Raw genomic sequence first — 141,289 nt, 5'->3', positions numbered from 1 at the left:
TTCTATAGCATCATCAGTCAACGTTGCTATCAACAAACTTAATAGTGACAAATCTGTGATCTCCCAATCTTGAAAGGCAGCAGTCAATTCTTTGGTAACCCCACTTTCTGTACTAACCACAAATTTCGATGGACAAGGAGCTGAACCATCAAAATGATTGAACAGTTTGTACCCTTTTAACACAGACTTGAATTGAAATGACCATTTGGTGTAATTGTGCTCACCAAGACGAATAGTCAACATGCCCAACAATCCCTCAATTTTCACAGAGGGAGCCATACCAAATGTAGTTCAAGAATCAACCTTTTAACAATTCTTTGAATAATTCTCAGAAAAACACAACAATTTTTTTGAAATAGACTCCTGACTAACTCAAATTTCTTGAATCAATGGCATTGGCCTTTAGACTCTTTCTTAGCACAGAGTAATGGCATTGGCCTTCTCAACTACCCAGTGCTCAACAACTATCTAATAATGGCTTTGGCCTTTAGAACTTCATCTTCGCAAATCAAACAAAATGATGGAACACAAACTACTCAAAAAAAAAAAAAACCACCAGAATCGCCCAAAAAACATTTCAATAGAACGAAAAACACTATACTGAAACACCAAACACAGAACCTGAAATTCCTGCTTCACCCTGATTGCACATAGAAAGTCCCAAATCGCCAAGAAAAATACTCCAAATCACCAGACAGATCTGCAGACCATCACACTTCCATCACTGATTCCCACGAGCACAAACCCATGCACGATCGCTGGCTCTTGATACCATGATAACTTCACTCTTAGCAGATGAAGAACAGAGAAGATCGAAGAATTCAAGAAGCTTGAGAAAGAAAGGTTTTAGAGAGAGAAAGAAGATAAGCAGCGGAAGAAAGGAGAACCAACTGAATTGAATGAATTGTAAACGTTTGTACAATAGCTTTTATAACACTCTATTCCTAACTAATTTGCCTATGTGGCACTCCTCTACACCTCTCCTTATTACATCCTAACCAATCAATATTCAACACTTGTACTTTCGTTATTATTCAGAACCTCCTCTAGGTAGCACTAGAAGGAAGAAAGCAACTAAACGTATGTCCTTTGACTTTGCACACACACTTGAAAACATAACATGGGTCTTCACTGACACTGAGAATGATGGATGGAGGCCGTTTGTGGGAGATACTATGGTTCTGAATCTGGTGAAGAATGTTTGGGCCGACACATTTTTATATGTCAGTTTAAGAAATGTATGAAGCATCTGCTATTATTGGCATGATGTGAATGATCACTAGACATTCAGAATGCTTTTCAGCTGTTTTCTTCAATATCCTATATAATAACAGTTATCCTATTGATGTTAGCGTAATTTGTCTTATTTTTTTAATAAGATGCGTTATTGAAAACGAAAAAAGGAAAACTAATATGATTATAAGGAACAAAACAGAAGAAACGCGCAAGTGTAATCAATTTTCAATCCAAAGTACCATCAAACCACTTGGGACAATAATGTAATTAAACATAAGTAGAGATATATTATCCAACAAAAATATATATTTATCCAAGAGAATGAGAACTAGAGTGTATTATATTAGTGAATCTTTACTTTGTCCTTAGAAAAAGCTATATAACTCAATGTCAATGATGGACCTTTGGATTCACTTGTAATTTTTTTTTTTTTTAGGGCTTTCCATAGGTGATCGTTTGATTCCTGTAACATTATTTATTAGTTTTTTTTTTTTAAATAAAAGGGGACTAGGTTCGCCAAAGCAGTCCACCTTTTCGGGAGCCGGGAAGACTCACAGAAGCATTTCAATCTTCCCCTGTCTATTATCGTGCGATTCACCATTGATTCTGTCTAGCATTACCCCCTCTTCTCAGTCCCAAATTTTGTATGTATCACTCTTCATGAGTTCAAAATATGGAACTCAAAAACAAGAATCACTTTTATTGCTAAGATTTTCAGGTTCGCTGTAGGAGTGATTTCTATATTATTGGCTTCACACTCGGTTTTTCAGGCCATTGTGAAAGGTCTTATTCAGTAATAAGATTAATCATCACAACCTTTACTATTTAGTACCTTTAGGCATGTTTGTTTAGCTTCACTAAATTTCACTAGACTAGATTGGACTAAAAGTTAGTGTAGTCTAGTGTTTGTTTGCAAGAGTGACTAAGTTTATTGAGATTAGGTGGGATTCACTTTGACTAATACACTCGCTAAGTGGTCTTAGTGAGACCCCCTTTGAGAAGCAATGGAATGCTAAAACCTCTTCTCCTTAGCTTCGTCCCTACCCAGTCCCCCCTACTTTCTTTCTTTCTTTCTGCATTTCCTCTCTCTCTGCTCGAACTTCAGATGTAGCCTAGATTCTTCCACCGCCGACATCAGCCATGGTGGCTAGACAACAACTACCTCGTTGCTCATGGTGACCCAGATTCTTCCGCTAACAGCATTGTTGCTCAAAGATGGTGACCTGGGATTTTGAGCGAAATTTCGAGCAAAGGTTGGGTGCAAGATTGAAAACTTTAGCATCAGGTGCAGTGACTCTGAGTGATTTTTCTTGACCAACTATGATTTGCCCAAAAAACACAAGTACCAAATCTGAAGAAAATGAAAAAACAAATACAAATAGAGCGTTGGGAGAGGGGACAATATACATAGGTGAAACAAGAGAAAAAAAAGAGAGAGGAGGGAGACACTCGTACAAAGAAACAAAGGGGACAAAAAAGGGGAAAAAGGGGAAAGGGGAGGGAGAGGCAGAGGAAAAAATGAGGGCTATACAGATTGGAGAAGAAGATGATTCTAGAAGGAAAAAAACGAAAAAGATAAAGTTAGAATAAAATATTAATTGATATATACTAAATTAATAATAAAATATTAAAAGATATAGATTAAATAATATAATATTGTAGTCTTGCTCGTTTGTTCAAAAATGTTACAATCTTGCTTCTTAATCCAACATTGCATTAAACATTTCACTAAATAAGTTCAGTTTAGTCTATTCTAAACCAGTCCACCTTAGTCTCTGAAGCTAGTCCAGTTCGAGATAGTTCGATGCAACAAACGCACCTTTCATGCTAGCAATTTTTGCACTAGCCTTTGCATTTGAATTTTTTCACTTCTTCACATGACAATATGACATGTAGTGTTATTTTTTATACAACAAAAAGACATTTAATGTTTTTGAAATTATATTTTTCAATTTGTAAATATTAATTCTTTTTTTTTTTTTTTTGAAACTTGTAATTAATTCTTAGCGAAAAACATTAGAACCTTTTTTGTTTTTTTTTTTTTGTCAAAAAAAAAAATGACATGTGTCATTTGAAGAAGTGAAAAGATTCAAGTGCGGGTTACAAAGATTACTAGCACTCTGCTTTTTTAAATTTGATTTTCAAACAAGAATTTTTTTTTTTTTTCTGTTCATTTTAATTGGGAGAGTAAAAGGTTCAACGGTACACAACCAAACTCTATGTCAGACCTAAGAAAAACACCGAGTAAAGATTCATTTCAGCCCAAAAAAAACTCATGAACTGTAATGTCAGTTGTTGGTTTCATTTGCCCACAGTATATAAGGAAATATAATGGCCTAATCATGTAGTGAATTGATGAGTTTTGACTATCAATTGGCCCTCTCAAAATAAAAAATGTAACCAACTTTTCAGACAATTTTGGTGATGTAAATTAAAGGCTTAAATGTCAAAATGGTCCATGTGTTACAGTCATATTGTCAATTTAGTTCCCGTGCTTTCAATTTGGCAATTTTAGTCCTCATGTTTGTATCTTTTAGCCAATTAAAGACATTTCATTCAATCTCTCTCAAAAAATTCATAAGAAAAATTATATGAGATATAATTACCCTGTCTCTTTACATAAAAATGCAAATTTTTAATGAGAAATAACACATATAAGAGATAAAACTTCCAATGTAACAAAATGATTAAAGTTGTGACATAGAAAAGAGAGGGGTAATGTTAGGAAGGAGATTGGGAGGAGAATAATTTTTCTTTTAATTTTTAATTTTAGTTCATTTTTTAATATTTTAAATCAAATAAATAATTTTATAATAACTTTATAATTTTTTTTTTTTGTTTTTTTTTACAAAAGATGGAAATGTTCTTGATTGGCTAATGAAGATAAACATAAGTACCAAATTGGCCAAATTGAAAACACATGGACTAAATTGACCCAATGATTAAAACACATGGACTAAATTGACTCAATGACTAAGACACATGGACCATTTTAACATTTAAGCCTAAATTAAATGGTTTGCATTTGTTCAAAAAAAAAAAAAGTTTCCAGGTTTAGGGGCCGCACCCTAACGATGAATGGTTTAATTAGATTACTAGGGGTAAACTCTTGGGAAAATCACGTTAGAGCAATATGGTATATACATGGCAACATATTCATATTTGGATTTGGGACAATGAATGTAAATGTGTGACGAGAGAATCTGGCTCAGATTTTATCAGGCACTTTCCCTCCATTTGCCAATACCTTTCGTAATTGGTAACAAACTGAAAGCTTTCACCTAACCTTTTTTGCAGGCACTGTTTGCTGAAGGTGCATGAAGGTCGACCCTCTTTCAGCCCTATAAAACTGTAACACTTTCTCTTCCCCATCCCATCCCTTCTGCTACGCGCCTCCTATCGCTCTCTGTCTTTTAGTCCCTTTAAAACTCTCGCTCTTCCGCTCTCGTTCTCTCTTACTTTCTTCATCAAGATGTCTATGTCCGCAGAACCCTCATCTCTTGATGTATTTACTGAATCTGAAAATGACCTCTCTAAATTCCCAGAAGCCGAGTTCGTGGAAAGCCATGAGATACAAGCCCGTGTTGATCCAAAAGTAGTAATTAGACCTATGGAGGGCTATAGTAGTAGTATCCGAGAGCAAAAATTGCAACAAGTCAAACGCTTGCTTCGGAAAATGATTTCTGTAAGTCCCAGCCTCTTGACTAATTCGGACCCTCAATCCCTAATTAAAAGTACTTGGTATAATGGGAATTTGAATATATGTTAATTGTCTCACCATTTTCATTTTACACAGGCAAAAACAGCAGAGTTGAAGGCGAGGTGGTCTGATCATGAAAACATGCAAATTGTAGTATACCAACCACCTAAATACCCCATGAATATAACACCAAGCCTCCAAGTATAATTTCATTCGTTTAATTAACCCTAGAATATATATGTGTGCGTTTCACTCTCACCTAACTTTTTTTGCATATCCAACCACAGGTAGCACAAGTCCAAGACAAACCGACAAAATCACCGACCACGGTGATCGGAGAGGAGGTGGTGTCATTTGAACTGCCCACAGAATTCTCTGAGGATTTAAAGACGGTATATATATACATATAGCTTTACTATTATATCAACTAATTGTAGTGTGAAATGTCTAATAATAATATCATGTGTTTGTGAATGGCTACAGTTGATACCGGAGGGGCCTCCTCACCGATTTTCTTTCTCTGAAAGACTAGATGGCTGGAGGATTACTCAAAGACGACGAACCAAGGGAGGGAAGGACACGGTAATTTAATTCATTCCCGTTATATATAATACAGATATTGAGTGTTTTTTTTTTTTTTGTTGGAGAAATTCATTAAGTAATTTTGAAAACTGAGTTTTCTTTTCTTTTTCCCCTAAAAACCCTAGATTTATAAACTGTTGATTAAAATCTTTAAAATACATTGGACTAAAGTAATGTCATATATTTTTTTAAATTGAAATGTTTCATGCAGTTCTATAGACATGAGAAATCAAACTCTTGCCTGATGAGATCGATTGTCGAGGCGGTTAGATTTATGATGTATGAGAAATTCCCTAAACAAGGAGGGGCAAGCTCAGATGACGAGGTGAGTTAGATTGATCAATTTAATGTACGTAATTGATTTCATTCACTATATATATTGTATATATTTCGCATATAAAACTCTGAAATAAATAATATACGCAGTTGATTTTGCTCACTATACAATATTTCTTGGTTTATTTTAAGGAGATAAGGACAAGTTCAGCACCGAGACTGAGAAAAGCGTCGGATGTTGACTGTTACAACAATAAAATCTCAGAGGAAAATGTGCAGGGTTTTGATGGCGAACCCTATACAGAAGAAAGGGTGACAGAATTTTTTAAGTCAGCCTATGAAAACTTGACGAACCTGAAAGTTATTCATAAAATGGAGACCGAAAGAAAACCTGTGAAGGTTCCGCAGCAAAACCCATCTCCACCAAGCATTTTTTCCTGCAGTTCTTCTCGAGAAGGACATGCTAACAGTCCTTCCGGTCCTTCTATGTTCGGTGGTGTAGAAGTAAGAGCAACTGCAACTGCAACGGCTGAGAGATTATAGGACTTTACAGTCGATATGAGTTATCCGAGATGAGCGTGCCCTAACTTAGAGGACATTCGGAAAACCCCCATCCGGCCTCTGTCATAGCCCAATAATGTAACTTGTTATTTGAAAAATTGAGCGAAATAGTGTACCTTTTTTCTTTATTCACACCATACCACTAACTTTCCTAATAAGTAACAAAAGTTTATTCAAAAGAAGGCCAGAAATGAGTTCTATTTTATTTTTCAAGAGACTGCTATCTGTGCTCATTGTAAATGCCTTTCTAAGAGCAAACACCTCAATTAATTTGATAAGAAAAAAAGCCAGAAATGAGTTCCATTTTATTTTTCAAGAGACTGCTATATATGCTCATTGTAAATGCCTTTCTAAGAGCAAACACCTCAATTAATTTGATAAGAACAAAATTAATTTTGAAAACCCAAGTGAGTCATGACAATTGGTGGATATGAATTATCTTTTAGGACATCGAATGTAAACTTACAATTTAAAAAAAACGAGTCATATATTTCTAACATTTTTTTCTTTAACCTTTATCGAACCACAGACTTTCCTAATTGGTAAAAGTTATCCAAATGAAGCCCGCAATAAATTCTATTTTTTTCAAGAAACCTTTATGCTTACTACTCATTGTCCATGCCTTTTATGCATGTTTTATTTGTTTTATACCTCTATGTTCTATTTGTTTCATACCTCTGTTTTATTTGCATGTTTTATGACAATTGGATTGGGAAAATATGACGAATTTTTTGAACATTGAATGTAAAATAAAATAATTTAAAATAAAAACTAAGCCAGATATTATCTAACATTTTTTATATTTAATTTTACAGCTTCACCAACTTTCCTAATTGACAAAAGTTTATCCAAATGTAGGCCCGCAATAAACTCTTTTTTAATTTGCAAGGTCCGTCTTTGCTATAAATTTAGACCTATCCCTTCCCTTCCATACATCTGTGTTCAATTTCTCTCCTCTTCCTTGTACTTTTGTTGCTTATATTCTCTTCATGAAGTACTCTCTCCCTTTCCTTCTCTCTCTCTAGATCTCTTGTCTAAAATGTCTTTTCTATGTGAGAAAACTATATCATCAGCAGACAACTCTGTCGAGTTTAGATCAAGGGCTGGGAGATCAAGCGCACAAATGGAAGCTAGAGTTGTTGAGGGCTCTAGTTCTAATGACCAAAGTCATGAGTTGCAGGTCAATCTTCACAAAGCATTGTACAATCAAATTCTCCAAGTAAGTCACTGTGACTCTTTCTTCTAGCTAATTTAAAAACCCTGCTTGAGTTTGGTATGTACAAATTATATATATGTATAAGATGAGTTTTAGAGGATCTATTTTATACCTTCAAATGCTAATAATTAAACCAGAATTTGAACATGCATGCTAGGTGGCTTGTCCGCTCATCTGATCTTTTTATCAGTACATATAGCGACCATATAACTGACTTTGATATACATATATATAGAGAAATATAGAAATGTTCTCACGACTCTCACATAACTTTCTTTGCCTTTCATGTAACAGGAAGGAAAGAAAGCCAGCACTACTTTGGATGGGATAAATATTGTCGACTCATTCATGCTTCCGGAAGCTCTCCCTCTGGATGGTCTCGACATTGAGAACGCAAAGTACTTTTCTGTATAGAAAGTGATCTATATCATGACGTGCATATTTTTTCTACAGCTGATTGTACTAGTTAACTGCAAGAATTCTATGAGTAGTTCTCTTTTTCTGAAAATGAATATTACTTTGCAGTTATACATACAGAACAAATGAATTATCTTCTAGGAGTTGAAGTGGTTACCTTCGTACTTTATGAAGCATACCCATCTGATAGACGAAAGAAAAGGAAGGCGGAAGTAAATGCTGAGGAATTAATGGTTGATAATGAGGGCTTGTTCGAAGGACTCAGGCCACTAAACGGGAAAGATTTCAACCTACCAGAAATTTAATATACAATTATTTTTCAATTACAAGCGATATTCTGCACTAATTTACACTAAAGGGAGGGGCAATTTGAACCTGAAACGCAGTGAATCGAAGAGAAAGACACTAACCATCAAGAGAATCCACCACTTGCAGGCTTGCAGCAGACAATTTTCTTTGGTTTATTAGTTGTTGGATTTTAACACCTATGGATCATTATGTGTCTAGGTGAATGTAAAATACCAGACAGTTTTTTGTGCAGTATTATCTTCTTCTTTTTATATGAATATTGACATAGTTATAGAATTATTGCATATGCCAATGCTATATAGATTAGCCTTGATATTGCATGACGATAACGACAATTTGAATCTCTCTTATTCAAATTTTCTATTATTTATGAAATTGATGGCATGCATGCTAACTGATTCATTATTAGAATTGGAAGAAATGAAAAGAATAGAAGTTGGATTGAGGAGGAATTAGAATCTGAATTTTTATTAAAATTGTTTAGTACAGCGGAGTATTAAATTTCCTTATTAATCTAAATAAGAATTTTTTATGCTAGTTAATAGAATTTAATTTGCATAACAACATATACTCATAAAATCCAGTTTATCCAAGTTGATCATAACAATTTATCTTCGGGGACTACTATTGATGGACGAGCTCCAGCCGGGTTGCTCTCTGGCATCTTTACGAGCGCACCCTTGTAAAATTCGAACTTCATACGGGAGGCTCGACCGATTGTGCTATGCCTTGACTCGAGCTTCTCATTCGATTTTCTTATTGGTCCAGTAAGCTGGTCCAACAGTTCCAGCTCAAATTAAACGATCCTATGTGGATCATGGAATCTGTAGAGCGAAAAGGTAAGACGTAAAGAAAATTTTGTTTCCTTTTCCACATGCAACACACTTAGCCTCTGCACTTTGTTGGACCCCCTCTTCCTTCAACCTTGGCACCACCGAGAGCGTTAGGTAAGCTTAGGGGTTGTATCTGGTGGACTTCGTGCCACCAACACCACCTCATCATGAGCGTCGACCTCTCGGCGATCTATGCCTGCCTCGTGTGGGATATTCATCATCAACTCAAAACGGCTATATTCCTTGATGTAAGAGAATGCTTGCACAAATCCAAACCTAATACAAGACACCATGAGATTGTGACACATGGAGATCGAATAGCATGTAATTAAGCCATAAACTAGGAATGAATCTAAGAGTTAAACTTGGGCATCTGATCTCAAGATGCTATCCTGCAAATGAAAACATAAGGACAATAGGACAAAATTCTTGGAGCAAGTTCAGTAAGCTAATTAATCTCTAACACCCCCTTCTAAGTACTTACTGACTTAACTCCAAGCATTTCCCTGAGATATATAAATCAATCCTTTGACGGTGCATTGGTAAAGATATCTGCAAATTGTTCCTGTCTTGCAATAGACTAGTTTAACCACATTCTTTCGTAGAACTTGCCTTATAAAATGATATATATCTTCAATTGACGTGCTTTATCTTTTCATGATAGGATTTCACCAAAAACCCCACATAGATATGAAGGTCAATGACATAAATGCCACCAACTCTCAAAAATCTAGGATCAATTTAAAATTCTGAGCCAAATATTGTCTATTACCTTTTCCTTACTTTCATAAAACACTAGAGGACAAATGAATTTTTTAGAAATTAAATGTAAACATGTAATTTGACAAATTGAGCCAGATATTGTTTAACAATTTTTTCTATAATTTTATAGGCCCGTCAACTTTCTTAGTTTGCAAAACTTTATCCAAATGAGGACCCGCAATAACTTTTTTTTTTTTTTTTTTTATTTCAAACACATCTGTGCTCAATGTACCTTTATCAAGTTGATTGAGAAGTTTTCTCAATCAATTTGATAAGAACAAAATTAATTTTGTAAATGTAAGTTTTTGAAAACTTTCAAATCAAGTGCTTTAGCTAAGAAAAACACAGAAAAAGAACAATGATAGAAATGTCACCAACTCTTAAAATCCTAGAATCTATTTAAAAGTTTCAACCAAATATTGTCTAATACTTTTCCTTTAATTTGTTACTGGCCCACCAACTTGCATAATGGGCAAAAGCACAACAAGGACAATGTCACCAACTCACAAAACAATACGGTCGTGACAATTGTATACGGGACATATGAATGAATTTTTGAGGCACTGAATGTAAACATGTAAACTGAAAATTTGAGCTAGATATTGCTAACGGTTTTTTATCTATATATATAAAATGAGCACCCTAAAATGGTGAAACATTCAAAATACCATAAATTGCCTTTTAAAAATTTCATAAATTACAATTGAACCAAAAGAAGCTAAAGTATTTAACCATATTTTTATATAATTTTATCGGCCCTTCAACTTTCCTAATTGGCAAACCTTTGTCCAAATGAAGGCCTGCAGTAATTTTTTATTTCAAAACACCTTCGTGTTCAATGTACATGCTCTTATCAAATTGATTCAAAGAACGCCTAAATCAATTTGATAACAACCCAAATTTTTGGAAGCTTTAAAATAAAGTGATTAAGCTAAGAAAAAACCATAGACGAAAAGATTAATGAAAGAAATACCACCAACTCTCAAAATCCTAGGATCAATTTAAAATTTTGAACGAAATGTTGTCTAATATTTTTCGTTTCATTTGTTATCGGCCCACCAACTTTCATAATCGACAAAAGCACAACGAAGACAATGTCACCAACTCACAAAACGCTAGAGTCATGAAAACTGAAACCGGGAAAATAGATAAATTTTTCAGACATTAAATGTAAACCTGTAATTTGAAAAATTGAGCCAGATATTATATAATGTTTTTTTCTATAATTTTATCGGCCGTCAACTCTCCTAATTGGCAATCCTTTATCCAAATGAAGGCCCGCAATAAATTTTTTTTTTTTTTTTTTTTCCAAAACATCTCCGTGCCTAATGTGCCTGCCTTCTATGCAGATTCCTTCTTCGCTATAAATTTAGAACTAGCATTTGTTCCCTACATCTTTATACAGTCTCTCCATCGGTCCTTGTACTCTTGCTTCTATTCCTTTCACAAAGTAGTTCTATCTCTCCCTAAATCTCCTCTCCAAAATGTCTTTCTCATGTGATAGTATGCCATCAGGATACCTTTTGAAGATCTTTTGAATTTAACCTCAAATGATGTTCAAAACTTTTTTGTTTCACCATCCTCCACACCTCAAATGGTATTTCGAGAAGTCCTACCCTTTGAAAACCATGAAATACAGGCCCCTGTTGATTTCTGTAAGTCCCTGCCTCTTGGCTAATTTGGCCCCTCACCTCTAATTAAAAAGTACTCTTGGTTTAACTGGAATTTGACTATACGGTAATTGTTGGAACATTTTCAGTTTACACAGGCAAAAACAGCAGAGGTGAAGGCGAGGTGGTCAGAGAATACAGAGAAACCCCGAAAACATGCAGATTGTAGTATACCAACCGCCTCAAGATGCTGACCCCATGAATATGACACCAAACATCCATGTATAATTTCATTCGTTTAATTAACCCTATAATATGTGTGTGTGTGTATGTTTCATTCTTACCTAACTTGTTTTGCATATCAACAGGTAGCACAAGTCCAAGACAAGCCAGCAAGATCGCCGACCACGGTGATCGGTGAGGACATGGTGTCATTTGGACTGCCCAAAGAAATTTGGGAGGATTTAATGACGAGGTGAGTTAGATCCAGCAATTTAATTATATACACATCTATATGTATATATTTTTGACATGTAAAACTTTAAGATATATATAATATAAACAGTTGATTTTGTTCAGTATACAATATTTCTTTGTTTGTGTTTAGGATGAGACAAGATCAGCACCAAGGAAGAGAAAAGCTTCAGATGCAGAATGTGCCCCAATCTGAAGAAAAAAAACAGAAGCGATAGAAAAAGCGGGAACAAGAACTGAGAGTTGACATGACTTAATCGCCTATAAGGAGGGGTGCGAGATGATTAATCACAAGATGTGTCCCAACTTGGAGGACCTTAGAATAACCGTGATGTATCTCTGTCCGATTGCCTGGTGATCTCGATGCATGAGATTTAAATGAGAATGTTTTGATTCAAAACTATTAAGTTCTTTTTACTTTCAGTTTGTTTAATCATAAGACTATAATATTTTGGCTATTTAGTACTATGGTCTAGTAATATTTCTCTGTCACATATAATTAAGTGAAAGACATTAAGTTCAGATATATGAAATAGCGAGTTCAATACTAATATATTCTGCCACTTGTTAATCTAAATATATCGTTGTATAAAAAAATGTATGAATCTAAAAGGGCAAGACTCATTCATTTGGTCATTTTTATCATATTTTTTAACTACATATTTTGCACATAATCGATCATGGAATGCATCAATGACCCCCGTCAAGAAACAACATGAATCGTATGCAAAATTATAGGTGAGGAATTGATGATTACAGTTTAATTTGCAACGAATTATCAAATGTGGTTATTTTTTAACACGTTTGTAAAACCTCTCCATAACTCTATCAATTAATAACCTTAAAGTCATAAAAAAATTATAGTCTCAACTTGGGCTAGTTACGGAGCCAGAAATTTCTTCTAGTAGGGGCAACTAAAAACAACGAAGAAAATTTTATTATAATATGGTTATACGCAATATGATATTAAGAATGATTTCAAATGATGATGTATCACAATTCCAATGTTACAAAAATTTCAATATAGTAGTGGAAAGTGGCAAAGTGATGAGAAAAATATAAGTACATGATAGGCAGGAGAGGATTTTTTCGGTTTGAATGACAGAACAAGAGCACTATTGCTCATATAATATTTGATATAGAGTATAAGTAGAATGAATGTATGTTGGATATTAGATACATATATTTTCTTTAAAGATAACCCGTATATATTATATAATTGTAGTCTGCAACTAAACAAACGAATTACTTGAGTGGGGGCATCTGCCCCTAGTGAGCCTTCATTGGCTCCGTCCATGGTTATGTATAAGAGTAAACTCCACATTGTAATAAGTTATATATTTTCTAGGTCTCGTCTTAGTGAAACTTGTCTCCACATAGTAATGATTATCAATAAGTATGAAAATAATATGCAATGTCATAATTTAAAGTTTAAAATGAACTAATATATTTCTCTAAAGTTGTTTTTGCTTTAACTTTTTAGAGTTGATACCGCATCTTTGAGTTTGCGGGTACATAATACCTCACCAACATGGACATCTTTTTGTTGAAGCCAAATATCTCTAACTTCTCAAACATGGTTACGGCTTCTTGGTATGGGAAAAGGATTCTCTTCGGATCCCTTCCACCAAATCCACCCAATCACCTAAGCCAGGCTCTTGAAATTTGATTAAACGGCTAAAGTTATTATACCTTTTAAAGAGGCTCCCTGTTTGTAGTTGTTGAATCAAATTTCAAGGGTCCGGATTGACTAATTGGGTGTATTTAGTAGAAGGGATCCGAAGAAGATCCCTTTCCCTTGGTGTGCTACTTTTGGTACTATTGTTCAGGATTAACTCCTCCTTCTTGTCTGATTGCATTAAAGATTTCTTCTTATGTTAAAAGGAAAACTAATGAAATGAGCTTGAAAACTTTGAGTTTTAAGCAAAATGACAAAAAAGTGTTGTAAGTAAATAGTACCATAAGTGACTTTTTAAAGTAAAAATATCCTTAACATTAAAAGTGAACAGTATCAGAAGTATTTCCTTAAGACTCCCTATGTTAAAAGCATACACAACTTTTTGCATAAAACTCGAATATTTTCAAATTGCATTGGGTGTATTCACTGTATTGTATGTATTTAAGTAATTTGCTTAGAAAGAGAGGTATGAAAGAGAGCATTAAATACATACATGCACTAACTTTAAAAGATTAGGTGTCTTTCTTTTTCTATTGTTACATCTTGAAGCCAAAGCACAATGACAACAGTGTCGCCAACTCTCAAATTACTAGAGTCAGAGTCATAACAACTGGAGGGCAATTATGAATGAACATTTGGGACATTGAATGCAAACATATAATCTAAAATTTGAGCCAGATATTTTCTTACAAGTTTTCCCTTAATTTTACCCGCCCACAAACTCCCCTAATTGACAAAAATATCCAAATATATAGCCCCGGCGATAAATTCTATATTTTCTTTCTGAAGATCCATGCTCACTGTACATGCCTTTTATATCATGAAGATTCCATCTTTGTTATAAATCTAGGGCTGGGATTTCCCTTCCATACATATGTGTCAACTTCCCTCCTCTTATGTTATTGGCACTATAAAAATCTCATTGTGCACTTCAAACTTTCTATATTTAAAAAAATATATATACTTATGAAAATGCATGATGAGATTTTTGGAGTACCAATAACATTACTGTGGATGCAAATTTCCGCCGTCTCTTCCTTCGACGAAAATGCACCTGCAAAGTAATAACACCTAAAATTAAGGTCAGAAGCCTCACACGCCCACGATGAATGGGGGGCTTTAGCCGAAGAATCTCCGATGTCAAAGTTAGAATTCTAAAAAGAATATGTTTAGGAGTTTGTGGGTAGCAAAATGGTTTAGCATTTTAGAGGGATGATAGAGGTATTTATAGGAGAGTGGCCCTTCCCTTTTGGTGGAGAGTGGACAGCCATGTATGGTGTAATTGGGGTGAATAATTGTTAGATATTATGTGAAATAATATATTACAATTAACATGACAACTATTACTAAATTAAATAGGAAGTTTTGGAAGTTACCTTTTAAATAAAATCAATAACGGATTGATGAGGAGTGATGAGAGGAATATGAAATATTTCATATTGATCACCTTTAACTCTTCTTTGATTGAGCTGTTATTGTCTGTTGCATGTGCTTGGGAATCTCGGTGTGCCTCTAGGGTAATCTTGTTTTTTTTTACCCAAAAGTCCACCTGTCACCTTCATGATTTTTTGGATTATTTTTTACTCCACAATTACCATATAAAGAGCAGCAAAGCTTCCTTAGAATAAGAGAGAGCAGTGGAAAGGGGATTTGGATTTGCTTGGCAGGAAGAAGGCTTGTCCATATAGAGAGCAGCAGAGCTTCCTCTATAAGGAACTAGATCCCAATCCGTTCTCCTTGTATTGACCCTGCAAAAATTCACGAGTTAAAAAGTCAAGCAACGAGTTAGATTCACCCTTTATACATTCTATGTCAAAATCGAAAACAGATAAAATGTCTTGTCATCTAGCAAATATTTGCTTTGAAGCCAGGTTCTTGACATCTTTTAATAAAAAATCCTTTGCTGCCTCACAGTCCACCGTGATCTGGAATCGTTTGTTGAGAAGGTCACCTTCAAATTTTTTGACTGACAATTGATAGAATTTCTTTCTTTGCTGTGGACTAATTCTTTTGCGCTGGTTTTTTCAGACTCCAGAAGTAAAGCAAACCAACCGTTCTTTTCCATCTCTAGTTCTTTGTTTCAGAACTCATTTGTAGCCTTCATCAGAATCATCAGTTTTAACTATTTAAAAATCTTTTGGATTAGCTAGAGCTAAGCAAGCATGGCAATCCTTGGGAGTTTTTTTTTTTTTTTTTTAACAGTCGAACAACCTGAGTATGACTTTCAGTCTAAGGAGCAAGGGTTTTCTTCAAGCTTTGGTATAGGAGCTTGCTATCTTTTGCAAGATCCTTATAGAAGTCACCAACATAGTTAAGACTTCCCAAAAATCTTTGTAGTTGCTTTTTATCTAGAATTTCATCTGAAAATTTATCAGCAAAAGTAATGGCTCGATCAATGGGTAACTTAACCCCTTGTGCATATTATGACCTAAGAATCGAATTTTTGTTTGAAAGAGTTTCATCTTTTTGGCTGAAACAATTAAACCTTCATTCTTCACCACTTTCAAGAAGATATTAATATGTTTGAAGTTTTGTTCCAAAGAGTTAGAATAAACCAAAACATCATCAATGTAAACAATAGTGAAAGTAGTATAAGGATTGAAAATATCATTCACAATATTTTGGAATTCGAGAGGAGCATTTTTCAATCCAAAAGACATTATGTTGCATTTGTAATGTAATGGCACATCAAATGCAGTTTTATACCTATCCTTTTCAACAATTTGAATCTACCGATAACCATATTTCATATCGAATTTTGAAAATATTACTACTTAATTCAGCATGTCTAACAAATTCTTCTTATTAGGAATGAGATACCTTTTCCACCTAAGAGGTTTATTCAAATGCTTGCAATTTATTACTAATTAGGGAGCTCCTCATTCCAGTTAAGCCACATTCTCCACGTAAAAAGCTGAGCAACTCCACAGCAAGTAGCTCTTACAAATTAGCTTCTTTTCAAGAAGCTCAGTTATTTCATGTTGACATATTTCCATTAACCTATTATTCATTTGAATGGGTCGAACCTTTGTTGGAATCTTCTTTTTATCAAAATCAGGCTCACAAGGGAACTCAACAATGTGCCTTTTACCATCCCAAAAAGAACTAGGAATTTATGCACACACTTGATTTTCAAATTCTTTTTATATGGACTCAACTTGTTCTTTAACTATTTTAGTATGAAGTTGTTATTTAATCCTTTTAAAGTGTATTTCTTCTTTCAAAGAACAAAGGAAATTTTTTTTTTTCTTTTCTTTTTTTATGGAGTTAACATACTGTGTCTGGGCCTCTCTAGAGAATTCAAATTTTTCCTTAGCACCTTCAACTTTGGTTTCTATGCCATTTTTAGAAACTTTAAATGGGTACAAAACATGTTAATAAAGGGAGTTTCTAAAATCACATCATGGTTTAGACCTTGTACCGTAACAAAAGGTGTTTCAAAACGGAGTTGAATTCTCTTCCCTCATATTATCATCCTCTTCTTTCCCCTCCTCTTACACATTGTTTTTTTGTCTTGATAAAAAAAATTAATATAAGATGTTGACGTGACTAAACCGTAATCGTTCAAATAGAATGGAAAAGAAGATGAAAGAGATTAGGAGGGAAGGAAAAGGAAAAGAGAATCCTCCTCCCTTCAAAACTTACCTCATCCTGTAGCATCTACATCTGACACTTGTATTGAATACTCATTGGCTGGTCAGTTGTATTTCGAAGATCGTGAGAAGTTTTTGAGATGTACTTTGTGGTAAAACTCCTTCATTTATACGGTTAAGGTCTGCTTCAGAATCAATCAGTGTTTCAACTTCGCCCAACTTCTCCAAGTCTAAACTTCGGCAACCACCACATCGTACTTCTCTCTCGACCACACCACAGGCAAACCACACGCACACGGACACACCTGTTACAATCTCTTTCCGGTTCTCTCTCTGATTCTCTCTCTTTCTCTCTCGCAACTCTCAAGCCCCAAATCGAGGTATTTATTTCGAATTATTTTCGAAATCTAGGGTTTTGCTTTGAATTATTTGGATTTGTCAGTTTGAATCAATTAATCTTTTCGGAGGAGGAAGGAAGCAACCTTATATGTATGAACCTCTCTGTGAAAGGAGGGGAACACCCCCTGCTTTGTAATTGATCTATTTGCCGAACGTACCAAAATACCAAAAATTATTCGGAATCCCAAAGGTAGTTGAGACGTGCATCAGCATTAACAGAAACCAAACAGGAACCTAAGGCATTACAATTGCTCGTGACTGTTCTATGGTCTTATGAAGTGTAATTTATAGACATTATCTAGGTTTACAAGGAAAGAGTGAGAGAGCAATTGGATTATATTCCCAACATATGAAAGTTTTTTGCTGCATATTTTTACTTGTATGGTTATTCATCGTTGTTGTTTGTGGGTTTATAAGTGATTTCATGCACGATGTGATGATTGAGAGGGCAATAGTTATTTTACTATCAACATAGAAAAGTTATTTTTGCATGTTTACATGGATAGCTACCAGTCGTTAATGTTTGTGGGTTTATTAAGTGATTGCATGCACGAGTATGACGTGATGGATAGCTACCAGTCGTCAATGTACGTGAACTTATTAAGTGATTTGCATGCACGACGGTAAAATTCCTCAAGTAAGATTAGCATTGATGCTATTGTATGTCCATTCAGGCTTCAGACATGAAAACCCTCCTCTAGTTAGACGTTCAAAAGAATAAAAAGACTCCAGGCCACAGATTGATATATGGAGTCCACTGTGGAAACCCAACAAAGGATACTCAATACTCAATGTCTTTACCCAAAAAAAAAAAAAAAAAAACTTTATCGAAAAACTTCTGGTACTGTTTACTTTAACAAAAACTCACATTTTGACACTAAAAAATCAATCCTAATACTATTCACTTTACTTTTTATTTTGTCCTTATCGTTAAAATTCAAAGTTTTCAAGTCATTTTCATTAGTTTTCCGAATACTCAATGTCTTTACCAAAAAAATAAAGGATACTCAATGCCCGGTTAGACTTGTCCTTGTAATACGAAGAGTTCAAATCCCCTTCCTCGTAGTTAGATTTGTTTAAAACAAAGAGCTAGATCATTTTTAGTTAGTTTCTAACACGGAAGCATAAGTTTTCGAGAAACAGGTAAAAATATAATTGTAATAGCTGCGAAAAGATAATACAGTCCTTCAGTCCAGGCCTATAGGCAGTCGGTATAAGCAATTAGACACCTATGACAGCATTTCTGAAGAGAAACATACGAGATCAAAAGAAAAGAGACAACAGAAAACAGAAATTCGGACCTCATACGTCCACAATGAACATGTATAACACATATTTCTCACCGACCATTAGGCTCGGCAATCTTTGGTCTGCCTCCCATCTGCTCGAGAAACTTGGAGAGACGCGAATGCTTTGCGGCCCATTGCTCAGCCAACTTCTGCTCCTTCGCTTCTGCATCTCTCCTTAGCCCTGCTAATTGTTCCCTGTATTCTGCTTCGATCCTGTCAAGAGCAGCGTTTTGCTCTTCCCTTAGAGCCTTTACCTTCGCCTCAATCTCTTCCATCTTCTCCCTCCTCCGACTAGCCTTCTCTGAATCCAGTTGCAACTCCACCCTTCTTAACCTCCACGACGCTTCCTTCTTATGCGCTGCCCAAGCACGGTGCACTTCTTCCAACTCTCTGGAGCACTCCACCAACTCGGATATCACTAGGCTCTCCCCAGAAGCAGGAACTACCCCATGATGTGGCAAATTTCCCAAAGCAAAACTACTATCTGATCCTCTATCCTGCTGCAGCCAAGGGATTGGAGGAGAGGGTGCCACTGCCGAGGACAGACTCAGGGTAACAGAAGGAGATGGTGGCCTCACATTGGAGGACACATTGGAATTAGAAAGCCAAGGAGGAAGAATCGTTGGTGCTGGAGAAGACGTTTCAGTATGAAGATAGGCACCATTTGAAGTAGCCATGAGATAGGTTGGGGCAGCACGCTCCTTCACTAACTTCTCAGCAAAAGTTTCAAGAATTCTATCGTATTTACCCTCCACAATCGGGTCAGCTGTCTTGTTATTCTTCTGTTCTCTCTGCTGCTTCTCTTTGAACACTTCCCACCACTTGCCCAATCTCTTAGCCGTACGACCAGGGACTTCAGCAGCAATTTTCTTCCACTTATTTCCGTGTTTGGCTTGAAGACAAATGACAAGGCGCTGCTCCTCTTCCGTTAGGGATCCTTTCTTAATGCCAGGTTTGAGATAATTCTTCCATCTTTCTAAGCAAGATTTGGCATCCCTGTCTAGGGGTGTGTTCATGCGCTGTGATACAAGGTTCCACTCCCTTGGCCCATATTGCTTCACATATGCACTTAACAAAGCGTCCTCTTCAGCACTCCAACGTTGTCTCTCCTTCATTTCCAGGAGCAGGTATAACTGTCCATTGCCTCAAACCGAAACTCCTCATAATGTATCTGGAATCAACAAGTCACTATATTAGTCCATCTTCTACTGTCATGCAATGATACGTTAACCTCCAAAACGAAATTAACATCTGGATAGGACGAAACTAAAATAGCTAATGTTATGAAACATAAGAAGCAGATAAGCCAACCAGCTGATAGAAATAACGAGGCTAACGTCTGCATCAAACAATCAATTTTCCTTAAAGGAATGAAATTGCAGCAACAATGGAAACTCCGTAAATTCCAAGTGCCTTCACCAGCCATTCAACCGCTAATAGCCAAATACAGAGACGGCAAAATATTAAAAAGATGAGCATTCTCATTGGAGTTCAACGGTTGAAACATCAGCAAAATAACAAACTGAGAGTTACTGATGGATTTAACTAGCATTATATTAGAGTTTCGAATCGCCGAAGCTGGTGAAATATATTACAGTTGGTATTCAACGAACACAATTTTCCATTTCTTCGGCCACATCATTAAACTTAGAGAGCAGATCAGGTCTGACATGTGTATCAAAAAGTTGAGAACATAGCAGCTCTTTGTAAGAAATCCTTTACTTACAAACTTATTAACTTGTAGACAGGAAAAGGGACAATGACAAACTATAACATGATATATTTCACATATGTAAGAAGATGAATAAGTCAATTATTTTCATATTTACAATTTATAGTGCACTTATTAACCGGTGATTTAATATACAGGAAATGGACGATAAAAAAAAGGGTGATGCTAGATTAGAGAGACCATCATTTTAGACCATATTTAATAGATCAAATAATATGAGGTTTAATGGTTGGATTCCTCTTTAAATCATTAAAAATGAAATTCATATATCAACTATCACATCATGTGATTTACAAAATATGATCTAAAATTATGATCTCGATCCCTAACATTTTCCTAACAAACAATAAGCACAGTGACACACAATTGATTAAAAACAAGGTGAAAAACGAAAACTGGTCTCACTAACAAGCAATGCTCAAAAGTTGATCTTAGGGTTCCGAAATCAAATCAAGAAACCCAATTGCTCACAAAACAAGGTGACAAATGAAAACTGATATTCACGTTTGGGCAGCGAATAGACGTTTTTAGCTATCCAATGTTGATGTTAGGGTAGTTTATTTATTCTTTCCAAAATTCCAACAACTAAAAACACTAAAAAATAAGAGAGATTTTTCAGTATGATCGTCACAAAAGATGATACATCACGTGTCGTTATGTTAATTGTAGAATATGTGTGTTATAAAATTAATAATTTAAAAAATAAAATTTTTCATTACTAACATAAAAACACATAATGTATCATCTATGCTTCCGTTATAACTAAAATTTTTTCCAAAAGTGACACGACACTTTTGAGTGTCAATAATCAACCAATTAAGAAGTCAAACAACCCCAATGGCTTATGGTACGGGAATAACCCAATTGATTTTTCTTTTTCTTTTCTGTTTCGAAGTTCAGATTCATAAAATGGGTTAAATTCACATCTAAGCCCAGGAATATATCAGACTTCAAAGAAAAACGCTCCAAAATTAATAGACTTTATGATGGGAGAATGACACCGAATGAACTTCTAGAGCATCACAAGAGAATAGCGTTTTAGTATAAAACTCATAATTATCGAGTGTTTTTTTTTTTCCTAATTTACCATCATGAAAATTTAATCAATAAATATGATAAAATTTACCACACATATACTTTCCTACCCCCATCAAATTCATCAATATATCATAGTACAAGAATTAAAATAAAAAATGAGATAACACACTTAAAAATCAGTAAATTCCAATCACCAAACAAACCATGCAAAACAATTGCCACTGAATCACTCTATTACAGCAGAGTTTCGTCAAAAGAAAACCAGCAAAACAATTAAAAAGCACTTCTTTTAGTTTTAAATAAAATAGAGACTGTAATTGCAGATAAAACTAAGAACAACCCAATATCTTGTTTCGGTAAAAGATAATGATTTTCCTCATAACCCCACAAACCGAATTGCAGAGTCGAAGAAAATCGAAACTTTTAAGCTATAAAGTACAGAACTTTTTGCAAAATCATATGAAATCCGGAAATTAGGAGGATGAGAGAGAGAGAGAGAGAGAGTTACATTTCTGCTTAAGTGCACGACGGAACCACACTTCGTATACGACGCATCCCCGCCTAGACTGATAACAGTGTGAATTGGGATGATGATAAAATAGAGAAAGATGTGATCTTTCTGTGTTCTTGAAACAGACAGAGAAAAGGGTGAGAGAGAGTGCTCAAACTCCAAAAACAACCCTAGAGAGAGAAAAAAATCCCGGGCTAGAGAGAGAAGTGAAGAAAACGGACAGAAGAGACGAGACTTATATGTTGACACAGAGAGAGAGAGAGATGGGATGAGACGGAACGAAGAGGAAGGGAGCAATCTGACAGAGAGCGTAAAAGAAGGGCACGCGAATGGAGAGCCAAGGAGGCAAATACAGCCGATGACGTCGTTTTTATTTTTATTAGGAGGAATTTAATTGAACTAAAATCAAAGAAATAAATTAAATTAAACTAAAAAAACATCGAAAAGGAAAAGATTTATGCTGCTGTGTTTGTTTTGAGCTCCACCAACACCGTCGGCAGCCTCAAATGACAGTTCAAAAAAAGCTGCTGGGCTACTACTGCTGCTGTGTCGAGAGAGAGAAAGAAACAAGAGAGGGGAGAGAGAGAGAGAGAGAGAGAATGTGAGTGATTGGTGGATGAATAATAATGTAGTAGGCAGAGGGAGACGCGTACGCGCTCGATTTCAGCGCTTATATTGCGCCCCCCACCGCATGTAGTGTTTTGCGGGAGTAATATAAGAACATGATGATTAGGTTTAGGGTTAGCATTTCCTCTTCTCTTCCAACTAACTATACCATACCAGTACCTGCAATTACACATCATATCATTCATGTGTCATGCAAATCTTCCTGCGTTAATTTTTTTTATTTACTTATAATAACATAATTCACACTAAATTCTTTTAATTATAAAAATAAAATTTTAAATATGAGTGCAAATAATGCATTGTTATAGATAATTTTTTAAAAATAAGTACAATATTCATTGATGAAAAAATAGACGTATAAAGCACGATGAAGATAGCATGCATAATTGGGCCTCAATATTGATCGACTTAGCTTATTTTACTTTCTTGCGTTAACACTCAAGCGGCATTTGGGATGCTCTCCAGCAACATAATATCTTTACTTTATTTTGATTCATTTAATGTTTGCAAATAATAATTATATAAAATATCATTACACTACATTACATGGATGTTGAATTATGGAGACAGACACACACAACAACAACTAGGGCCGCAGTTGGTGAGTGAATCAATGGCACTGGCACCTTGGGCCCTTTTTGGTCTATGAGTGGTTTGCTAAGGACATCTCTCTTAAAAGTGAAATCATCTACGAATTCTCTGTCACTTCAAAATTTAATTTCAATTTCCGTGTCAATATTATAAAACATGGAAGAGAAACCTCTCCGGATCAAATATATCCCTATCCAGAAGATCAAAAAGTCCTAATCGTTTAAAATAGATCTTATGGTAAGAAATTTTTTTTACTTCTTCACGCACAACACTCACATCCCAGAATTCTCTCCGCTTCTCGCTTGCAGTAGTTCCGAGGAAGAGGATTGCCACCATCGACCAAGTACGCAGCAACAAGGAGTTCGGACTAGAATTTGAGATCGGCCATTGAGACCGAAACTTCAACATTATGTATAGTATTAAGGTGATTCAGCATATCTCTATAGTGCACAATGACTACACTATTTCACGTAACTCATGTTCATTTGTGCGAATTAAACAGAAATGTTTTTTTTTTTAATATTTTCAAGTGACCAAAGAATGTTTACGGGTACCTATAAATGAGAGTATCTTTAATGTTTTAATCTCAACATTTATTTTCAATTATGCTTGTTTTATTTAATTTTTTTTGTTTTGTAATGTAATTAAGAGCACCCGTGCTTGCTGCATATCTGACCGTCCGTTAAAGATATCAAGAACGATTTGAGAGAAAATCCTCAGATTCCAAATCCATTGACATCAGGATCCTCCCGGAAGAGACAGGGCTATAGCTAGGGTTGTTTTGTTGCTTCCACTTTTGCATATTTATCTCACACCGTATTAATTAGCACCCTCACCCTACGAACCCATCTAATCACGATAACGACAAAGACTTATGGTACGATACTCTGTTACTGTAGCTTTTTTTGCTAATCATATAACTTTATGTGTAAGTTTTTTTAGGTAAAGCATTTCATTCACACCGGTCTTGGAGGTTACGAGAATGTAGATACAAATTTTCATATTTTTCTTTTTAGACAAAATTACACTTATAAAACATTTAATATTTTTTGTCAAAGTTAAGAGCCTTACGCGTCTACGATGAATGCAGGGCTTTGGCCGAAGAACCTTTGATGTCAAAGTTAGAATTTTGAGGAAAAAGTGTTTAGAGAATTTGAAGAATTTTACAAAAGTGTTGAACTTAGTATTTTTTTTAGGAAAAAATGGGGTGGTATTTATAGGGTGTGGCCAGTCCCTTTGGGAGAGATGGGAACCGGGCACTTTAGTGGTTTTTTGGGTGTGATTAACAATTCATTAGTTAATTAATGAATTAATTGAGTGATAAATCAATTAATTAGCCCATTAATATAATTTGAAAGAAATAATTTGAGAATTACCTTGTGGGGAGGATTTGATGAGAATAGATGAAATAGGTTTTGAATAATTACCTATTTGATCAGTTTTGACCTTGATTGAATTGTGATTGTCCGCTGCTTGCGCGTAGAAGCTTCAATGTGCCTCAAGGGTAATTTTGTCTTTTTATCCAAGAGTCAAAGTGTCACCTCCATAATTTTCTTGATTATTTTTTACTCCACAGAGAGTGTATCTTGAGTATAGTTTTTCAATTTCAATGATTCATATATGAGATATATTTACGGTCACCGTCATGTTTCAATTCAATAATGTAAGGTCATTTTTAACTAAAAAAATTAAATATAATCATGTCTAGAATTATAATTTTACAAAATATTATTATTAAATAAACAATATCATATCATATTCATATACCATCTCCAATTGATGGGGACTAAACATATACCTCTCAATAATTTTTTAGTTTTAAGATTATATTTTAAATTTATTAGTTAATTTAATTAAATTACAATTGAAAATTTTCAAATCTAGACGTTCAATTTGGATTAATTATTATAAGTGAGGGGCTGAGCTTCAAAAAAAAAAAACAAAGACTAAGCGAGAGCTCTATAAAACTATAGCCCACCCATTTGTTAAAAATATAGATCATTTTTTTTACTTTTAAACCTTTAGCCCACTGCATCGAATCTCCATTAGATATAACCTAATATTACGTATAAGATCTCTCAACATGACACACGAGGTCGCGGGCCAATCAACTTGTCCTATTCCTAAAAATATTTAACCATAGTCGATTAAATCGGTTTGCGGTATTCACTATGAAAATGAAGAAACAATAAAATATATGTCGTTCCAATATTTATATTATAATATATAATGTACCGGCGTGTATTATGAATAAATAGAAAAATCTATGCTAGGGTAAGACGAGTGAGGATTTTCACCGAATTCTCTTTGTGAGGATTTTAAGAACTTTCAAATTACATCTGTTTATCATATATATTGCGATAAAAAAAATTTGTAAATTTTTTATTTAAAATTGAATATAAATAATATCTAATAAAAATTGATTGTATAATATACGATGAACGGATAGGATTAAAAAATTCTTAAGATCCTCATAAATAGAATCTGGCTACAAACCTCTATCGGGTAAGACTGCTAACATCACGTGTCTGGTGATGAATTTATAAACCCTAGTGATGATTAGAAGAGAGTAGAGTAGAGCAGGGGTAGTTGTGTAGGCAGGCGTAGCAGGGGATCAAATATCAAGGAGGGAAATGCCATCATGAGGAGGTGTGATGGGACCCAGTGGGGATGTGGAGGGGACTGTAGTCCGGGTTTCGCGGCACAAGGAGACGAATGTGATGGAGACTCGACCTTCTGCTCCGCTCAGAAACCCCGCTCAGATGTCAGTGATGCGTCCCACGCCCATTTTTCTCCCCCTTTTTCTTAAAAATTATAAATTTTAAACGCTCTCTCTTCTCTATTTATATTTTCGTCCTCACAGCTTGCTTTTTGTTTGCATTTTGATCCTTATAGTTTTGTTTTGTCTGCATTATTCGTTGTCTAATATGTCAAATTGAACGAATCGTGTGTTCATCATAGGTATCACGTTACTTGCACTCCCAGACATGAAATTAAATCGTATCCATTCTCCATAGTGAGATCCATCGTTAACTACTTTAATTAACTTCGATACAAGTGATACGCTTATTTTGTACAAGCAACGAGTGACGTGATTCTTTGAGTAAACAAAAGAATGACGGAGAAAAACTGGCAAATCAAGATAGAGCTAGATCTAACTGTCCAAGACTAATGAAGTGACTCGACTAATGATCCCACCCTCTATTAGCCGATGTGTGTGAGCTTCATTCCTTATAGCTTTACACCGCCGCCGCCAACTTTCATTTTGTCAAATGAGGTAAAATCTCTTTATACAAACTTAGCGTTGCTTGATAATTGATTTTGTTTCTAACTTTCAGTTTTACTTTTTAGTTTTAGAAAATTTGAAAATTAAAAGGAAAAGTTTAAAAAGTTAAATGGGTGACCTCCACTTATTGGTTGTCAATTTTCATTATTTACAAACCAAACAAATCTTTAGTTGAGCCATATGAAAGCATAACGAAACTACAGAGATGAAATGGAAACAAAAAAGTTACAAGAACCAAAGTGAAAACTCAAATAAACTAGAGGGACTCCAACTGCAATACATGTCCTTTGGTTTATTTACTGCACTATCTACCTCAGCTGCAGTAATACAGTGGGGGGTGGTGGTGGTGGTGGGGATCTTTTGTTTTGGGGGTGACAGCGGCAGTGAGGAAAAACCCAACAGGCCACCACTTTCCACTTCCCCCTAACAAGCAATGATATCACCACTGGCAGTCTGGCATGCCAGCCACGGCTGAGCCGCTGCTACCATCTCAATTCTCACATTCTTTCTTTTCTAAATCTGCCCCTCCCACCAACCCATTATTTACTCAACTTACCATTTCTCACACCTCAGATTCCATTGCCTTACTATTTATTTCTTGGGTCCTACAAAAATCCTCTCCGTCTTTTTTGTATACGAATCCAAAACCCTAATACGGGCAACACTCTTTTTTTTCACTGCTTGTTCACTTCGAATTTTATACTAGGATATATAGATTAGGAAAATCACATATCAATTAGTCAAAAAGAGACCGTTTCATTACGCTCCTACATCGATTGCATGGAGTTTTTAGGCAATGGCAGACAATTAGGGCAACATTTCCGTCATCTAAGTTCATCACAAGGATGGTGCCCGTTCATAGAGCGGAAATTTTAGATTAAACCGGTTCGTAGCATGTATATCGAGTGAATGAATGACTGAATGTTCAGTAAAAGATTAATGACTAAAGATCCGCCCTCTTGATACATGATATGTTCATGTTCATACGAAAAATCTCTACATAGACAAGGATTTTTACGACTACTCAAAAAAGTGTAACGATTAGAAACGAAATTATGCACTTTTCTTTTAGTACTTTTTGATCCCTTTGGGAGATTTGGGATGATTAAAGTTTTACTGTGCAGATACATATAACTTGGGAGAGAACACTGTTGCAGAAAGTCACTGCCTTTTCTTTATCGTTTTGCTTGGTGGGAGTGTACTGAGGTTAGAGCAGAAGGGTTGGGTTGCTCGTCTTTGATGAGAGACAAGTACATGTATATGCAGCGGCTATAGAAGAAAAAACAAATATTTCATGACACGAGTATACTGATATCGCTAGTTATAGGCTTGGAAAACCAAAAATCAAAATAGAAAAAAGCCCGAACTGTTTATCTAACAGAAAATTCATTTAATTAAAGTGAACCAAACCCACCCCTAATTATGTACAAGTTTCTTTCATCAGATATTTTATAATGCTCCAGGGTATCAGAATATCTTATACTCCGAGACTTTTAACCGTTAATCTTAATTTTTATATTTTTAAAATACAATATAACAGTTAAAATCCAAAAATATACAATGTTGCCGAGCACCACAAAAACCCAACGTTTTATATAACATTGCATTACCAAAAGAGATCATATTAATAGTGTAGTAGTGACATGGAAATTGATTTCGTGACATAAAAATTGAACTCGAGGCAAACTTGCACTTAGAAAAAAAAAAAAAAAAAAAAGTAAAGAAATTGAAGTGACACATCAAGGGCATCAACCAACACAGACATAAATGTATAAAATTGAGGGAGATCCACCCCTACAATCTCATCCTCCAGTCCCTCTGAGCCCCTGATCCCACATCTGAATTTTCCTGAAAACTTACAAGATTATTTTGTGGTAGGAAATGAGAGAATAGGAATCGGTGAGAGGGAAAAAAAATTGAATGAGATTAAAAAATGGGAGTCCATTTAACCTCGGTTGGGTGAATATGAAGCATTTTCAGATCCCTTTCTACAAATTCCCCCCACCCCCTTCCCCAAAACAATCTGCATTAAAATACAAATCAAGTGGTGAATTGTCCTTGCTGGTAAATATTTTTTGTAAATTTACTGTGTTTCGGGTTCAAACTATTAATTTTTTTTAAATATACCTTTAGAGTAGTTTTCGGGCGCTAAGCCTCCTATTCAGGCTCTATCTTATTGCCCACCGGCCTTCTCAGTGTAAGGTTCTTCGACACTCAGGCATGGCGTCCTCCAGTTCCGGTAATAAACATAAAAACTTGCACAAAAATACACAAAAACAAAAAAAAACATTGATGATTTTACAATAATGTTGGTATCAAATCATTTAAGATTAGGGGTTCTGTTCGTCTGTTTCTTAAACATTAAAGGCCAAGATTGATGGTCCTAACAGAATTTGTCATTCGAAATTAGAAAAATCCATGTTGGTAGTAAATTGTCCAACAGAAAATGGGCTAATTTTCTCAGGCCCAAATTTTTATGCTCTTTTTTGCAAGGGGAATTGCGTATTTAGCAGTTTAGTTGACGAAGTAAACAAATAGGAAGAGAAGGATATCTAGAAGGCGAATTTAAAATCACATTCTACGATATTCGAATCTCAGACTTTTCACTTACAAATGAAAAAGAATGTCAGTAGACTGTAGTAATAAGTAGCACCTTGATTTACACCTTGAATGCTATAATTTTAAAAATGATGAGATTTTTAGCGGGCAATTAAGGAGGCCCAATTCACTTTGTAAGTTCTGTTGAAAATAAGTCCCACATTGATGGGATGAGGGACCTTGCATGGGCTTATAAGAGGTTGAACTATTCCCTATATTGCCAATTGGTTTTATGGTTGAACCTCAACTTTCTTCAAACCTAAGGAGGTGGAACTAACAAATTCTCTTGCTTCTCCTCCACTTTCTTTTATCGCAGATCTTTCGCTTCTCTTTTCGCGTCTATTTCGTTTTTCTTCGACAAATTTTAGCTTTGATCTTCAGCAACTTTAAATCTCAAATCTTTTCCTTTTAACCTTCTTCAACACACCACGTTTTCAATGTCATGCCCTAATCAAACAAGAGGTAGATTTACTAGCGCACCACGTTTTCAATGTCATGCCCTATTCAAACAAGAGGTAGGTTTGATGTTGAAATTCGCTGAATTTGGCACATAATCATGTGCGAGCCTTGTTGGACGGCAGGTGGGACATTTTGTCATGAATTTTGGACATGTGTTGGGACATTAATCAAACATTGATACAATACAACACAAAGTATGATAATTGTGGATTAGTGTACAAATGGATTTGTATTTGTAGAGTTTTGAAGGAGTTTTGGTGTTGGATTTGATTTAAATTTTTAATAAAATTTTGACTGTTTGATTTAAATTTGAGCCATAGGATATTTTTTTATTACCGCTAAAATTAATTAAATTGAATTTGAGTCATTAGATTTAAAAAGGATGTAGCTGGGTTCGCTACACTGGATCAAAACCCAGGAGGCACCACAGCCAATGGATGGCAACGGCACGCCAATCTGGGCCGTAGAAAGCCTACCACTGGTGCGCTTTTCCACAGCCAATCTATCCACCCTAGGCTACTAACTTGTGTTGGGCCTGCGTGGGATGGTCTTCACATAGAAGCCCTCTGCTACTAGTCTTCACGTCGGCTCCTCTCCCCATGTTACCTTATTCATCCACCCTCCGCGGGGAGGGGGGTGTGGGTGGGAGGGGGAGGGGGAGCAAACACAGATCCACCCATCGGGGGGGGGGGGGGGGGGTGTGGGTGGAAATCCACCCCCGCAGGGAGGGGGTTGTGGGTGGAAGGGGGAGGGAGAGCAAACACAGATCCACCCATCGGGGGGAGTGGGAGGGGTAGCAAACACAGATTCCGACCTCCAAACTTAAAATCCCAAAATTATCACCCTAAAATACACCACTTGAAGAAGAATTGGATCCAAATTTTGGGTTCTTTTTGTTTCTCACTCATCCCTTGAAGACAACCTAAGGATAGAAATTTGGACAAGAGATTTTGGCTTTTGGAGAACTTAGAAATGCCAAAAGACTCAAGTACCTCATTTTACAACCTTTTTGTATGCAAACGATATATTTACATTATGGGGGGTGGGAGAATAAATTAGTTTTGAAATCGCCCTCTACGAAATTCGAATCTCAGACCTTTCACTTGCAAATGAAAATTAATACCACTAAACTGTAGTAACAAATGGCACCTCGTTTTACACCTTGAATGAGAGAATTTAGAAAATGATGAGATTTTTAGAGGGCACTTAAGGAGGCTCAGTCTAGTTTGTATGTTCCACCTAAGCAAGCGGAATTGACAAATTCTCTCACTTCTCCTCAACTCTCTTTTATGGCGGATCCTTCGCTTCTCTTTTCGCATCTCTTCCGTTTTTTTTTTTTTGGTTGAATTTTAAGCTTTGATCTTTAGCAAACTTAAATCTCAAATCTTTTCCTTTTAACCTTCTTCAACCTCACATCACACTTGCTAAATTTGCACACCACGTTTTTAATGTCGTGCCCTAATCAAACAAGAGGTAGATTTGGTGTTGAAAATCGCAGAATTTGGCACATAATTATATGCAAGCCTGGGTGGACGGCAGGTAGGACATTAGCCATGAATTTTTTTTTCTTTTGGGAAACACATTAGCCATGAATTTTGGCCATGTGTTGGGACATTAATCAAACATGATACAACACAAAAAATATAATAAATAAAACGTGGGAGCATAATAATGTTGTTTAATTAATATTGTTGTCACCACAATTGACAAACTCATTACCAACCGCCAACCATCATGTCTTCTGATTATCAAGAAGCTTATTCATTTTAGTTTATGACTGTGAGGGTAAAATAGTAAAGTGAAATTATGTTAGAAAGTTTTAAAAGATTTTATTTTATTTTTTTGTCAAAAGATAGAATTTTATTGAATTAAATTCAAATCGTTACATGAGCATTTTCTGCTAAAGTATTAAAAAGAAACGCATGACCTAACTCATCCCAACCAAATCTTTCGCTATGCTTAACAACGCCGCAATCAAATGAGCTCCACAATTACAATGACGAGGGGTAAAGTAAAACCTCACCGACTGAAATAAGCTTGGCAGTCTCCAAATATCTTGGAGATAAATCTCAAGAATCACATCAACCGTAACCGCTTTATTGAGCATCTGAATCAAGTCCTTAGAATCCGACTCAACCACCAACCTAGCACTAGTTCCCACGTCACTACCCACCACCGCCTCCAATCCCTTGCGGATTGCCTCAGCCTCAGCCATAATTGCATTCCCAAATAACCCCTCTCCTTCCCCTCCCGCTAGCTTCGGAATCCCTGCAAAATCCCGAAGGACCCACCCAACCCCTCCCTCATTCGAATGTTTCATCCATGCCGCATTGCAATTTAGTTTCAATGCGCCAAAACTGGGTTTCTGCTAGCATCCCTCCCCCGCCCTGTCTCCTATCCCCCTCTGAAATCCAACTCCAACCCCCGTGCACTCCCCAATTCCCAACTGCTCCCCCCGGTTATCCCCTAAATCATTCCCCACCCCAGACAACCTAACCCTTAAAACATCACATCCCTCTCCCACCGCATCACTTCTACCAAATGCTGCTGCCACAACTCAACAGCCACTTGGGGTAAAGTTCGAACCCTTTTAAACACGACCTCATTCAGACATTTCCAAATGTGCCAAAACCCAAACACCACCTGTTGCAGCAATGCCTCGACATCCACCTCTTTCTTCGTCCGCTGCCATCCTTCAAGAAAATCATTGACCCCCAATTTGGACTTGTTTAGTGTCTATGATTAGATTAGAATGGATTACGTCTAATTTGGACGTGTAAATACTCATAACAAAAGTTATCTATTCTTATCTATTCCAAAATTCAATTCCTGTTAAATGGTAAAATTAGAAGAGATAAATTTCATTCATATCTAATCCTCTTATGATCTCTTAAAATAAAAAAAATCATTTGTCTCTAGCTTCATATATTTTGGATTTTATGAATTATCTAATCCCTTCAAATTCTTAAAAACGAACCCTTCTCATACTTGGTGATGACCGAAATCAGTGGCTATAGCCCACTTTTCAGTTCCTGTCAAATGGCTCATGGCCCCCATTGGACCACAATTGGAGAATTGAGCCAACCAGCTAGCCCAAACCAACCAGCCAGTCCATCATTTTGAATCCTAACGACCACTTACTAACGTCTTGAATTTTTTTTATTTACAAAATTAAAAAAATTAAATTAAATTAATTTTTTTTCCTATAACTTCCTAAGCTATTAAACAACATTAAATAACATTAAGTAACATTAAACAACATTAAACAATATTAAATAACATTAAGTAACATTAAACAACATAAAACTTAAACAACATTAAGAAAAAATTTATTGACATTCCAAATCCGACACGTGGCACTTAAATTCCGAGACGTAAAATTATTGAGATTCCAACTCGAAAAATTATTAAGGTTATTTAATTCAAGTAACCATATTAATTCAATTAAAATAATAAATTATGTTTGGCCCTATGACCCTTTGGCCCCCTCGGTTGGAGATATTTTTTGTCTTAGTGCTATGTTTGGCCTATGGCTCTCTAGCCCCTTGGTTGGAGATGGTAATAAATAATGCATGATACTGTTCATTGAAATATTAATTTCTTGGAGGGCTATAGGGCTATAACGAGCCCTCTAACCCTTATTCGGTTGGAGATGGCCTTAGGTGGCCGCCTCTTCCAACTCCCCTCAGGGTCAGCTTTGACTCTGGTCTATAAGTAAGAGCAATCATATTATTTCTTTATCAGTTTATCCTAATCAAACCATATTAGTATTAGATATGAAAATTTCATGCTAGTTAAAAAGAAAGCAAAAAGAATTAAAATCGCTTTTTTGTACCAATGTAAAATAATAAACGGCAAGTAAAGTAAGAAATAAGTTCGAAAATCCCATCAACTTATGAATTTTTAGTTAATTAACCTCCCTTTCTAGAAACTCCAAATTTCCAGAAGATCACCATTTTATTATTTTATACCTCCCATACTGTTCCTCAAAATTCTTAGAATCCAATTGAAATCATATTTTCTAACTTCAGTTTTCCATAAATAAATAAATAAACTCCACCAACAAATTGAAAAATGAGACCCTTATTCCACGACATGGTCAGAAATTAATTAATATAATGTATAAAATAATCAACTAGATTTAATCAAATAATTAAATAAATACAGGATGGTGACCTAAATTCGACTACATACACAACACATAAATAATAAATATTATCGAGACAAGGAAATGGTCTTAAATTTGATTAAAAAATGGAGGAGAATATAACAACACCACAAATACCACACACCGACAAACTTCAATGATTACAACATATTCAAGCATCCGCGTGACAAGTTTTAAGTACTAGACATGCAGCAACACACTAAGTATCATGAACCTGCATCACAGCCATCGTAATATCATAAGTAATGAGTATCAATTGGCTTATTAATTAAAAAAAAAAAAACACTCTTAAATCACGGTGGCGAAAACAATCATGTCTACTTTAGTGCAGATTTGTTATCCACTGATTTCTCCTCTCCACACCACCCCTCCTCCTCCCCCCCACCCCCGACGCAGCCGACATGCACGCGCGCAATCCTTCACAACCACTTTCTCTGCGTGATCATCAATTGAGAAGAGAGATAGAACACTTTTTTCTACGTAATCATCAATTGAGAAAAGAGATAGAGACAGAGAGTAGTGAACTAAAATTGACTAGCCTTTAGGACTCGTTGGAGATACTTTTTAAGAAATACTTATGCTCATATAAGCTCTTTTTTTTTCTAAAATGATTTTATTAAAAACACGTTGAAATTTTTATTTAAAATCTAGATGCTTCTTAAACAAACATTTGTAAGTACTCTCGTAAAAGTATATGACAAGGGCATTTCTAAGAAAACGTTTCTATCACCCAAAAACACCCTTGAATTTTTTGTCATGCCTAATCAAATTTTCTTTTGGTTGCCAAAAAGGGCTTTGGGAGCATGTTTGATATTGTTTCTTTATATACGCTTCTTTTCTCATTAGCACTTATGCAAGATTGCCTTTTTATCATAAACCCATTGACATTGTGGCAGTATTGTGGCAGTTACAATAACAATGTTAATGGTTTTTTTCCCTTTAATTTTGAATCCATTGACATTGTTACTGTAACTGCCATGTGCTTCTTTAAAAAGCGCTATGAGCTAGAGCACTTACAAGTTTTTAGCCAAACGTGGTAATAATGTTTTTAGTCATTCGTCTGAATCCTAAGCATTACCTTACTCATTTCAGAAGTCTAAACATGCCCTAAGTCTATTGTGTGTTGTCTTCAGCTAGTTAGACAAAGTTTGACTCATATTGATGCTGTGATGATGTTATGATGAAATTGATACTTGATTGGGATTAATCCCATTATAGTGCCGCAACTTTATTGACAATTTATTGTCCCATTTTGGCTTATTGTAATCATGGTTTTCAAATTTTACTCCTAGTTTAATTTTAGTCCATGAAGTTTCATATTAGTTTCTTTAGTTTTCAAACTTAATAATGTGCTGTATCGCTACAATTAACCCTCCCATTTTAAAATATTTTTGTACACATTTTAATCATTTGTCATGAAAAAACCAATTCCACACTAATCTTTTTTCCAGAATTAACATTTTAACACTAGAACAATGATTTCTCTCTCTTTTGAAGATATCAAAGTATCTGTACGGACTACCATTTTTGCAAAAATTCATATGAACATTGATTCCAGCTTCTAATTATGTAAACATTGACTGATTCTCTTCTAAGATGTCGTTCTCAATAAACCCCATCTACTAACCAAAAACGAAATGGAAAAATTAGCACACACAAAAGCAAAACCAGAGGATATTAATATTATCCAATTTTTAAGCTTCTGTTGGAGTAAAAAGACAAAGAAACCAAAAGGCAAGTCAACCGCGTCTAGCTCTGTGTACTTCCCGAAGGTCTACATAGGCAACCGAAGAAGTTTGTTAGCTTCTCATCCAAAAAACAAAACCCAAAAAAAGTAAAAGGGAACCAACCCAAAAGCATCAGTGGTCTATGCTATCAGCTACCGCTAGCTATGATATCTGAAAAGTAAAAAGTTGAGATATTTTTCGTGTCTGAATTGCGGTTGGGTTCTTAGTATTTATGTTTTTTCTGGGGAAAGAGGAAAGAATCTTGCTGGCAGATTGAACCCAGAAAACAAAATCTCAGTCTGCAGGGAAAAGAAGATCTTTGCTTATTTTGCTGTTGGGGTTCTTTTAGTTTGGATTTTTAGGGTATATGTTGGATTTGAAGACCTTGGTGAGAGAGAGATTTTGGGAAACTTTTGTCTGATGGGGGTTTGCTGGAGCAACAGAATCAAGGCTGAAAGTCCTTCCAATACTGGTATTTTTAATATTTTTCTGGAAACAAAACAAGTCAGTTGTTGATTTTACCTCAGAAATTATTGAACTTTATTTTTCCTGAATGTCTTCTTTTTGTTTGACCAGATGGGTTTCTTAGTTTTTGAGGTAATTTTATATGTTTTTGGTTGATATTTGCTTAATGTATTCTAGTGAGGCAATAATTTCACTGCTTTTATATCAGTTCATCTGTTTTGTTGATGGGGTTTTAGGGACTTCTCAAATTTGACAGAAATATAGAAATCATGAGTATTTAAAGGTTTTGTTTTGGCGAAATTGTTTTGGTGATGAACAATGAAGGTTTATAACTGTATAGTATGAGTTCACCACTACATTGTGAAGTGAATCTTTGGTGATATATGTCAATCGGGTTGCTTTCTCTGCAGGATTCAATTCGAAAAATGGGAGTGGTTCAAGTAGCAGGGCCTCGTCAACTTCCATGCCCCTGACTCCTCGGAGCGAGGGTGAGATCTTACAATCCACTACTTTGAAGAGTATCAGCTTCAGTGAGCTCAAAACCGCCACAAGAAACTTCCGTCCTGACAGTGTGCTTGGAGATGGGGGTTTTGGTTCTGTTTTCAAAGGTTGGATGGATGAAAGTTCGCTTAAAGCGTCCAAGGCCGGGACTGGCATGGTGATCGCTGTGAAGAAACTCAACCAAGATGGATTCCAGGGTCACAAGGAATGGCTGGTAAATCCAATTACCTCGTTTTCATTTTTATGAGTTTTGACAGTGGTCTGATATATCTTCTTTGTGAATTGTATACTTATAACTTGCTGCCTTAGTAGTTTATTTCTCTTAGTTTATGAGAATGCAATTTGAAATTATCCGTAAAGATTATTGTGACTCTGCTAATGCTTGCAATTCTTGGCTAGATTATAGATTGTCGATTTTGCATTATTTTCGGAGCATCTCTCGATACCAGAGTGATTAATAGTACTACATTGTTGGACATATAGACAGAAATCAACTATCTTGGTGAGCTGCATCATCCCAATCTTGTGAAACTCATTGGTTATTGCTTAGAGGATGATCACCGGCTCTTGGTTTACGAGTTCATGCCTAAGGGCAGCATGGAAAACCATCTATTCAGGAGTGAGTTCCTTGCATCCTCCCTAGCGGCATTCTTTTTCAACAGTTCTCCTCCCCCTTTTTCTCCTTAGAGAAAGCATATTGCAAGTTGCATATGATACCTTGTTACTGAAGCATTAGCTATTGTTGCAACAGGAAGTTCTCACTTTCAACCACTTTCTTGGAGCCTCCGAATGACAATTGCCCTCGGCGCTGCAAAGGGACTTGCCTTTCTCCACAATGCTGAAAGACAAATCATACATCGTGACTTCAAGTCATCGAATATTTTGCTCGACTCGGTTTGTAACTTGATACCTATTTTCATCAGATTCAAGTATGGTTTGATGTGCCACGTTTCAGGGTCCCCCCACTGACATCTTGTTTTAATTTCAGAACTACAATGCAAAGCTGTCTGATTTCGGGTTAGCCAGGGATGGGCCAACTGGTGACAAGAGCCACGTCTCTACTAGGGTCATTGGAACCCAGGGATATGCTGCTCCGGAGTATTTAGCCACAGGTGCTACTTTCATACTTCATTCTTCTCTAAGACCCTTTGCCTGTCTGAACCTCTTTGGCTTTTAGAAACCAAGCTCGGGTCGAATGTCATGCTTTAGATGATATTTCAATTTGCGGAGCTAATAACTGGCTCTTTTCAAAAGAATTCAAATTTTATACCTCACAAGACAATAGTCTTTCAAATTAAGTTTTTAAGATTACCCTCACAAAATAATGGCCCTTTCAATCTTAAAAGAGAATGTGAGCGGGGTGATTTCATTTAGTTTCACGGCCTTCTCTTATTTTGGTCTCTTAATGCATCAAACGCCTAAAAATAATCTGTCAAATTACCTTCGTTCAATTGTCGGTCACTGTTGTAATGCGGCTGCGATTGCCAAAGTTCAGGTATTAAGAATTTAATGGAACCAAAGTTCAGTTACCGCTTATCTAATTGCTGTTTTCTTCGTCAGGTCATCTTACTACCAAGAGTGACATATACAGTTTCGGAGTTGTTCTTCTAGAAATGTTATCTGGACGACGAGCTATAGATAAGAACAGGCCAACTGGAGAACACAATCTGGTGGAATGGGCAAAACCATACCTGAGAAACAAACGCCGAGTTTTCCGTGTCATTGATCCTCGCCTTGAAGGTCAGTACTCAGTCAGTCGTTCCCAAAAGGCTGCCGTCCTTGCACTTCAATGTCTTGCTGTAGATCCCAAGTACAGACCTGACATGAATGAAGTGGTAACTATACTGGAGGAACTTCAGGACACAAAGGGCATACCAAAAAGTACACAGAAAGAGCACAATGCAACTAGTCAAGGCCTTCCTAACGGTGCGCCTGACTCCAGCACAAGGAGTGTTGACGACGCTCTCAGCGTGACTGCTTATCCCCGGCCTTCCAGAAACCCACTTTTTGCTTGAAGAGAAAGCTTTCGTGTTGCCCGAGATATGGGGAAAGGTGTGAAGTCTTGAATCTTAATCTTGAGAGTTCAAATTTGTTGTACATACCCAAGAATTGTTCAAGTAGTGTGTAGTGATTGTGTATAATGTCTTCGAGTCTATTGCCTTACGGCATTTTGCGGTGATTTACTCACAGAATCACCGACGGTGCAGAATTCTGTTCTGGTTACTGAAAAAAAGAAATGTAGAATTGCAACATGTGTATGAGAAGTGTGATTCAGGTTCAGCTCATTCGGGTATTTTTGGTATATCTCGAAGTTATGTGACCTTCATAACATCCTCCATGAATGTCTCATATGGAGTCTCATTCCCAAATGTAACATGTAAGTCGTAAGCTCCCGGTGCATCGGAGATATTATAACTCCGAACAGCGGTTGTATAAATTTTTATTCATACTTCAACAAGAATCCATTGTTTCCATGGCCTGAAATTAGAACACCTATTAAAGATCCAAATGAAACCCTAGCCGTCTTGAGAAAAACCAAAGGAAAAATTCTTTGCCGGCGATCCATGCTTTTGGCTTTGAGGTCGGCGGCAATCTTCTTAAAAATTATCTTTGGTCTCTTTTCTCTCATTTTTCATTTACTTTATCTGGTGTTGAATTGTCATCGTGAAATGCTATGGTCACTATGATAATTGTTGTCTTATGCCCAGGCACACAACTAACACAAAGTTTTGGATCCAATTATCACCTTCGATAAAGGGTTGAAATTGGAGGCCATGGAAGATGTTGAATTGTGTTGGGATCATGTTTAATCGGTATGACACTTTAGGATTAGCTGGTGCAGTGATATGCCTTTCGGATTTCCAAAGGATATGGAGTGGCAACATGATTTTATCCTTTTATCCTTTTATTTTGTTATCATTTAATAATTTCCAGGAGGAGAGTTTGCTGATTTGATTGCTCTATGTAGGAGAGTGCTTGATTTTAACTTTGGATTTGGTGCGCTACCTCCTTTGGATATCTGTGCGAAGGGTGGAGTTGGTTGATTTGCTAGATCTACTTCATTTGGTGTTCTAGATCATGCTCACATGATCTCCATGTAACATAAAGTTTAACGGTTTTATTGATATGTGTAATTGTGTGGTTCTTGATGAGCTCTTACGAGTGCTTGAAGTATACTTGTTGCTTTGCGAGCGATTAGTGATACTTTATTGTAATATTTGTCGATCTAGTTTGCAAGGACCCTTTTGGGTCTAGTTCTTCATAATTTGTATGTGTAATGCTCTTCTATCAATGAATGAAATATCGTACTCTTCTTAAAAAAAAAAAAATCCGACAGTGAAATTAATTTTTTTTAATTAACTCAAAACTTAAACCGCACCCAAAAAAATTAAAAACCTAACTGGAGGTAATATAAGCTATGTAGAATCTATGATTATTCCCTAATCGTTTATATAGCTTTTGATTCTTTATGTAAGCACATGAATCCGCTGTAGCACATCTAACAACGGATAACTGGGTTCGACTCCCGGCAGCGGAATTGCCGTTTTTCTTTTTTCAACATTTATTTTTTTATGAAAAAGGAAAATATTAGGAAGATTGAAAGTGTGGGGAATTTAATTTTGACAACATTTATATAAATTTTAAGGCTTAATTATTGTGTCACCCTTTGGAAGTCATTTTGACTCAAATCAAATGGATCAAATTTTAAGGCTTAATCCATATTCATTACGCTCATCTCTTAATGGAGTGGGTAAGCATACCCATGCATTACCCAACAAACCCATGAAATTCTAACTAATACAAACGACATACGCTGCTTCTTTTGCTGGTATCTCTCTCTCTCTCTCTCTCTCTCTCTCTCTCTGAGATTCAGGTCGGGCATCAGTGGGATGGGTCGTGGAGGACGGGGTGTGCAGAAACCGGAGTTGACGGGTGGTGGATAGGATCGCGGAGGGCGAGGTGGGGGAGGTTGGTCGCATAGGGTGGTAGTTCTTTGGATTCCCAATCACTCTCATTGACTTTCATCAATTCCATTTCTTAGTAGACCAGCTAACCGAACCAACATAAAGTTAAGTCCCTTGCAATTTACGTGTTTGGAAAAACAGATTAGAGGGTTTTTTTAAATAACTTTAACGATAAGCTTCCGGTACTATTCACTTTAACGAAAAACCACATTTTTACACTAAAAAGTCAATTCTGGTACTATCGCATGCAACCAGGTAAAATTTCGTTAAAAATTACCTGCTATCAAATCCTTCTGGTTGGCAATATTAAACAATTATTAAACAGCACCAAATTCAAAAGCAATTATGCCATAGAAGTTTCTGACGTACCAAAACAGATTACAACGCACAGCCGGAAAAAAGAATTAATTAGTTATATATATATAACACCAATTTGCATGGGACGACCATGACTTCTGATTCCATTATCCACAGCTTAAACCATCGATCCAGTTTGAACTTCCCAGAGAGAGAGAGAGAGAGAGGGAGAGAGAGATGGCAGGTGGTGTATTGGAGGTCACATTGGTTGAAGCTCAGGGTCTCAAGAACATGGATTTTTTTGGTTTGTTTAATTGCATAATTCCATCATTTCAGTATTGCTTTTCCTCAAATCTTTTTCCATGTTTAATTATTGTGTTCATATATTCTTGAAATTTGCAGTAAAGATGAACACGTACGTTATAATCCAATGTGGAAATCAAAAGCATACAAGCAACGTGGCCAAAGGTCGGAATCATGACTAAAATGCAATTCATGACATATTTTATGCTCATATTGCTAGTCGATAGATTTCATATGTGCCGACCAATCAAGGATAAGGACCATAAATAATTGTCCCGTTCGCATGTTTTTGGTTAATGATCGCAAATGAAATTAATTGGGTTAGTACTATATATTCAAATGCAGGATCAGGAACGAAACCAATATGGAATGAAAAGTTTACATTCAACGTGGAATATCCTGAAGGCGCAGATCACAAATATATGCTTTGGTTTCGTATCATGGACACCCAAAAGCTCTTGGACTATGATGTAGTTGTCGGTGAATCTAAGTAAAGTCCTATGCATATATCATTGTTACTTTTATTATATTAATTGTCAAACGTAAGATTTGAATTCAGAACTTTCTCAAATAAATTAAAGACTAAACGCGAATAGACCAATTGTTGGATATAGTACATGCAACATAACATCTGTATTATAATTGGTGATTGGCATGCAGGGTGTACGTGAAGGATGTGATAGCGTTGGGCACAGAGAGAGGAAAGGCTGAACTTCGATCTGCAAAGCACAGAGTTGTCCTTCAAGACAAGACTTATGCCGGAGAGATCTCTGTTGCTTTAACTTTCACTTTAAATTCATAAGCAAATTGTTGTTCAAAATCCAAATGTTCTCAGCTCACGAATAACTAATCATTATTGCTTAAATGTCCGTTAAGCCGTCTTAGCTCAGCTGGTAGAGCGCGTGGCTTTTAACCACGTGGTCGTGGGTTCGATTCCCACAGACGGCGTTGTGATTTATTTTTTGGGTTCATTTAAATAGAATAAGAAAATAAGGCCCAATCTATCTGAGACAACTATAAAAGCAACTCCAACCTTGCAAAGGCCCCTTAGGGCTGGCTATTCACTATTGAATCCATCAGGTGAATAGTAATTACTTTTTGCATTTTTACCCCTAAAATTGAATAGCACTAGAATAATAAAATATTAATATTTTTTATTTTATAAAATAATACAAAATAATTTTGTTTGTAATTTCAGATAAAGCACCGAGAGCATCACAATAATTACCTACCATTTCTTCACATCGTGAACTTCGAACTTGTATATTTGGATTCCTGGCAACTTTAGGAACATAACTGGGTCCTTGCATGCACGATCGGTGCACTGGGAAGTGCAGTGATCCTAGACCCTAGAGCTTCAAGCTCTAGCTTGTAGTTTCAGGTGAGATTTCCTTGTTCCTTTAAATATTTCGGATTTTATTGTTGGTGTTGTGATTCCGAGTGAAGACTTAATGGTTAAATTTTGTTCTTTTCACTGTGCATGCTTTCTATTTCGTTTTTCCAAAATCTGGTGAGCTCTGTGACCAAACCCGGCCAATCTCGACCATGGTTGTTACTCACAGTGGTAGAATCTTGTTCCCTTTCATTTTAGCATCATTTTTGTGCTTAAATTACAATTTTTGATGGAGTTTTAAGTCGATATCAGAATCGGGAAAAATCCCTGGCAAATATTCCGGTATTCTCAGGCCAGCGATTTGTGCTGGGCCTGTCGCTCAGGCCCCCTCCGGCGTTGAAGCCCGCATGGGCTGGACTTGATCTCCCCAGCGATTTGGTCCTATTCTGTCCACGGTCCATCGGGCTAAAGGTCCCACTGGACTTGCTCTAAGGTTGGTCCATTGGGCTACAAAAGAAAGATTATGTTGGGCCGCCCTTTATAAAATTCTTCACTAAATTTAAATGTTGGACAAAATTTAAATTCATTGGTGCTTAGGCCTCATTTCTCAACTCTTTAAAGCTCGTTTGAAAGTGTTTTTTGTCAAAAGTGTCTTCAATTATTTTAAAAGTATTTCCAAACGAGCATTTAGTCCTTTAAAAACATTTGTCAAATGAGCTCCAAATAGTTGAGATTGTTATTGAAAATATTATTTTCACACTTCTTTTTTTATCTACACTTTTATGCTTAATTCGGTACTTTTTCTTTCATTTATTCAATTCAATAGCTAAAAAATGCTAGAGAAAAGCGAACATCACTCCTCTTAAATTTTAAAATAATATAAATAAGGTAAAAAATAGGTAGCCTTACAAGCAATTCGTGGCCTCTTGACATTGGCGTAGGCTGCACTGTAAATTGTAAAATTGAAGAAACAAGTTTTTGATAGGATTCCCAAGTATATACATTCGTATTCTACCAATCTCCATGGATATGATATAGATCAGCCCTCACAAACTCAAAATCCAATTTGTATAAAGATTCCAAATATGTGACTACTTGACCAAAAGCATACAGAAGGGATTATATGTGAGTAGGTCAAACAATTCTGCTTTTTACAAAACAATATTTTCTTCTAAATTACTTTAATTTACAGAAACGGCACTTCAAATTCAAGTATTGAGACAAAACACATTGCTCTGACCAACCAACGGCTAGTCTAGGGTCGCAATACTTTTTCTAAAAATTGTTTTTGTTGTGTTGTGAGAATAAACAGCTGTGAAAAAAAAAAGAAAAAAAAAAGCAAAATAAGTGTTCGATAAACTATAGTCCTAAAAGTGCTATTAAGTTTGTGAATATGAAAGTTTCATCAATTGGTATTGTTCACTTACCTCCAATGAAAACAAAGGTTTTTATGAGAAACATTTGTAAAGCTGCTCAGTTGTTTTGGACCTGTGATTTTGAAACAAAAACGTTTTTTTTCCTCATTTTCCAAACATGTTAAGGCTCCAATTTTTTTAAAAAGCTATTTTTAAAAAAATTTAAGCAACACGAAATCAGCCATAAGTTAGCAAACATATGCTACGTTAGAAGAATATAAACCGTTAACAATTGACATCCTAAACTGCAAAAATCTTTGCACCAATGGAGTTTCTTTTCTTACACCGAAAGTTGTGAGATAATGTGGTGGATAAGGTATAAATGCCACCAACGTTTTCTACACATCTACATGGAACCTAGCACCGCCCTCTAGGGTTTGCTTTTGAAGCATTGAGCTTTTAATTTTGGAAGCAAATAAAAGAGCTTGAATTTTAGCATCTTTGACACATCCATCTTTGGTTTTGTTTCAATGACATCTTCACCGTCCGTTCGATGTTTTGTGTGCTCTTTGGTCATATATATGCACAAAAAGGACCACAAAAATTGATTGCAAGAAAGCAAATAGACAACCAATGTTAATTGCCTCCAGGGGGGAGTGAAATTGAAGGGCATTCAAGATATTAGCAAGCTGTGACCATCTGATAGGAACCATTTGACAACATGTGTTTGCGAAATGCATAAAGTTGTAACGCAATCGGGACATATTTTAATTGTTCTTTTCAGAATATACCTCTATAGAAAATATTTCAGGTCATAAGTGCTATTAAAAGTGCCTTCAGTTTGCAAGCTCTCTTACAAGCTAAACATGAATCAAGTTTAAACTAATGGAAAATGGTAGTTCTGTGGATGCTTTAGGTAAAAGGAGTAACTAGGACGAGAAAATTTCAAAGGTTGAGGATTGACATCAACAAAAAATTTATGGTGCTTTGAAGTATGAGATGCCCTCAAGCTTTTAATCGTTAAATTTTTATTTTATGCTTTTCATGAGAAAAATTATCTTTAAAAATTTTTAAATATCTGATACTTCAAAGCACCATAAAAAAAAATCTTTGTAGCATCAAATTACATTTGTCGTGGTACAACATGGTTAGGAAAAGAAGAGTAATTACGAACAAGTCTGAGTGGCAGTTGCAGATAGTATTCGGCAGATATACTCACCAATAAAGGTGTGCCACGCACACTAACTACCTCAAACTGGTTGGTGCTAATCTACCAATCACATATGAATACTCAATTTTATAAGAGGAAATTATAGCACTGGTTCCTTAATTCTAACCCTTGAAGTAATGATCTCTCAACTAAAAATATGTGACTATTGATCCCTTTACTCATCAAAATGTGCAGTTATAGCCCTTTTCGTCAACTCCGTTAGAACTTCAGTCAAAATTTGTCATGTGTCACGTACGTGAGGCTGAATGAAGGGGCAAATGGAGAACCAAATGAAAAAAATTGTAGCAATGGTCCCTTAACTTTAACCTAATTGTAGCAATGATCTTTCCAACATAACTCATTTTGATGGTATTCTGACGAATTTGACGGAAAAGATCATAGTTCTACGTTTTTATGAGTTAAGGGACTGATGGTCATGAATTTTAGTTGAGGGACCATTGTTCCAATTGGGTTAAAGTTGAGGGGCCATTTGTACAATTTTCTCATTCTATAAAGAAAATGGATGATCCTAGAGAGACCATTTACTTCAACCATATTGTGTAGAGCATATGACTATGATTGATGGTTGGATTCCTTTTTTAAATCATTAAATTAGGAAACACAATCATTAACGGCCACATCATGTGGCCTACAAAACATGGTCTCCCTAGCATTTTAAAGAAAATGCTCTAAAACTTCCTTTTTCAGTTTTATCTCCATTCCTAAAAGATGATATTATTGACGCTTTAAAAAAGATTACGCATTCGTTCAAGTGTAATTTTTTTTCCCTTATATTTCTATGTACTTGAAGTGCATGATGACTTCTATGAATTGCCAATAACGGCTCCTTCTTAAAAGGAATTGACTGATATTACGAGACCTGATTTATTTGAGAAAGATGAAACATTAGAGTTTTTCTATAAAATAAAATAAAAATTAAGAGAATAAGAACTTTGCACTCATCGGAGTTCATCCAACATTTACTTTATTGTAAAAATACCATATAAGAAATTATTTGTAAGCCACAAGAGTCTTTGGGCATCTCTCTATCGAGATTCACAAGAGGCCTTCGGCAACACTATAAAATTTCAACTTTTAGACCAAAAATTCAGTAAGTTAGGATAGAATCCTCTTTGATCTCAAAATGTATGGTTCATTAGTTTCTCAGAACTTAATTCGAGCAAAGTAGCTTTTTCCTATGCCAAATCTCTCAAAACTCAAGTCCAAACACTCAATGCTAGAAATTTTACCAAATTTAAAATAATAGAAAAAGAGAAATAATTTTTATACTATCTTTTTTTATTCTAAACTCTTGTGAATATTTGATCTTTAGTTTTTCTATACTTTATTCAATCCAACGGCCATCAATAATAACTTCTGCGAATATTTGATCTATAATTTTTCTGTATTTTATACAATCCAATGGCCATAAAACATTGTTGAGTGTCAAAATCATTTCGCATGAAAATCTACAAAAACCTAAATCAATACTTATTTCCAGTGAGAGTGGGTTCGACGATGGCACAACGAGGCATGAAAGGGGCAGCGCAGTAGCAAGTATATGGGTCTTGGGCATGGTGGGGGCGTTGTACGGGTGTACATCAATAATTTTGAGAAAAATTATGGATTTTTATTTTTATTTTTAGTAAATGTAGAATGATTTATATTTTAGAAAAATTTGTACCGAGTAGCACATAGTTTTATTAATCAAGTATCAAACTCGTGATCCATCATACTTTAAAATCTTTCATAATCTAATATCAGAGGGGGCCCCAATGACGGATTTTTTTCATTGTTTGGAAGGGGGGAGGATGGATTTTTTTTTTTTTTTTTTTGAGTAAATGTACAATGATTTATATTTTAGAAAAAATTGTACCGAGTAGCACATAGTTTTATTAATCAAGTATCAAACTCGTGATCCATGTAAATCATACTTTAAAATCTTTCATAATCTAATATCAGAGGGGGCGGTGGGTGGGGGTGGGGGGGGGAGGAGCGAAATGTGCAGTCGCAAATGACCCCAAATTTGAAGGGGCCCCCAAAATTTTGTCATCTAATATTATGTAATAATGTTCTATATTTAGAAAATGGCTATTGTAATGCTAGGAAGACTAAATGATATGTCACCAATAGAAAATGAGCCCGTATATCAGCTCATATGTCTAATTTACAAAATTTAGTCTACAAATTTAATCTCCCTAGCATTACTCAATATAAAAATTTGGAGTACAATGACATATTCTAATTGTCAATAATAACATCCCAAAAAACAATGGTTTTTCAATTTTATTGTATAATAATGTCATATTTTCAAGTGAAATTTTAAAGTTTTTTTTTTTTCATGTTTGGTTGTTTAAGATTGAATTGCTTTTGATTATTTAGTGAAGGTTATGCTTGTAGCTTTTTTAATTATAATTAATGATATATGTAAACTTACAATTAGTGAGTGCTAAAGTTTGTTTTGATTTAAGTGATTATTTTCTAATATCAATACATTGTTTTACTTTTTTAAAAACTATCTTAGGCCATCTCCAACCTAGGGCTGGCCAGAGGGCTCGTTTTAGCCCTCTGACCCTCCAAAATATTAATATTATAATGAACAGTACAAGACCATATTTGCCTCCTTCTCCAACCGAGGGCCATAGGGCCAAACATAATTTATTATTTAAATTTAAAAACTATAACAACTTAAATTTAAAAACAATAACTTAAATTTAAAAATTACAATGTATATTTAAAAACTACAACTAAATTTCAAAAACGACAAATTAAATTCGAAAACAACATTAACTTAAATTTAAAAACTACAACAACTTAAATTTAATATCCATAATCAACATCATCTTCATCATCCGCCATCGTATGAATATAGTCAGAGGTAAACAACTGCCGTCGGCTCATAATTTCATTTTTTTTTTCCTATCAAAATAAGTCTTACTCATTGGAGTGTAATTTGAAGTGTTCCTTTCCATATTTTTATCATCCATCTCTTTTTGTATTTGTTTGGCCCGTTCTTCATACCTACACTTCTTTTCTTCCGCCTCAAGGGCATTTTGCTCCGCCAATAATCGCAATGAGGCCGCCACTTCATGTTGAGCTGCGTAATCATCATTTGCCTTGCCCTTTTTCCTTCAACCTTCGTGCCTTGTTTCGTCCCATAGCCCTAGGTATGAAACCTTCACCAGAAGACAGATTTTCTACCCTTATTTGTTGAATGGTTGGAGATCCATCTTCATCCATATCTGCAGCTGAGGATGTAGTTCCGAACACCAGTGTAGGAGCTCTCTGTGATGGATCTTCAAATAACACCCATCCTTTACAAATTTCCCAACAACTGTGAAACTGAAAGGGTTTCGAGTTGCTGTCTATATACAATTCTTGGGCTTGGTGTACCTAGAAAAAAATTAAAGGAAATTAATTTATGAAATTAAATGTAATATAATTAAATATTTAAAATAAATTATGAAAACACTTACTTCGTCATAGTAATTAGCGCCGCTTTCATGTCTACTTGCGGCTGCTAACAATGCTTGATGCCATTTGTTCAAACTTGGTTGAAGATGTTTCTTCCATCTTGAAGAACAAGTCTCGTGGTTTCGAATATTCACTTGAGTAGTGCCTTCATAAAACTCTAAGTATTTTTTGGACATACGAGTCCAAACATTGTCATTTGTTTGACAATTCCCCCTCACACTATCTTCCGACACCCATCTATAAGCCTTGCAAAGAGCTTCATCTTTTTTCCGAGTCCAAGCCCTACCTTTCATTGCAAACGAGGCCATTTCAAAATTATTAAAAAAAATGAAGGATAGATTTTTGAAAGAGGAAGGAAAATATGAGAATTGAAATGGTGTAGGAATGATGAAAATTTTGTGAGGAATGGCCCAAAAAACCTAAAAAAACAAAAAACAAATTTTTTTTTTTTTTTTGAATCCGACGGTAATTGGCGCTAGCCAACCCTTTTAGATTCCGTGGGGCCCTCTCAGATTCCATGAGTCATCTGGCCTAGCCCTCGGTTGGAGACAGTTTTCGGGCTATTTTCGACCCTCTAGACCCTTCGGTTGGAGATGACCTTAAGAAGAGGCTCTTTTATAAATTTCGCAAAGGACCCCCGAAATCTCAGAGACGATTTTGTCTAATGTGTGTAGAAAAATACTCCTTATACTTTGCATTGGAAGAAGGGCACATAGGAATTGGAAAGGACAAGTGAATAGTTAAAGGATTTTTTTTTTCCCTTCTCCAATTGAGTTGTTGAAGTATTCTTTTAAAAAACTTGAAGTTGTCAGGTTGTTTTTCAATGTTTTGGCAATGCCAACTTCAGTTTGTCTATAGAGAAAAGAACTTTGTAACTGATAGTTTAACAAGTTATAGTCTTGATTTAGATTTAGCTAATTTTTATTTTGATATTCTTCCTTCTTGTTCAATTCGTTTTATTCATGATGATCGACTAGGGATGTCATGGTCTAGATTTATTATTAAATAGGTTTGTTTGAGCTCTTGTCCCCGTTTTTCAACCAAAAAAAAAACTATACAATGCATTTATAAAATGCATATAAAATTTGATGGATAATCAACGAGAGCAACTTACATGGTACAAATATACTAGTATCGTAGCCTCTCATGCCTTTATACAATTGCAATGTTATGTAACGAAATATTGACACGTTGATTAACTGATGTATCAGCGTTCCCGTGTCATGTAAATTCTTCTCGTAATCAACGGATCATTCATGAGAAGGACATTATCTTATTGAGTGAGGTGGTAAGAACCAACTTCTGAAATCAAGGAAAGAAAGGACATGCGTATGCTTAGCATCTCCGAAAGGAGGTAGGATGGGCAAAATTCCAAGAGGCCATGAATGCGCCTGTGCAGAGGAAGTTGCAAAGGTGAGACCGTGATGCAGTTTTCCTCCGGGCAATCTGGTAGATATGTTCATATGGAGCCAGTTCTTCCCGTCTATCATCACTACCTTCTAGGCAATAAACGTCATGGCCCTCCATCCATTTCAATTCAACATTATCATCAATTTTATTTCCATTTTTTAATGTGATAGAATAAATTACAACTTATATTGAATTATTCATTCATTAAAATTTTAAAAATTGAAAGATGGCAAACAAAAAAAAGGTATGCATTTCCCTTCTATATCTTGCATTTATAGTATTTTTGCCTTGATGGATCTCTCTCTCATTTAATAAAAGTCTAAAATCTCCGTTTACTAATTGGTGGCATACTAGGCAATCCGAAATATTTTTTTTTAATGATATTCAAGAAAAGAGTATTCTAAAAGAATTCTTAAACTTAGAGGAACTTGCAGTCCCCCACCTTACCGCTCGACCATTGCCGCCAAAATGATACAAAATACATGAAAAAAAAAAAAAAATCCTTTTGCCTTGTATTTTGAATCTGAATCCCGTTTCCTTAATCCCTTGTTTAAATGAAATCTTTCTATTTTTGTTTTGGGTTTGTGATAAAATCAAGACCTGCCGAAAAATGAGGTAATTAAACTGGAATATTATCAGTCAATATGATTAGTAATGTGTTGCAGGTTTTGCATTGTCGAGGTAATTAAAGTAGCAATCGAGCTTAATTTGGATGACGTACGTATGTTTACAATATGTGCAGCTTTGGCCAGCAATAGTTTTCTCCTCTTTGAAATTATTTTTCTGTAGACGGTTTGATGTAATGTTGAAATTTATTTAATACAATCCTTTTCTTTTTTTTTTGATAAAGACAACATTAATCCAACCAAAAACCAATATAAAAATAGGATCCATCAAATCCACACAATAAATTAATCTGGATTCTTAAAATTTAATTCAACGGGTACAAACAGAAATCTCCTTTAAAAGTTATAATAACTTTAGGTTAAATTTCAAAAGTTCGAATTAAGTGATTGAATGAATTTAACGAAAAAGATCCGCAGAGAGGATCTCTTTCCATAAAAATAACCCATACACAGAAATTAATAGACTAAACTCAAATATATTATATTATATATTAAAAAGGATATAGGAAGAGCTGCGGGCTGCATGTTGATTCTTTGCAGCCGCTTCAACTCCTTTTACACATATATATCATTTGGCCGGATGACTTTAATTTTTACCAGCCTCCCACTTAAGCAAAAAAAAGCACCAAAAGTTAAAAAGTAAAAGTTGCCGCACACAACACACTTGAAAAGTAAGTCACTTTTCTACCTATCTAGTCACCCAATTTTAACTTTTAACCCCCACATCATCTAGTACTTTACTTTTAGCTCCCACCACTCCAAATTTTCCCGGGAAAATAGAGGAAAATCCGAACGCGGAAAATTAAGCTTTGGATAATTTTAAAAAGAAAAAATTAAAGATAGTGGATAAGCTTTTCTTTTTCCCTTAATTTTAGACGCGGAAATTCTTCCCGGTGAAAGTTTGTCCGAACTGCCAATGAGCGGGCGCCACGTTGAGGGTAGTGGAGGTGCGCCTGTCACTGCCCGTGACTCTGAAGGACAGGGTCTGGCCCACCAGGTCTGCGTTGGATTGCCAGTTTTGCCCCCAGTTGCGGCTCATCGGCATCCACCCCGTGTTCGCGCCTTTCACGCTCACCCTCACGATATCCCCTGCGCCCGCGACGTTGGTGATCAGAACCAGGTTGAAGTAACGGAAACCGTTAATTGTGAATCTCACTCCGCCTTGCTTTCTGCACGGAACTCTGTAGAAAATAAAAAATCAAACAAACAGAGTCAAAGTTTAGTTACTGCGGTGCCTTGGTTAATTACTGCGGTTAAAAAGTCAATTGAGGAGGTTTGACTGGCAAATTTCTGATGCGGGAGTGGTGCAACTTCCCATAAAGTTAGTACCTTTTCTACACACGCGTCGAATGGCGTGAAATATCTACAGTAACCCTAGCAAGGTCAAAAGACTTCTATACCCTTCTTGCGTTGGGTAATTTACACTCTACACTAAACCAAGGCACAAGGGTTTCCGGGTGAGGCTAGTTTAGTCATTTTAAGCAAAGTGGTAAAGGGAAAACGGGTTCCCGTTGGTTATTTTCGGGTAAACGACGTAAAACGGGACGGATGATTAACTAACATAAGAAAGGCTCTGACATTAAGATCTGTTTGGTTCGCGAGAAAATAAAAACATTTCTGCTGTTTGGTTAAATAGAAAACAAGAATGTTCTTAACAGTGGAGCACTGTATTCTACGCTTGTTTATCGGCTGCCAAACAGGATTTTATAGGGAAAAAAAGAAAAAAAAGAAGAAAACTTTGAGTTTTAACGACAAAATATAAATGATAAATGAATAGTACTAAGATTGACTTTATAGGATAAAAATATGATTTTCGTTAAAGTAAACCGATAGTTTTTCGTTGAAATTCCTTTAGAAAAGGTAAAAAGTAAGAAACGACGAGGGTATTTCCGTCCAAACGAAAAAGAAACGCAGAAGGAGCGAAAGAAAACAGAGACCGACTGTGACTGTGGGGTTTTGATTTACTCACCGGCGGTAAGAGACGGGGACGATGCCGGCCTTGTACTCGGCGATCTTGAGGAACATGGGCATGGCGAGGTCGAAGTGAGTGCGGGGAGGGTTGCACCAGCCGCCGTCGTCGCTGGGCTGAGCGAAGTTAGGAGGGCAGAAGTTGGTGGCGGTGACGAAGATGGAGGGGTTGCCTGGGTGGCACCACCTGGGGTCGTCGCCGCACTTAATCTCAAAGCAGGCGCCGCAGCTGAGGCCATTGTTGAACAGAGCAGTGCTAAGCGCAGCCGTGTTGACGCCGTAGCCCTGGCTGTAGAGGTTGCCGTACCCGCAAGCGCCACCTGAAAAAACAGAGAAATGAGGGTTTTAGGAGACTCAGAGATTTTGAGTAGAAATTTAGAAAATAACACGGGTTTTGAAAACCAGAGAGAAAAGGTGAAGAAATGAGACAGATTTGTGAAGAAAAAAAGTCAGAAATGAAATGGGTTTATTCTTTTTTGAAACTTATGAAATGGGGTTTGGAGAAAAAGAAAATGGGGACGTACCCATGGTGCCAGAGGCGTCGCTGCCGCCGTAGAAGGTGGCATGGGCGCCCTCCCATGCGCCACCAGTGTAAACCCCTGGGATTCTGGCGTTGGCCGCCATGAAGAGCGAGAGCAGGGAAGCAATGCAGAGCATGCGAAGGAAAGCCATTGCCGGAGAGAGAGTCAGAGAGGGAGAGAAAGGAGTGAGAAAGCAGAAGGAAGAGAGAGTGATGGATATAGGATTGGCGTTGGGGCGAATAGAAAGCGGGAAGAAGGTGGGGGTACTTATGGAGGTTGCGAGCAGGGCATCAGTGGTCTGGATATAATTAATGCCCACTCTCAGATCTTTTTTTTTTTTATTTACTTTTTTATTTATTACAAAAAAAAAAAAAAAAAAGGTTTTATTTTTATTGTTTTTATTTCTTATTTTCTTATTTTCCAAGTAATTTTTTTTTGGGTCACCATTCACTGGGGAAACATGAATTGATGTGCATGTGCACCACACATGGGCTCTCTTCATGTTGATTTTGTTTGGTGAAGTTGGGGGCAAGTTCAAGGGCCAATGGGGAGAGAGGGAGAGCCGATCAGAGAAACGATAAATACACGCTCTTTTCTTCTTGTTATACACTTATGTTTAATTATATTTATTTTTTTGTTTGATTTATTCGATAAGGTGAGAGGCTAAAAGTAGTTTGTAAAACTCAGCCCTCATCCTAATTAATCTCTAGTTAAGCAAATTAGGATTTAATTAGCATGAAATAGATTTTGAAGTTAAGGAGGCCAACCCCATTTGATTTTCACATTGTTGGTGTGAACCTTAAGTATCATGTGTGAACCTTAAGTATCATTAATCCAATGGGTAGACATAATTTCTTTAATTAGTTGTGTGATATCCAACATTACATTTTAAGTGAAAAGGAAAAGGAATTGGAAAAAAAAAAAAAAAAAGAAAAAGCAAGTAACGATAATATTTTGGGATGTCATTTTTGTGCATTTATTTTCTATGTTTATACACTTATGTATAGTCTTGTCTTTTGTTCTCGCATATTTTATTCAATTTAAACGCCAAAATTAACAAATGGGTGTATGGAGAGATAACAAGTGTCCATTTTATAATAATTTTGGATGTTCAGTAATCAAGATAATATCTTCATCGATGTGTCACCCCAGTCATCAATTTATACAGTTATTTTTCAACTCTGTTTATTATAAAACATGTATTGACGCACTGTCCATCACACCAAAAGCATCGATCCACAATTTGTCTTATTTAAATTGTGAAATTTGTTCAAATAACAACTCCATCAAGGTAAAACCAAATAATAATGAGAATTATTGGTCCTTTTTGCTCAAACAATGCTTGAGAATACGTACTTTCACTCTCTCTCCCCCTCCCCCTTATCTTTTTAGTATATGAACATTTCCCCAACTTGTAATTTGGGGAAAAAAAAAGCCCAGTCCAACCAAAACAAACACTTAAACGATCAAAAATTTAAAAAAAAAAATCGCAGTGAAAATCCTATATATATATATATATATATAGGATTTGTTCAAAAATTCATGAAGAATAAAACAGGAAAAATAGTAGTGAGTGGAAGTCACATTTGTGCTTGTATCACAAGCTGAGCCATCAGCAATGGCTGCAAGTTGTTGAGAAAATTGGCATCTTTCCCTTTTATTTAATTTTTTTAATTTAGAAAGGAAAAAAAAACTGTAAAATTGGAAAAACGATAAGAAAGATGAAGGTGGGTCCCAATAGCAATCTGGAGACGGATAAGTAAAGCGCGTAAAATGTGGGTCCCAATCTGTCCGTCTATCGTTAGCAGGGTAAGAAGATTCAAAGGGTGAGGCAGAGTTTTTTTTTTATATGTAACGAGTTATTTTTATTCTTATATTATTGTGACATTATTTCCTATTCACGTTATAGTTAGCATAGTTTATTTTTTTTTATCATTATTTAAAGATAACCAAAAGAAAAATTCATTCTATTTGGAAACCGCTTTGTCATCTGTATAAATCACTACAATTAACTGTTCATCATCAAAATGTTATAAATAAAATTGTTGATTTGTTTGACAAATATGAACAGTTAAACAATCTCCAAATTGAATAATTTTTTTTAAAAATAATATTTTAGATGATGAAAAAAAAGTGATTAATTCTGATTTTAATGTTTGTATGACAAAACAATTTCATGTCATCTTTGACAGATAAATGAATACTAAATTGTAACAAAGAGCCAAGTGTTGTATGTCAGCCAGCCACATTGCAAAGAACAATTTACTTAGAACGAATTTATTGTTACTTAATCTGGACACAACGTGAATCTGTTTTGTATAAGTCCTTCTCTATCGCGCGGCACACTGGCCATGAGCCTAACCGTAAGTAGGACCCACCTTGGAGGGTTCACGGTGCATGGCTCGTGCTTACTGCGGCGGGGTCAGGCTTTTTTCCGGGTTCTAGAGTCTTCCCTTATAGTCTTATTGCCTATGATTGGGTTGCGCACATGGCACGTCCACCAATACCAACTGCCTGCCCTCCTTTTTTGTGAAAATCCATTTTAATTGCCTCCATTTATTTTTCCATTTATAAACATCATCTATTTGTTTCCGGAGAAAGGGAATTCAATTATCTACTTCTTATATAAAATATATTCAAAAAATAATATATGTACATATATATATCAAGAAGAGAAGCCCAACTTGAGAGCTACTTTACAAATATAGTAAATTGCTTCAATTGTATCTTGGATTTATTTTGGACTAGTGTGAGCTTAACTATTTGGCTAACATTGCCCTTTTGGTGTCTTGTAGGTATCTAAGGAGGAAAACCTCGATTTCTATTAACTAGTCTCGTGATGAAAGATATATGAATATAATTGAACATCGTCATGCTGATTCTTTTAACGAGTCATGTTAGGTTGCAGAGATCTTTGCATGATTCTAACAATTAAGAATCAATCAGATTATGTTGTTACATATACGGCTTCCATCTAAACTCTGATTGGAATTCATGACTCGTATTAACATTTCAATAAAATATCATGCTAAATGAATTTACGGTGTATTAATTAAGATACTACTCAACTTTAACCCTTATTAGAATTAGTAGTTGTAGGTTGTTAGGTCTATGTATTTGGTGTGAGTACACTATCCATGCTACGAGGGCAAATGGCCATCAAAGACCATAAGGCGCCGTGAGTCAGAGGGCGGAGGGAGGGAAAGACCGAAGAGTCATGATAATATTTAAGGTTTTTTTTTTTTTTTTTTTTTTTTTTTTTTTTTAAAGGAGAACAACTGGTGGCAAACCACGGTTATCCACTCATTTCGGAGGCCAGGAAGACTCATAGAGGTATTTTAACCTCCTCCTGATCACAAATCTAGCTTCTACACCAGAAACGAGTTTCAAATCCAAGATCTCTAATTTTTAGTTTTAAAGTTTAAAGCTTGCTAGCTGAAAGTTGAACCATAATTGCTGAAATCCTCATCCAAAGGGTTCAATATCTGCATGCGAATGGAATTATTGCTTTCTCTTTTGGATGAGGATTCTCTCCCCACCCTTTTTTCCTCCGCTTCCGTACTTCCTCTGACAGTTTTGTTTTCTTCTTTCTCTCTTTACTTTCTTCTTCTTTCTTTCTCTACAAAGATAAAATCTTGAGTGTTCAAATAGAAGAAAAGAAAGAAATAAAAAAATAAAAAAGGAAAAAAAGAGGAAAAAATCCTTGTCCTCGTTTTTTGCTTTCCGTATATGTCTTCCTCTAGACTCCTCTCCAATCTCCATATCTCACTGCATGGTGCATGCATGTGCCTTCACTAATTGCCACCTTTCCCTTTTCATTTTTCTTCCTTATTTTCCCCCTAAATACACCGATTAAGTCTTTCTCTTTCTTTTTCCCTACTTATTTTCCTATATATATATATATATTAATTGTTTATTCCATGAGTATAAATTATTAAGTTTGTACTTGAAATATCTTAAACTTGTCTTACATTAGGTTTTTAATAAGAAATTAATGTGTTTTTATGCCGATTCACTTAACTTATTTTCGCACACATTTTGCATCCATTTTTCATATATATTAGTTATCAAATAAACTAGGTGGGTAGACATAGCATCACTTGAAAACATTAAGTAACGGCACATAACATGTAATGTAATGTGATGCTTTTTCTTATTTATAGTCCAATGGTTGGGAACGAATTCCAAACCTGTATTTCACACGGCACGTTCTGAGTGCAATTCTTGACGCTGATGAATCACACAATGGTAATCAAGAGAAGGCTGAAATGCCTCTGTGAGTCTTCCCGACCCCTAAAAAGATAGATTGTCATGATGAAGCCACAATGTGCTGTATATGGCTAAATAAATTGAATAAATATAAGCACATATGTTAGCATCGTGAGATAAATGGAGAAACATGTAACATGATCAAATGATAATACCCGCACACTAAATTTGACAATATAAAATTAATGCATGGATTAATTCTGCAGAATATTCCACAAAGAGTCGATATTATAGTCTGTATACGTGGAGTTTTAACCTGCATGCATGTTATGTGTTTTTTTCCCCTTCTTTTGTTAAACTTTTGGTCTTACTTATCATTCTCACGTGACAATGTGTCACACAAGGGGCACATATGTTGCTTTCACGACCACATTTTATAAGCCAATTGATTTTGTGCGGAGTAGTCTAACTTCTTATAAGTTCTTGTAAGATTTTTTCTTTCACCAATGTATAATTATTTTACCTTCACATACCACAGCTTTCACCCACCATTGTGTGTTCATTCATTAATTTCATGTTTGGACCGAATGTGTTATAGGAAACACTTCTGTTTATAAAACGCTTTTACACATCGAAAGTTCTATAAAATTTGAAGTGCTTAATTATGAATAAGTACCTCTCCAAACAACACTAAAATGCTTTTATAACATGAAAATACTTTTAAAGTTTTTATTAAACAATAAAAAAGCCTATTTAGTTATCTTTTTAGTTTTTAGTTTTTATTTTTTATTTTTTATTTTTTTTATTTTTTTATTTTTTTATTTTTTAAACAGTTTGGAAGAAACCCTAAATCTAAAGTACACATATTGGTGATGATATGGTTGAGAGGGCATGTGTGGGGGCTGGTGGGTGCAGCCAGCTAGCTTGTACTTTTTGACACGTAATGTGTTAGGAAGCTAAAAGGTATCCCACTCATGCGCGCACCGACCAACTAGATCTAGCAAATCTGCCAGGTCATCATCATCATAATCGATCGGCAATGGAGTTATGAAGGTTGGCTTTTGCCCCAACTAAACAGTACCAACCCCATGCCATGCATGGCAAGACATGTGAACGTGTCACCCAGATCTCCTTGGATCTCTAGCTACCTCTTCATCTCGATTTCCTTCTCCTCCTCCAAATTTTCCACGCACGTTTTAATGTGAATTTGTAAGGGGGATTAATGAAGCATGTGAAATGTGTGACGTATGGCGTTGCTTTAGCTTAGAACGTACTCAGCTGCTGCATGCTGCATGGTGCAACGCTAGCACCACTCTGCCCCAGCTCGCCTTACGGCCTTCATTTTTGTGTGTACGGAACTCAAACTTTGTTAAGTAATTCAAATGTATCAAGTTAGTTATGCATGCATGGGGCTTTGCTTAATTAATGTGTAATTTGATATCATAGGACATGATAATTTAAAATTAATGATTCCCATCACTTTGTCTTTTAATTCTTATTTATACATATTAATTGGATGTATTTATAACTAATTAATTATTAGTATCTGTTTTAAGAAAGAAGGGTGAAATTTTGAGAAATGCAAAACAAATTGCACAACTATGTACATTGTAAAGTTTAAAAGACTATCGTTGAATAGTGCCATCTCTTTTCTAACTTATAAATTGATATAGCACATAACATGACAGTTGCTTATTTGATGCAAATAAGCGAGGTTTAAATATAGAGAATAGAATAATAGCGTTCATGTTGAATACAACGAGTGTGTATAATCATTTATATATTATATCTTAGTGTATAACTGAGACATAGATTAAGACTATAATTAATCTCTAACAACATCTAACCAAACTCCACTAAACAATGCAAACTGTTTTGACTCCTAACTAATAGAACTGACTTTATAACTAACTGTATGAGCCGGTTGATAGGCTTTCACTACTTCAGTTAATTTCATGTGCTTAGTGAAAGCCTAAACTAAAGTAGTGAAGAATGGTGGGTAATAAATTAGGATTAAAATTGATCTAGAGTTCGATTCTCTACAATGTAAGAAAATGTAAATCAGAGTTAACGAGGCCAAAATATAAACAATACATGAAACATTTCAATATTAGTTGAGAGTCGAACAGAAAAGTTTGAACATCAATTGGTTTTTGTAGAATTGATAGATCAAATTCTATCAAAAGATAAAACTGATAAACCAAATCAACATTTGATTTGGGTTTTCCAAAATTTCTCTGTCTCATTCATCATCTGGAACTGGATGGTGAGTGATTGGTTTCTAAAAGGGTTGACTATGATTGCATTGCATGTGTAGTTTTGTACGGGTGAATACATAATAAGCTTCTTGGGATCCAAACACGATCGCATGCAATTTGATGATTATATATTTCAGAAGAGAATTAGAAAATATTCTTTCATCTTGGGGCGGTGTAATTTTATGGCTTTGAGAATAATTGCACTCCAGTGAGATAGCCCTAATCATGAGCTCTCTGTACGTACTGCGCATCAACATTTTAAAAGTTTGCTCTCGCTAGCTATGCCTCCCACTTGTATATATAAGAGAAATGCTAATTAGAAGACTCCGTCAAAAGTGAGATTTTTTATAAATTTTCTGTAACCTCATATTTTTAGCATTATGTTCTATAATATTGGTACGAAAATTGAGATTAAAGTGTGAGATGTCAGAGAGTCTTCTTAGCTTTTCTCCATACAAAAATGATATTCTTATCATCTATTTGTATCATCTCTCCAATAGAGATGGAACCTACATGAGTTGGTGGGTCTTACTTGTATTCCCACTTTGGAGGATGAACTTATTTCTTCACTTGCAATATTGTAGTTTAATTGTAGAAATTTCACCATCGGAGCCACTCAATTTCTTAATATTCATTTAAAGATCATCCTTATAAAAAAAAAATAAAAATTAGATTGAAGTTCGTTTACTCATCCAAATTGATCAAATAAATCAATAATATATAGTTACTAAGTAACATATTTATGACAAACCGTATATTTATCTACTACATTTGAATGACTAAACGAATTTCGATTCAAATAATTTTTTTATAGGGATGATCTTCAAATGAAGATTAAAAGAAATTTAACATCCTAAATATGAAATTTTTATAATAAAGATAGGTTATTTGTAAGTGAAAAAATAAACTCATTCCTCCAAAAGGGAACCACAAGTATTATCCTTTAGGGGATTATATGTATTTGCCCCCGATTCCAATCATGTCTATCGCATATCGATTAATGGGAGCTTGTATCAACTTTGCTTCAAAAGTTAGTTTGATGAATTTTTTTATATGAGTTAAATCCCACTATATGTCAAAGCCAAACAAAACAATAAACCAATGCTAATAAAATGGGTTAGTTTATGTTTTGTAACAAAATGATATTCAAAGAAGTAGTTTGATAGCTATTTTTTTTTTTCTTTCAAAATTAAGCCAAAATTTGATAATTCACCGTATTAGGTTTCAGCTTTTGCTTATCAATTTTTTTTAAACGAAGGCTGATAACAATGATTAAACAAGTTTGTAGTTTTCAAATTTTTATTACCATGATAATTAAAAATTGAAACATTTATTAAATGAGCCTAAATCACTTTAATATACGAAGTACGCGTTGGAATAAAGGTTTGGTATTTTGCTCTGACCAATTGTCCTGTATGCATTATAATGCTTAATTGGGTTCATTTTCTTCTTCTTTTTTCAACTTTGTTTTGGGTTTTAATGGGTTTTGTTGTGAATAGACGGTTCAATCTCATGTTGATTCTGCTGGAGAATAGAATTCTACATTGGTTATATGACAAAATAATATACAATTAATATATGAGAGTTTTCACTCCTAATATCACTGAGGAATTTTGCGATAAAAACCAAGACCTAGCAGTAGGTTGTAAAGTTGAGACAACATCCTGATATTGGTTGTGGGTCATGTTGTACCTATAAAGTTTATCATGGTATCACAGCAGACTATTCTTTCAACACAATCTGGGTGTGGTTTAATGAGCTTGAGTTTGCCTCCTTAAGTTGGGTTTTTGAAAAGTTGTGTAAGCTTCAACTTAAGGATATTGAATGATTGGGCCCTCGGAAAATTGTGTTGATTCTAGTCTCTAAATGATGACCATTGACCAGACTCTCAAAAAGTTGCGTTAACTTTACTATAATGATTTGACCTCCCGATGTGGGAATTGATTTCCCTTGTGACCCCTTGTAGGGCCACTTGTGATGGAGCGTGTTGGAGGATAGGATTTCATACCGGTCATATGACAAAAATATATATAATTAATATTTGGGAGTCTTAACCCCTAATATCACTGGGACTTTTTGTGATAAAACTCAACACCACCTAGCTATATATAATTAAGTTGAGACAATATCGGTATTGATCTAGACCATACTGGGTCTATAAAGTTTAGCAGAACCAATCCTTAGGCAGGCAGCCTGTAAGACCTCTGTTAAAGAAGTGTCTCACAAATTCAAAATAATAACACTAAGCTTGTTTATTGATAAGTAGACACCAAATGTAATATATAAATTGGTTAATATAATCAATAAGAGAATCGATTCTCTTTTATTTACTTTATATTTGGAATGTTTAGGCCTACCTAATTCATAAAAAGGGGGGCTTGCTGTCCATTTCGAAATACAGCAGTTGATGATCAACAAGAAATAATGAGTAATGAGAATTCTAAATGCATGCAACTAACATATTTTGATCCTTATAAAAATAAAAATAAAACTTTATATATGCAAAAAAAAAACCAATTCAATATACATTTTATTCTAATTAAAAAATAAAAAAATATTTTTAAACACAGCCATGCATTATTGGCAGAGACGTGAAGGGCATGCTAGTTGACATTAATTTTTAGTCATTAATTTTCAATTTATTTGATCTGACAATCGAAAATTAAAAGAATGTATAAGAAATAAAAATATGTGTGTGAATAGCGCAACCTAAAAGTGTTCCGTTTATGTATAGTATGAGAGGGGAGTTAGCCAAGGGCCATATATGATATATAGCTAAAGTATTAACGTATATTATTTGAGGTTTGACCATTGTTTAATATTTTAGGCATGATCAGGAGCAGGAAGTGACCATGTTCAAATTAATTCTGCTGTTTTCTAATCAAGGGACAGTACTCCAAATTATTCCGTACCCTATTATAAGCAAACATACTTTCATGTTAGCATCATCTGCTTATCATTAAATTATGTGATTATACTTATCGATTACTCTAATTAACATAAATTTGTTCATATATAATACAAACCTTTTCATTAAACAGCATTGATATTAGTATTTTCTTATCTGCAGAACACAGTAACGTGCTAATGGTGTTCTAAATTACACATTATTTGGGTGCATGTATTGACTTTGTATTTATAAATGCAGTGTCGAATTTTTGACTTTGTATTTCTAAATGGTAACGGTATTCTAAGTTATATAATTTCTTGTTTGACACCACCTTGGACTTTTAATTAACAAGAAAAAGAATGTACACTTTGTGGAAACAGATAATGTGTACGGCTAATTATATATTGCGAGTTATAATAATACTTTATATATCTATAAAAGAGAACTCAGATTTCTTATTGACCACTCTTTCTCGGTTGCACGTTGTTAAAAGCATTTGTAATTTTTAATGGAAAATATGCCTTCCTTATCGAACTAGCTAACTAGTTTATGACAAAGTCTTTGCCAACTGATTTATATATGTAACCCTTAACATAGGCATCCTCATGAAAATATAGAATTGTCACACTTTTAATCATCCTAATATAGTTAATATTATTAGCTCAATTCAGCAAGAGTAATGCTATGTAGACAATTTTTTTGGACCACATTTGCAAGTCATGTGATGTGTTACTAATATGAATTAAGCACGTTAGTCAATACTTAAGTAATAATTCAATCATTAACAATCATATCATATGGTTTACAAATATGGTTTAAATTGATGGTCTCCTAGCATTACCCATTCAGCAAATGTACATTTAAACCATAAAATTTATTCTAATGGTGGGGATTGACTCGAATTCATCAAGTTGTGCTACAACGGATTTTGGTGCTTAAAACTATAACCTATATATAAATACACCTACTTATAACAAATACATTGTTAAAAATAAAATCATATTTTGTTGTCTAGATTCAAACCCGAATTAACTTCAACTAAATAATCAACTATTCAAGAGTTGTCGCAATTTATATTTGCCAATAATATTATCTACTTTCAAGTTTCAAAAAATACATTGGAAAATAGTACAGGAATAACAATCTATATAAACTATCCCACATGGTAGAGCTAGGTGCGTGAATATGCCATGAAAATTTAACTAAGAACAAAGGGTGGAGTGGATGGTGTGACAAGAATGATCGGCAGCAGCATGCCATGTGTGTAAAAAAACTTATGATCGATCAGAGGGAGGGATAATAAGGACCAATGGATAGTATGCAAGGGGTCCTCTAAGGACCACTTTTCCCTGACCTATCATCCATCAACAGAACTCTTGCAGATTTCTGCTCTTTCCATGTGATCTCTCACTCCTCTGCAACCGTTAATTTGTCCAAGCACAAATAGGTTTTCTACCTAACCAGAGCGGTTGCGACCTCTCTATCGGACACGCACAGCACGAACCTTATCATATTTATTATTTCCTTTTGTACATGCATGCATATGTAGTTTGTTATCAATTTTAGTTCAAATTAGGGTTCTACGCTGCATACGGAACCAACAATGTACAGTGTGAGTTTGTAGTGAATGTTAACACAATTTGGTTGTTCTGATTAATCTGTACCCTAATAGAGAAGAGCGAATTGCATCAGTCTTCTGATGTCAATGCGCCTGTATTTAGAGGAGAGTTATCTCGCCAATCTAATAGTTGCATGTGTGTTATATTCAGTGTGATTTTCTACCCACTACAAGAAAATGGAGCAACAATCACGAACCAAGCACGGCTGTTGTTGGAGTAGTTATTACTAAAAGCATGGTAAAGAATCAGACAAAAAGTTAAAAAAAAAAAAAAAAAAAAATTATCATACATTGGACTGTTTGTCACGCGTTTAACAATAACTATGCCATCAACAATTATACTTGCTCTGTGGTTGTTACCCCTTTGAATAGAGTGTTCTAACTTGAGAAGACAGTTATTGAAATGAATTATTGACAGAAACAGAAAAATGAGGTAAATATCATCTTTTTTCCCAAAGAATATACGAGTTAAATTTCTTGTATGGTCGTTTTATTATGAGTGCATCATCTTCTGATATGATTTACAAACAAATTAAAACATGTGCTTGCATGTCAGATTAGCATGTAATGTTGGCACAGAGTATGGGACACCTGCAGAGAGGCTGGCTAAATAAAAGGACATGAGTAGAGTACCCATCAAACTTCTAACTTGGATCGGACCACAAATAAACTCCGAATATTTTGAACAATAATGTTGGCCTTTTTGAAAGAAAAAAAAAAAGGCTAACTACATTTTCCACTCTTTATGTTTGGAGCAATTTTTAAAATAGGCCAGGATGTTTCATTTTTCTCACATTGCCCCCTATATAAGGTTTTGAAACTGTATTAATTTAAACATTTTGTCCAATGAATTGTTTAAATCTTTAATAAACTGATGATATGGTGAGTATGAAACCCGTAACTTGGTTGACATGTAAACTACATTTGCATCACATAGCCTACAACTCATAAATAATAACTTAGTTGACATGTAAACTACATTTTCACCACGTAGCCTAAAATCTCATAAATAATGGATACTAAGACGTTCAAATATATAAGGTGTAAATTGATGCAATTTCAAAATTTTAGGGGCAATGTGACAAAATTAAAACCTCGTGACCCAATTTAAAAATCATCTCAATCAAATTTTGAGGGTGTTAAATGTAGTTAGCCTAAAAAAATATGTTGGCCAACTTGGCCAACTAATTACCCCGTTAAATTAGTAACCAAAAGGAATCTTAGGCTGGAAGTAATACAGATGATGAAACTTCAATTCAATGAACCAAACACAGGCTCGATCTCGGTGTTTCTAGCCTGCCCCTACCACCACTATCAAGTCCCACATATGTCAATCCATCAAACATGTTGTAAAGCCCTTTGTTTTCTTTTGGATCGGTGCATGAACCCATCAGCCGATATCAACTCAACCCTTGTGTTGGAGTTGGTTTCACTTGCTATAGCTCTTGGCTGCGCAAAAGAATCCCTTTCTTTTATTATCGAGAAATGAAGACCGAACTCAGAACCTCGTCTAACATTGAGAAGAGAACTACTATAGTCCTACTAGACCACATTGTTCATGCTTCTATAATAGTATATACCAAGTTTTGAGCTTGATCTAGATCAGCTATGATCTTGGGTATTAAGAAAAGCAACGTCGATTTTGAGCAATGTAATATACGGTTCACCATCTGTCTTCATTTACTAGTAAAAAATCTAGGGCATTCGATAATAAATGAGCAAATTGAGAGGGTCCTTCACCTGTTAAGTGCTCACACCCTCTCATTTGGTTGCTAGCTAGCTACCTCATCGTGCATGATCATTTGAGGACCAAACGGAAACCAACCCTAGATAACAACCCATCACATTTATGCCCTAAAGGGGTCAAAGCAATTAGGTATGGCCCCACAAATGGGGGACAAAACAAGAAAAGTTTGTCTTTGGTGGCCATTGAGATCCTGTGTCAATGTTTGTGCAGTACTACCACACATGACTGCATGATATGAGCACAAAGAAACCCTAATTCTTCACCATATATCATGCACCTTTTAGCACTTTAATTTAGGAACAATAATTGATCATTGAATTTTCAACGGCCACTCCTGCCTTCATCTAATCAAATCTAAATATGTATCGAGTTTGTGTTTACACTTTTAATTATTTAAACACGTGTTCAAATCTAATTAGATAAAAATAAGACTAACTGTTGAATTTTCAACCCGAACTATTGTTCTTAATTTAGCCTCTAAAACATGTGAAAACCTAGACAAAGCAGCTTTGCGATCTGATGATGGAGGATCCCTCATCCCTGTGGGGTGAATTTCCCGATATAATTATTCTTTGAATTAAATATGAAGCAGCACACAAGTTTAAAAGCATGTCTCCCTTGCCGTACGCAGTTTGAAGGTAATTATTACTTACCTTTATCCTCTCACGTTACTGACCATAAAAGCTAAACATGCATGATGCGAGATCTTCCCAAAATAAAAATAGAGGGGAAAAAAAGACGAAAAAAACTAAAACATCATGAGACATTTGGTAAGGTTGTCTGATTTTGCCGGTATTTCGTAGGAATGCTTGGTTAAAATAACTTCAAGTAAAATTACACGGAATCGGATAAGATTAAAATATAAAATGAATCATTCTTTAGTAAAAAATGTATGTGAGTAATATATGAGTCATTCTTTAGCAAGAAATGCATGCCAATAATATTGTTAAGACACCTATACCTAAGTCTGTTATCCTCACATAAACCTGCTTAGCTACACTAACATCTCTAAAATTTTAGAAGCATATGTTAAATTGAGTGGCGAAAAACATCCATCCTCATGCACACTGGTGCAAGTTCGATCCCCACCGTTTCTCCTCCCCCTAACAACTAACTTTTTAACCCATTAATGCTATCGGTCTATTAAAAGATGGTACTATCAAGTATCAAACTGAAACAATCAGATCCATTTTTCTACAACCTTGTGCAAATTGACAAGCCTTCACCAATCCACAAACAATGAAGGTCGACTGAGAACGGAAAAGTAACAAAGACATTCATTATTACAAGGATTCGGAAGTATCTCCAGTTTTCTCAAAACTTCGGCAATGCAAACTTACACCACTGTCTGTCCTGACATCTTCAAATTTTCTGATTCATATACTATTTCTCAAACTTCGGCTAGTTACGAATTGAACAGCTGATTTAGATATGCTTACTTCTAAAACAACCAAAATTCGACACCAGAAATACACAAAACTTGTTAGGAAATGCTGACCTACGATTTCTGCCATGTATTGAGCTATACATCCCAATCGATTGGATGCCAATAGCACGCCCACAGAAAAACAAGCAGAGTACGGGGCACATGTGGAGCTAAGGTCTTGAAGCGAATTCCTGTTCCTCATATTTGACGGTTTTCCAATAATTCTTGGGCATCATCTGCTGCAGATGACGATGCTTACAATAACTCCTCACAGATGGTGCAACAAGAGAACATTGCTTGCCCATAAAGATCATTGTCATATCAGCGACTATATGTCTCTTTGATGACAAAATCCAGTGAAACGAATGGCTCTTTGTCTCTCAAATGACCACCTCTTTAAGTAAAAGCACATCATCCCGTGGATGAGCTTCTTCTATCCGAACAAGAACTTCATCTCCAATTTGGGCTCCCACGGATACCCACACGGAAGATTGAAGTCCCACCTGCAAAATTTCAAGTTGGACACAATTGACATAAGTGCAACAAATCAGCAATGATTTGCAAGTGACCACGATCAATTAAAGCTTAAGAATATCACACTCACAAATAAAAGAACAGTTGAAGGAAAGATAGAAGGGAAAACACAAAAAAGATAATAATCTCAGTTGACATATACCATATATGTCCACACTCGATCTGCAGAGTATACAGGATATTCCATAAGAGTCGTTGATATAATCTATCATGAAACTGTACACCTAATTATTTGGAAACTGTCCTAGCATGTAATTCTAATACGGTGCTGGAAGTTTCAAACTACAAATAACACGACACGAATATCTGCATTTACAATTAAAAGATGCAATGGGATGCTACCTCAACTAACAATATGGCCGCAATCCGATCCTTAATGAATCTAAGAATCAGCGCACAATATTTTTTTTCTTTTGGCTGCCTTCTCAGATATTCTAATATCCAGTAGCGAAGACTGCTGCTAAAGAGCCTCCTTGCTACTCTAACATTCATGTTCACAATAGATGCCATCCCCTCCAACTGACCAGCTGAGAAAGGAAGAGATTCCCCTGCGAGAAATGCTTTCACCTACATAACAAATGGATTCATCAATGATTAACAACATTAGCTCAACAGTGTGGCTGAATACATTGTAAATTTTTTCATAAAACATGAAGAAGTCATAGCAGTTGGCCCCACCACTTTCACTAAACTCTCTGACCTTGGCTTTGTCGAATTTATAAGATTTAATTAGTAAGGTTAAATAAATGTGTGCTCAACTAGCACGATATTACATATAAAACTGTTCAAGCTTCCCCGTGTGAAGAATATGGCTAAAGACCAGTTTAAAAAAGGGTAGATACATAAAATACCTGCATTTTCATTCTGCGTGCCAAATCTGTCCCACAGAGGGAATATAGACAGAAATATGATTTGATTACCTTCGTAAGTCTGGTTTGAACAATAGACTCGACATAGCAGTGACACTTAAAAGTTTGTCTACTTGCAAAAGGCAAACAAGAGATCAAAAACACTACATGATTTTGTTGATAGCAGACCCATTAAGGCCAAGGTCCACATTTAACATTGTAGATTATTAAGAACTATACTTGCATGAAAGAAACTCACCTGATAGTGAGCTAGTAGATCCATATATCTACGGATGGGAGATGTAAACTGAACATAACCCGGAAGTCCTAAAATTCCATGACGTATAGGTTTTCTGAAATCAATTTCAGCAGCACGCATTAGTTTAACAAGAGCAGAGCTTCTAACAGGTCCTTCTGGAAGATGTGCATATACAGAGGTGTCGATGTTGGACTGGGGTTGTCCTCTGTAGGGTAAAGGAATGTTATTTCTAGAACCAAAAGTGGCTATAACCTCTCCGCAGAGTACCATCATCTCAGTGACAAGTCGCATTGCAGGATCTGCCTGGTTTTCTACATACAAATTAATCACAGGCTCTGGATCCTCTGGATTAACCACTTTGATGCGTGCTTCCAATGTGGCTGTGTCAATTGCGCCCTGAAAAATGCACATATAGTTATTATCAAAAGAATTGGAGGGTTACCGATACATATCATGCCTACAAAACAATCCTTGCTGAGATCTTAAATCAACATTTTCCATTAACAAATGTAAATGCATGTTTGTTTTATCGATGAAACTGTTTGAAATGAGTTTTAGATATGTTCTTTTTTCCTGACAGGTTTCCGATTTTTTTCCCAATATGTCGTGATCTTACGATTTTGCACAGTATTAATATTTATAGTAGAATCTCTATAGGGTCCATGTTATTATGGATAGTACAACCATGATCACGAGGATCATGAGACACCAAAAATATACATTGGAACTTTGAATCACACTACAAAGGTTCGGAGTTAAATTGGCTCTGGTTCTTTAAGTTCAACCTGTTCTCGTCTCCATATTGACCGGAGAGTTGCAGCCTCAGACAGGATTTTCAGTTCAGCCTCCTCTTGCAGGTTCAAATGAAGAAGCTCAGATGCACTCTCATATGTCAACATGTATGTTGGTTTAATGATTGAGTTGTCCACTGAATATTCTGCAATACTGTCGAACCCCAAAGAAGGTGGAGTTAGTTCATTAGTAAAATTTAGTTGGCAAAAAGAAAACTACCCTTCAAATTAGCAAAAGCTATAATGCTTTAAAGAAATATCGACCCAACTTGTTCCGAATGATTATATAATCCTTGCGGTGTAAAAAGCCTTAACGGTGGGAACATTCTACATATGTAGTTGGTAATAGAAGACTCCTAGATTAAGTTGGATGTCTTAAACTCCTATAAACTTCCAGACATAAGTTTAACATACAGGTTGCCATTCATTTTGGCTAAGAGACATAAATATGGTAGTGGCATAAAGCTCAGGTCATAATACACATATCCAGGTGGGACGTAATATGGATTTTGGAATTATCTTATTGACAACAAGAATGATTTATTCATTTCACGCTCTGTAGAATAAGGATTCACTCAAATTTAAAATATATCTAACCACCACCTCCAATCCCAATTCCATGGTAATCAACAACCTTTAAGTAGTAATGGTTCCCAAGCCCTCTGTGTAACTCCATTAAACTAAAATACAGCATCAATTGGGATGAGATCTCAAAGAGGGGGGCCAATTGCAAAAAGCGAAGTTTTACCTTCCATCGGAGTGCAGCACCACAGATACAGTAACTGCATTGCAAATCTCTCCTTGTTGCAAACTCATTCCCTCCATGGCAAGTTTCTCCGGGAACATAGGATAAGTAGCAGTGGGCAAGAATACAGAAGTTCCTCTTCTCATTGCCTCCCTATATAAATTAATAAGAAATGAGTGCAACACGAACATTTATCCATTTTTTCTTGTACTGTTCAAGAGCTACCTGTCTACCATGCTCCCAGGTTGGACAAACCTAGTTGCATCTGCAACATGAATCCATATTTTAATGCGTCCATCTTGTAGCCTCGTTGCACTCAGGGCATCATCGAGCTAACATATTACAAAAAAAAAAAATTTCACAAGAGAGGTCAAATTTTGATGCAGCAAATTTTACTTTTTTGACAGCAGAGGTATGATATCATTGTTAGGCATGTGAAAAACATACCTCATCAGCCTCGTCCACATCAATAGCATAGACCTTCAAGTGAGTGAGATCTCTCCTTTCAATCTATAGTAAGAACATTTACAGAATTAGTCTAATTATTTAACTAATTATTCACACACACACACACACACAAAATGATTCCATGTAGAACTAAGTATGTGAAATGAAAAATGTAATACTGTATAATATCTTCCCCCATGAGTATTACTAATTTACTACATTTATAAAAGAAACAGGCTAACCACATCTAAATCAGATGAATCTGACAGAAGATGTTCTGCAGCTGATATAACTTCATCTGAATGATCAGTACGGATGTTCAACTTCAACAGGTCAAGATTCACGTGTACAGGAAAATACCCAATGTCTATGAGGAGATTCAAAGCTGATGAGGCTGTTTTTACCATCCCCATTGTTCTTAGGATCTGACAAAAATGTATATACAATAAGATACAGATCAGGAACAGAGCATCATGTATTATCACACAAAGAGCATTAAAGAGAAATAGGGCATAATATCATTCAAGATCTTTAGCTCCTGAAATATCATATGAGGATGTTCTCTTGGAAACCCATACATTTTCAGAGCTTAGAAGTAAGTACCTATTACAACAGTAAACTAAAACACTGTCGTTTAAGTCAGACTTACTGTTCCGGCTGTTTTCCTTTGGTCATCATTTGTGCAAGCATCAATAGCATAAGCTTCAAGAGACTCAATTTTGTGTCTGATTTTCTCTTCAGCCAACCAAGAAGATTTGGGAGGTTTAGCATTTAAAGGCATTGCCTTAGCAGATTTCAGTAATTGTTTAAACTCCTGCAGTTCTTTCTCAGCAGCCTCCTTTGCGAGCTTCCTACGCAGAAGTTCCTCAACCTAAAGGGACTTTCATGTTAAAATTATTGGAAAAGCAAACAAGTAATCAAGATGAAGGTTATCAAAGATAACTCAACCCAATAATCTTGCATTTACTTCTAACAGGTGTCAAGAATAACTGGCTTTTTTTTTCTTGTGAGGCCAAAAACAGGGCAAAAGCACCTTACTCTAAAAATCACTACGGTCAATACTTGGTCGCGAAATGGTCAATACAAGGGCACCATCCTATCCCTCTCCATGAACAATGAAGCAGATTCCCTCTTATGAAATAGCATATGACAAGAATCACTCCTTCAAGCATACATCTATCTAGAATCACTCTTTCTTGAAACACATCTAACATGAGGAGCCCTAAAGATAGACATGTTCAAGCCAAGGCAACATATCTAATTGGCCTCTCGACCCACATGAACCATTTTCTTGGGCAAGATGTTGAACCAATGTATAACGTACCTGTACAGCAGGTCGAGGTCCATATATAGAGCGAGAACCTTTTGTCTCCAGAACAGTGAAGTATACTTCATCTTCTGAAAGCAACAGATGAGCACAGTAGCATTCAAGAGGCTCCACACTACCAAATATCATCTGTATGAATGAGATAGTGTCACTGGAAGGAGCAGTAGTACATAAAAACTTTAACTGGAATGCACAGTACCTCAGCTAATTCTTCTGCCATCACCCGCTTATTCTTTTCAAGGAGCTCAACCCAAGCAAATTCAAGCAGTGCTGGATCCTGCACCAAATCAACTAATATCCTTCACCAAAACACAAACCACAAGAAGGGAAAACAAAAACATTTTATCCGCAACTACTTTTGGGCAGGAACCAAATCACCAACCGAGTTAGCTTGAGCTTTCTGAATAAATTCTGATATCTCTGTGTGGTCAAAATTCTCAACACCGGGAACAATGTACGTAATCTGTTGTGGTTTAATCGATGATGTAACACCATTCTGACATAAGTACAACAATCAAAACACAAACTTCAGAATACCAGCAAAGCAAACAAGCTATAATCTTTGCGTTTATTAAAGTTAAAAACAACGAACAGTGAGTTTTCCAACACCTAGCAACCTATTAATATGCCGCATTAGTTGTTTTGTGTTTCTAGTAGAACCTGATCGGACACCATCCAGTTCTTCTTGCCATCGGGCTTCTGCGCAACGGCCAGCAACACTCTCTCTGCATCCTTCTTGAATTCAAGCAGCAACCCTTGCTGCAGCGTCCGGCTCACAAGCTTATCTTCTACAATCCCACCACTACTTGTCAGCTCCACCCTTCACAACAGTATATCATTTATGCATTAAAGATATGCCTTTTCTTTCTATTCAACCAAACATCGCATAATTACTTTACTCTAGGCTTCGTTTGGTGTCTAGGATTGGACTGGATTGGAATGGATAACCTGAAAAGGTTTATCGAAGATCATTTCGAGGGGATTAGAATGGGATTGTTCTCCCGTCTAATCCTACAATGAATTAGTTTTCTTCGAGTAATCCATCTCCCGCCACATTTAGTCCTTTCACATATCCAATCCAATCCAGTTCTCTTTGCCAAACGAAGTCCAAGTTCTCTAAGTTCATAATTAACGATAATTAGAAGAAAATTAGGAGAAACGTGATAATTTTGTGAGGGAGAGAGAGAAGGTACTTGGCGGCAGCGGGAACTAGTCTCCGTCTGCGCAGGGCGCCGAGCTCTTCCATGACGCTATCGACGAGGCTGTGGACGGAGGTGCTTTGAACGCCGCCGCCATGGCCGGGAGCTAGCTTACCGGACCGAAATATCGGGAAGCGAATGCCTAATTTGGAGAGTCGGCGGAACTGGAGAGTAGTGAAATGGCAAGGGCAGCAGCGGAAGGGAAGGAGAGTGGGGGAGGAAGCGGAAGAGGAGGCGGAGCGGAAGATTGAGCAGCTGCCCACAGTGGCTCGAACCGCCATGGCCGATGAAAGGTTTGGTGAAATGCGAGCGAATTTTTGGGTTGCTCTGGTTCTTCTTCTTCTTGATAAAATGGGCTATCACTTCGTGGAGGGATTTCAATGTGACCGGTTGAGGTGGTACATGTTTTACCGTCTAAATGTTTTAACGATGAGACATCATGCTAAAAAGTTAGCAACTTAAAATATAAAATTTTTCACTACTTGTATTAAAACACGTTGTATATTATTTATATTCCAGTCATAATTAAAAAAATTTCCACTTCGTAACTGCGAAATGTTTGTTCTTACACTCGCCCTTTTGTTTGAGTTTTGTCACACCCAACTCTTGTATTGAAATGAAACGATTGGATTCATAATCATTTCGTTGTTTTTTTTTTTTTTTTTTTTTTTTTAGTGTGAGGTCATTTGCAGTTTTTCGGTTTGTTAATATGTACATGAATACTAAAAAACCGTTTAATAACTATTTCTGTTGTAAAATTGTGAGGATAAATGATCACATGCTTTAAGCGAGGAAGACTTGAGAAGAGTAATGTAATTGTTGTTATGTGATGTTTTCAAAAGGGCAATAGTAATGTAATTGTTGTTGTGTGATGTTTTCAAAAAGGGCTATCATTTCACATTTTTGTTTGTCACGGATGTTGCTCTATATAAAGAGCACTCCGTGTGTGATTACAATACACAGCGAAGAAAATAAGTGAAAGCAATAATATCAGTATCCCTCCCTTCCTCTTTTTACCTGCAATTCTTTTGTGTTATAGTTACAAAACTAAGCAATGTGATATTTTGCACCCACTTCTCTCCTATCCCCAGCAAAGGTTATCTCTCTAACTTTTGTTTATTTATAACAATTTCCATTTTTTTTTCAATTTTAAAATAAAAAGGTGAAAATTAAAAACAAAATGATTATCAAACGACCTCTCAAAGGTAAAAAGAATTTTGATCGGTTTGATAACTATTTCGTTTTGAGTTTTTCTGTTGTAGTTAGAGGAAAAGTCCGGGAGAAGGGAAGAACTAAGAATGGAGAAGAAAGCGAAATAAAAGTGTATAAAGACACAAAATGAAAATAAAAAATTGAAAATAAATTCTTGTTACGCAATGATATTAAGTTGGGGGTTGGAATAAGTCATACAATGGGTGGCAATAGTTGGATTAAGCCGCGGAAGTAAAAATTTGATATCAAACTCGCAATTTATGAGAGTCAAACATAATGCTTCTATTTAAAAGTGTACACAAGTCAAATTCCTATTGATAGTAAAGATCAAGAGTCAAGATTACACGATGATATGAATACATATAATAACAAAGTTATACATCTGAGCAACTCATGGAACCTCTTGACTGCAAAAATCAACTGCAAAGCTGAGAACATAACCCCTGGATCTGAGAACTGCTTGCATTTGGAACCGTATACGTCCCGTTCTTACCATTGCTCGAGCATGTTAAATAGATTTGATCACCCATCTGGTTTGTCTGCAATGAGATCATCGCGCACAGGAGTCAGATCGATGCAGTTATCACACGATAAGTACTGGACAGACTGTTTTTGCTCACAAGTGCCATACGTACATTGCCTCAAAACATTATTTCATAGTAAATAAACCGACTCTTTCTAATGAACAATTCCATTTAACGCACAGGGAATTGGACAATATGCGTCTACTAATAACTTAAGAAGTTGATCCAGTTTTAGAAAAATGGTTTGGATTGTAAAACTGATTGCGCGTCTTAAATTATACGCACAAGAGGAGCAGGTGTAGAGTGTTAGGTACCGTGCAGTATGCAGGCTCCGAGTTGCAGCTCCATCTTGAAGTAGGAACACAAGATAAATAATGACACCAAGAACAATGCTTATTGGCATCGACTCCCCGAAGAAGCATAACGAGGCCAACTGTAAACCTGTCATATCAGCAAAAATCAGTTTAGGTTGTAAATTTATGCTGCGTAATTGACAACTAAATTTTCAAATTACACAAACTTTCCCAGCCAGGCATGAATCCTAACTACCTAAGTTTACTATATATGATATCCCCCGGCTGCACCAATTTTGACATGAACTAATAGAAGAAGAACATACAACCAAGAAGAAAAGCAAGAACAAAAACGAGGGTGCTGAGTGTTGCAAAGCCTCTCCAAGTATACATGTTTCACTTCTAGAGAAACAAAGATCACGCCGAAGAAATATACTGATATAGAGCTCTCCTCGGTCAGAACCCATGTCTCCAATCTAATTATTACTCCAGCTGCTACCATGTTTCGAAAAGGTTCTCTGCCAGTCTAAATGTAAGCATCTCCAAAATTGGCAAAGTTTCTATTATTAGTTTCCGACGTTTTGAGGCTTATTCCTAGATAGAAGAAACCAAGAAAAAGCTTCAGCCAGGAATGGGAAACTCTACACTAATCTGGTATTTGAAATAGAGAAAGTTCTGTTTCATGATTACATTGAACTCCAAAAGCTAGATTTCAACATGTAGGCAAGTGCGTGTTTCTCTTTTTATTTGGTACAAGAACTTTAGAAACTCGCTTTCAATACAAGTACAAAAAAAAATTCCAGGCTGAAGCTGGTAAGTTAGCAAAACCTGAAGTCCTAAAGGAGCTGTATATCGCCTAAAAAGAACTTATTAAAAATGTTAATTGGGTAGAAACAAGTCAGCATGTTATATTTTTAGTTAGTAGTAATCTTGTCTTTGATATACTTTTACTAGTACTATGGCAACCTAAATATGGAAACATGAAGTGCACAGAAGCACAGAAACAAATTGGCTTACCCAACAATTAAAACGATCACAGAGAGGACCCACAAAACGCACTGATAGGTCTTGAACTTTGATTTTGTTTGAGATGAGGCATATCCTGGACCTGGAGAAGTATATCTTTGGTTAACCCATCCGAACTGGGGGCGGATAAGAAACACAAACCCAAGAAAAAATCCCGAAAGGAATCCTCCAATATGAGCAAAGTTGTCAACGTGTGGGAGTGTCCCCACTGCCAAATTGATTACTATGATGATCAGGAGGGTGAAAAGTGCTCCAAACTGAACAAGAATAACGAATGAGATACGGGTTCCTGAATGTCACCAAATTTTTGTTTTCTGAAGTATGAAGCTCCTTTAAAGTAGTTCAACAATTACCTTACTAGCATAAATTGTCCAATTAGTGATAAGTTCAGAAAGCATGGCTCCCAGCAACCCGAAAAGTGCACCAGAAGCACCAACAGAGATGTTTGTTTGGATAAAAAGTGAAGACAACAAACTCCCACCAAGTCCAGAGATGACATATAGCAACCCAATCCGGACTGCAATAGAAACACACGAGAATAGCACAAACAACATGAGCAAGCTAAGTTTACTGAGATGAAGTAAAATAAGCAAAACCTACATCACCAAATCGACTTGACTCGATGATAATAAAAGCCTAACTTGACTAGGTTGCAGTGCAAAGAATCATCAGTCGATTCCCTTGAATGATGAAAATGCTTATGATCACAAAGTTCTTTGAATTTGCAGATGATATATACCACGGAATTGGACTAAAAAAACTAATTTTCGAATACATACCGAAGCCGAACTCTTGCTCTAACCGGTATCCGATGACTAAAAGGCTCAACATATTAGCCAATAAATGGAAAACACCCCCATGTAGCCAATTGCAAGTGATGAGAAGCCACCCCTGGTGTCTGTCAACCACCTTATTTACATCCAAAGCCCCCATCTTCTGCAACCTAAACCAACGAAAATCCAACATAATACCATGTTATACTTACAATCTCTATCAATTAACAGCCTTTAGAGCAAAAAGGGCCCACCCCAATTGATTGAAAACTCTGATTACAAACACCCACCAAATGATTTCGGATCAATCCCCACTTGTAAAACATCTTTTTATGGAAACAGAACAACGGAAAGTATGCAAAACTTAGAACCAAGTGGTTTTCTTAAAGCACAAAATTGGAGCTAACTCAAACAAAATGTATCAAATTAACGATATGCAATCAATTAACAATTTCATAACAAAAACAGCTAAAGGGTCAGACCCAAATGAGATTAAAAGTTAGTACTTCACAAACCAATTGAAAAACTGATTCCAAAGTTCCAAATACCCACCAAATGATTTCGAATAAAGTTCTAAACTTGAACACATGTTCCCAACACAGAACAATGAAAAGTAAAGTAAGAAATTTTGAAAACAAAGGGTTTGCAAGTGGTGGACAGGGCCTTTCTCTTCAACCCACTGCGTGTTCGGGTTCAAACCCTTCCGCACTGGCCGTAGTTTAGATGAATTTAGCGTACATTATCCTATCGTTTGCCAATTTTGCTTAAAAAGGAAAATCGAAGCGAAAACAACCAGAATCATTCAAATTTAACAGCAGAAATTACGAACTCACGTCGATGAGGACGGTCCAAGAAGTGGGTTCTCCTTAAAAGGCTGGAAGGAGAACCTCCCCAAGAACGTGGCAATGCAAGAGACTGAGTTCTTGGGGCAGTTGTTGACATACATGGTGATGATGAACATAACAACGTTGGCAGCAACAAAGACAGGAATCAGCCAGACAACCCATTTCTTGAAATGCTTGATCTCTCTGTACACGGGTGGAGACGCGGCCGGAGCTGGGGAGGCTAGCGGCGGCGTCTCGATGTCTACTGGGTGGACTACGTTGTAGTGCCGCCGTGAGTTCACTCTCATTTGGGCCCCCGATGACGGTGGCTCCCCCGCCATTGAAAGAGTCGAAAGATCGATTGGTTTGAGAGATGAAGGATGTGGGAAGTGGAGAGGGAGATGATGAGAGAGAGAATGGAAGTTTTAGAGAGAGAGAGAGAGAGAGAGTCAGGGAAGTGTATAGCTGGTTTGGTCAACGTTGGAGAAGCTGCTTGCCTAAAATTGAACTGGTTCGTTTGGCCGACAGTGTCGTCCATACGTGTCTTCGCCTACCAATTCTTTACCTTCAAGCCATTGTTTGTTCGAGCTTTTGACGTAGTGTTACGAAATTTAAAAGGATACTACTATAAGATATATATTTTAGAATAATGCAAAATGCTAATTTTTTTCTCCGTACAACATTTTTAAGTAGGAGGGTTTAGATTTGATCCACATTAATAACAAATTTAATATTTAATTAGATTTTTATCTGTTTTTAATATTTAAGTAAGAGGATTTTTATCTTTTTTTTTTTTTCTCAAAATAACGTGTTAGCTCTTACTGTCAAAATAATAAAATTTTCAGGTTAATTAGTCTCTCGCAACGCTGCTTCTTGACTTTCTTCTCTTGCATTAGGCATCAGTACGCCCTATGCGTGATTGGGCCATGCCAACAGTTGAGAGCTATAATGTGATTGGGCCATACAACGCCTTGCTAACTCAAAGTGTCTCGTAGAGATAATATACTGATTTCTCTTACATTACGTTTGAAAATAAATTTAGAATTTGGGTAAAAGTTAAAATTTATAAATTAACATGCACCAATTCCCTTATTTGGATTCATAAACATAGAGATTTAGAATTTATGTGTGAAAAAAAACTTGGAATTTGGAACCTCCAATTCTCAAGTTTGAATTCCATGTAAATATGTGTCATTTCTCAATTTATATGATTGTTGTTCTTTTAGGTTAACCAAACAAAAAAATTCACAAATTCTAGAAAATAAAATCTTGTCATTTTAATTTCCGTCATTTTAAAACTCCTTAATAATTTTAAATGTCTTCATCCAAACATAGTGTTAAATCTATTAGTCTAAGCAGGAGACTTGTTCAGAGTTAGGTCAACTCAATATCGAGATACATTCATTAAGGGTTTTATTGAACCTTTTGTTGTGCATAACAACTCGTGCATTGTTGTAGCTAAAGAATGAGGATCCTCTCTAGATCCTCAAAACATGTATGTTCATCGTACATCTTATAACTAGTTTTCGTCAGATATTGTTCATGTTTAATTTTGAATAAAGTATTTAAAATAATGGGTAAAGTACAAAAAATTACCTCAATTATTGGTGTCACGACACTTTCATACCTCATTTTTTTAAAATGACAATGTCATACCTCATCTTACGAATTTGTGCCAATGTCATACATCTGTCAATTTTTCTGTTAATTTTTCTGTTAAGTGCTGACATGGCTAGATACTAGGGCCACTCACTAATCCAACTGGATTAAAATATAATTAAATATATTTTTTAATAATTAAAATTTTAAAAATTAAAAATAATTTTTTTATATATATAAAAGTGTGGATCCACCATCTCTCTCCTCTCTCTCTCTCGCCTATCTTCTCTCTCTCTGGACACCCACCTGCATCCCCAAAACCTTCCTACCTTTCCCATGCATCCCCTTCAACCTTCCTTCCCCTCACCCTTTCTTCCCTCCGCTCCTATCTTCTCTGCGCAAGCTCTCCCTCCAAAAACTCTCCCATCTAGAGCCCCTCGACCTCTCCGTCTCCCACCTCTGCTTCACCACTCTCCCGCCTCGCCACCCCTCCCTTTCAATCACCTGCCTCGCTGTCAACCACAAGAAATGCCTCTGGATCTCCACTGCGTCAAGCCTGAAGATTTGGCAGGACTCGAATCTCCGCTGCGTCGAGTCGGTCAAGGCGCATGAGGACGCCGTGAATGCGTTGGCAGTGTCGAATGACGGGACCTTGTACACCGGGTTGACGGATTGTCGGATCTGGGTGTGGTCCAAATCGTTCGGGGAAGATGGAGAAGACGGGAGCAGGGTGGGATCTAGGTTGGGTGGTTCTGGTTTTGAGTTTGGGGAAGACGGGGAGCGAGGGGAAGAAAAGGTGAGGGGGAGGAAGGTTGGGGGGGATAGGTGGGAAGGGTTTGAGGGATGCAGGTGGGTGTCCAAAGAGAGAGAGAAGAGAGAGGCGAGACAGAGAAAGGGTGGTGGATGAAGGTTGGGGGGGACGAGTGGGAAGGGGTCAGGGGGGGGTCAGGTGGGAAGGGGTTTTGGGGATGGAGAGGAGAGATAGGCGAGAGAGATGGGGGAGAGAGAGATTTAATATATTTTTTTTTTAAATTTTAATTATTAAAATATATATTTAATTATATTTTAATCCAGTTGGATTTGTGAGTGGTCCCCATATCTAACCACATCAGCACTTGACAGAAAAACTGACGGATGTATGACATTAACACAAATTCGTAAGATGAGGTATGACATTGTCATTTTAAAAAGATGAGATATGAAAATTTCGTGACACCAATAGTTAAGATAGTTTTTTATACTTTACCCTAAAATAATTTATGATCGCACGATGTAGGATGAACGGACACGATTTGAGAATCTCTAGAATCATCATAAAGAGAATTCAAAAATGATTCTCTTTCGTAGCTATAAGGGTTATGTATTCTGCTTAAGCGCGTTTTTTTAAATAAAATAAAAAATACTGAAAAAAGGTGATAAATTTGGTAGTGAAAGATAAATATGCAGATTCTATAAAGCATAAATGAAGGACTAAGAACCAAATTAAAAATAGATGACAAATTGAAAAGTGTCCCTGCCTGTCCAGGTCAAAAAGATTAATAAAGTTATGAATAATTCCCATGCAAAAGTTAATCATTTACTATTAAATTATTCATCAGTGGATTTTATATGGACCATGATTTTAATACAATTATTTATTAATTCAGCTGCTTCCAGTGTGAAAGCGTGAATATTAAGGGTGGCAAATTCACTATACTTTTGTATTATTTAACAAACAAAATATCAATGACCCAAAAAAGAAAGAAAAAAAAGTTATCATTATATTTAAAGAATTCTGTGGTGTATTAATAAGATTAAATATGAAGCCAATTTACTATATATTAAACACAACTTGTATAGTATATGAAAATAAATATGTAGATGCACAAGCCACTTAGTAGCACTGTATAATAATATTGCTAGCTTATTATGAGATTAATTAATTCCATTTCTTTTGATGTTGATAAAATTGTTTGTTAAAAAGAAAAAGACAAAAGACAAACGAGGAACCATGATTGCTTGTGTGCTACACCATATAATTAGAGACAACATATGCATAGTGCATGTGCAGGTCCCAACCTTGCTGCTACAAACATGGATTATTGAATTTTTTAAAAAATACAAATTTCTTCTAAACAACTTTTGTCTAGGACCAGGACAAAGTCAGAAAGCTATATGAATGGAAAATCCTTAAACAACAAAGTCATAAATTAAAAAGTTAAATAATTACTAAACAAAATACTTATAAATTAATTCATAATATTTTTCGTACAACATATTACAACCTCTCTCCACGCGTTTTCATGTTTTAAAAGCGTTGTATGACAACTTCATTACTAATACAATCAAATATATTTCACTATAAAAATATCCATATTTCCCTTCATCCGTTAATTACTTTCCCATTCGATTTATTAATCGTTGGTTCAGAAATTTCATGGCATAAATGCTCTTTCAACATTGACAGTAGCAACTAAAAGAGGTAATGTTAATGTCACAAACAATCACATTTTTTTTTACCACCCAAAAACAAAAACAAAAAAAAAAAAAACTGAGTGGTGGCGTCTGCCCCTGCTGAACCCAACGTGGCTCTGTCTATGGCGCTAACTCATGCCGCAACTCACAATACGGCAAGTTTGGATGAAACCCACCCGTAAAGAGTGCTATGCACTTGTTGTTGGAAAATTTAATATTAATTTTATTATATTAAATTAATTAATTGAACGAAAATTAGAAGTGATGCCTTGTGGTAGAAATATGTGTCTATTCTAATGAAGAGTTGTAGCTTTTGACTCTTCATGAATGGTCGCATGTTTTTCAAAGAGGTATCTCAAATTCTATAAATATGAAAGCCCCCTATAAACATAAGATAACTTTTTATTTTTTTTTTAAATAATCATGTAGAGTGTATTAAATATTAGAAAGTCTCATTGAGTCCATATAAGAGGATTTTCAACACAATCGTGATTCATGGAGTCTTGTGATTTGGAGTGCTACTATTACAAGGACATGGTCGTTGTATCTTGGGAGACATACGATGATCAATCATGAGCACCGTAGTGGGGAGTAAACTTGTCTTAAAGACAAAGTGTCTAACACTTGCCTCGATTGAATTTTTAGGTTTTTTCTAATCTATTATGTCATGTTCATTTAACATTGGTTACTCATGTGCATGCATTAATTTTGATATATAATTGCAAAAATTATTTCTTGATTTTCCATGTGATTTAATATAGCAATTAGAACATAATTTTTCCAACACTTGTGTACATAAAGAGTACTGTGACGTGCGTGGAGCTGCCTTAGTTTAGATCTCTAGCAATTTTTATATATTCACACGAAGGAGTGGAGAGGTTTAAATCAATAAAAACTCATCATTCACAAGATTAGAGATTCAAGTTATCTTGTGAATTAGATGCACAAAACCAAGGTTCTAAAAGACACTAGGCGCTAATCGGGCAACAGGTTGGGGCCTGTCGCCTAGGTGGACTAGGTGAATTTAAATAAATCTACTATATTTCGTGTAAATAAGTGTCTGTTTATACTTAAAATATATGTAATTTCATCATAAATTACAAAATAGAATGACATATATATTATGAAGTATTAGAACATATTGAAAACATGGGTAACAAGCATATAATGTGTGTTCATTTAAATATTCAACAAGTCTCTTACAATTTATTGAAACAAAAAAAAATGCAAAATGAAAGTTATCTATTTTCTATCTAATTGAGTCGCAACCTAGGTTAGTGCCTAGGTGAGTCTGGACAGACTAGGTGGTCTAGGTGTCATTTCTTAATTTTCAAACGTCTGAGCATTAATTGGGGTAGTGCTAGGCGAAGATTTTTAGAACAGCGCACAAAACAAGTGGAATTGGCATGTTTGAATAGTAGTCCACAAAATAATACTTCAAGCAAAACTTTGTTGATCAAATCTGCTTTACAACTAAATGTGTTTGTTTGTTTGTTTTTTTTTTGGTTGCTAAAAATGAGGGTAAAGGCAAAAGTTTAGACAAACTACTCAATAATAAGGATAATGCTAGAAACATCAAAACTTTAAACCAAATGATGTGTCATCAACAGGAAATAAACACGTTAATAACAATTTAAGCAATAATCTAATTATTAAAATACACATCATTTGGTTTGCAAATTTTGGTTTAGGAATTTGGTATCCCTAGCATTACCCCAATAATAAATCAAGACAGGAACATCCCAAGTCGATCCTCATAAATAAAACTAACTGAACAAGAAGGACAAGTATCAAAATAAAATATCCTAAATCAAAATCAAGACTATAAGTTGCTAAACTATCCGCTACAAAATTCTTTTCTCTATAGACATGACGAGGTTCTCATTGCCAATGTCTTAAAAGCAATTTTGGGTAGGCCAAAACAAGGGGACCTAAATGATGATTATTGTCAGCAACTTACAACATCAGATGAACTGTGACTGCAAAGTCTGATTCTGTCAGTAATTTATCAATCCTTAATCTCCATGCCAATTGTAAGCCTAAATAGAGACCCTATAGGCAAAACCTTTTTTGGGGCTTTTTATACAATTGAACCTCGTTCTTTGTAAATTTTCGAGTGTTTTTTTTTTTTTAAATGAATCTACCGCTTTTACAAAAGAAAAAAAAAAAGAAGAAAAAAATCTACCTTACAGCAAGTGCCATATTATCAAATTTAATAGCGTAACGATGAATTGCAATTTGCAACATGTATCCATCGGTGACTTTACTGATCACCAACCACTGGAAGATAATATTTATAAAAATAAAAGGGAACAAGAGGACAAATGCTTGGTTGCTTTAAATTGAGGTTTAAGTATAAGAGGAAGCACAAGTAATCATGTTTTTTATTAGTCACCAAAACAAACCAACCCCATAATTGTATTATCCATTGGTGGCAAAATGATGTCAGTTTCTTCAACTCGTTCAATCTAACTGTCGAAAAGTGAGAGTGATATGTAAGAAATAAAAATGAGTGTGTAGATATCACTATCCATACTGAAGTTAGTTATGATTAAAATCAAGGCAAAGTTACATAAAAGTGGGAATATGAAGGCAATGTAATTGTCAAACTAATCATCTGTATCCTCCGTATAATGAGAACAGCTTACGTAAGACGAGTTCACTTTTATTGTAACACCTCGATTCAATATTGAATTCCCCTTGTCCATAACTAGAATTCCCATTAAATTGTCTTGGTGGTGGTGGTGCGTATATTCATCAAATGAGTTTGCCCTCACATTTTCTCCTCTCTTTTGGACGAAGAGTTCGGCCATTGCATTAAAAAAGGTAACATAAAAGAAAAGGCGTATAAGAAATGGGCCTTAGTCGATTGAACGGGCTATATTCCGGCCCAACATTTTTGTCCTTTAAACTCTGTTTAGGCCAGCCATTTAGTCCACCAACCCAACCCAATTTACCATCTTGATTCCCTGCCGGTGAGAACAAAGCATGGTGATCCAATTGCATGGTAACAAAATAAAATTGACTTTATTTTATCAACTCGAGGGATCTCTAAAATCCGATGGTGTAGGTTTAAATCCTAAAAAGCGTGATTCTGTGTCACTATTCTTTATATTTCCAATTAATATAACGGAATCATAATTTTCTTCACAGCATCATAATAGATTACTTTTATGTCTGAAATCTAACGGCAACAAGTATTTCACGTATCCAATTTGGGTTGTTTACCCACGTGGCCTAATAACACGTTCAATGATAATGGACAACTGGGCGGAGCGAGCCCAGCCGATTCTTCTAATTTGCACCCACGTGTCTTACGCGTCAAGACACACATCTTTCTTAGCTTTGCTTGCGCTGCCGGCTTTCCGGTGTTGGGACTTGGATCGATTCGATGCTTCCGCCAGCCGCCTTTATGGATTTCTTTCCCGCTTCCCACGCTCTTGCCCAAGCGCGTCGCCTCCACAAATTCACTTATACTCTTGTATCTTTCGTTAATAATTCATTTGCAACAAGTCATAATAAATTGAATTTTCACACCTAATTTACTACATCTGAACCATTTATATTCATGTAAATTAAATATAAGACATCTTTTAACAAACTGAAGGTAAACTGATGAAGTTAAAATAACTAATAACATGTATACGTCGATCGCCATATAAATATTTGCACAATAAATTATTGATTTGTTCATAACAAATTACAATGAACCACAATTTACTATTAAATGTTTTTCCAGTATACTGGTCCATAAGACAAACTAATATTTAACGACTAGTTTGATAATGTTATAATCCAAACAATGTGGAATACACCGCTACGTTGTAAAATTTTCAAAGTTGAAAATGCGCGTACTCTTCAAAAGTTTGAAATTAAATTCAAGGGGAGAAAATATGCTTCCGTTGAAGTTGACTTCAAACATAAAAGTAGCGCCACCCAGAGTCGTTACTAATCCTCGCTGTTTCCTCTCTTAATTTAAATCTCTGGAAAATCCCAACATTTCCACCTCGCCCCTCTCTCTCCCTCGCTCGCTCGCTTTGTATTCTTCTTCTCCAGAAGCTGCTGTGAGAGCAAACCAGAATCTAGGGTTTTTACATCGGCGATGGCTTCCAATCCCAAGGATCCGAAGCAAAGCGGAGGTTTCTTCGCCTCCATGGCTTCCACTTTGACCAATCTCGGTAGCTCCATGACCAAATCCGTCAACGGGTATAAGTCAAAATCCCTCTTTGATTTCATCTTTCGAGCTGATTTGATTCGTTTGGAGTTTTTGGGCACGGGGATTTGGATTTTTGTTGTTGTTGAATTATGCTTTCTTGGTGTCAATTTTTAGCTCTGTTAGTGTTAGCGGTTACTATGAGCTTCCAATCTGATCCAGTTAGTTACTAATTTGGGATTTCTATTGATTTGTTTTAGAGTTTTTGATCAAATTGGGTGTCTAGTTTGTTGGATTTGGGCTGTACTTGGTGCTTAATTACTTGTAGTTCTGCCTAGTTTTGAATCTCATGTCTGCCAAATCGAGGTTTTCTGTTATGTGGTTGCTCCGTGCGGTTCTGATTCAATAGATTAGTAATTTATACTCAGTTTACTAAATTCAAAATGCATGCTCAGAAACTAGTTTTCGATGTGTGTTGATAAACTAGTTTTTGTATGTATTGAAGATTCAGATTGTGACAATCCCTGGTGTTTCAATGTGCAGCATAATGGGTTATGAGGGGCTGGAGGTTATCAATCCAGACGGAAGCCATGAAGATCTTGAAGACGAAGCAAGGAAAGGAAGATGGAAGCAGGAGGTACACTATTTGTTATGGAAATACCAGTTTCTCTATATGATAGTAGACATAAGGTTAATGTCTTGGGTTTGTTCTAATATAGGTGTTAGGGGTGCAATGAATATGTTACATTTGCATTTTGAGCACGATGGTCTGCCCTCATAGCTCGTCTTGCATGACCTTTGAAGCAGCGTTATTACAGAGGGCCATACTGTGTACAAAAATAATCACATAGGTGATTTAGTACACCTCTAAAATCATGCATCATGACATTTCTAGTTTTCCTTTGGAGAAGGTGGAGTATCTTCTTTATTAGGTGACTCAGAGGAAAGTTCTCAGAAGAAATGAAATACCCAAAACTAATGATAGATCACATATGCATCAAGCAGAAATATAATTATTTTAGGGAAGTGTTATTGGCACTCCAAAAATCTCATTCTACACTCCTCACAAGTGTGTTTTTCTTTCCTAAGTATAGAATGAGATTTTTGGAGTGCTAATAACAATTCCCTTATTTTAATACTAAAGGAATTTTAGTATTGTTTATCTCATGACGAGGACAGAGCATGATCACAGATATTAGTTAGCCTATCACCATTAGATTGTGTTTGTTTTGGCTAGATAGAATTAAAGGACACAACCTTCGCTAAACCTGGAAAGTATTTCAAAAAATTTGTCAATGTATCTACCAGCAGGCTGCCCTCATCTGGGCTTATCACCATTTTTTTACTTAGCCTGTTTCATATTAATTTTTTTCCTTCATCATCAAAACCATTTTGCTGTATTCTCTCTTTGGAAATCACCTTTTATGGCCTTGAAAAGTTTCCAGCTTAGTCTTTCCAAGTTTAGTAATTCAATCAGAGCAACAATAAAGCACATAAGATGTCAGTTTCTTGTATGGCAGCTTCTATGTGTCCCATAGATTACTTGTATAGTAAGATCGTACGGGTGGTGAAAAAACCTATAAAATAATTCTTTCAAATGCTTTCATGCATACTCATTATAGAAGCTCTTCCCATTTTTTCTTTTTTTCAGGATCGGGATAGTTACTGGAAGATAATGCAGAAATATATTGGCTCTGACGTCACCTCACTGGTGACCCTTCCAGTACTTATTTTTGAGCCGATGACTATGCTACAGAAAATGGCAGAGGTTTGTGTTATCTGTAATTAAATGGTACTAGAAAATCTTGGTTCAATCCAATACTGTTCTGCCCAGAAAATCTCACAGTTTTCCAATCATGTCACAGCTTATGGAATACTCCCATCTGTTAGATCTTGCAGATGAATGTGAGGATCCATACATGAGATCGGTATATGTTGGTATGTATTCTCTCTCTCCGTGTGTGTGTGTGTAGACATAGATGTTTTCCACTCTCCTCTCTCTCCTCTGCTGTTTGGGCATGCACTGTTTGGTGACTAAGTTACGATTGCTGTTTGCAGCATCATTTTTCATATCTGTCTACTTTGCCTATCAACGAACCTGGAAGCCATTCAATCCAATACTTGGTGAGACTTATGAAATGGTTAATCATGGGGGCGTTACATTTTTATCAGAACAGGTGTGTTCTAAGCACCAAAACTATCAATTCTATGTTTACTTGAGATTTACGATGCTTAGGCATGGAAATAAAAGAGTGTATTTTGTAAATGAATCTCATATTGTTTGGTTTGTACTTGAAGGCTTACTGTGATCATATAATTGTTGCTGCAATTTGTATTTTATTAAACTTATATTCTTCGTTTATTCCTTCCAGGTCAGTCATCACCCTCCTATGAGTGCTGCTCATGCTGAGAATGAGCACTTTATTTATGACATAACTTCAAAGGTGAAAACCAAGTTTTTGGGGAACTCAGTTGATATCTATCCAGTCGGAAGGTAACCCTATATGATCTTTCTCTGTGGAGCTGAAATTGCATAGTGAGCATATATTTAGTAATAACTTATGCAACCTTTAAATGTTTTTCAATGCAGGACGCATTTGACCCTCAAAAGAGATGGTGTAGAATTTGAATTGGCACCCCCTCCAACAAAAGTTAACAACTTAATTTTTGGACGAACATGGATCGATTCACCAGGAGATATGGTTCTGACCAATTTGACCACGGGGGACAAAGTTGTGCTGTATTTTCAACCATGCGGTTGGTTTGGGTATGACATCTTTCTATTGTAGTGCTCATCACTTGTAACATTGTTTGCATCATATGAAAGCTTATTTGGTAACATCTTGCGAGAGGGTATTTTGGCCGTACAGTCAAAGTTCCAGGTCAAAGGATAACCTTATAGCCTTCTATTAAAAAGACGTTATTCTAAAATTGCGAGTCTACCTTGATATTGTCATGTTAGTTACCTACTCCAAATGCGAACAGTTATATATAACTATTTTCTTTAAACACCATGTATAACTTCGTTCTTCCCTTGGTCGTGATTGTGTTATTCAAATTCATGCACCATACGATTACTTATAGAGCATGACTGGTAAGTCAAACTATTCACATGATGCGATGATCAGAAACAAAAATCTGCTAACGCCACGATTTTAGACAAAACTGAGTGGCAGGGGAAAATTCCAAGGATTGAGGACCAAACTGATCTGAAAAAGACACGTAACTAAGCCCAGTCTTTTGGGATGAAGACTTGGTTTGGGTTCAAGGATTTTAATTATTAGTTATCAACTAGTGCATGCTCTATGTTGGTTTCACACTTCTATCTGAAGGAAATTTTTGGTTTCAGATCTGGTCGCTATGAAGTAGATGGATATGTTTATAGTTCTGCCGAGGAACCTAAAATATTGATGACTGGAAAATGGAACGAGTCAATGAGTTATCAACCCTGCGACGCAGAAGGGGAACCACTTCCTGGCACTGAACTGAAAGAGGTTTAGTTTCTTACCAGCTACACATTGCAGCTTGTTGAATCTTATTTAGGAAAACCTAGAGTGAGCTTCTGTACTGTGCTTGTAAAGTGGAATTGCATGCACCGACTCCTAAAGGAATTGAAAGCTATATTTATCCTTTATATATCTGGTGTCCAGTTGATGTATGAAGTTGTAGAAACGAATAAATCTTTACAGTTCATAGGTGCTCCTAATGGTTTTGATTGCCATTTTAGAGAAGATTCGTTAGCTATTTATAAAATTTTGGTTCGTTTCCGATAGGACAAAAGAAACGCTAGGAAATTATTCTATTTTTTCAGTACAGGAAGCTGTGCCAGTAAGCTCATAGGAAATTATTGTATTTTTCTATTACAGGTTTGGAGAGTTGCTGATGTTCCACAGAATGACAGTTTCCAGTACACACATTTTGCACACAAAATAAACAGCTTTGAAAGTGCCCCTAAGAAGTTGTTGGCATCAGATTCTCGCTTGCGTCCTGATAGATACGCACTGGAGCAGGGTGACCTATCCAAAGCCGGTTTTGAGAAGAGCAGGTCTCGATCTATCTTTAATTCTCTCTCTCTCTCTCTCTCTCTCTCTCTCTCTCTCTCTCTCACACACACACACACTCACACACACACTTACAAAATACAGTACTGAAGGGATTACGGATATCCACAGCAAGCTTGATGCTTGTTTTGACTGTACAATTTTACATCGATTTAGTAACACAAACCCGAATGAGGAAACTGACATCTTAAATACATCTACCTGCTCTTTGACCAGTCTGGAGGAGAGGCAGAGAGCTGAGAAGAAAAATCGACTGGAAAAAGGACAGGAGTTTACTCCAAGGTGGTTTGACAAAACAGATGAAGTCTTCAAGACAACATGGGATGACATGGACGTGTACCGTTACAATGGGAAGTACACCGAACACCGGGCTGCAATAGACAACTCAGACAGCGTCGAAGCGTTTGACATCAAATCAATAGAGTTCAACCCCTGGCAATACGAGGATTTGGCTGCTGCTTAAGGTGTATCGTGTGATTGTTTTTGCCTGTATAATATTTTTTTTTTCTTCTTATTTGTTGTTCTTACCTCTGCTCGCTCCCCTTCGGAGTTAGTATCGTGACGATGGAACCATAAGACTCACAGGCTTTTCCGACTATGATATTGCTGTGTTGTGGTGTATCTCTCGCGATTGTTTATTTATGAATAGAAGTTAACAAATTGAAGCCTGACTTCTTGTCTGCCTGAATTTCTTGAAATCGAGTAGCATTGTCTGGTGGGAGCATTTTAGCTCACCACCTTAACCGTGGGTACGTGTGTATGACTATATGAAGATCCTTGGCTGCCGCATGGGAGGTGTTTTGCCTTTTCGCAAGTCAGTTTCCTGACGATAGTTATAAGACGGGAGAGAAAGGATTCTTGCCGGATCCTCTTTGGGAGGATTCCGGCGTCTTTCAATCACATCCATTTGTCGTGCATCGTGCAGTTAGTTTTTATTAAATACTATTTATATTCAATTTTAAATAAAAAAATTTACAATAATTTCTGACCACATGATGTACGATGAACATGATCCAACGAGGATCCTCCTGCTAAGACGAGAAATGATTTCTGTACACATTTTTTCTTCTTGTACACATGGATGGATAGGCTTTTCCGGCTATGACACGTGTAAGAGAGCGAGCTGCTTCCAAAGTTCATGGCGATGGAGCCGCTTGCTCAGAGAAAGATTAGGGTTTTGTCTTTTTGAGATGTCTGATGTTTATCTTTCAGTTTCTTTCTCCTTCGTTCTCTCTCAAACGACCTTTTCAGACTTTTGCTTTCATCACTTGGTCCTCCCTTATCCACTCTCTCTCTGTCTCTGTCTCTCTCTCTCTCACCACAAAAAATTAGGCCTCCCTTTATCCCCTTAACTTATCGTTCTTTGCCTAAATTTGTGAGCTTGGACCTTCTATTGCAAAATATAATGTGGATTCGGGGTTTAATTAGGCTCGCCTGGAAGTGTTTTTAAATGTTTAAAACATTTTTGATGAAAATATTTTTAAACTCAATCCTAGGGATGACAACGGTTCGGTTTGGAGACGGAAATACTATATCTATCCCTATAACTGCAAAAATTAACCATAACCATAACCACAAATTAACCATCAGGTATTATCCATAACCATACTCACCGGGTAACGAATTCTCCATTGGTTAACGATTATATCCATCTTCATCAATACAAAAAATATATTCGTCCAATTGACGCATGATAATTTAGGAAATATATTAATTTCATCACTATATAATTGATGATAAAATGATTTAGTGAATAGATCTTGTAAAGCATAAAAATTAAAGCTAAACATTGATAATGTTGGCTAATCTTTGATATCTCATATAAGTACCATTGAATTATCATATATTTTGATTCATATATAAAATTTCGAACTTTCCCACAAAATGAAACTCACACAATGCAATTTTTATATTTTCAAGGTAATGGATTTGGTGAATAATGAATATATATATATACACACACACACACACTATTTAATACTTTAATATTATATAATTATATTATATGGTTTGGATTCGGAGATGGATATGAATTGGAGACCTCTATAACCATATCCAAAACCATAACAGAATAATATTCACGGTTTTTCTGCATACCCAAAATATACCCAAATTTTCATATTTAAATCCAATCCATTTGGACGGTTAACTGCGGTTATCGGATCTAACGGTTAGAATTGCCATCCTTACTCAATCCACAACCTAAACGTGAAATCAGAAACAAAAGCACAATTTAATTAATAAAAAAAAACGAAGATACGCTTCTTGAATATAATCAGAACAATACTAACATTGACAATAAGAGTTTAGCTCATGACTCAGTGCATCATGTACTTGTTGAACTAATAAACTTGTTTTCAATAAAACTTTTATTAAGCAAGTTATAAACTTTTTTTTTTTTTTTATAATTTTAAAAAACGACTAATTTGACTTTCTAAATTGAATTATTACCCATTTTCTTCCTTTTTTTTTGGTAAATGCAGTTTCATCCATTTTCTTCTTTTTTTTTTTTTTTACGATTGATTTTTCAGTGTGACTGATAGTAGTACACTAAGTGTTACGATATAAATAATAGGATATGTATGTTAAAAAGTTAATAATTTAAAAAATAAAATTTCTCACTACTTATATAAAAATACGTAATGTACTATATGTGTTTCTTTTATACACATGATTGGTTGGTCAGACTAAAAACGTGGAAGTCGGAGGAAGAACCTGAGCAAGTGCAGCAAACGTCGCCCCCCACGCACGTACAGTAAAAGTATCCGTACAGGTACAGTAAATTTTAAATTATTTGCAAGTACAAATTTACCGCAAAGAGAGATGATTTTATGTGAACGAGATAAGATTTTAAACCAGGAACCCGGAGACAGTTACACGTGTCGAAGACGCAAGTGATGTGGCTCAAACGTAGGAACTGGTCCAAAGAGGTTTTGCTTTACGTAGCCGGTAAAAAACCCCACCAGTTACCGGTTGGCTCCGAATTATGGGGACGAGGTTCAAAACCTTATTGGGGGTTTAAGAAACAAGAGAAAAGAGTTGGGAGGTTTTTGTGGGGGGTTTTTGGTGATCCGACACAGACAGACCCATTTTCGTAGGTGAGAACATTTGTGTTTTTAGACACCGATTTTTGTGTCTTTTTATGAAGAAACAAGTATAATTCTCTTTTTTGGTGCAGAGATTTTTGAATTGGATGGGTGCTTTTCTTCATGAAAATGAAAACCCAGATCAGATTTTTGAATTTATTTATGTAAAGTTGATTTTTTTTTTGTTTAATTTTGTTTGCTCTGATGTGTTTTTGTGTGTTTGTACATTTGAATTTCTTGGAATTTTTGTCTGCCTAAATCTGATCCCCCTGTCCTTTTCCTGTTAAAATATATGAATTCTAGAAAGTGTGTGTGTCTTTCTCTCTCTCAAATATAAATATGATTTTCGAGATTAAGCGTAGCCAAGTTGGATAGATAAGGAGAATTCGGATTAGATAAGAATATTGCTCAAATAAAAATATATAAGTATAATTTTGTGATCTGCCATTTTACATTCTGTCAAGAGTTTAATATTTTGGTTTCATGCTGTGTTATTAAAATATTACATCAATATATATATATATATATATATATTTTTTTTTTTTAAATTGTTGGTTGAATAAAGAAAGGTGTGATCATTTTTGTTGGTTTTGCAGAAACTGAGGGTTCCATTTCCATATCAGGCTCAAGTTATTATATATTGTAATCTGCAATGGGTTGAATTGGAGGTTTTCCAACTACCCCTTTTACCTGTAAGCCTTCTTTTACCCTTTCAAGTTTCAACTGTCACCCTTCTTGTCTGCATTGATGCATTTTGCATTAATTTTTCCTTTATTTTATTTTATTTTTATACAAATGATATGAATTTGGGTCCTAATTCCTACACTTACTTATTTTTCTCCTTATTCTGAAGATCTGGAAGTAATAAATAAAATGTTTGGTCAAGAATTAAAACTGCATTGAATCCTTAAAATGCTAAAAAAAATAAATAATTAACTTCCCAGAGTAAACGAGAGGGAAGCAGGAATACTTCATTTGCTTGCACAGAATTTTTGGAATTTATTTTGACTATGATCTGTTGTTGTTCCGTGCTTTACTTGGTTGAATTGGTCCCGAAATTAGTCTTCTGTTTGTTTCAGAGCTCAATTTGGCTTTAAAATGTCGGGTTTCGCAGCAATTGGGACAACCACTTAGGAGCATATAAGAACTTATCCACATTATATCAGTGTTGTTAAAAAATAGTATGACTTGTTTGATATATTTCTGTCTTGGTGTTGTTAATCAATTTCCTCTCAAGCTTGGTGCGTATCTATTTCGATTATTTGGCACAAGTTCTGTTCTTGTTTCATCAGGATAATCCTGCAATCCACTGCCCAGCTTCACACCATACGTTTATGATGTGTCCTATCTATGGAACATGACAGAAACGTTAACCTATATTCCGAACGTTAATTGCTGATGAACTTCTGTGGTCTTTTTTTTTTTCCTTCACATGCATTTGATGCAGGACTTTCCTGGCTGCTAATTTGCTAATTCTTTTGTCTCCAGTTTCTGTGTGTATCATCATTGAATGCAGATGTGAATATCAGGTCATTACTCTTATCATATGTTTTTTATCTTATTGCAGTGGCAGATGTTACTTTTAGCGGATGACTCTTTGTACTTGCGATGAATGACTGAGATATGGTATTGCAGCGGAGGTTGGAATATGGCTTCAATGGCTACCGGGTGCCTGAGGTTCCTCGAGCTTCTAGATCAGCTAGGGTAAATAAAGGCTCCCATGACCCATCTTATAGTCGTCTATTGACAATTTTTTTCATGTGTATAAGGAGTCCTGATTGCATTTGTCATTATTATGTTTATTTTAGGGGAGGGGACCTATCAGGAGTAAATTTGAGGCCAATCAGATTCATGCGTTTGAGAGTTTGGCTAGTGTAGCTGGTAAACTATTGCAGGAGAGCAAAGAGCCTCTGCCAACTAATGATTATTGTGGAAAGGATCCGCATTTCAAATTTGACGTTATTACTAAAAGCGAACAACAGGATAAAGGAAACTTGTTGAAGGAAGAACCTTGTGAGTTGGGAAGCTGTGATGAGGAAACCTTGTTATACGTGCACGGGTTGCAAGAGCGCCGAGAAAGCTATACATTGAATGGGGTTTCACATTCTCAGGAAAATTTTAGTTATGAGATCAACACGGTGTCAAAAAGTTTAGATTCAGAGGGGATCAATATTGGTAGGGGATTGGGTGCAGTTGATAGCAGAATTTTTAGTGGAAGCTATTTTAACAAAGTAGTCAATGACTCTCCCTTATCCGGAGAGACCATTGTAGATCTACTTAAGAGGAAGCGAGCGACTGAACCATCACAGGATACCAGTATAAAGGAAGAAAGAATCGAGTTTCTAGGCAGTTCAGAGGATGTAATGGAAGTAGAAGAAAGGCCTCATGAGCTGGTCAGTTCTGGACATGATGTGAAGACTCTGTTTTCAAGGGAGTGCAAAAATCGAGGACCTTTTCTCCGCCACCGTTCTAATATTAGAGAAGTTAATACAGATGATGATGAAAACACCATGACAAAGGAATATGAACACCCACCAGACAACGGTGATAGGACAATAATGAATCTGGCTGCATCCGGGCATGGTAATCGGCTTTACAATGCACTGTTGTTTTTAATGTAAAGTAGGTTTTGGGTTCTGTGGTAGCAATTCATGATCATATCAGTGTTCTTGTCTTACAATGGAAACTCTTTTTCTTGTGTACTTTTATTGTAATCACCACACCTTTCTGGATTTTATGTTATTTATGATAAGTAATAGCTCTGATACCTAATTGATGGTTTCAGATGGGAAAATAAGGCAAGTTAACCGCAGTTGGAGAACTTGCTACGCACATCAAAGGTCACAAAAGATTTATCCTTTCAAAAAGAGAAAGCTCTTTAATTGGAGTCCACTCAATACATCTGATAGAGGGTGTAACTGTGAAGACATATTCAACTCCCCCGACAAGATAGTAAATGGCGACAACTGCTGCGCAGGTTCAACGATTTGTCTGCTTTCCATTTTCAACATATGTGTAGATAGTGATATACTCTGCGTTTACGTTTAGGGTTTGGATTTTAGGGATGTATTCAAGTTTGGCTGAAAAGTCCTAGTTCTTGAATGCAGCAGTTGGATCATCCTCAACGACGGGTCAGCAAGTGCCTCCCAAGTCTAACAATTGTAATGTTATGAATGTCTGCAGTAAAGCTTTACAACATAATTGTCGTTTTATGTTATGATTGTCTTACACACTTATTTCTTTTGTTAATCAGTGAAGCTTAGTATTAAATCCTTCAAGGTCCCTGAGCTCTTTATTGAAGTTCCTACAACCGCAACTGTTGGTTCATTGAAGGTTTGTGTTATTGCCTTTTCTGATATGTTCATACGTAAACTTTGCGTGCATATTGTTTCTTTAGGCCTAGTTCTATCTTTTGAGGGGATGGCGGTGGTTAAAACTAAAAATACTCTCTGGTTTTTTGAATTTCATATGAAAGATCAGGTTAAATCAAATGTGTTACACCCGAGCGATTGAAGATTACTTCAATTTATGTCATACGATTTTTTGACATTTTTCTGGTTTTCCTTGAGCTGGATAAATTAAGCATGGTTGTCATATATTGATTTGGGTGATTGTAATTTCTTACACCGAGCAAGGTTGGTTGGGTGGAGTGTATAGTTTCAGCCCTGGGTTTATATTTTTTGGGAGCACTAGTGGCTGAAGTAAGGAGGCATTTCGCTTTTTTGGTTGTTCATTGCTGGAACTTAACTACTAGGTTATGATTAAGAATATGCTGAAGGTATGTAAATTCTTTCCTTTTCTGTGTATTTGATGTGGCATCTTAATTGAGTAGAGGAACAAAAATAGATCCATAATTCGTTCTATCATTTTGTCTAGATTTTTTTGGTGATATCTAGTTAGGTAATTTTTCTGCAGAGGACAGTAATGGAGGCAGTAACGTCAATACTCGGAGATGGATTACATGTTGGCATCCTGGTCCAGGGAAAAAAGGTCAGAGATGACAACAAGACTCTACTTCAGACAGGGATTTCTCAGGATGACAAGCGACATAATTTGGGTTTTATATTGGAGCCCAAACGGGCAAAGCTTACGTACCCTCCATTCAGTGAAGATCCATCTTTGGTATCTGGCAGGTCTCAGGAGTTAACCAGGTGACCATATAAAAATGTGTTAAAACTTATGATTTAAATCATCATATTCGTGCCCCACTCTGGGTAGTTCATACTCGGAATTACTTCTTGGTTTTCAAATCTTAGATTTAATATCGTTGCTTATGTTTATGCCAGTATGTTTTATTGACAGGCATTCGACATCTTTGGTGTCAGAACCGGGGACTTCAGATGTCTCGATGAATCCTCCAGTACTCAGTTTGGGTGGTCTCAATGGTAGAGACTTCAAAGTTCCTTCTCTTGCTGGTACTTCGATTGGCAAAACTCCGCCAACATGCCAAGCTCTTGTTGCAGTTCCACCAGTTAGCATGAAGGCATTGGCTGTGGTTCCTTTCCATCGGAAATCTGGGCATCAAGAGTATGTACAGCGCCGAATCAGGAGACCTTTCTCTGTTCCAGAAGTAGAAGCATTGGTTCAGGCTGTTGAGAAACTTGGAACGGGAAGGTTGGTTTGAACTTTTATTATAATTATTTCTTTTGTTATGGCTGAGGAAAATTAGTGGCACGATGCAGATTGTGACAATTTTCTTCGGTTGCAGGTGGCGTGATGTTAAGTTGCGTGCTTTTGAAAGTGAAAAACATCGAACTTACGTGGATTTGAAGGTTTGTGTTTTATCTGATAATTGTTTAGTAGAAGCAAAAAACGGAATGGTTTACAACATTGTTGCCATTTAACAAAATGTGGAAAATGGGAATGGGGCAGGACAAGTGGAAAACACTGGTGCACACAGCAAGGATCTCCCCGCAGCAAAGGAGAGGAGAGCCGGTTCCACAGGAGCTTTTGGACCGGGTCCTTGCCACCCATGCCTACTGGTCTCATCGGCACGCCAAGCAGCAGGTGAAAGTGGCGGTCTGAGCCCGGGGCTTTGTAAAAGAGAACTGGAAGGAGAAGGGTATGTTGTCTATATGTAAAGATTACAGACAGAAAACTTGACATGTAAATGTGACTTGATGTAAAATGCTGCCTTTAACTTGACCCACAAGACACCAAATCTTTTATTTCCCAGTTAAGTAGTGTCTTGTGATTCAATGCACAATTAAATTTTCAAAATTTTGAGGGTTGTTTCTAGCAACATTTGACTTGTCAGGTATACCTTAATCTTGTTGTGTACCTAATACTTTGTTTTCTATCCTCTCTCCCTAAAAGTCAATTTCGTCAAGCCATTTGAAATAATAGTTTTTGAGTTATTCTTACACTTGAATATTCGAGAGATACTCTTTGTAATCAATTTGTCACGCGGCAAGTTTTTATTGGATAGGTAGTTCGGTTTTTTCAACACGTAGTAAATATTGATTGGTTAAGTGACGTCACGAAAAGTCTGAGACTATAAATAGATTGTAAGATTGAAATTACGTGTTCATAACATTAAATAAAACAAATGAAACAGCTGATAAGACAGAAGCGTAATCAACAACAGGATCACAAACACACATTATTAAATACATAACTAAGATCTATAAACAAGAATCCTCAGGGTGTTGTACTATGCACATGGTTCACCATTGGTGAGAGAAAGGAGCATGTGAAGGAATTTCAATTGGTGGATTTCTCATCTGTGTTTTGGGAATTCCATGTGCTTAACTTGGGGTGTGCTATCCACACACCCCATTTTACTTCTCACACACCCCTTGATTTTTGTCTGTTGATCTTCTTCAATTCATCCAATCCGACGGCAGAAAATTAAAAAAGTGTGTGAGAAGTAAAATGGGGTGTGTGGATATTACACCCCGCTTAACTTGAGTTGATCACTTAATTAAGCACTAATTAAAACTAGAATTATTATTTAAATTGAGTAGGTAGAGAGTTATGTGAAGTCAGCTCTTACTACAAGCAAAGTTACATTAATGATGATCCATAATTAATAATTAGAGGATTCGTTTATAAGAAAGTCTTGTGTATTTGGTATGGAAGTTGTGTATAATGCATTGAACTTATAAATTTGATAAAGTATTAGAGTTAATCTTTTGCATCTGAAAATCACGGTTAAATTGTTTGTTTGTGATGAGAAATTTTGTATAACGGTCATTCTGTTACATGGATGTTATTGGTAGTTTGATATGTGTCTACTTCACTTAGTTTTACGGTTTGGTCGTATTTGTTTTCACTTGCACTTAAGAAATTTTAGTTAACAGGAGACATCCCGATATCATAACACGAACCGAAAAGCAAACTCTAACAGAGCTTCTTTCAAACAACATAATTGTCCTATTTTTTCTTCTTATCTTCTAATTTATTTATCTTATGTATTCATCTTTTATTAATTTTTTTATTCATAATATTTCTATTTTTGGTTTTTTTTTTTTTTTGAATCTTATAAATGAAATGACGAATTCGATTTTAATTTATTCCCATCATCTCTTAGTGTAAATATATTAACGTCTAAAAAATGTGATAATGATTAGACACAAATCTAAAAATTTAAACTTATCAAATAATAACAGATACAGGGTGAACAAAAATATTCTAAGTTGAAAACTGGCACCAACACTTCCTTTTTATCCTCTTGCATTTGCCCTTTTGTTTTTAAGTGCAGGATAGAACAAATCGATGAATGATCAACAAAAACAAAAAAGAAGTGCACAGTACACAGACACAAACACACAAACACACATGACCAATCCAAGTGAACGAGTCAACCTCCAATTGGAACAATTTGTTGTGGGAAGCACTTTCTATCACCGTCTTTCGATGAGAATTAAAAACTCATCCTTTTCCTTTGGTGCCACTTTCTGTTTCTGCTTTTTGAAAGATGCCCCATTCTCATTTCTCCTGCTATTTCCACTTACTATTTCTTTCCGACTAGTTATAAAATAAACCGTTTAAGTTAACAGTCTAATAACATACCATAATTATTGTTTAATGAGATAAGATGGTGTCATTAAACGACACGAACATGACAAACACGAGATGATTGCCAAGTTTAATATCATTTGTATGTGCGTAAAGGAAGGTCAAGCTGTATGGGGGTCCTTCACTAGATCCCTTTCACCTTCCCAAGTATTGTGTGGGCGCATGAATGACCTAGTTCTAGGCCTTAACGCGAGAATTTCTCGATAAATAGAGGGGTTTTTTTTTTCTTCTCAAAAGTGAATAAAACGGGAGCGCAACGCACAAAGATAGGTTGGTCATTTTTGGATGTCCTCGTCCAATAATGATTTGTCGTTATTTCTCTTTTGACTGTATTATTAGACTAAAACTCGACATTGTATATTTATTTTATATAATTAATTCACGATTTTATGACTAGAATTTTTCTCCAAAATTGAAAAGAGTAATGAGATAACTCTGTTTTCATATTGACACGTGACCACTAGGAATAAAAACCGTAGTTGAAGTTCACGAGAGATTTTAAATATGCTCCGGACATAGACGTACACAACATGTCATTACACAATTAGAGAGACAAAGTAAAAAAGCTTTTCTCCACTTAAATACTGACCTGTCCTAGTTCAACCGACTCCAAATCGACGGTTGCTGTTCCTCTATTGACCCACAAAGGAAACCTTAAAATTCTAAAACCCAAACCTCAGATTGTTCCCTCTCTCTCTCTCTCCCCCTCTCTCTCTTCTGTAATCTCTCAGTGAGCTTCAGAGCTGGAACTTAAAGGTAAGTTTTTGTTAGTTTTGTTGTTCAATATAACTGTAACCCGTTTAGCGGTTTTGTTTGACCAGCATTCCTGGGTATTTCAATCGTTTTCTGTTCGTAGTTGACTTGGTATTGAATTAATTAATTAATTCTGTTTTTTTTAATCGAAAAGTTTGGTCCTTTTCTTCTCATATGTATTTGCTTTTTATCTGTCAAGTTTAAGGTTTCTGCTTGCTTTTTATGCTTTAGTTTGTGAATTTCTGAGTTTTTAAGGTTTCCATGTTTGTAGATTTACTTGCAGCGGTTTTGATTTTCATTTTTGTGTTCTAATGGATTTTTAGGGTTGAAGAGGGAAACTGATTTGGTAGGAAATTCTGCTGCTTTTTCGGATTTGGGTTTTCTCTCTTAGTTGAGATTCTAGAGAGAGAAACTGTAGAGAGAGAAATTGCAAAGTAGATGACCATGGATCCTCGTCTTAGGGCTTTCTCTGATTCTTTCAATGGAGTTCAATTGGGAAACCAACCTTTACCCATTCTTTCACAACCAACCGTTGTAGCCGGATCCCGATTCGATGGTAAAACCTGCTTGGACAATAATTACAGAAATTTCGATTACCCTCAACCCGGTCTTACCCCGAATAGTGTATCTTCGTACTCGAGTGTGAGTCCTGAGGATGATTCTGCCGAAGATTGTGACTTTTCGGATGTAGTCTTGAAGTACATAAACCAGATGCTCATGGAAGAAGATATGGAGGAAAAAACCTGCATGCTTCAAGAGTCGTTGGAGCTTCAAGCGGCCGAGAAGTCATTCTATGAGGTCCTTGGAAAGAAATATCCCCCCTCCCCTGATTTATACCGGGGTTATGCCGGTCAATATGGTGAGAGCCCGGGTGAAAGTTCATCTGGAACTTGGAGTAACTATATCACTAGTACTTGCAACAGTGGTGGTTATTTCGGTGATAATTCCTCGATTCAAAGTCCAGATGGATATTCGTCTCAGTTACAGGGTCTTCCGGATTATAGCATTTCTCAATCATTTAACGGGTCTTCAACTAGGGTCAGTAGCCTCGACGGGCTGGTGGATGCTCCTAGTAGTAGTATTTATACCCCAGATTTGAAGACTGAGAGCCAATCTGTTTGGCAGTTCAGGAAGGGGGTTGAGGAGGCTAGTAGATTTCTCCCTTCCGAGACTAGTTTGGTTGTTGATTTGGAGGCAAATGGGACGTCGGTACATGCGCCAAATGTTGGGACAGGTGCGCCATTTGTCAAGGAGGAGAGAAAGGATGGAGGAGAATATTCTTCTGGTAGGTCAAGGGGAAAGAAGAATCTATATAGGGACGACGAAGATGTGGAGGAAAAAAGGAGCAGCAAGCAAGCCGCTGTTTCGTCTGAATCTCCTCTGCGGTCAGAGATGTTTGATGTTGTATTGCTTTGTAGCACAGGGGAGGGTCGGGAGCGTTTGGGTTCTCTTCGTGAGGCCTTGCAAAATGGAATGAGCAAAAGTGTGCCACAGAACGGGCAATCCACAGGATCTAAGGGAGGAAAAGGTCGTGGTAAGAAACTAAGTGTTAAAAAGGAGGTAGTGGATTTGAGAACCCTCCTAATTAGTTGTGCACAAGCAGCTGCAGCTGATGATCACAGGACCGCAAATGAACTGCTAAGGAAGGTCAGACAACATTCCTCACCTTTTGGAGACGGGACACAGAGACTTGCTCATTGCTTTGCTAATGGCCTTGAGGCACGCTTGGCTGGAACTGGTAGCCAGATTTATAAAGGTCTTGTTAGCAAAAGGACATCGGCTGCCGATTTCTTGAAAGCTTATCATCTGTACCTTGCTGCATCTCCATTTAAGAAGATGTCTAATTTTGTTTCGAACGTCACAATAAGGAATTTAGCAGAAAAATCGACAAGGCTCCACGTCATTGATTTTGGTATCCTTTATGGTTTCCAGTGGCCCACCCTTATTCAACGGATCTCATGGAGGGAAGGCGGACCCCCAAAGGTTCGGATTACTGGAATTGAATTTCCTCAACCAGGATTTCGGCCAGCTGAGCGAGTTGAGGAAACAGGACGACGTTTGGCAGCTTATGCTGAGAATTTCAAAGTGCCGTTTGAGTACAATGCTATTGCAAAGAAATGGGAAACCATTACACTTGAGGAACTCAAGATTGACAAGGATGAAGTTCTTGTTGTGAACCTTTTATATCGGGGTAAGAACTTGCTTGATGAAAGTGTGTCTGTGGATAGCGTAAGAAATAGGGTTCTTGCTTTGATAAGGAGAATCAATCCAGACGTTTTTATCCATGGAATTGTTAACGGAGCGTACAATGCCCCCTTCTTCGTTACCAGATTTCGAGAGGCGTTATTTCATTTTTCTGCGCTGTTTGATATGCTTGAAACTGTTGTTCCACGCGAGGATCAGGAGAGGATGTTAATTGAGAAAGAGATCCTTGGTAGGGAGGCTATGAATGTTATAGCCTGTGAGGGCTGGGAGAGGGTTGAAAGGCCAGAAACGTACAAGCAATGGCAAGTTCGTAACTTGAGGGCTGGATTTGAGCAAATACCTTTTGACCGAGAGCTGGTAAAGAGGGCGGCTAAGAAAGTGAGCTCTCTTTACCACAAGGACTTTGTCATTGATGAAAATAGCCAGTGGCTGTTGCAGGGATGGAAGGGACGAACCGTCTTTGCCCTCTCTGCTTGGAAACCTGCTTAAGAAATGTCAAACGGTACAGTGCTTATAATTTGCTTCTCAGCTTCTTCAACACGGATGCTTGGGGAATTAAAGGTAATCATGTTCCTGGATTCATGTTTTTGTAATCTTTAAATCCTCGTCTCTCCCTCCCTCCCCTTGTTATCATGCTCTCACATTTGTTAATATGTGGCAGGTAAATGGGGTTGCTGGCTTTAATTGTTGATTGTTAATTACGGATCAAGGATGCTAAGAGATGTTCATGAGAGATGCTTTGTCTCCTTGGTAGAAATCTTGCGGAGTTGTCGAGTAACTCTTCTCTTCGGTCAATTTGGATCGTGTGATGTACTCTTACCATGGTGTCTGATAGTCCGATAGACCCATCCAGCAAATTACCGGCTCGTTCTTGTTTGATTTTAACAACCAGCAAAACATAATGTGCAGTTTTACACCAGTTGTATTAAGGAAACTCTTTACTTTTGCTCATTAGTCTCCTTCCTCCTTTGTCTTTTTAGTTAGAAAGGAGTGCAGCTGAACATTTTGAAGTGTCAATAACAACTTTCGTAACATATTATTATTTCTGAGACGTCTGGCATTGTCCTGCATATAACATTTGGTATGGTAGTTGGCATTTCCCTTGTTTGTAAACCCTACATGTCACGGAAGTGATTGTCGCACGCCCTTTGATCTCTATTTTTGCTTTTGGATTGAATAAATCAAAAGGCAGACAAATAGAAGTGTGGAATGAGAAAGTGGTGTGCGGCAATCAACTTTCCAACATCATAATAATAAAAGAAGGCAACTCTTTTGCCACTTTGATGGAATTTAATTAATCCTTCAATTAGTACATGAATGATAAACAGCTGTTAGTGACTATTATCATTTTATTAGGCAAACCCATAAAATAATGCAATGTAAGCTCATCATTTTACATCTCTTGGCGTGTCACTTGGATGTGCCAAGGGCGTCGCACTGACGGTAAACTTGTTCTAAGAAAGTCATTCCGCTTGGACAATCAACCACAGGTTGCCATGTACGAAACTTTCTAATATTTTGGAAGAATCTGCGGTCTTCCGATGTGTATACACCAAAATCTCTGGCTCACTCGTCAAGTTCTTCAGGCAACCTTGGCTCGTCGAACCATCGAGGAGGATCATATCCAGTCCCACCTAAGAAAAATGAAAAATGAAACAATTCACCTAAACTTCAGAGACCCAGAAAAGGATTAAATGAAATCCCAACAAAGTTAATTAGGAAAGTGTTAAGTTAATTACCAAGAGGATTACAACGACAGATTCGCCAAGCAGTCAAGATGGAACCTTTTGCAAGTCCATACTTCTTGTAAGCTTGCATCGAGTACTCACTGCAGGTTGGTACATAACGGCAACTCTTCAACATCAGAGGTGAGATTTCCCCTGCATTTTTTACCCAACTAATTTACTTCATTTTTCCTTTGACAAGCGATATTCTAACTACTCTAATTTAAGTTGAATGGAGAGCACAAACTGCTTTAGCTAATTGGTCTAACCTGAATTGGCTATTAATCGTGTTTTTCTAATACAATTAGAGGTGAGATTTACACTAAGTTACACAGTACACCAACCATAATTTAGTATCGAAGTAGCCATATATGGGAGTCCATCGCGGCCTATTAGTCTTAATGAAGAGATATGTCACTAAATCGTAATGCTTACGTTTTAATAAGCGATAAATAATAATTAGAAAAGAAACTTACTTCTGTAGAATTTGAGTAGAGATAATGCAGCTTTAACCCCCAAACTGTCCACTTCCTTATCTGATTACAAGCAAACTGCCTTATGAGCATGGAAATGTTCAAAAATCGAGAGAGAGAGAGAGAGAGAGAGAGAGAGAGAGTACCTTGTGGATTGTTTGGGTCGGACTGCGAGTCTCCATTGGCTCCATGGATTATTGGGCGACGACGAGCCGTACAAGAATTGTATTGAATGGGGTAAATTTTGCCGGAATTGAAGCTAGGGTTTTGGGATTGGGGATGAACAGCTATAGCCAGAGGTTTATGGTAGTTAACCAACATAACCACCGCCATCTTCAGCTACCCTTTGCAGTCATACGTGCTTATGATATTTTCTTCGTTTTCTTTGTTTTTTATCACTTTTTTTTTAAATAAAAAATATCAATATGAAATTATTTGGAGAAACTTATTTGAATTTCTTAAATAGTACATAATATTGAATGATGAGAATATATTTTACAGTACTTTTAAAATAACTTAAAGCGCTTTTAATGAAAGTGATTTTGAAATCAATTATTAGTAAAAACATAAGTGAATCATTGAAAATCATTTAAAATACTTTTTGTCCAAAATGCGTTTTTAAGTGCTTTTAAGACTCAAAAACACTTTTATCAAAAGCACTTAGTAGTTTTAGCACTTCCAAATAAATCCTGAATGGCTGAAACTAAAGATAAAAGATCTTTATAGTAGAAATCAAATTTAATAGCTAAAACACTCTTAGCATTGTATCATAATGTCATTTAACATTATTCAATAAAAATATTATTTACAAACAAGTAGCAAAGAGTTGTAGCCACGAACAACAAAAAGCAGAGGCCAACAAAGCTGCACCAAAGTAGCAACAAAAGACGGAAAGAGTACACCAAGTAAAGCGCAACAGACAAACACTAACTATTGATGGGGATATTTCATTCCCATGAAATAATCTCATTCGCAACGGAATGGGCAATTTCAAAAAACTTATCAAAAGTCTAATAGTGGATCTAATTGAGTTGAGAACTACTGTAGTCGGTTAACACTTATTCTTGAATATACGTTTGTTCTGCTTCCACCAAATATAAAAAACAGTAGCAGCAAGACACAAATACAAATGACAATAGAGATTTTTCCTTTCAACCGTAAGCAACCCACACGAGAAGAGGAGGCCAAGGGAGCTTTAGCCAATACAACACTTGATCGCCGCCGAATACTAAATACCATCAATATAAGGACATCGAAAAAAGAGGTGGCAATGAAATTCTGTAGCACTAGAGTAGAGGACGCACAAGTGATAGGAGCCAACATAGCAAAAATCAAAATCCTGTCTATAATGTAAAGCTTGCATTTAACGGCCAACCAGAGAGAAGAAGCTTGTCTGATAAATATTTTGATTATACCAGACAAGTTTAGACCAATATACATTAGGCTTAGGCTGTCGAAACCTATCCAAAGCAGAATAAGCAGAGTAGATGCCAAAAGACAAAGGAGTCCGTCGAATCATATTAACCAAGCTAGGATTTTGAACAATATTAGACAGAAATTTAAATTTCCAACCACTCATGAGAAGAAGTGTGAGTTCAACAAAAATTAGAACCATTCAGAATATTGCAAACCAAAGCAGTTTTAGGCAGTGCGGAACACAATGATATTGCAACCCAAATTGACAACAAGATGACCAACGGATGCCAATTGTATAAATTTTTTTTTTACCTAGTGTGAGCTTTTATATAAATTTAGTTTGCTTAATTATTTTTCTCTCTCAACGCTCAAGGTTGAATATCTTTGCTTAAATGAATATCGTATTTGTTAATAGTGGCATACTATGAAATCATTTTATGGCATAAGCTTAAAAAGGTTTGTTTGCACCATACTTCATTAATCTTGAAACTATCAAGTACCGTCAACTTCATACATTCAGGGACGTATTGAAGGATTGTGTTGAGGCACTTCTGCCGAAGCATAATAATTTTTCTCCAACAGAAGACCAATCATAACACAACACATGTCAACATTAGAATAAAACTCCTAGAGTCCCACATTGACCGTGAACGAAAGCCGAAGACCCTCCTCAACTATAAAAAGAGATATTTCTTCCTACAATTAAGGACAAATGCCATTATTGTACTTAAACTCGTCATTAGAACTCACTAGTGATGATTATGCTTGAACCTATGTATTATGTAAACTTTTCACTATTAATGAGAGCTCTACTCTGTGAACGTAGCCCAACTTAGGATGAACCACGTACATCCTATGTTTGCTTCCCTATCTTTATCTTTCTACAAGTTCACCCACTTAGGATGAACCACGTACATCCTATGTTTGCTTCCCTATCTTTATCTTTCTACAAGTTCACCCACTTAGTGGCTGGAGCAACTGTGCGAAGTTGCAAACTTACACACTTTACGTTGTTCCAAAGTCTCACTGATTTTGTGCATCAACAAGGTTAAAACTTATTATTCCCAAACACGACCACGTCCTACATATTTTAATAAGTTTAGGGCTTGTTTGGTAAGTGCCTTTAAATGACTAAAAGAGTTTTTAGAGAAAATAATTTTGGAACCAATCCTTATTAAAAATGTAAGTTAATCATGGAAAGCACTTGATGGGCTTCCTGCAAGAAGCACTTCAAATGCTTTTAAAACTCAAACATTTTCCCTAAATGAGCTTTCAATCATTTAAAAGCACTTCCTAAACGAGCCTTTAGTTCTCAATTGGCAAGGCAGACAATGAAGGAGAAACTAAGGTTTCCCTGTCAAAGAACACCAAAATTCACAAGCCAAAATAAGGGAAAGGGTAAAAACAAGCTCTGGCGCATTATTAAAAGTGCAGGCACAGTGACATGCTAGTTCCTTGATCCCTGCATTACAAATTAAAAACTGTTCAAGCTGCATACACATATGCTATTCATTTTCTACCCTTTTTGTCCCAGTATAAACAGAAACTCATACGGGGAGATGTTCGCTTTGGCATTACAGAAGCCAAAAATCAAAATCGGGTAGTGATCTGGGAAAATAAAGCCTTAAAATCCTTGGTCGGTGTCCCAGTTCCCTCCGGCTTTGAGGCCAAATCAAATGCCTTGAACTTGGCCTCCTCGAACTGCAGTGCCTGATCAAAACGCAAACAGTTCAGTACAATGCATAACAATTGCTCGAAAAGTTGATACTGAGATGCATGCTAGCTTTGAGGTAAGCAGAGAAAAAGGAAACAAAGAAATTATTTATTCGCACACCCCTGTACACAATACCTGAACGCAGACTTCTGCGACATCAGGTCTAGCGATGGTTCTTGTTTCGGTCTTAAGAAGCTCGTCATCCTTCCCTATAAGTAGTTCACGGATGCCTCCTTCTTTGTCTTGCAAGCCTCCAGCCCTAGTTTAACCATAGACGTCTAAGTCAGTTGGAAGTCAAGGAAAAAAAACAAGACCAGATCGGAGCATAACTAGGTATAGAATTTAGTGATTTGAACTTCTGTTGACACTAGACTGATGCACATAACAAGCAGACAATCTTTAGTAGGAAATGAAATCTAGGCATCGTTCCAGCAGACAAGATTTAGTATCTGTATTCATGAGGGATCACAACAATAAAGGGCTGTTTTGGTGTTTTAGAAGTTCTCAAACATTGTGTTGGCCAATGCAAAGCAGCATAAACAATGGCTTCGTATATCATCATTGTGAGGGTGGTTGTCACAAAAAGACTTCTATTTTTCCCGTAACAGTAGCAAGGAAAGCAACCAGTGATTTTACAAAGTCTGTTCAATACAAACATATTGTTTGAACCGAGTCTGAATATAATTGGACCAACCTTATGATTGTGTATGGGATTCCGGAGTCAGCCAAATACTGCTCAGCCTTCCTCTTCCAAACCTGTGTTGTAATATATTGCATAAACATTTATAATTAACATATAATATAAGCAGGAAGGAATAGATCAGCAAAGTCAAATTCCATTTCCACAAACAGAAGGCCGAAAAGCAACCACAAAAGGTGGTAAATCAAACGTAGAAAGGGATTACTAACCAATATGTTGCCATTAGCCAATTTGTTCAGGGGATTGTTAAGATCTGTTCCGCCCATAGACCCAACTAACACAATCTGCTTCACTCCCGCAGCCTTAGCTGTTCACATTTATCATATAATTCAAAAATTACAAGTTGAAATGAACCATGTTTCGATTGAATGGAAACAAACATAAAAATTCTCACCAGCATCTATTTGGTTTTTCTGTCCAATCCAATCAACCTAAGATGCAAACCATGTATCAGAACAAGGAGCAAACCAGAGATTCTGAACACCACCGTTGTAGAACCACCTACTTACAATGTCCTAAAGTCATAAAAAATGACAGAAATTACCTGTTCAGGATACGACCCGTCTTCAAAATAGAACTCAGGCCTCCCACCTTTGGTCGGATCAAAGCCAGGTTTCATCTTAGGCACAGCGCTTGTAAGGATTATGAGAGCATCGATGCCTTGGATTGCAGGTAGAATGCTGTCAGCATCCCTTATATCTCCAACATAAAGATCATCTGCTCCGCCAACGCTCTGTTTGCTCTCTTCAGTCCTAACCAGACCCCTAGCAACATACTGGTCTGACCTCCCCTTTAACTTCTTATAAACTAGTTTACCTGCCAAGTTTCCACCAATAATACATTTCAATCAGAAACCTATCCTTAAACAGAGGGGAAATACAATTTCCTCTCCTGCTTCCGTCGCCATAGATGTTGAGCAAATACAACCCAAACAAACACATTCACAGTAACAAAACATACTTCCGTTGCCATAGATGTTAAGTCAACTCAAACTACACACATTCACGATAACAAAGCACGCTAACTGTTACCAAAATCACAAAACCCCAAACCCTAAACCGGTCACCTTACGCTTACAGCGTGCAACACACCGGGCATCTCTCCCACTCTACAGACATGCTTCTCCACAAAAAACACCCAATTATCTCACACATTTCTGCTCACACACTATGGGACTGCACAGGTCCAATTACCCCACCATTAATCCCACAACCCAAATACTAAAATACACATCTTGCAATGCTTTGTACTAAAACTTCTTAAATTTATTGAGTCACTCAGCATTACAGATTCATAATCTAGGAAATATAAACAATAATCTACTCGAATTTTGAGAGCTGTTTTTGGTACTTCAAAAATTGCCCGTGTATTTTTCATTTTAAATATAAAAAGTTTGGACTACTAATAACAATTCATAAATTTATTGTGTTACAATTTATTAGTTTAGATGAATTTAGTTTAATTATCTTTATCGTTTATAAAAAAGAAAACTTGAATCCAGATTAAAAGTTTAAAACTACATAATCTATAAAACCGAGCGCCCAATCAACACCTATTAATTAATTAAATTAATTTAAAACAGTCAACTTCGGGGTGTGTATTCAATTGGAAATTTGAAAGATTTTAATGGAATTATAATTCCATGGATTTTTATAGAGTTTAACTGATTTGTAGAGATTCTATGTAAAATTTTGATTCAATTCCTTCGAAATCTCATGAGAAGAAATGAGATTTGTAAATACTTAAAATACATTACAAAATCTCTCAAATTCCCTCAAATCTCTCAAATTCCCTCATATTATAAATTTCTTTAAAATTCTAATTGATTACTCCAAATTTCTAAGGATTTTAATAAATTATTTTAAAATCCTGATTGAATACATATTGAATTTCAGATAATTACTTACAATCTTAATTGAATACCTAGATTCATTAAAATAATTAAAATATCTCAAAATCCTAATTAAATACCTGTTTAAAATTCTTGTTCAATAATTAACAATTAAAACTTCACTTTCAAAACCTAATTAAAAACGAGAGAGAGAGAGAGAGAGAGAGAGAGAGTACCAGTTCTACCACCAGCTCCAGTGACAAGGACGGTGCTTGCACCCGAATCCGCCATGGCCTTCGTGACAAGGATACAGCAGAAAATGAAGCGGATTGAAATAAAAGGGTCGATCTTTCTGGAACTGCCACCCAATTACATTTATGACATTGATTATTAGAGATAACCAAGGGAACACGTGGTGCCACTGCCACCGCCACCGTTGCCATCATCACTGATGAGACCCAAAACTTAGTTGTACGGACCAGTTTCCATTTGCTGAATTGTTCTTCACTTTCTGGAACTGCCACCCAGCTACATTTATGACATTGATTATTAGAGATAACCAAGGGAACACGTGGTGCCACTGCCACCGTTGCCATCATCACTGATGAGACCCAAAACTTAGTTGTACGGACCAGTTTCCATTTGCTGAATTGTTCTTCACTGGTACCTGTTAATTCAATGAGTTTTGTCGGTGGGTTGCCTATCCTTTTGCTCTTGTGAAATTCTATTACCTTATTATGCGCCTTACCTCTTTGTCATTTGGTCATGGAGACATGAACTTACATGGAAATGATTTACCGTGACATACGTTCTCATAAAATAATGATATGCGTAAGATTTTTAATATAAAATTATTTATTAAATCGAGATATATTGTGACGATGAAGTGTCCGTTTGGATACAGACATTATAATGCAGTGTCCGGTTATTGGTTTTGATGTTTTACATTTGGATTCAGACACTACAATGTAGTGTTCATTTCTTGGTTCAGTTTCTTACATTTGGATTCAGACATTACATTGCAATGTCCGTTTCCTTTTTTCTTTTCCTTTTTTTAGTTGAGTATACTCATCCATGTAAACGAAGGGTGAGAGAGAGTGATAGAATATACATGTTCTAACTATTTATAGGATTAAGTCATCTCAATATCAGTTCCATATGAATAGAAATTCAACGGCCAAAGCCTCTTCCCTGACCTCTCTTCCCCCTCAACTCCTTTTTCTCTCTCGCACCCCCACACTCCACTGTTGTTAACAAACCCAATTCAATTGCAGGTCATCTGTGCTAAGTCTAATTTATTTTTTCGCAATCCCTTACTATTTTAGCTTGTTATTTGTCGTCTCTTTCTTCTTCTTCATCATTGAGATTTTTCTCTCTATAATTCTTCCATAGTTACGAAAAAAATCTCTACAACTAGAAGACATTGGTTTGCACGGCCCCTCTCTTTGTTGTTTCGTTAACATCAGCTGAGATTTTAGGGTTAAGGAACTTGCAATTGAGGGATTTGGCGGTACATGGGCTGATTTTTGAGAGGGTAAGGTAGTAGGACGGTTGGGGTTGGGTGGGTTGTGGTGATGTTGGGGCTGATTTTGAGGTAGAGTTGAATTTAATTTAAAATTTGAAGAGTTGGTGGTTCAAGGTTGAAAGCTTCGAAGTGAGGGAGAAAGAGAAGAGTTGAGTGGAAAAGAAGAAGGATAAGAGATTTTGATCGTTAGATTTGTATCAATGGATGAGATCCATTGGTCTGGAGGATCTCCACAAAATTAATCCGGAGAGGATCTAAATCTGTATTTATAATAGCTTAAGCCCATATGACATTCATAGAAAGAGAAATAGAAAGAAGGATGTAATAGTCAAATTCTAACTATTTATAATGACTTAAAACCTATGTGGTAATGTATCATTGACCTATGCCTAACTAATAAAAATATATTATTGATTAAGTCCAAAACAAAAATATGGCTTCATAGTAAAGTTTTTATTGACTTTTGGCTAAATTACCTTACGATTTATAATCCCATTAACAAGTTGTAATACAGAAACAATCAAGGACAGATCTAGAGGGTTCTCTTGGGTCCCTGGATCTTATGAAAGTTGAAAAATATTGAGAGAAAGTCATTGGTGGAGCCTATGCTTATTTAGTATGGGACTTGAGCATGTCCACAAACTGTTCGATGAAATGCTTCTTAAACAGAATTTGACAAGTTCTGGCAAGTGATGTTCAACTGACTTTAGGTGGGACAAGCCTTGACAGGTAAAGCTTGGCATCATGCCGTGGAAGTTTTAAAATAGAAAAGGTGAAAAAAATTTGGGCGCTAAACACGCTCGAATCTTATACATTGGGACCCTATGAGGTTAGACTTCCAGATCTGCCATTGAAAACAATAATCAATCAGATGCAAGTTAATTGGAAAATCATGTGAGTTTCATTTACTTTTTTAGCAGAATATGGAAGTTACAAATTTTCACAAATTTGACACTTTAGCATTCCCTTCTTGGTGACACGTTGCGACTATTAAAATCCTCAGATCTAGAATGGGGCAAGGTGAAAAACAAACGGAATCAAAGTCATGCTTGAAGAAAGAAGTTTGGACTGACACTAAGATCTGGAGACCATTCTAGACACGACTCGTCACTTTCTCATCCTTAATCCGATCAATGCATCATAACAAGTTTGGAGCAAAGGATTTTTCAGGAGTTTTAGACTTGGCACTGGAGTAGGGTGGCACTCTTATTATCCAAGTGGAAATCTTTATAAACACTAAGATTGGGTGGTAGCATTTTTTACCGAGGGGAGTCTAAAGCTCTATCCCGGACCTACAAGCTTATTCCTATTTCACTTCGTTACTCATTACGTCAAAGTTAATTTATTTCAAAAAGATTGTCAGATTAAACTATATTCCGCAATAAGGAAGCAAAAGACGAAATCCAAGTGTTTTACTCTAACAAGCCTAATAACTTGAGTAAAATAAACTTAATAAAATATCTCCTAAGGCATCTAAGTCGTTCCAGGAATACAAAAGCGAATTCCATCTTACATCCAACTTTTCAGCTATGCATGTTGAACTCCGATCATAGGTCTACAATATAGTTAAGAACTCCAAAATATTAGATCTTTGAGAGACAAGCAAGCAGGATGAACCAGAATCGGCTAACTCCAAGCCAAAAAAGTAGTTTGAAGGTGCCACGCCCAGGACTTGAGATTGGTGGAAAAATAACCTCAAATCCAAAGCACGAGCTAAAAAATTAAAATAAATAAAGAAACAGAAATAATGGAGTGCAAAATTAATTCCTCTTATAAAAAAAAAAAGACTCAAGAATTCTTTACAAGGCTACAAAGAAAACAAATAAATTAAACTTCTCTTTCTCACATATAATCCAATCTCATCCCATCTATCCTCTTAGATGGTTTAGTTCGTAAACTTGCATAATAATAGAGGAGTGCGCTTCAACAGCTCAGTAGGGACAGAACATTGTTACAGTAAATTAACAATACTAAATTAAGTGTCCTGAAATCATATAACAAAATACCAAATTATTAGCAATGACAATGCATGAGTTCAAATGCAAACTCTTTGACTATTCTCGTTAATTCATATAATAAAACACGTGGACCTGCACGTCCTATACCGTGCATTTTACCTCTGTAGTGGTGGTTCGAATGTTCTATTATACAAATTAACCACATGTAACTCAATCATCTCAATTTCCCTTTTTGTTAGTCGTCTTGCAAAACTCTTCGTCGCCAATCCCGAATTACCCTAAAAGCAACTGTGCACTGTGGGTTTGCCTGAGACTTCGTACCTAATAAGAGTTTGGCTCAACTACACAAAAGATCATTTCCATTACCCTCATTTCTAATTCCATTCTCAACACCGAAGCTCCAACCACATGACACATCATGAGTGATTTACAAATACTTTCATTTCATCATTCACATATACCACAATATATTCTCAACCAAACATAATTCCCTGGTCAATAACAAACATACACCCAAGAGAAACATTTAACAAATTAGCATCAAATCACATCAATCAACCAATAAGATCAATAATAATAACATAACACTTCGCAAAATTTAATATAGCCAATCTCTATAAAGGTCTGCCATATTTTCCCTACTTGGGCTCCAAAGTATTGCACAACTCTCTATTACAAGAGTTCACCACCTTGATAAAATCCTGAGATTGTAGTACTCTTCTCCATATATCATTAGACGAAAACGAAATCAAAATTGAGATGAAGTATGGTTAGGGTTTGGGATTTTTCTTTATTTCCACCTAAAGAGCATAAGAAAGAAATGAGAGTTTTCTCACTGATCGAACTCTCTCTCGCCCTCTCTCTTTCTCTCCAACCCGACAAGGGTATATATAGGCATCCTCATCTTCCTGATTTGCACTGCCTGCATCTTCTTATTCCTTTGGGTTCAATCATCACTTGCCATGTAGCTAAAATGCCACTAACCTAATCAGAACAACCCCCTATGCTGTCTGATTCTAGCTGCTGTCACGTGGCAAGCTAGCCACTCATTGGCTGCCACGTGGCGCTTATTCATTGGCCCAACATGTATATTACCTTAAAAATTCATCGAGTTAGGAAAGGTAATTGAAAATATGCTAAGAACTTGTATTAACGTCCACTATCTTTTTATGAATACCTTCTCAATAAATAAGCTAAACATATATATTTTTTCAAATATTTCTCTTGTTAATAAATTCTTGGGATCTCACAGAAGGTCATTTTGTTATGCATTCCAGAGAAGTTATTCTGGGATAGTTCGCTCATGGTCCGTTGGAAACTATCTATCTTCGAAGCAGAGCACTCTCAGAAGCATAGTTATAAGCAATTATGGGACCATGATTTTCTGGTCCCATGACGAGTGGCACCTTGGGTGGCAAGAAGGACTGGAATGCACATAGCCCATGAAGTTCAGAAGATCGGACTAGCTAGGCTTCCTAATCTGAATCGGAGTAAGGTATTCGAACATGCTGACTAGTTAGAGGCATCGTTAGACATCCATTTCACAACTTGCATTACTTGTCTCAAGTACAAAAACTCTAGTTCAAGTCCAATTAGAATATCTTGGTGATTAGGCAACTTAATCATAATCCTAGGAGGATTGGATTGCTTATCCTAGACTTCTTCCTAAATAGTCTCCTGATCTAACTGGGATTACTTTCCCTACAAGGACTCCTGAGATCTCTATAAATACCCTAACTTGGGTATTTATCAAGCGTAATCAATCACATATGAAGATACATCTCTCTTATATTCTCTTTACGACTAATAGAGGCTCATCTTTCTACACGTTGCCATCTATGCGTAAACATGTCCACAAAGAACTCATCTCATCACGCCCCTCCATAGGCTATTCGTCAAGGATGTATTCTAATGTATCACACATCATATCTACTCCTTTCTTAAAACTACAATTGTGGTTTTATTCTCCTTCGGATATATGTAAATAGTCCAATCTGGATTCAACCACACCCCCAAACAACCCAATTCTCCTTTTCACCATATATCATGGATCATTCAGCCTAAATCCCAACTCCACCAATAGATGTGTGCGATTTTAGTTCCAACAATGAACCCTATTTATAATTGGAACCATAGTTACTTATTAACTACTCACACAAGCTTCGTTACTTATCCGAATTTTTATTTTCCGGTGCACCATTCCTATGGTGTAGTATTGGTTTAGTCACGAGGGACTTCAAGTGCAGTTATGTTGGAGTTGAGCATCTGAATTGACTAGGTTCATTGCCTTTATTTATCATTTATTTCAACACTTCGATTTGCGAGCTTACTTGCTTGTTTATTAGGTACTTATCTATGTATTTTATTAAAGTACTAAATCAATTTGAATTTTATTTTAGTCATACAGTTATGTTCTGACTTATCTATCTACCCTGAATATATCTGGAGACCGGGGCGTGACACTCGATCACCCTTGAAAGGGTGGAAAGGTTAAATTCAGTTGCTTTTTTTCGCTTGTCCTTTTCTTTTCCAGAATGTTTGAGGTGTTTATGTTTCATTAAATAAGGTTTAAGTTTGGATGGTATTAGTCGTCTCTGTACTCTTGTCCACTTATTAGTTCTATACGTGTATGATGGGCTTGATGTTGTGGATACTTTTGTGGATTGATAGAATAAACAAAATTGGAGTAAAAGACCTAAACCCAAACCATCGAACCAACAAAAAAAAAAAAAAAAAAAAAAAAAACAAACCCCAAATTGTACAGTAATTTCAATTCGATTTTCGGTTTGTAAGGGATCATTCACTAACATTTGAACAATAAATCTCATATAGATGTCTTCGTCTATATACCCCTTGAACTTGTACACCATATCCGTTTCTACTTTGAACTTTTATTTGGCTAATTACCCTCGTGAATGTTTATAAATAGTTAATTACTTCTCCACCATTAGGCTACTCAACATCGCATCCAAAATTCCTTTCATCTTTATCTTTTTCACGTGGCATCACGTGAGCCAACTAAAAGGGTAAAAACGTCTCATATGTAGATAAGCCATTGTTATACTCTATATAGGGATTGATAGATCAAGCTGCCCACACAATCTAAATGGTTGGATTTACCGTGGGCCGAATAGTCATTTTACGCTCGTAATTTGGTCATAGGTTGCGCACATGACAAATATGAACGGAATAGTGTAAAATTTAAAAATATGATGGCGATGAGGAAATTGACTATTTGAAAAAGTTCAAAAGATAATTGATTAAAATAAATTCAGGTCATTAACCAAATACGACAGATGATTCGATCACAACGTAAGGAAAAAAGTGAAAAAATATTAATGCAAACTTCTGAATACTCTGGGATACAAACTTGGGATTTGCGATCCCTAGTAAGACCAGTACATAATCATGGGGCAATTTTCTCTTAGATAGGAAGGGCTCTTGCACAAAATATATGTTAGTAATTGTTCTATAGACCTATATGAAGAAGAAATCATGTAACAAAAGAGATTCTCATGTATTCAAATGTTACTTTGAACTTGGAACGAGCATGAAAAAAAATTAAAAATACTTAATTAACATTGACTTAAAAATTCAAAACATATATAGGCGAAAATGTCTCTAATGTAATCTAGATACCAAACAATAAACCCTAATATTTTGAAGTTATTCTGGGCTCACAAATACATGACATTGGGTTATGTTGTCTTCCCAACTGCCAAGTCGTTTCCTTTCCTACTCTACACGGCTAATTCTCTGATGAAAAAAGGAAGCTTTTTCACAGTATTCATCTGAAATTGAGGACACATAATGCAACTAATTCAACTTCTCTCTTACTTTGGCTAACTCAGCAGATTCATGTGATTTTCCAAGTCAATGATGCCAATACAAGTGTGAAGTGTCTAGTAGTAGTATCCAGAGACTCAAGAATATGGTGATACGATTGATAGAAGTATATTACTAATATAGTAATAATATGATGAGTAGACTTTTGAAACAGTAAACGCATATAATATTCACCTGTAATCTTGAACACATCATTTTCCCACGCAGTTTCTTGCGCATCAATTATGCTACACAATTGAGTTGTTAATTATAATTAATATCAATGTTTAATGAGTATGTCCCTTTCTTTGCAAATGTCGACTAAAATGCGTACACACACACCTTATGATTATTGTATATCTAGCGTGATTAGCATGAAGTTCCACTAATAATTATACTTGTGATTAAATTTTGACTCCTTAAAATCAGGAGTAAGAGGTACGTGATTTTCCTAATCACGACAGTTCGGTATACGTTAATGTTATGTTATTAAATTATTTAATTACACAGGTTGTTATTTGAATGTTTTTATTCACGACAATGTGATACACGTTAACGTAAAGTTATTACACTGATTGACTAGCTCTTAATTTTGTGGTATTTCTGTTTTTTATTTTTAACTTTTCAAAAATGAAATGTTTAAGTGAGGGAGTAGGATTCTCTCCCCTTTTTTTTCCCTCCCCTTCCCTCCCCTCCTATTTGAACGGTCATTGTTAAGCCACATCAACATCTTATACTAATTTTTTATAGCAAGAGAAACACAAAATAAAAGAATGTGAAAGGAGGGGATGAAATGGGATGGAAAAAGGAGGGGAGAGAATCATAATCCCTAATTGAGTCGTTATTTGAATTTTTCTAATCATGAGAGTGTGACATGCGTGATGTTATTAAACTAATTGATTTGGTATGAGCAAATGTAGTGGCTCATAGGCTTGGAAAGTATAACTATTTAAAGGTGTTTTTTTTATTTGTATAATGTGCCCTTTCATTTTATTATTAAACAATTTGGTGAATCGTCATTTGAGTTTGTCATATTGTTAAATTGATTCATTGTGAATCGTTATTTAAATTTTTTTAGTATTAAATTGGTTGATTTAGTGAATCGTTATTTGAATGTTTAATTCAAATTTACAATACGAAAGCATACAATATATATTTTATTATAATTAACATCGGATCACAATGAGACAAGGAAAATGAGATTTTTTTTTTTTTTAATTTTTAATTTTTATGATGAGGAAAAATGGGATGGTAAAATCCCAAAAACATGAATATTTCCTCATAAAAACTTAGTGCATGTAGGGCACAAATCTAAGCTGTGACTGATGTCTCCACTGCAACCTTCCCAGAGTAACCAACTTTAGATTTCCTATCAGCCTCCCAAAGCTCTGGTATTGCTTCCCTGAGGTTGTGAATGCTTTCCAAAGCATAATCTGCACCTTTTACTCTCTGAGATGTGCCAACCTGTAACATTCAATAGTGACAATAAGATCGCATCAGCTTATGACCAACTTTGCCAACCTGTACTGCTGTACAAGTTGATTGATGATGATTTCTTTAGGAGTTGTGATGAGGTCCGTTGTATGTGAGTTAGTATGATCGTGTCTGAATATTTTTGGTATAAAGTTGTCAATAGCTTACCAATACAGTTTGAAGTCCCACTCTTTTGCCAGCTTGTATGTTGCGGACACTATCTTCAAAGAATAACTGAAAGAGCCAAAAATACAACCAAAATTGGGCATAAGTGAATGATCTAAAGAACCTGGAGATATTCAAATTTTGAGAAGAAAATATAAATGTTTCTTACTGTTCTCTGAGGGTTAATGTTGGCTATCTTGAGAGCCCGTTCGATGGCATCTTCGGATGGTTTGCAGACAATTGGAGTTTTGGGTAGTTTGGAAGTGGGGTTTGGTGTAGCAAAATGGCCAATGATGTCAAAAATCTGGGAGCTGCTAGTAGTGGTGGTAGTGCTGCTTAATCCCACGAATTCTATGTCGTCTTCGTCGTCAGAGACCGTGTTTTTGTGAATCGGATTGAGGGTCTCAAAGCAGATAATCCCTTCAAAAATGTCTTCCAATCCAAGCCTGCTTAGTGCTTTAGCAGCATGGATCTTGTCTGCATTTGTGAAAATCTGTTTCACATATAAAACAGAAATAATTAGCATAAAGAAGAAAGCTTGAAACTCTTGTCACGTGATGTGAAAGACAAGGGAATAAATAACCGGTTACACAGTAGGTGCTTACAATTTTCCTGTAAGGCAGGTTCAGCAAGAGGCTCCTCAAAATTGGGTCCGGTTTTATGTTCTCATAAGGTAATCTTCCATGGACAAAACTGTGATATTCATCGTAGTCAAAGTCATAGCCAATTGCCTGCAAAGAAGGACCCGCAAAGTTATGCATAATTCATTTGAAAAGCTCAGAAATAAAATAATAAAATGTCAAAAATATGGGAAGAATTTAGAAAAGAAAAAAGTACCCTGAGACCAGCCATTGTTGTTCCATAATTCTTGTACAGAAGGTTACCCAACTCAGGGATTATGCTCCTGTCAATGCCAAGCTTTTCAACCATATAATCTGGAGGAAAAGAAAAGGGGAAATAATCAATACAAATTATATTGATATGAAAAATGTGGAACGGAAGGTTTCCTCAACTACCCTAGCAATCTGGCCTAACCCACGTCTGCAGTTCCAAGGCCTAACTTAGAATAAAAAGTATTACCTTCTATATTGATTCTGCATGCTGTAGCAATGCCACTACTATAGGGATACAGTGTGTCATCAAGATCTGCAAAAGTTCAAACAATAGTGGTCTAAGATGATTGCTTTACAAGTGAACTCGTATTCGCACATAAATTTCCAAAATTAAAAGGCTTACCGAACAAAAGGCAGTCGAACTTTGTCCTCTGAGCCTGCATGAATCGATCGTCGAATTCCATTTCAGGAAACCTTCAGAAAACGGCGAAGAGAAGTGAACATTAAGTTCCATGAAAGCTTAAATCGACACAAGTTTATATCAAGTTTCATTTTCAGTCTCAAACTAAACTTATCCATCATCATATATGGATGACAAAAAAAAAGTTGTGGCCCTTATTGACTCAGATTACCACCAAAAGAAGAAAAGGTTTTTCAAAGGTGAGTAATCTGAGGCCAATACCTAATAGCTTAGCTTGGAATTGGATAAGGGTTTCTTAGTTTCTGAATGGACAATAAACAGCCGCTACTATAAATTGAATCAAGAGAAGAGGTGGACCAATGGCTTTATGGGAATTTAGGTTTGGATATAGATTAATATTACAACCTAGTAAAAGTTGTATTTACTTTATAAGATTAGGCGTTAGATTAATGCATAAAGCTAAAAACGAAAGTAAACTTAAACAAAGTTTCATGTGATTATTTCAAGCACTTCCCGTAGTGTATCATAACTTTAGGGAACAAGAACAACTCATTCAATAAATTTTTACAACTTAAAACTATATTTAATTTGAATCACAAGAAAAATTATTGGGTTCATTGGGCGAGCCTCAATGTATGAACTGCTTTAGATAATGATTGGGTTCATTTGGTGTAAATTGGATTTGATCTAAGAACCAAAATTTTTGTGCAAAGTGGATGTCATATGAAATGAAATGAACCACTTTTGCTTATATAAATGATGTTTGAAGGAAACCCAAATCTTCAAAAAATGGGTTGGAAATGCCTTTGATCAAAAGATTGAATATTTGACTTACCAGATTAGAAAGCCAATACCAAATTGATGAACTAGAGAGAAAGAGAGAGTTTCTTTCTTGCAAGAAGAGAACTCTGGGAAGAGAGAGAGAGAGAGAGAGAGAGAGAGAGAGAGAGAGAGAGAGGGAGAGGGAGAGGGAGAGCACAACGCTAAAGGTATTGAAGAACGAAGGAGTGGGAGGAGGAATGAGAGGAGAGGAGGTGGGTTTAAATAGGCAAAACCGTTGAGAAATTCCCACGAGTTTATGTATTTTAAAATGTTTAATTAGATTATTAATTTTTTTTCATCTCAAATCACGTTCAGTTAAATTAATTTTTAAATGTCTAAGACTCAGAGAAGTAACAAGAAAATGAGAAAGAAAGAAGGTAACAGGAAGAAGGCAACTGGTTTCCAAGGATTGAAAAGGTTGAACCAAACGTTGTATTATGTGGACTCTCTTTGTCCAGACATTTCCAGTTTTGCCACAATCTCCATCTCACCTCCCTTCACGGTCCAAATTTACCCTTGTAGTCCAGACATTTCCAGTTTTGCCACAATCTCCATCTCACCTCCCTTCACGGTCCAAATTTACCCTTGTAGTTTATTCTCAATATTCCATAAATACCCCTGCATTTGAAAGCTAGTAGTAACTGGTAACTTGTTTTTGAAACAAGTGGATGCCAAAGATTGGTGCCAACAATGATGACAAAGGTGGTGGGAAGGTGCATATTATCCTTTGGTTTGATCTAAACTCTCTAAATTCAGCATTCTTGCTAAGAGGTATATATGCCAAAGATAAATATTAATGGGGTTTTCTCAAAAGTGGAACTTTTTATGGATTATGTCACCTCATATTTTTGGCACAATGTTTTATAATTTTGATACATGTTGACGTTAAACGGTAAGTGGCAGAAAGTTTATGAAAAATCCCACTTTTAAAATCCTAGTATTTCTCGCTTATCTAATATGCTAAGAAACTGCTATTCTAATTTGGGAAGGAAAAAATTGAAGTTGCTTACAGCATACTCAATAGGATCCCAAGTATTCTTATCTTATCCATTCATACGCTTGACTGTTAAAGGTGTAATAACTAATTTCTACGACTTGACGAAAGATAATTGGATTCATTAAAGTTGTCAAGGTGATCCTCTTAGTGTATACCAGTTGTGATTCATATATTTTTGTCGTATACGTATTATAATTTGAATTGATTATTTTCTTAAATATCATTTAAAGAACAATTTTGACAAAAAAAAAAAAATCAATGAAACGATAAATTATTTAATCTATGTATGAGCAAATTCATGGTATTTGTAACAATTAGGAACTTTAGGATGAACTAGCTATTTTATTTGATACATATCGATGATTACATTTGATTGAATTTGTTCAGCGATGTTCTTCAAATGATGTTTAAGAAAATGAATTGTTTTTTTATGACATTTGTACGATGAAAATTCGTTAATCACAAGTATTTCTTTAAGGAAATAATATTAACTAAAGAATAATACTTATGTGATTTCAGGACGTACCTTATATTGTGATCAACAAATTCTTGATTATACATATCAAAATCGAAACCGTTCATGACATACACAAAAAAAAAAAAAAAAAAAAATACATTTCTTTGTTTTAATAAAGGTTATGAAGAAATTATAGAGCAGTATTAGTAACAATTGTTTAGTTGCCACTTAGTATTATATAGTCTAGTGGTACTCTTCTTTACTTGTAAGTGAGAAGTCTTAAGTTTGATTCTCGTTAAAGACGATTTTAATCACATTATTGCTAACCTATTATGAGGCTTAACCCACTCCCTTAGTGCAGATAAAATCGTTTGTTAAAAAAAAAAAAAAAAAACAAATTTTTTGTTAACTAAAGTAAATTGCAAAATAAAAAATTGGGGGTTGGCCGATTTAATTGGTACCCAATAATCTAGATGCTTCTGGACACAGGTTGCATCTAGGTGGATCTGATATTTATATATATCACTGTCTAAAATGAGCTCTAATGAGTAGTAGAGACAAAAACCAGCATATGGGATGGTCTCTTTCATTCTCAACCTTCACTCAACACAGCTTTAACTTTACCTAAACAAACTGGTTGTGCAAGCTACAATTATGAGCCTGGACACATGTCATTGCATATGATTTCGCTCATACTTTTCTCTTTTCATTTCTTTTTTCTTGAAAGAAGGCAAATTTCAACAAGCAAACAATGATATGAAATGGAGTCTAAAGATTCTTTAGGTCAATCAGAAAGATGATATTTTATGCATGAAACTAGACAATCATTGAGGGTGCTAATTAGTACATTAATTGGTTTAATTAATTATAATATTTGTGGTTGAAAAATGCAGCTAACCTCCACCATTTGTGGTATGCATATAGCAATGATGGTTATAAATTACCGTGTCACACTTTCTTCATGATTTACAAACCCCTCTAACTCTATTTTTTTATTCAATGTTCTAAAAATCGACTTTGACAGTCATCGACGTTTAAGCAAAAGAATTATGCGATGGTTAACCGTCGAAATTAACCAATAAATGAAAAAGAAAAATTGAAAAAAAAATCAGAAAATTGCCTAAAAAGTCTAAGTAAGCGCCTGAACGACCTAGGTGGCCTAGGTGGTCTATGAGGTCTTGGCGTGGTTGAAAACTCTATGAAAATCAGAGTATGATCATTATGGTTTCAAGATTTTTTCAGAAGAGAATTGCGCGCTGAGCTTCTCTCTGCCCATTTTGGGTTCCAACGTAGAGGAAAGAGAAAATGTGTACATCTCCAATTCCTAAGTGACCATCTCTCACCCTTTTCTCTTTTATATTTTCACCGTTATCCAATGAGGCTGTGCCACCCAACATTCTAATTAACAGAAGTGTCAGCCACCTTCCACTCAGCCAATACTTTTTATACCACGTGTTTGATGCAGTTATTTTTCTTAAAATTCACCACAAATGAATACAACATCTAAAAATATTTTCTAAAATACTATTGACTTGTAACCACTTGAACACTAAAGAAAAAATTTCAATAGTTTTATATGTCATATTTTAAATATTTTTTTTGAAAGTACATCGATATTTTTACACTAGGGAGAAGGGGAGTTCGGCTAAATCACACAATGGGTAACCTAATTTGGTATTGAATTCACCATTCATGAGATTCAAACCAAAGACCTCTCACTTCTAAGCAAAGAAGAATACCACCAGATCGTAGTACTGAGTTGCAAATAATAAATTTAATTAAAAAAAATGCCTAGAACTCATTTAGGCTAGCATAGGCATTTAGATGCTAGGTTCCTCCTTGCCCCTCAGCTAGCGCCTAACTATTTTTAGAACATTATTATTTTTTAATATAATGATATATTACACTAAGAAGTGCGGAATTTGGGTAGGATATCATAATAAGCTAAGTCATAATAATTTGATATTAAATTAGTCATACACGAAAGTCGAATCTAAGATTTTTTTATTTACAAGTAAACAATAATAACACTAATGCTAAGTGACTACGTAACATGAAGTTTAAAGCAAACCATTGCGTCATTTACATGATCAACACGCGCGCACTAGCTTGGTATCTGACACGCATAAAAAATTTTTGATAACTTGTATGATATGCATCAAATATTGCTCAAAATATTCAATATCAGCTCCATTCAGTGGATTGTGGAAGATGTCTGCATCTTCGATTTGTATGAATTATATACCATAAATTTGAGAGCCTAACCTCCATAATTGAGGGATGGTGGGGGAAGTCATATCCAATTTTTTTTTTTAATAATTATAGATGATAAATTGTATGAATAATTGTTGAAATTAACCTTTTAAATAATAAAGGTGTCACCACAATATAGAAGATATACGTGATCAATTTGGAATAATTTATGACTTTACATGCCCTTAGCTAGGTGTAAACGCAAGATATATTGGATTACTTTGTGATCTATCTTGCTTCCTTTAAACTCATCAATATATATATATATATATATATATATATATATAGGTAGCTCAAATATATGTTAATTAATTAGTAGTTAGTGTCATGAGTTAATGTGACACTAACTACTTATTTTGGTCAGGCCGTCTTTGAGATTTTAGGATCCTGTGCGAAATTTATAAAAGCGTCCCTTCTTAAGATAAGTCTTAACAAATGTAGGACAATGTATTGACACTAGAAAACAATCACTTAAATCAAAATAAAATTTAACACTTACTGATTGCAAGTTTGAAAATGTCATTAATAATAAGTAAAAACAGCTACAAACATAATGTTCACTAAATAATCAAAAGCAGTTCAATCTTAAACAACCAAACAAGAAAACAAACTTCAAAAACTCTAACTTTAAAGTTTCACTTGAATATGTAACATTATTATATAATAATATTGAAAAAATATCGTCTTTTATGGTATATTATTGGCACTCAAAATATCTTATTGTATTGTAAATTTTTGTATTTAGAAAGAAAAAAAATTACGCTTATAAAGAGTGTAAGATGAGATTTTAAAGTGCTAACAAAATCAATTTTTGAATATAGAACATTATTTCATAACAAAAGCAATTTTAAATATAAAATATTATTACATATAAATATTAGATGACAAAAATTTTGGGAGCCCCTTCAAATTTGGGGCTTTATGCGACTGCACCTTTCGCACCCCCTCAACGCCCCCTCTGATTTTGGTTCACTCTAGAATATACTCATATGCTAGAACTGTTCATTTTAAGATCATATTGTAAAAATTCACTGAAATTGAAAAATTCTTTAGCTATTTGATGATTATTATGAATACCGTCATAAGAGTATTGAAGTTTTGCAAATATTTCTATGATGACATAAAACTTGGATATGTTGGAGAATTGGATCTCACATTGGTCATATAATTAAATAATGTCCAATTAATATTTGAGAGTTTCCACCTCTAATATCATTGAGGCATTTATGATAAAACCACACACCTAGTAATTGGTTATGTTGAGATAATCGGTAATATTGATAGTGGACCATATTGAGCCTATAAGGTTTATCAACACATACAGTTTGGATTATATGATCGTTATTTAATCGTCATGTTTGCTAAAATTACTTGTTTGCCTATTAATTAGAAAACTAAATTATATTGTAATGTAGTATTGAAGTTTGGCAGAGTTGTATTTCAATGAGAACTAAAACTTAAACTTAAACATGCAGTTTGAATACATTGTAAAATAATTATTAAAAAAAAACGAGTGGTTAACACTGTATTAATTTATTAACTCGTTAACACTTGAATGCTGAGCTATATATGTGTGCATAACATCAATAAACATTTCTAAGTTGGCCTTATTGAACTTTATTTTATTTCAATATATGATGCATGTGTATGTACAGACATGTATCTAAGATAAATAATATGGCCACTTACGATTGAAGCTTGTGCCGCCACTAATACTAATAAAGTTTAAGGGCCACCATAATTTATAAGGAGGTAGATTGTCTGCCCTCTTATTTGGTGCTCTTCTCATCCCATCTTATTTTGTGCGGTCACGGTTAAGTCACATCAATATTTTATATTGATTTTTTTTTATAGAGATAATAAGACAAAAAATAATAGGAATATAAAATGTTGACGTGGCTTAACCGTGACTGCACAAAATAGAAGGGGATGGGAAGGGCACCAAACAGGAGGGCAGACAATCTGCCTCCAATTTATAGAGGGCCATGACACATGAGCCTTGATTTTTTTAATGTGCCACGAGGAAATGATTGAATGTGACGATCCGTTCCTAATTTTTCATGTAATTTTCTCTCTAAGTGTGTAAAATGATGTTTATGCCCTTTTTGGCAAAAGTGGAACCTGACATAGACGTAGTTATTCGGCTTCAAATTATTTTTCTCGTTATCGTAATTAAATAGTACTCGTTGTTATGGTCGTGTGAACGTAAATTAGACCCAAATCAGACTTGTAACGAAAAAGTTACGCCTAGTTAAAGTGAGTTAAAAACGGGTAGATTATGTACACGTGCGTGTTAATTATTCAATGTTTGAAAACCACTATTTTTTATAAGGCACGTTAGATTTCGTGTGATTTCCACTATACAAAACCTTATCATTTTTCTCTGTAAAAATATGACCACCAACCAATTAGCCTTTCTCCTCATAGAATACAGAGAATATTCCGTTAAAGTTAATGGAATATCAGATGCCATTAGACTTAATGGAATATTCCGTTAGTTCTGCCAGCGTGTGGCCCTCGCATGTGGCTGTGACTTGGCAGCGCATGAGGGCGCGTATAGCCACCGACCGACGTGTGCTTGACATGTACGGGTCCGTGACATCGAGTAGAATGCTTTGGTATATTTAAACCCTCTGTTTGAGCAAACTATGGGGGTTTTTCCTAACCCTTTTTTTTATTATGTTCTTATTAATTAATTAGTTTAGTTATTTCCCGCATAGGTGAGACTTATCCCAAGGATGTACGAGGACAAGCAAGGCTAGGAGGCTATGATCCATCGACGTATTAGTGAGTGGGCATTTGTTTTCGTGTGTGTGTGTGTGTGTGTGTGTGTGTGTGTGTGTGTGTATAAACTTTATAGTTTTCACAAATACTTTTGGATTGAATTATGCCTATCATGCCATGTTTTATTTAATTTTAGAAGATTTTTTTACATGGTTGAGATTTATATACTATCATGGCATGTTCATATACATTTTACCTGCTTATCATACATTGCTACACCCGGTGTTAGTGCTCGCCCAGGGACAGGGCCAGTCTTTCACGTGTATGTTCACATTCACACCGCATGCTCGCCTTAGATCCAAGTAGGTGCCAGTCCTGTCGTACATGTTGCAATAGGCAACTCCGACTCGTATGTGACTGCAAATAGCACCAGTCTTCACGTGATTGTAGCACTAGAGCGTATATTATGATTACACCCAGTCCTGTTCATGTTAGAAAATCCTCTACATGAACTCATGTGTCAGCATAGATTGATGAGCACCTAATTTTATTATAGTACTGTTGAGATGTGGTGATTTGGCATACTTCTGAATATACTGTTGATTTACATTTGATTTCATATTTATACGTAGTATGATTTTCTGGAAACTATACATGTTTTATGGCAAGGGGTTAGTATATTCAGAAAATAAATGAGTTTTATAAACCTTTGTTTTTGCCCACTCACCCTTCTATTTTTCGCCCGTCCAAGTCCTAGTTAGCTAAATTATTCTGTGGCGTACAAGGAATATCCGGCGGTTTTGACATATCCATAAATAATATAGGGACTTTTCATATTGTGTAATAAGTACTTAACTAGTTTCGACTGCACTACTTGTGTCATCTATGCTCTGAACATTTGTTCTTTATGGGTTCTTCCTACTACTGCGCATTCTCTACTTTAGTTTAAATAATTGTTAGTTTTAGTTTAAATTTATCCATATTTTTATGCTTCACTTCTCTTTTTGGTTACGTCACCTTCGAGTGATGGCCAGCATGCCTCGACTTCGATCGGAGTGTGTCATTGGAGGCCAAATATTACACTAGAGGGAAAAGAACAAAACAAAAAGGACTCCAAAGAGAAAATGGGTAGACCCTTGTTAAGTCATTCTTTCCTATTCACCATATCCTTAAAATTAAAGGGCAAGATCCTTACATATATATTTGGGTGTTTCAGTCCTTTGAGAGAAACACTCGACACACTTTATGTCGTATTTTAACAATATAATTGTTTATTTATTTTAGGTCTTTCTTCAAAATTATCTCGGTTATAAACCACTTAAAGAAAAAATCCTATGACCATTGTTTTGAATAATAGGCATTTTAGTGTTCTTTGAAGTACTGCATTCATCTATTTTCTTAAATAAAATATGTATATTTTAAATTTATTATTAAGGGAGAGATGATGGTTTGAAACTACTACAATAATTTAGGGAAGATGAGAGTTTCAAACTCGGGACATATGGGTAGAAACTAAACACTCTATGCACTAAGATACTAGACTACATGCACTGCAACATGTATTGAATTTGTCTAATTTTTTATAAAAATAATCTAAGAATTGGTCAAGTTATAAATTATTATAAAAGGAAAAAAATATTGCAGAACTTGGTGGTGGCTTACAACCAGATGGGTCTTATGAAAGGAGCATTTCTGACTCTTTCCCCCTCAATTATTTGAACTACCTGGGCTGGCGATGACCACGACCCTTGTATTGTTGTTACTAATATACTATGATTTATAATAGTATAATTATTTGGACTCCTAGCTTCCAGTTGGTGAGGTTGTTTAGGAGAAAGCTACACCAACGGAGAGTTGTAAGAACCATGATCTGTCTGTCAATATTTTACTGTTGCATTCGTTTCTATGCACTCGATCTAGGAGTTGTTAGGATTTTTTTTTATATTTTTTTTGCATAAAGCCAAACATGGTTCGCATAGTTTTTTGGTTCCTCTGCATATAATTTGGTTTCATCAGTACATTTGAGAGAAAATTTTCAAGACTTTTCTATCATGTACGTCATTGTGACAGTGTCAACTAATTGAACACTCTAGTTAAATTGAGCGGCAGAAACAATCCCGCATAAATATTTCTCTATACCATGAGATGAGTATCGTGTATGAACGTATAAACGCAATAACGGTAGTATACGCAAAAATATCTTGGTCTAAGGTCGTAGATTTATTGGCCTTATATCAAATGCATGTTCTGTACGGCAACACCAATAGCGAAGGGCCTTTCGTTTCCAAAGTAGTTTATTGATTTCTTTAAGTGAAAAAATGGAGTTTAATATTTGATTTAGCGAGGGAATTTCTTTTGCAGAATTGAGAAGTAACATCGGGGTCAAGCTTTTACTAAATATATTTAACCAATCAAGAGCAGGTAGCATAATAACGATCAATCTGGATTTTTTTAAAGTATTTAATTTGTTCTTGAATAGGCTAACTGTTGTCTCGTGCTGCATCAGATGAGAGGAGCCAGACGTAGACAGCCAGCCTACGCGCAAGCGGTATGCGTACTCAGTTTTCTCTGATACCATAGTAACCATACAGACTACAGAGTCGTTTTACTTACTAATATATTTCAAAGTTTTGAATTCTACGTACATGTGTAAGAGGAATGTTATATATACCCGGTGCCTTGTAAGAAAGCGCAAACAGACTAAACCATATGATTCGCCTTCGTGTGTCTGTTTCACCATATATCAAAGTTATTAATTTAATTAGTTGGGGTGTTTAGATTGGCTCCTCCAAAATATTATTTGAGTTTCGAATATTTGTACTTTCGTGCAAAGGCTTTATACATTTAGCACTATCAAATAAGAAAAGAACTTTATCTGATTAAACATAAAAAATAAAAAAAGTGTCAATTAAACTCACTTATTTAAATTCTCCAAATATTATGAGAGTTTTAGAAGTGCTAACCTTTGACTGTTGGGGTTTGGTAGATTAATAAGTGTTCGGCGACTGGGAGCATAATGTAATGGTGCATGCCGCAAATCCTACGATGTGCTAAACTGTTGAGATCACCGGAAACCCTAGGATCTGCTCCTTGACAATTATCATCTCAACCATTCAATTTCCCTCGACAAACCATCATTTAATCCAACATATGATTCACTAACACTATTGTCCAGTAATCTTTATGTTCACTTGTAATTAAAGAGGTCATAAGTTCGACTCTCATGAATATGGAGAGTTTGTAATCAGTTATTAATTAATAGTCCATTGTGTGACTTAACTCAATCCTCACACTAAAATCATTGTATCAAAATTTAAAATGTTATTATCTTGTGTATATAAACTCTCTAATAAGCTCTTAATGATTTAAGAATTGTGGTAGCAAAAATATGTCATTTTCAATTTTGACAAATTTGTACCTACAAAATAATTAAACACATTTGGCCAATGGATTTATGATCCCTAAGTCAGTTTCTCTAAAAAAAAAAAGAGTTTAGGACTCAATTGCATATAGAAAAAAATTTCTAGAAATTAGTGTAGAATGGAGTATTTATAGGAGATGTGGCTGGCCATAGGGAGAGGGATCTTGAGCCATGTGTCGGTGTCATGTTGGCCAAGGTATGTCATCTGTTGGATGGAGGAGCGCATTATCAAAGATATTATTTAATTACTATTATCTTAGAATTATCTCGTAAAATTCTTGATTAGATTTGATTGTGATTCCTTACTTGATTGGGTTGGTCTTTAATAAGAAAAGCTTAAAAATAAGCATTAGTTATTAATCCTATCTTTAATTCTCTTATCTTATCTCCTTGCCATCGGCAATAGAGCTTAGAGAAGTCATAGTCAGTAGTCAGGTCTTTTTGAAGGTTGAACTGCACATGGCACAAATGTGGACCTCCAATTTAATGAGGGAATTCCCATCACTTGTGGGTAAAAGTCCACGTGTTAGCTCCTGGATTTTTTTAATTAATATTATCTTAGAATTATCTCGTAAAATTCTTGATTAGATTTGATTATGATTCCTTACTCTCTTGTCTTATCTCCTTGCCATTGACAACAGAGCTTAAAGAAGTTGTAGTCAGTAGCTTAGAGTTTTTTGAAGGTTGAACTACGCATGGAAAAAATGTGGGCCTCCAATTTAATGAGGGCATTCTCATCACTTGTGGGTAAATGTCCACGTGCTAGCTCCTAGATTTTTTAAATTATTTTTTGCTCCATGAATGTCCCCACACCTGCCGTGCTATGGTTAGGAAGTACAAGAGGTGTAAAAATCCCAAGTTAAGAAGCCTTGTCAAAAATGGATTTTTCGATTGCATTGATTATGAGCTTTGACTTGTAATAAAAGTCTTCTAGGAGATGGAGTCCAATTGCCTACAAAATTTATTTTAGGGTTTGTTGGATATTAGGGCTTAAAAAGATAACTCTTTGAGCATAACCTGAAAGGCTTTATAATTCTGAATTGGAAAAGGATCCTCTTCGGATCCCTTCCACCTAATCCTTATGACCCACAAATCCAAGTCCTTGAAATTTGATCCAACGGCTAAGTTATTAAAACTTTTAATGGGGCCCTTTGTTTGTAACCATTTGATCAAATTTCAAAGGCCCAAATTTGTAGTTCATGAGGCTTAGGTGGAACGGATCCGGAGAGAATCCATTTCCTTCTGAATTTGATCTTTGTTTAAAAATAGGTAGACACATCATCTACAATGATATCCATAGATTTTTCTATTATTTACAAGCATGCCAACCTAGTAACATTAATGCTAGATTTGTAGTGGAATGCGGTTATATCCCAAACGTGGAAAGTATAATTTATCAAGTTAATGCAAGAGTCAATTTTTAATTTTTAATTTTTTAAATTACTATACGTTAATGCCATATTTACTGCTTCAAATCTTTGAATACCTTTTTGCACTCTTTGTCCTACTTGTGCCTCTACACCCTCTTTAAAGCCTTGAAAAAGGGTTTTCACCGGTTAGTTAATCATAAGAGGAGTTTGAGAATTGTTGCTCGTCCAGTTAGACTTTGGTTCTCTTTCAAAGTGATTGGGGACTTCACATTTAGGATGACTCGAATCTACTCTAGATGTGCGTCGTTTGTGGTCTCAATGCGCTGGAAGTTGGGGCAATGGTGATTTCGGTTACCCTCGACGGTGGTCTGTAGGTTTATGATGCTCTTCCCGGCGATCAACTCGTCTGTGTGTTGGTTGCGGTACACATCATTCGTCTCTAGCTAGCGAGCAAGCTGCTCATGATTGCGTTTGGTGTTAAGCTCAAGTTGAACTTGAACCTGACTACCCTAAAGTTTCTTCATGTTCCCTGTGTTGCCTACTTCGATGTAAGGTGTGAGGAATTATCTTTGAGCCAAGTCGAGATTGGAAACTGCACATGGGTTCAGGGTTTAAGTGTTCATTAGAGCGTGGGCCCAACCGTGAATGTATACTCGTTTGCGAGCCAAGTCGGTAATGAACACTTCTCAGCACACTAAGGCAGAAGATAATGTTTTCACAAGGGCCAAGGCAAGAGTGCACGCTACCTAAACACCTGGTTCGTGGCTGGTTTAGTAGTTGCTTGTCGAGACACTTTTGGAAAGAAATATCATCATCAGCTCCTATCCTACATCGGGTTACCTCGTCAAGAGTACGCTGCATTTCGATGTGCTTAATGAATAAATTCTCCAAGGTGGTTTAATACGTGATGGCATTTGTCAAGTCTAACATGAGGGCATTTGTCAAGTCTGCAACTTACTGGGATATTTTGGATCAACATTTGGAGTGTTGAAGCTCAGTTGGTATGCATTTTTGTGAGTGGTGGAAGTGTTGTGAACAGTGGGCACGAAATTTAAGTTGAATGGGTCAAATTTTTTGAATAATGGGGTTTAAAAAACCTTTGGTTCAATCGTTAGTCCAGATCAAGCGTGCAAGTCCAGTCTGAATCAAATTTGATCTAGAGATCAAGGGCCAATCCAGTTGAACCACTCTGGGACCGAACCAGGGCTTGGGAACCAGGTCGGACATGTGAGCGGCTGGAACGGGTCAGGTTGGCCCACTTGGCCTTGGGTTGGCGTAACCTAGGCTTGTGAGGGTTAGGCTACACTATAGCTGTCTGCGTGTGTACTTAAGCCTGATGTGCTTAGGTTGCTTGTGTAGCTGTTAGAGCTGCTCTGTGGCCTACTTGTGACATCCCACATCGCTCAGGGGAGTGATCCTTATATGTATATTCTCATCCCTACTTAGCACGAGGCCTTTTGGGAGCTCACTGGCTTTGGGTTCCGTAGGAACTCTGAAGTTAAGCGAGAAGGGGGCTAGAGCAATCCTATGATGGGTGACCCACTAGGAAGTTGCTCGTGAGTTCCCAAAAGCAAAACCGTGAGGGTGTGGTCGAGGCCCAAAGTGGACAATATCTTGCTACGGTGGTGGAGCGGGCCCGGGAAGTGATCCGCCCTGGGCCGGGATATGACAATTTGGCTTGTGTACTGATGATGATCGTGGTATATGAATTGACGTGCATATTCGAAAGGTGTTTGATTTACATAGATGGTATGTTATGATGAAATATGAGTGACAATTTGGTATCAGAGCCTAACCCTGGTCGCGTGTGTGCCGACGAGGACGTCGGGCCCCTAAGGGGGGTGGATTGTGACATCCCACATCGCTCAGGGGAGTGATCCTTATATGTATATTCTCATCCCTACTTAGCACGAGGCCTTTTGGGAGCTCACTATCTTTGGGTTCCGTAGGAACTCTGAAGTTAAGCGAGAAGGGGGCTAGAGCAATCCCGTGATGGGTGACCCACTGGGAAGTTGCTCGTGAGTTCCCAAAAACAAAACCGTGAGGGTGTGGTCGGGGCCCAAAGCAGATAATATCGTGCTACGGTGGTGGAGCGAGCCCGGAAAGTGATCCGCCCTGGGCCGGGATGTGACACTATTAGTTCTAGGCTACTATGACTGCAAGTTTTGAGCTGTTAAAGTGGCAACATTATTGGATGTGGCTCGTGGTAGGGGGCATCCAAGCGCGAAAAGCGACGGCATAGGGTCACGTCATGTCCCTTATTCTCTAGTCTATGTCCATGTACATAAGGGATATTGTTCATCGTGATTTCAGAACGTTCAATCATGTTTTTCCTTCTCTAGGCCAGCACTATAATCAAAGAATTAAAATTTTGAAGATTAGAAGCACCTAGAAAAATTCAAAGAAGGGGAATTTTGAAAAGAATTTGAGCGAGAGCTTCTTTGAGAATTAAATCGAGCTCCCAATGAAAAGCATCAATTTGTGGTAGCAAAAATTCACCGTCTTTAGTCTTGACGAAGTTTTACCTATAATACTTTTGATCAAAGAGTGTGGGGTAGGGGGTGTTTTGCTAATGGATCTTCGATACTTAAGTTAGTTTTTCTGAAAAGAGATAGAGTTTAGAACTTAATTGCATAGCAAAAGCTTACCAATTAGTATAGAATGGTATTTATTGGGAGATGTGGTCAGCCATGGATAGAGGGATCTCGCGCCATGTGTTAGCGTCCAGTTGGCCAAGATGTGTCATCCGTTGGATGGAGGAGAAAATTATCCTGAAGATATTATATTATTTAATTAATAATATCTTGTAATTATCTCGTAAAATCCTTGATTGGATTTGATTGTGATTCCTTACTTAATTGAGTTGGTCTTCAATAACGAAAGCTTAAAGATAAGGATTAGTTATTAATTCTATCTTTAATTCTCTTGTCTTATATCCTAGCAATAGGTAACATAGCTTGGAGAAGTCATGGCCAACAACTCATGTCTTCTTGAAGGTTGAATTGTGCGTGGAACAAATGTGGGCTTCGTTAATTTAATGAGGGCATTATCATCACTTATGGGTAAAAGTCTACGTGTCAATTCTAGAATCTTTTATATTACTTTTAGCTCCATAATTATAATTGACTACAATTTTTGATATCATGATAACAGATAACATGACAACTCATATGTTCATTAACAACTGATTATAATAATTGACATAATTAGTACAAATCAATAAGCATACATGTACCTAATTGAGTAACGTGATCCGTTAGTCTCAAATCGTATATCAACAACTCAAATAGATCGAGACTGACATGCAATTAAATGATATGTCAATTTGTCAATATTACTAGCCCCACAAATTATTGGTGATGAAACATTGTGATCACCATCTTTGTTTGCTTTCCAACAAGGAGGCCATTAGGGTTTGGATTTTGATGAGGGTTTTTTTAGCCTCAAAAGGCTGTAGTAGTTTGTCTATTTTGATTTACTAGGAAGCCAATCAACAGCCTTCATTCTATCTAAGGTCCCTAGAAAAATGAAAGTCCCACACAACAGCTATCATGCATATACAGATTGTGGAGTACCATCCAACTCAAAAACAAATGCATGCAGTTCTATCGATCCCCGATTCCCATTTGTCACATTCTTTGGTTAAAAAGGAAAGAGATCCCTCATCGTTTTTATTCATTTACTGATCTAGGTCAAATATATGCAGCTAATGCTCCTTATTGTGAATGCAGTGTCCCTATGAAGTGTATGTTCCTTGTTACAAGAGCCTAATCAGAATCAAATACTAACCAGCAAATTATTGAGTTGGGAGATGTAAATACTTGCAGGATTGATCAATAAATCGGAACGAAGGGTCATTTGATTCTAGAGAACAAAGAGTCTCGTTTGGTAAGCATAATTAGATTGAAATTCTGAAAGGTCATTTAAAAGACATGTTTGAAGATATTACAACAAGCCGCATATTTGTAAATTTACCACCAAACTTTAGGACCTAATGAAAACAGCTGTATGAGACACACTTTTGTTATATTATATGTGAGCTCAACATCGCAATCTACTTGTAAAGTCGGTTCCTCCCAAGTAATTTTAAAAAAAGGCATTCGTCCATTTCTCCACTAAATAAAGGAGAAAGCAACAAAGTCCTATATAGTCAGAATCATCACACATTCACTATGAAAGATGCCTGAAAGTGACCCCTCTCATCCAGAAGAAAAGAACAAAGCAAAGAAAACAAAAGGCAGTACCGCCCGTCGCTCCTCCTCCATGAAACTCAAAGTCCATGCCTAGATTAGTAGATTCTGACTTCTAATCCAAGTGTCAAGTCCTAAACCCTAGATCTACTGCCACAACGTTCACACTCACATAAGCTCTACGACGACTATAACTCATCATGATCCATGAGACATTTCGACCCAAAAATAGAACGATCCATGCGCCTGAGAGCTCAAGTTCAACGATCGGTGTCCAAGGGCTTCAAGTTATGATTAAATGTTTTTAACCACTTCAATTACAAATTGTCTAGAATTTAAATATTTAGAAATACTTTTGGGAGGTTCTATGGCCACCCCCAAACTATTAAAAACAGTCTTACACTGTGGAGACACTTGTTTTCTCTAACATGACATAACTATGGAGGTCATCATGAGTCGTAGTATTTGGTAGAAACCGTATTAAATTATTTAATAATTCAGTAGCTAGCAAATAGAAAATCTTTAAAAAATTTGGTTGATTTCCTTTAATACTAGAAGTCCAACACGAGTCATTCGGTAGCAACCAACTGAAAATTGTGCACATATATCATAGCTAGAAGCTTAGCATCCTCAAAATTTTCTATTGCTCCATATGGAACAGTTTCAGTGGTTAGCACCATTGTCACCATAATCGTTGTGATCTCCATCGTTGTCTTCATTTACAATGGAGGGTTTTATAGGTTCTGGAAGCGGTTCACAAACTAAATTCTAAGTTGTGTTAATCTATTTTGTCATGGTAAAGGGATAGTTACTAAGGGCCTTTTAGGGGTGTTGAGAGGGTGATTTTAGTTTTTTCTTTCCGAAATAATAAACTTCATTCATGATTAGGAATATTTATATAAACAAAGTAGATAAAAAAGAGTATAGGGATCAAAGTTAAAGAACACCTACAACATCAAACAAAGAGGGAGACCAACACAAACTTAGGTCAGGAAAAATAAAAGAAAAACTAATGAAAATTGCTTGAAAACTTTGAGTTTTAACGATAATGACAAAATAAAGGGTAAAGTGAATAATACTAAAATTGACTTTTTAATATTAAAATGTGGTTTTTCATTAAAGTGAACAGTACCGGAACTTTTCGTTAAAATTTCCTAAAATAAAAGACAAACAACCATAACAAAAAGAAACCTAATTTCCAAAGCAAAGTGCAGCTCCCCGCCGCCGCCACATCTACTGAGCCAATAGCCACCACCAAGGTCGACGCCAATAAGGAAATAATCCGAGGTCGAAGCCAAAAATAGCATTGCAGCACCACACTAACCCCAAAATTTAAAAAAGCACCCGAGCCAAGAAGTCACCCTCTCTAAAATCAAGGGAGATTTTAGTTAACACATCAATTTAAGTGCATGTGGAAAGTACAAATGGTGAATTGCCCTAATGGTTAGGCTTCATTTTCAATCTATTGTGTCTTGGATTCAAACAAAGGCCTCCTCTGCTAGTATAAATAATAGAAGAGTGTTATCCACACACTCATTTATACTTCTCACACAAATTTTTTAAATTTCGACCGTCGAATCAAATCAATTGAAGAAGATTTATAAAAAAAAAATTAACAAAATTATATAAGAAATAAAAATAAACATGCTAATAACACTTTTTAAATTTGCATTTTAATTTTAGTAAGGGGTGCCTTCAATATAATTTTTATTTTTTATTATTGGTCAATGGTGCCTTCAATGGTTTTTTTATTATTTTATTATTTTATTATTGGTAAACGTGTACCTTCAATAGTTTTTTTGTTTTTTTATTATTGGTCAACGGGTGCCTTCAATATTGAGTGTAATAGAACCACACGTCTTTAACTTCCAGTTTGAACTGTTTGTAGTAAAGACGATCGCTTATAGAGAACCACACGTTTTTCCTTCCAGTTAGAACAACTCAAGCATTTGTTAACTTACATCTGAACTGTTCTGGTAAATCATGATTAGGAGTGGGAATAAAAATTGTGAAACCAAGGAACCGTACCGAATTCAGAAAAAAAAAAATCAGAAAAAAGCAAGTTGACTAAAAGTCAATTTGTTTTCAAAAACCGAACCGAACTGGATCTGTGTAATTTTAATTCGATCCTCTCCTTAACAGAACCAGTCTGAACTTAAGGTATCGTTTGGTATACAGACAGGACGGGACGGAACGGAACGGGAGCAAAGATGCCTTCGGATGGAAACAAGGAGGAAGAAGGAGACGAAGAGGTTATAATTTTGTGTTCCACGGATGTGGAATGAGTCGTTCCAGGGGGTGAGGTGGAACGAAAATTGACCCAAAACTCATCCCGTGGAACAGCTCGTTCCACCCGTTTTAGGCACACCAAACGTGGGACGGAACACCTTGTCCCACTCTGTTCCGTCCCGTCCCACGTACCAAACGGTACCTAACTGAACTGGTTGTATTTAATATTTGTTTTTTTTAGATATCAAATAACCTTAGCCAATTCAACGTTCATTTTTTGCCATTTAGTACTATGGTCTAATGGTATTCATCTTCACTTGTAAGTGAGATATCTTAGGTTCGATTCTCGTCAAAGGCGAATTTGAACCATATTATTGATGGTCTATTATGAGATTAAGTTCCTCCTTAATTTAGATAATATTGTTTTTAAAAAAAATAAGGACTATTTTTTGACCCAAAAAAAAAAAAATCAACGTCCATTCTTTTAGGCCCAAAAAAAATATAACTAAACTAAGGCCCAAAGCCCTGTAACTATACTAAAACCTAATACCGAACACATGTACCTGCACCAGGGATGCAAGTTGGATTGGAAATTCCAATTTGGACCGATAAATTTTGTTCCGAGTTCGACATATCTGATTTTGAAAATTTCTGAAAATTTTGGTTGGCAATTGGAATGTGATCCAAAATTTCTCAAACTTAGTTTTATAAAAAGAAAATGGTACATATATTAAACTAAGGATAAAAGCATACGAATTATTTATCTTGTTTATTTTTATTTTATGTCATACACACGTATACAAATATCGCAACAATTCAGAAAGAATATTAAATGCTGGATACATAAAAGCTTGTAAATTTTCAAAACAATGCAAAATATCCGAATTATGTTCTGAAAATTTTGTGACAAAGAAGTTTCTAGTAAATTTCGATAATTCAAAATTCTAAAATTGAAACTAATATTTGATTCCGAAACATTTTTGAATTGGTATTGAAATTGGTATTGAAATGCTTCTCTCTGATCCGATCACCCACTCCCTCACTTTCTCTCCCTACACTTTTCTCGGGTGTCAATCTTGGTTCTTCTCCACTCCGCTTTATTCCCTTTCTCCTTTTTCTTCTTTTCTTCTTCTTTCTTCGGTGTGCTCTTTTTTTTTAAAACGACGTACGGACGTAGAGAGTGGCCGGAATAAATGGCGTAATATATGGGAATTTGGGGATTCGATTATCAGAGTTTAGAGTTTGTGATATGCCGTGTTTGGATCTTGTGCTTTCTTTTCTTTTTTTCTCCTACACAAAGATATACATGTATAATTCGATTAGAACCGAAAACCGGTCGAACAGAACCGAGCAAAACCGAACCATGCCAGTTTAAGAAATAATTAAA

The 141,289-nt window shown here is 36.0% G+C and overlaps 14 protein-coding genes and 1 non-coding gene across 21 annotated transcripts; 7 read left to right on the top strand and 8 right to left on the bottom strand.

The window, feature by feature from the left end:
- Nucleotides 1-4,424: 4,424 nt before the first annotated feature.
- Nucleotides 4,425-5,506, top strand: LOC137744658 (uncharacterized). Its single transcript, XM_068484429.1, has 3 exons — nucleotides 4,425-4,921; nucleotides 5,033-5,137; nucleotides 5,224-5,506. The coding sequence occupies exons 1-3, from the start codon at nucleotides 4,709-4,711 to the stop codon at nucleotides 5,344-5,346; spliced, it is 441 nt and encodes a 146-aa protein (XP_068340530.1). The 5' UTR covers nucleotides 4,425-4,708; the 3' UTR covers nucleotides 5,347-5,506.
- A 13,277-nt stretch (nucleotides 5,507-18,783) lies between these two features.
- On the bottom strand, nucleotides 18,784-22,890 carry LOC137745704 (transcription factor AS1-like). 2 transcript variants are annotated; one of them, XM_068485701.1, is made up of 2 exons: nucleotides 22,214-22,890; nucleotides 18,784-20,106 (listed from the first exon to the last, which is right to left on the bottom strand). In XM_068485701.1, exon 2 carries the CDS (start codon nucleotides 20,048-20,050, stop codon nucleotides 18,986-18,988), a length of 1,065 nt encoding a protein of 354 aa, XP_068341802.1. In that variant the 5' UTR covers nucleotides 20,051-20,106; nucleotides 22,214-22,890; the 3' UTR covers nucleotides 18,784-18,985. The 2 variants fall into 2 exon arrangements, with proteins under 2 accessions (XP_068341802.1, XP_068341803.1); XM_068485702.1 differs by lacking the exon at nucleotides 22,214-22,890 and adding an exon at nucleotides 20,247-20,617.
- Nucleotides 22,891-31,704: 8,814 nt separating this feature from the next.
- On the bottom strand, nucleotides 31,705-32,097 carry LOC137744326 (uncharacterized). Its single transcript, XM_068484164.1, has one exon. The coding sequence runs from the start codon at nucleotides 32,095-32,097 to the stop codon at nucleotides 31,705-31,707; it is 393 nt and encodes a 130-aa protein (XP_068340265.1).
- Nucleotides 32,098-35,744: 3,647 nt separating this feature from the next.
- Nucleotides 35,745-38,918, top strand: LOC137744957 (receptor-like cytoplasmic kinase 176). Of its 2 annotated transcripts, none has more exons than XM_068484782.1 (6): nucleotides 35,745-36,144; nucleotides 36,548-36,852; nucleotides 37,122-37,257; nucleotides 37,390-37,532; nucleotides 37,627-37,750; nucleotides 38,199-38,918. In XM_068484782.1, the coding sequence occupies exons 1-6, from the start codon at nucleotides 36,093-36,095 to the stop codon at nucleotides 38,651-38,653; spliced, it is 1,215 nt and encodes a 404-aa protein (XP_068340883.1). In that variant the 5' UTR covers nucleotides 35,745-36,092; the 3' UTR covers nucleotides 38,654-38,918. The 2 variants fall into 2 exon arrangements, with proteins under 2 accessions (XP_068340883.1, XP_068340884.1); XM_068484783.1 differs by lacking the exon at nucleotides 35,745-36,144 and adding an exon at nucleotides 36,202-36,269.
- A 2,219-nt stretch (nucleotides 38,919-41,137) lies between these two features.
- LOC137744873 (elicitor-responsive protein 1-like) lies at nucleotides 41,138-42,005 on the top strand. Its single transcript, XM_068484682.1, has 4 exons — nucleotides 41,138-41,204; nucleotides 41,303-41,368; nucleotides 41,549-41,693; nucleotides 41,864-42,005. The coding sequence occupies exons 1-4, from the start codon at nucleotides 41,138-41,140 to the stop codon at nucleotides 42,003-42,005; spliced, it is 420 nt and encodes a 139-aa protein (XP_068340783.1).
- A 73-nt stretch (nucleotides 42,006-42,078) lies between these two features.
- TRNAK-UUU (transfer RNA lysine (anticodon UUU)) lies at nucleotides 42,079-42,151 on the top strand. Its single transcript has one exon. It is a non-coding gene; the product is annotated as a tRNA-Lys (tRNA).
- Nucleotides 42,152-51,076: 8,925 nt separating this feature from the next.
- Nucleotides 51,077-53,359, bottom strand: LOC137744848 (expansin-A4-like). The gene is made up of 3 exons (XM_068484656.1): nucleotides 53,104-53,359; nucleotides 52,581-52,899; nucleotides 51,077-51,792 (listed from the first exon to the last, which is right to left on the bottom strand). The coding sequence occupies exons 1-3, from the start codon at nucleotides 53,249-53,251 to the stop codon at nucleotides 51,483-51,485; spliced, it is 777 nt and encodes a 258-aa protein (XP_068340757.1). The 5' UTR covers nucleotides 53,252-53,359; the 3' UTR covers nucleotides 51,077-51,482.
- A 13,631-nt stretch (nucleotides 53,360-66,990) lies between these two features.
- Nucleotides 66,991-73,755, bottom strand: LOC137745275 (ribonuclease II, chloroplastic/mitochondrial-like). Its single transcript, XM_068485204.1, has 14 exons — nucleotides 73,393-73,755; nucleotides 72,860-73,019; nucleotides 72,582-72,695; nucleotides 72,399-72,476; nucleotides 72,197-72,328; nucleotides 71,522-71,743; nucleotides 71,115-71,297; nucleotides 70,873-70,935; nucleotides 70,651-70,757; nucleotides 70,429-70,578; nucleotides 69,675-69,834; nucleotides 68,890-69,285; nucleotides 68,125-68,349; nucleotides 66,991-67,751 (listed from the first exon to the last, which is right to left on the bottom strand). The coding sequence occupies exons 1-14, from the start codon at nucleotides 73,677-73,679 to the stop codon at nucleotides 67,629-67,631; spliced, it is 2,400 nt and encodes a 799-aa protein (XP_068341305.1). The 5' UTR covers nucleotides 73,680-73,755; the 3' UTR covers nucleotides 66,991-67,628.
- Nucleotides 73,756-74,837: 1,082 nt separating this feature from the next.
- On the bottom strand, nucleotides 74,838-78,633 carry LOC137744696 (RHOMBOID-like protein 1). Its single transcript, XM_068484464.1, has 6 exons — nucleotides 78,060-78,633; nucleotides 77,233-77,396; nucleotides 76,807-76,970; nucleotides 76,445-76,710; nucleotides 75,449-75,575; nucleotides 74,838-75,149 (listed from the first exon to the last, which is right to left on the bottom strand). The coding sequence occupies exons 1-6, from the start codon at nucleotides 78,389-78,391 to the stop codon at nucleotides 75,027-75,029; spliced, it is 1,176 nt and encodes a 391-aa protein (XP_068340565.1). The 5' UTR covers nucleotides 78,392-78,633; the 3' UTR covers nucleotides 74,838-75,026.
- Nucleotides 78,634-86,079: 7,446 nt separating this feature from the next.
- LOC137744695 (oxysterol-binding protein-related protein 3A-like) lies at nucleotides 86,080-90,988 on the top strand. The gene is made up of 10 exons (XM_068484463.1): nucleotides 86,080-86,309; nucleotides 86,800-86,893; nucleotides 87,908-88,024; nucleotides 88,122-88,194; nucleotides 88,315-88,433; nucleotides 88,629-88,750; nucleotides 88,847-89,023; nucleotides 89,606-89,750; nucleotides 90,123-90,301; nucleotides 90,534-90,988. The coding sequence occupies exons 1-10, from the start codon at nucleotides 86,206-86,208 to the stop codon at nucleotides 90,778-90,780; spliced, it is 1,377 nt and encodes a 458-aa protein (XP_068340564.1). The 5' UTR covers nucleotides 86,080-86,205; the 3' UTR covers nucleotides 90,781-90,988.
- A 2,294-nt stretch (nucleotides 90,989-93,282) lies between these two features.
- Nucleotides 93,283-98,647, top strand: LOC137745051 (telomere repeat-binding protein 5-like). Of its 5 annotated transcripts, XM_068484913.1 has the most exons (12): nucleotides 93,283-93,415; nucleotides 94,000-94,095; nucleotides 94,971-95,107; nucleotides 95,212-95,578; nucleotides 95,675-95,986; nucleotides 96,189-96,380; nucleotides 96,511-96,564; nucleotides 96,657-96,736; nucleotides 97,319-97,554; nucleotides 97,706-98,017; nucleotides 98,112-98,175; nucleotides 98,276-98,647. In XM_068484913.1, the coding sequence occupies exons 3-12, from the start codon at nucleotides 95,027-95,029 to the stop codon at nucleotides 98,426-98,428; spliced, it is 1,851 nt and encodes a 616-aa protein (XP_068341014.1). In that variant the 5' UTR covers nucleotides 93,283-93,415; nucleotides 94,000-94,095; nucleotides 94,971-95,026; the 3' UTR covers nucleotides 98,429-98,647. The 5 variants fall into 5 exon arrangements, with proteins under 5 accessions (XP_068341014.1, XP_068341013.1, XP_068341010.1 ...); XM_068484912.1 differs by having other exon boundaries at nucleotides 95,212-95,986; nucleotides 96,514-96,564; XM_068484909.1 differs by having other exon boundaries at nucleotides 95,212-95,986.
- Nucleotides 98,648-101,049: 2,402 nt separating this feature from the next.
- LOC137745874 (scarecrow-like protein 9) lies at nucleotides 101,050-104,426 on the top strand. Its single transcript, XM_068485908.1, has 3 exons — nucleotides 101,050-101,179; nucleotides 101,500-103,942; nucleotides 104,043-104,426. Exon 2 carries the CDS (start codon nucleotides 101,615-101,617, stop codon nucleotides 103,868-103,870), a length of 2,256 nt encoding a protein of 751 aa, XP_068342009.1. The 5' UTR covers nucleotides 101,050-101,179; nucleotides 101,500-101,614; the 3' UTR covers nucleotides 103,871-103,942; nucleotides 104,043-104,426.
- Nucleotides 104,427-104,609: 183 nt separating this feature from the next.
- Nucleotides 104,610-105,924, bottom strand: LOC137745875 (UPF0161 protein At3g09310). The gene is made up of 4 exons (XM_068485909.1): nucleotides 105,725-105,924; nucleotides 105,582-105,641; nucleotides 105,121-105,261; nucleotides 104,610-105,015 (listed from the first exon to the last, which is right to left on the bottom strand). Exons 1-4 carry the CDS (start codon nucleotides 105,909-105,911, stop codon nucleotides 104,948-104,950), a joined length of 456 nt encoding a protein of 151 aa, XP_068342010.1. The 5' UTR covers nucleotides 105,912-105,924; the 3' UTR covers nucleotides 104,610-104,947.
- A 2,461-nt stretch (nucleotides 105,925-108,385) lies between these two features.
- Nucleotides 108,386-111,621, bottom strand: LOC137745142 (uncharacterized protein At2g37660, chloroplastic). The gene is made up of 7 exons (XM_068485033.1): nucleotides 111,476-111,621; nucleotides 109,953-110,224; nucleotides 109,803-109,839; nucleotides 109,618-109,715; nucleotides 109,403-109,464; nucleotides 108,844-108,967; nucleotides 108,386-108,704 (listed from the first exon to the last, which is right to left on the bottom strand). The coding sequence occupies exons 1-7, from the start codon at nucleotides 111,528-111,530 to the stop codon at nucleotides 108,585-108,587; spliced, it is 768 nt and encodes a 255-aa protein (XP_068341134.1). The 5' UTR covers nucleotides 111,531-111,621; the 3' UTR covers nucleotides 108,386-108,584.
- An 8,128-nt stretch (nucleotides 111,622-119,749) lies between these two features.
- LOC137745163 (suppressor of disruption of TFIIS-like) lies at nucleotides 119,750-122,428 on the bottom strand. Its single transcript, XM_068485065.1, has 8 exons — nucleotides 122,275-122,428; nucleotides 121,422-121,492; nucleotides 121,266-121,331; nucleotides 121,023-121,120; nucleotides 120,791-120,916; nucleotides 120,355-120,678; nucleotides 120,189-120,254; nucleotides 119,750-120,011 (listed from the first exon to the last, which is right to left on the bottom strand). The coding sequence occupies exons 2-8, from the start codon at nucleotides 121,480-121,482 to the stop codon at nucleotides 119,859-119,861; spliced, it is 894 nt and encodes a 297-aa protein (XP_068341166.1). The 5' UTR covers nucleotides 121,483-121,492; nucleotides 122,275-122,428; the 3' UTR covers nucleotides 119,750-119,858.
- Between the last annotated feature and the right edge of the window lie 18,861 nt (nucleotides 122,429-141,289).

This window comes from Pyrus communis, chromosome 9, assembly GCF_963583255.1.
Source record: "Pyrus communis chromosome 9, drPyrComm1.1, whole genome shotgun sequence".
Classification (NCBI taxonomy): Eukaryota; Viridiplantae; Streptophyta; class Magnoliopsida; order Rosales; family Rosaceae; genus Pyrus; species Pyrus communis.
Note: the sequence above shows the minus strand (reverse complement) of the source record. Positions and strands in the feature narration are given on the sequence as shown.

Coding starts and splice junctions, on each gene's coding strand:
- LOC137745051 (XM_068484911.1), top strand. CDS start 95,027: ATGGTATTGCAGCGGAGGTTGGAATATGGCTTCAATGGCTACCGGGTG. Junction 95,987..96,188: donor TCTGGCTGCATCCGGGCATG/GTAATCGGCTTT, acceptor TGATGGTTTCAG/ATGGGAAAATAAGGCAAGTT. Junction 98,018..98,111: donor GAGAAACTTGGAACGGGAAG/GTTGGTTTGAAC, acceptor CTTCGGTTGCAG/GTGGCGTGATGTTAAGTTGC.
- LOC137745874 (XM_068485908.1), top strand. CDS start 101,615: ATGACCATGGATCCTCGTCTTAGGGCTTTCTCTGATTCTTTCAATGGA.
- LOC137744695 (XM_068484463.1), top strand. CDS start 86,206: ATGGCTTCCAATCCCAAGGATCCGAAGCAAAGCGGAGGTTTCTTCGCC. Junction 88,025..88,121: donor TGCTACAGAAAATGGCAGAG/GTTTGTGTTATC, acceptor ATCATGTCACAG/CTTATGGAATACTCCCATCT. Junction 90,302..90,533: donor GCCGGTTTTGAGAAGAGCAG/GTCTCGATCTAT, acceptor CTCTTTGACCAG/TCTGGAGGAGAGGCAGAGAG.
- LOC137744658 (XM_068484429.1), top strand. CDS start 4,709: ATGTCTATGTCCGCAGAACCCTCATCTCTTGATGTATTTACTGAATCT. Junction 4,922..5,032: donor TGCTTCGGAAAATGATTTCT/GTAAGTCCCAGC, acceptor CATTTTACACAG/GCAAAAACAGCAGAGTTGAA. Junction 5,138..5,223: donor ATATAACACCAAGCCTCCAA/GTATAATTTCAT, acceptor ATCCAACCACAG/GTAGCACAAGTCCAAGACAA.
- LOC137744957 (XM_068484782.1), top strand. CDS start 36,093: ATGGGGGTTTGCTGGAGCAACAGAATCAAGGCTGAAAGTCCTTCCAAT. Junction 36,145..36,547: donor TGAAAGTCCTTCCAATACTG/GTATTTTTAATA, acceptor CTTTCTCTGCAG/GATTCAATTCGAAAAATGGG. Junction 37,533..37,626: donor CGAATATTTTGCTCGACTCG/GTTTGTAACTTG, acceptor TTTTAATTTCAG/AACTACAATGCAAAGCTGTC.
- LOC137745142 (XM_068485033.1), bottom strand. CDS start 111,530: ATGGCGGATTCGGGTGCAAGCACCGTCCTTGTCACTGGAGCTGGTGGT. Junction 109,840..109,952: donor ACGGGTCGTATCCTGAACAG/GTAATTTCTGTC, acceptor TTTGCATCTTAG/GTTGATTGGATTGGACAGAA. Junction 108,705..108,843: donor TCGCAGAAGTCTGCGTTCAG/GTATTGTGTACA, acceptor CGTTTTGATCAG/GCACTGCAGTTCGAGGAGGC.
- LOC137744873 (XM_068484682.1), top strand. CDS start 41,138: ATGGCAGGTGGTGTATTGGAGGTCACATTGGTTGAAGCTCAGGGTCTC. Junction 41,369..41,548: donor TACAAGCAACGTGGCCAAAG/GTCGGAATCATG, acceptor ATTCAAATGCAG/GATCAGGAACGAAACCAATA. Junction 41,694..41,863: donor GTAGTTGTCGGTGAATCTAA/GTAAAGTCCTAT, acceptor ATTGGCATGCAG/GGTGTACGTGAAGGATGTGA.
- LOC137745275 (XM_068485204.1), bottom strand. CDS start 73,679: ATGGCGGTTCGAGCCACTGTGGGCAGCTGCTCAATCTTCCGCTCCGCC. Junction 73,020..73,392: donor CTAGTTCCCGCTGCCGCCAA/GTACCTTCTCTC, acceptor ACTGTTGTGAAG/GGTGGAGCTGACAAGTAGTG. Junction 71,744..72,196: donor GACCTCGACCTGCTGTACAG/GTACGTTATACA, acceptor AAGTCCCTTTAG/GTTGAGGAACTTCTGCGTAG.
- LOC137745875 (XM_068485909.1), bottom strand. CDS start 105,911: ATGGCGGTGGTTATGTTGGTTAACTACCATAAACCTCTGGCTATAGCT. Junction 105,262..105,581: donor TCTACTCAAATTCTACAGAA/GTAAGTTTCTTT, acceptor TAAAAAATGCAG/GGGAAATCTCACCTCTGATG. Junction 105,016..105,120: donor CTGTCGTTGTAATCCTCTTG/GTAATTAACTTA, acceptor CATTTTTCTTAG/GTGGGACTGGATATGATCCT.
- LOC137744696 (XM_068484464.1), bottom strand. CDS start 78,391: ATGGCGGGGGAGCCACCGTCATCGGGGGCCCAAATGAGAGTGAACTCA. Junction 76,971..77,232: donor AGAGCAAGAGTTCGGCTTCG/GTATGTATTCGA, acceptor TTTCTATTGCAG/TCCGGATTGGGTTGCTATAT. Junction 76,711..76,806: donor GGACAATTTATGCTAGTAAG/GTAATTGTTGAA, acceptor ATTCTTGTTCAG/TTTGGAGCACTTTTCACCCT.
- LOC137745163 (XM_068485065.1), bottom strand. CDS start 121,482: ATGGAATTCGACGATCGATTCATGCAGGCTCAGAGGACAAAGTTCGAC. Junction 121,121..121,265: donor ATGCAGAATCAATATAGAAG/GTAATACTTTTT, acceptor CTTTTCCTCCAG/ATTATATGGTTGAAAAGCTT. Junction 120,679..120,790: donor ACCTGCCTTACAGGAAAATT/GTAAGCACCTAC, acceptor TATGTGAAACAG/ATTTTCACAAATGCAGACAA.
- LOC137745704 (XM_068485701.1), bottom strand. CDS start 20,050: ATGAAGGAGAGACAACGTTGGAGTGCTGAAGAGGACGCTTTGTTAAGT.
- LOC137744848 (XM_068484656.1), bottom strand. CDS start 53,251: ATGGCTTTCCTTCGCATGCTCTGCATTGCTTCCCTGCTCTCGCTCTTC. Junction 52,900..53,103: donor CGACGCCTCTGGCACCATGG/GTACGTCCCCAT, acceptor CTGTTTTTTCAG/GTGGCGCTTGCGGGTACGGC. Junction 51,793..52,580: donor GTCCCCGTCTCTTACCGCCG/GTGAGTAAATCA, acceptor TATTTTCTACAG/AGTTCCGTGCAGAAAGCAAG.
- LOC137744326 (XM_068484164.1), bottom strand. CDS start 32,097: ATGAAACATTCGAATGAGGGAGGGGTTGGGTGGGTCCTTCGGGATTTT.